The 144,179-nt window shown below is 43.5% G+C and overlaps 2 protein-coding genes across 2 annotated transcripts in view; both read left to right on the forward strand.

The window, feature by feature from the left end:
- Positions 1 to 5,600: 5,600 nt before the first annotated feature.
- Positions 5,601 to 112,140, forward strand: LOC142740998 (multidrug and toxin extrusion protein 2-like). The gene is made up of 15 exons (XM_075850403.1): positions 5,601 to 5,754; positions 14,993 to 15,141; positions 40,817 to 40,859; positions 45,938 to 45,982; positions 49,543 to 49,640; positions 63,350 to 63,447; positions 71,718 to 71,831; positions 72,490 to 72,557; positions 78,366 to 78,474; positions 88,814 to 88,889; positions 88,998 to 89,067; positions 89,281 to 89,413; positions 92,242 to 92,336; positions 95,802 to 95,883; positions 111,454 to 112,140. The coding sequence occupies exons 1-15, from the start codon at positions 5,695 to 5,697 to the stop codon at positions 111,687 to 111,689; spliced, it is 1,476 nt and encodes a 491-aa protein (XP_075706518.1). The 5' UTR covers positions 5,601 to 5,694; the 3' UTR covers positions 111,690 to 112,140.
- Positions 112,141 to 130,047: 17,907 nt separating this feature from the next.
- The window catches only part of LOC142742806 (multidrug and toxin extrusion protein 2-like), a 104,588-nt gene continuing 90,456 nt past the window's right edge, over positions 130,048 to 144,179 (forward strand). The window contains exon 1 of the mRNA XM_075852928.1: positions 130,048 to 130,246. Within this exon, the coding sequence (XP_075709043.1) occupies positions 130,100 to 130,246 (147 nt within the window). The 5' untranslated portion in view covers positions 130,048 to 130,099. The remainder of the gene's footprint in view (positions 130,247 to 144,179) is intronic.

Genomic DNA, 144,179 nt, shown 5'->3' on the forward strand with positions numbered 1-144,179 from the left:
TGGTGCCGATTCTGACGCAGCGTCCGAGTCAATATCAAGGCCCAAAAACTCTGTGAACTGGGCCTTATTGTTAGGGCTTATTCAGACGAACGTGTAATACGTCCGTGCAACGTGCGTGATTTTCACGCGCCTCGCACGGACCCGTGTTACTCTATGGGGTCGTGCAGACTGTCAGTGATTTTCACGCAGTGTGTGTCCGCTGCGTAAAACTGACGACATGTCCTATATTTGTGCATTGTTCGCGCATCACGTACCCATTGAAGTCAATGGGTGCGTGAAAATCCCGCCCAGCACTTCCGCAGCAGTATAAACTATGAATGAAAACAGAAAAGCACCACGTGCTACAAACAGAGTGTCATAATGATGGCAGCTGCGCGGAAATCACGCAGCCGCGCATCATACGCTGCTGACACATGGAGCTGTTATGGACCTTTTGCACGCGCAAAAAGCACACGCTCGTGTAAATCCGGCCTAGGAACACACTAGGCATGAACGCTGCAGATTTTATGCAACACATTTTATTGTAGAGAATCCGCAGCGTATTACAGTCGCAGCAGAGTGGATGAGATTTGAACAAATCTCATCCGCACGCTGCAAAAATAATGGACCTGCAGTGTGACTTTTTGCTTTTTAAGCCGCAGCGTGTCAATTTATTCTGTGGAATCGCTGCTCCTCTGTTGCGGAAATGCTGCGGTTCTGCCGCAAAAATCACAAATGAGAAAAAAAAGGCACTTTTTTAAATTTATAAAAAAGTCTAGACTTGCCCCGGCCGTAGTCCTGGTGACGCAATCCTCTATTCTTAGTGCAGCCCGGCCTCCTGTCATGACGTTTCATCCCATGTGACTGCTGCAGCGGTCACATGGTCTACAGCATCATCCCAGGAGGTGGGGCTACGTTCAGAAGAGAGAGATGCGTCATCTAAACTACAGCCGGGGCAAGTCTAAACGTTTTTTTCCCTGCAGGATTCCCGCAGCGGACAAGCCTCACGAAACCTGCGCCACTATTTGGTGCGGTTTTGCTGGCAGAATTCCCTGCGGCTACCGGGGCGGATAAGCTGTGTAGTTTTACTCAGCATATCCGCCTAGTGTGTCCCTTTATGATGTCGCTCCTGGAGCTGCTACCTGTCTCTAAATAGGTCCAGTAGAATTTGGAATTATTTTTTTTTGTGAACCAGCTTAAAAAAATACAAAACTTTTGTGTTAGGGCCTGTTCACATCACCGTTCGCTTCCGTTCCGGGGTTCCGTCTGAGGTTTCTGTCGGGTGAACCCCGCAACGGAAAGTGAAAGTGACAGCACAGCTTCCGTTTCCGTCACCATTAGCGCAGTCGACTGCGATATTGATTCCGTCCGAAAACCAGCCGGAATGGTGACGAACGGAAACCATTAGCGATGTTTCCGTCACCATTGAGATCAATGGTGACTGAAACGGAAGCTGTGCTGTCACTTTCACTTTCCGTTGCAGGGTTCACCCGACAGAAACCTCAGACGGAACCCCGGAACGGAAGCGAACGGTGATGTGAACAGGCCCTAACACAAGTTTTGTATTTTTTTAAGCTGGTTCACAAAAGAAAATAATTCCAAATTCTACTGGACCAACTGCCTATTTAGAGACCGGCAGCAGCTCCAGGAGCGACATCATAATGGACACACTAGGCGGATATGCTGAGTAAAACTACACAGCTTATCCGCCCCGGTAGCCGCAGGGAATTCTGCAAGCAAAACCGCACCAAATAGTGGCGCAGGTTTCGTGAGGCATGTCCGCTGCGGGAATCCTGTAGGGGAAAAAAAGTTTAGACTTGCCCCGGCCGTAGTTTAGGTGACGCATCTCTCTCTTCTGAACGTAGCCCCGCCTCCTGGGATGACTCTGTAGACCATGTGACTGCTGCAGCAGTCACATGGGATGAAACGTCATGACAGGAGGTGGGGCTGCGCTAAGAATAGAGGATCGCGTCACCAGGACTACGGCCGGGGCAAGTCTAAACTTTATCAATTTAAAAAAGTACCTTTTTTTTTTTCTCTTGTGATTTTTGCGGCAGAACCGCAGCATTTCCGCAACATGAGCGGCGATTCCACAGAATACATTGACATGCTGTGGCTTAAAAAGCCACACTGCAGGTCCATTATTTTTGCAGCGTGTGAATGAGATTTGTTCAAATCTCATCCACTCTGCTGCGACTGTAATACGCTGCGGATTATCCACAATAAAATGTGTTGCATAAAATCCGCAGTGTTCATGCCTAGTGTGTTCCTACCCTAAGGCCGGATTTACACGAGCGTGTGCTTTTTGCATGCGCAAAAAATGTGGCATTTTGCGCATGCAAAAGGTCCATAACAGCTCCGTGTGTCAGCAGCGTATGATGCGTGGCTGCGTGATTTTCGCGCAGCCGCCATCATTATGACACTCTGTTTGTAGCACGTGGTGCTTTTCTGTTTTCATTCATAGTTCATACGGCTGCGGAAGTGCTGGGCGTGATTTTCACGCACCCATTGACTTCAATGGGTGCGTGATGCGCGAACAATGCACAAATATCGGACATGTCGTGAGTTTTACGCAGTGGACACACGCTGCATGAAACTCACGGACAGTCTGCACGGCCCCATAGACTAACACAGGTCCGTGCGAGGCGCGTGAAAATCACGCTCGTTGCACGGATGTATTACACGTTCGTCTGAATAAGCCCTAACAATAAGGCCCAGTTCACAGAGTTTTTGGGCCTTGATATTGACTCGGACACTGCGTCAGAATCAGTACCAAAAAACTTCCAAAACCGCCTCCCATTGATTTAATCTGAAATCAATGGGAGCCAGTCGCGGAAAAAAGAAAGCAGAACGTCCTTTCTTGCCGCGGTTCCGCCTCTGACCTGCCATCGAAATCAATGGGGGTCAGAAAATGCATTTTTCGCTGCGTTTTTTTGTCTGCTGTCCTCAATCGCCGCGGGCAAAAAAAGCAGCAAAAAAACGCGGCAAGATAGTGTAGGCAGGTCAAAATCTGCCTCAAAATTCCTTAAGGAATTTTGAGGCAGATTTTTTTTTGCCTGCAAAATACTGTGTGAACAGGGCCATACATGATGAGCACTTCGAGATAATTTACTCACTGTGTCTGAAGAGCTGCTCCCACTCCAGTCTTCCAGGCGAGGTCTTCGGTCCAGACGTCCAGTCCTTCACCTCCAGCCAGGCTCCAGGTAAGTTTTGTCCATGTGTTTCCATGGGTGCGCCGCGCGTGGACGGTCGCGCACGCGGGTGGTAGCGGGTGCGCGCGCGGTCTCGAGTGCGGGCGTTCGTGGGTGCGCGCTCGCGAGTGCGCACGCGCGGGAGCTTCGGTGTGCGCGCGATCGGGTGCGCGGGCGGACTGTTTGACGGCCCCCCATGACGAGGGGAGGGGAGGGGGCCCGCAGCAGCAGCAGCTCACGACATTCTTTTGGTGAAAAAAACGGGCCCCATTTTTTCCTACCAAAAGAATGTCGCGGCAGTTGCCGGGCCCCCCTTTCAATTAGGTTTGGCCGGGTCCCTCACACCAGTACCCCTAATACCCCCCTGATGGCGGCCCTGGTTGCCGGGCCCCCCTTTCAATTAGGTTTGGCCGGGCCCCTCACACCAGTACCCCTAATACCCCCCTGATGGCGGCCCTGAGTTTGAATATTCATTGTATACTTCCAGTGGATAAATTTCTGTCCATGGTCATGTGGTGAACTCAAAGATGCTGGAATCGTTTACAGGATGTGTATCTGAGCTGTGTTTTCTAACAATCCCAGCACCTGTGAGTCCATCACGCGACCATGGACAAAACCTTCTCCACTAGAAGTAATCAATAAATGTTCCTAGTGTATAACCACAAGCAGAGATCTTGAAAACTGAGGAATCTATACAGAGTATATTGGAAAATTGTATAACTTTTTTTTTTAATTCTATAAAAAAATAACATTAAATTGCTCGAACCGGACAACCCCTTTGAAAGGGTTATGCCACCACATCAACTTATCACCTGTCCACAGGATTGATAAGTGTTTGATTGCTGGGGGTCCTACCTCTGGGACCCCCACCGATCAAGGGAATGGGGGGCCCGAGTCGACTGAACAAATGGAGCGGTGGTCACGCAGGTGCACTGCTGCTCAATTCATTCTTTATGGGACTACCAGAATACAGCGCTTTGCAATCACTGGCAGTCTCATAGAGAATGAATGGAGCGGCAGCGCACATGCACGACAACGTTTCCATTTGTTCAGGGGTATGAGGACCCTTGTACTCTTGATCTGAGGGGGTCACAGTGGTGGGACTCCCCACTGATCAAACATCACCTTTTGTGGATAAAAGATAAAGCAATGTTGCGGGATAACCCCTTTAACCCGTTAGTGACCGCCCCATAGTGTTTTTACAACGGCCACTAACGGGCTTTATTCTGATGCAATAGTCTTTTTACAGCGCTGCATCGGAATAAATAAACAGAGCAGGGAGCAGTTAAATATCCCTGCTTGAACGGGTGAGATCGATATCCGTATCGATCTCACCTGTTTAATCCCTCAGATGCGGCGCTCAATGGCGAGCGCCGCATCTGAGTGGTTTGGGAGAGAGGGAGGGAGCTCCCTCTCATCCCACTGACACCCGGCGATAAGATCGCCGATTGTCTGTTTCTCCGATGGCAGCTGGGGGCCTAATAAAGGCTCCCAGGTCTGCCTGTAGTAAATGCCTGCTAGGTCATGCCTCTGTTTTACACGGACAGGCATAATACACTGCAATACAGAAGTATTGCTGTGTATTATAAATGCGATCGGATATTTGCATAGTGAAGTCACTCAGTGGGACTAGTAAAAAAAGTGAAACAAATTTTGAAAAACCCACTTTTCCCCCTTAAAAACTGCTTTATTATTAACAAACAAAATAAAGTAAAAGAGTTACACATTTGGTATCGCCACGTCCGTAACCACTCCAACTATAAACCTATTACATCAGTTAACCCGAACGGTGAACGTCGTAAAAAAAAAAAAAAAAAAGCTAAAATTGCTGTTTTCTTTGATAAAAAGTAATCAAAAAGTCAAATCTACTACAAAATGATACCAATAAAAAGTACAAGTCGTCCCGCAAAGAAAAAGCCCTCATACAACTGCATCGGCAAAAAAAAATAAGATATTACGGCTCTTCAAATATGGAGACACAAAAACAAATAATTTTGAAAAAAAAAAAAAAAGCGTTTTCACTGTGTGTAAAAGTAGTAAAACATACAAAAACTACCCACTGAATAAAGTAATTGTGTTATTAATGCCACATGGTAAACGGCGTCAATTTAGGACGCTAAAAAGTATGGCGAAATTGCATGTTTTTTTTTCTCCCCCCCCCCCCCCCCACGAAAAAAAAAAGTTAATAAAGGTTAATCCATAAATTCTATGTACTCCAAAATGGTGCTATTAAAAATGCCTTGTCCGACAAAAAAACAAGACCTTATACAGCTATGTTGACGCAAAAATAAAAGTTCTAGCTCTTTGAATGAGACGGTGGAAAAACGTAAAAAATGGCTTGGTCATTAAGCTCTAAAATAGGCTAGTCATTAAGGGGTTAAGCGGCTAAATATGGACCCCATGATATGGGGTAAAACCTCATCTTACCTTCCCTGTTGTATATGATCTTGGGTAATTTGTGTATGTGGGACTTTTCTGGTGGTGGTTGTTGTTGTTTTTTTTTTTTTCTTCACAGATAGTAAACATGATCGGAGTATCATTGGGTTTTGGTATGACTTCAGCATGTGATACACTTATATCCCAGGTATGAAACATTTTTATGTTTATCTTCTATACATTTAAAGAATTCACTATAAATAACTTAGTGTCACTCACATGGTAGCTTTTCCTGCATCCCGACCGAGTGATGCATTTGGCAGCGGAAGATGAAGCAGATGCTGAGGCAACCGTACGAAACCTGAAGCAATGATCATTGCGTTGATCTGAAAATAACTTCGCGCACCTGGGCGTGCAGTTACGTCCGCGATTTAACAGTTAACCGCCGCGCGGTGCTACACCGCAGCGGCGGTTAACTGTGCAGGGCGTCTGCCCTGCTCTCCCCGTTGCCGATCAGCGGCCTGTCGCCGCTGAAATCGGCAATTAACCCCTTCGATGCAGTGGTCGATTGCGATCACCACAATGAAGAGGTTACAGCGGATCGGCAGCCCCCCATATGCGTTTGCGGGGGCTGGCGATCCTTATCACGGCAACCAGAGGCCAGACAATGCCCTCCGGGTTGCCATGTATGGAAGCCTCGGAGGAGCAGCCTCCGGTCGGTCCTCTGATGCTTCCTGTCAGTGTGACAGTTGCGTCACAATGACAGTTAGAACACATTACACTACGTGTGTAGTGTAATGTGTTCCAGCAGCGATCAGAGCTGCAAGTCTAAGTGTCCCCTAGTGGGACAAGTAAAAAAAAGATAATAAAAATGTTTTTAAAAAGTGTAAAAATAAAAGTTAGAAGTGACAAACAAAGAATGCTTTTTTTTTCCTATAAGTCTTTTATTATAGGAAAAACATTAACACGTTAAAAAAAAGTACACATTTGGTATCACCGCGTTCGTAACGACCCCTTTTATAAAACTGTATTTTTCCCGCACGGTGAACACCGCGAAAAAAATAAACTAAAAACCGTGCCCGAATCACAATTTTTTGGTTACCAACCCTCCCAAAATATACAATAAAAAGTCGCATGTAAGCCAAAATGGTACCAATACAAACTACAACCCGTCCCGCAAAAAAACAAGCCCTTACACCGCTTTTTTGACTGAAAAATAAAGTTATGGCTCTCAGAATATGGTGACACAAAAAATAATTTATTTTATAAATAAGTGATTTTATTGCACAAACGCTGCAAAACATAAAAAAATTATATACATATGGTATCGCCGTAATCGTATCGACCCGCAAAATAAAGTAAAATGGCCATTTATAGCCTAGGGGGAAGGCCATAAAAAAACGGAATAAAAAACATTGTCAGAAATGTTGGTTTTTGGTCACCTTGCTTGCCAAAAATGAAATAAAACGTGATCAAAAAAATTTCTGGTACCCCAAAATGGTACCAATGAAAACTACAGATTGTCCCGCAACGAATATACCCTCACACAGCTCCTGTGGAGAAAAAAATAAAAAAATTCTAGCTCTCCGAACATGGCGATGCAAAATGTGCAGAGTGTTCCAAAAGCAGATAAGATCAGGCGCCATTTATCAGTGCAACACCGGCCACATACCTGCGGATTATTATTTATTTACTGCATTATTATACCCTGATGTACCCCGCACAGATAACATATGTCCCCACATTATAAACTGAAACACCAGTAAAACCCCAAACAGAACAACTACCAAGCTACATCTGCGCCCCAAAAGCCAAATGCCGCTCCCTCCCTTCTGAGCCCTGCAGCGTGCCTAAACACCAGTTTACGTCCACAGATATGGCATCGCCATACCCGGGAGAACACGGTTAATATTTTATGAGGTATTTTTCTTCAGCGGCACAAACTGGGCATAACATGTAGTGCACTAAAATGGCATATGAGTGGAAAATTTAAATTTTCACTCTGCACCATCCGCTGCACATTAACCCATTCGCGCACCACGACATAGCAGGTCTTTGTGTGGGGGTGATGTATGGAGCGTCTCACGTGAAAAATAAGGAATTTAAACGGCGAAATCACTGTTTTTTGGTCACCTTCGCTTTACCTAAAAATTTAATAAAAAGTGCTCAAAAAGTTGTATGTACCAAAAAATGGTACCAATAAAAATGACCGCTCAATAAATAAGCCCTCCTACCACTCTATTGACTGAAAAATAAAAAAGTTATGGCTCTTGGAACGCGGGGAGGAAAAAACTAAAAAGGAAAAGAAAAAAAATGGATCAGTCCAGAAAGGGTTAATTACTTTCTAATGAAAAACCATTTATGACCACACGTGGGGTATTGCCGTACTCGGGAGAAATTGCTTTACAAATGTTGGGCAGCTTTTTTCCCCCTTTATCCTTTGTGAAATTGAAAAAATGCAACATTTTAGTGGAAAATTTTGATATTCATTTTCATGGCCTAATTCTAATAAATCCTGCAAAAGACTTGTGGGGTCTAAATGCCCACTATATCCCTAGATAGATTCTTTAAGTGGTGCAATTTCCACTTTTGGGGGGTTTCCACTGTTTTGGCCCCTCAGGGGCTTTGCAAATGCGACATGGCACCCAAAAACCATTTCCGCTAAATTTGAGCTAGCCAAATAGCGCTCCTTCCCTTCTGAGCCTTGCTATGGGTCCAAACAGCAGTTTATTACCACATATGGCATATTTCCGTAATCGGGAGAAATTGTTTTACAAATGTTGGGGTGCTTTGTCTCCTTTTATTGCTTGTAAAAATAAAAAATGGCTACCTTTTTTCAGAAAAAAAAAAGTAGATTTTTACCTTTACAGAATAATTCCAATGAATTCAGCAAAACAACTGTGGGGTCAAAATGCTAACTTTACCGCTATAAAAATTCCTTGATGAGTGTAGTTTCCAAATGGGGTCACTTTCCGGGGGTTTCCACTATTTTGTTCCCTCCAGTGCATTTCAAACGCGACACGGCACTGAAAACCATTTCAGCAAAATCAGAATTTCAAAATCCAAATGGTGCTCCTTCCCTTGTGAGTCCTGCTGTGGGTCCAAACAGCAGTTTATTACCACATATGGGGTATTGCTATACTCGGGAGAAATTGCTTTACATATGTTGGTGTTTTTTCTCTTTTATTCCTCGAAAAAATTAAAAAATTCTAAGTTTTTTCAGAAAAAAAGTAGATTTTCATCTTCACATACTAATTCAAAAAAACTGTGGGTTCAAAATGCTTTATTGTTTTGGCCCCACAAGACCTCTTCAAACCTGACATTGTACTTAAAATATATGCTAAAAAAAAGGAGGCCCCAAAATCCACTAGGTGCTCCTTTGCTTCTGAGGCCTGTGTTTCAGTAAATTAGCGCACTAGGGCCACATGTGGGATATTTATAAAAACTGCAGAATCTGGGCAATAAATAATAAGTTACATTTCTCGGGTAAAACCTTCTGTGGTATAGAAAAAAATGTATTACAAATGAATTTTGTAAAAAAAAATGAAATTTGTAACATTCACCTCTACTTTGCTTTAATTCCTGTGAAACGCCTAAAGGGTTAAAACCCTTTCTGAATGCTGTTTTGAATACTTTGAGGGGTGCAGTTTTCAAAATGGGGTGATTTATGGGGACTTTCTACTATATAAGGCCCTCAAAGCCACTTCAGAACTGAACTGGTCCTTGTAAAAATCGCCTTTTGAAATTTTCTTGAAAATATGAGAAATCGCTGCTAAAGTTCTAAGTCTTGTAACGTCCTAGAAAATTAAGAGTGCTCAAAAAACGATGCAAACATAAAGTAGACATATGGGAAATGTTAGTTAGTAACTATTTTATGTGGTATTACTATCTGTCTTACAAGCAGATACATTTAAATTTTAGAAAAGTGCAAATTTTTGCAAATTTTCTCCAAATCTTGGTGTTACAAATATTGAATTTTTCAACCAATTTTTTTCACTAACATAAAGTACAATATGTCACGAGAAAACAGTCTCCGAATCGCTTGGATAGGTAAAAGCATTCCGGAGTTATTACCACATAAAGTGACACATGTCAGATTTGAAAAATCGGCTTCCTCCTGAAGGCCAAACAGGCTGTCCTGAAGGGGTTAAATAAATATTAAAGAAGCCCTCTAGTGTGTGTTTTTTTTTGTTTGTTGTGAAATGTGTATCAACTTTACTGGTGCGGTGTTTCAAGGGTAGCCACTCTGTCTCGCAATGAAAGTCTCTATCACAGCCTCGTTGGGAGTCTCATAGACTTGCATTGAGAGACTGACGCTGTACTATTCAGAAAGTCAGAGTGAAGATAATGTGACCCACCGGCAGCCTGGATCAACTGCTACCCGTGAAATACAGCACCAGGTAAAAAAACGATACAAAGGAGTGCTTCTTTAGGTTTGTTTGGTTGTGGGGCAACGTACAGGTCTATACCCAACTAGTAATTTCCCCTAACCATTATTCTGTTCTCTCTTGGGGTCCACATGTGGTAGATTGGATGGTAAGAATAGAGTTAAGGTGGCATTACGCGGACCACTTCGGACAGTCTAAACTAGCGCCGATCAACAAGATGGCTCGTTGTTCAGAGCTTATTTGCTCCTTTCACAAAGAGCTATGTATAGGGATTAGCGCTCGTTACTACCATCGCTCGTCCTCATACATTTCTATTATGTCGGCAGCACGTCTCCCTGTTTACACAGGGAGATCTGCTGCCGACAATTATAATTGTATCGTTTTAAATGCTGAAACTCAGTTGATAAACGAGCTCGTTCACCGGCTGATTGTCCTATTTACATGGGGCAATTATCGGAAACTAGCGTAATATGTACGCTCGTTTGACCGTTAATTGGCCAGTGTAAAAGGTCCCTTAGGCTCCAGGTGAAACATTCTTTTTCCCTCTAGTGTTGTCCTCAAGAACCATATACATTTAACAATGCCATGATTAAGTTGGAGTATGATATGTGAGCCATTTTAGTTCTCCTTAGAGCCATAGAAAAAAGCCAGGTGGTATGGCACCCTACAATTGTAAGTTTGGTTGGCCTTTTTGGTGATTCAATTGCAGAAATATAATTTGTCACTTCATCTAACTATAAGATTTTTAAACCTTAGAACATAGGCTATGTTCACACGCTTAACAAAAAACGTCTGAAAATACGGAGCTGTTTTCAAGGGGGAAAAAAACTCCTGATTTTTTTTTAAGCAACTCTCGTTTTTCACGCCAGTTTTTGGAGCTGTTTTTCTATAGATTCAATGAAAAACTGCTCCAAAAACGTCTCAAGAAGTGACATGCACTTCTCTTTTGCGGGCGTTTTTTTAACGCGGCCCTTTTTAAAAATGTCTGCTTAAAAAAACGCCCCATCAGAACAGAACACAATCAATGGGCAGACGTTTGGAGGCGTTCTGCTTACGATTTTTCGGCCTCCACTTTACTTTAACACAGAAGGTTTTACCAGAGAAACACTACGAAATCTGTATTGCCCAGATTCTGCAGTTTTTAGAAATGTCCCACATGTGGCCCTAGCGTGCTACTGGACTAAAACACAGGCCTCCGAAGCAAAGAAGCACCTAGTGCATTTTGCATGTGATTTTTTTTTTTTTTGTATTCGAATATATTTTACGCACCATGCCAGGTTTCAAGAGGACTTATGGTGCCAAAACCGTAGAAATCCCCCAAAAGTGACCCAATTTTGGTAACCACACCCCTCAAGGAATTAACTTATGGGTATTGTAACCATTTAGACACCACAGTCTTTAAACAGAGCATGTTTGAATTGGGCTGTGAGTTTAATTTTTTTAAAAATATTTTCCAATAATTTAGTTTTCGCTCAAAAGTTCTTATTTTCACGAGGAATAAAATACACCATTTTGTTGCCCAATTTCTCCTGAATGTGGCAATATCCCATTTGTGGTGATAAACTGCCGTTTGGGCCCATGGGAGGGCTCAGAAGGGAAGGACCACCATTTGGCCTACCGGAGCTTTTCTGGTGCGAAGTCATGTATGCAGAAGCCCCTGAGGTGCTGTTGAAACTCCGAAGAAGTGACCATTTTAAAAACGACACCCTTAAGGCATTCATCTAGAGGTGTAGTGAGCATTTTGACCTCACAGGTAATGTGTAAAAGATAATTCGCAGCAGATTGAGATTTGCAGTTTTCTATACGTATGCCATTTCAGTGTCCGATATATTGTGCCCAGCATGTGCCACTGGAGACATGCATCCCATAAATTGTAATGTGGCTTCTCCCGGGTACGGCAATACCTTACATGTGGCTGTTATCTGCTGCCTGGGCACACTGCAGGGCTCAGAAGGGAATGATGAGGGGGATAAGCTGTGCAGAGTGCATCAGGGTAAGTAAAGCTGGGGAAAATTAAAAATCAAGGGATGTATGATAAATTTTAAAACACTTTCATACAGAGCCCTGGTTTTTGGGGATACGTGTCACATTGATATATTGTGTTCTTCCTTATCCCCCTCTTATAGCGGACTCTGATGGGAAGGGAAAGAGTCAAAAGAGTTGCAGTTTGGGGAACTTCTCCTGGAAAATGTTGCCCTGGTACTATGCATGTTGCCTCTCTTCCAGAAGTACTGGGTGCCCCCCCCCCCTTTCTGGTCCCTAAAGATTAGGTTTTTGATAACCACCTCTTGAAATTTCAGGAAAGTTCCCTTCTGGCCTGCACATCGATGTAGCACGTACGCATTGTACAATGCCATCTGTATGATGTGCACGGCCAGCTGCTTCTACCACACCGCATGGCACTGTAGGGCTTCAGGACTTGCTCTGACAAGTCCATCCCTCCCATGTACCTATTGTAGTCCAGAATGCAGTCTGGTTTGGGGGTCTCTGTACTGGTATCTCGTACTGGTACATGGATACTGGTGTGGCCGTGTATTGTCAACACAAGGACATCTCTCTTGTCCTTGTACTTGACACACAATATGTTGCTGCTGGATTGTGCCCTGCTCTCACCCCTTCTAAGTGTTTGCCCAAGCAGAGTCTTAGGGAGGCCTCTCAGATTTTTTTTCTGGCTGTACCGCATGCCACAGTACTTCTGGAAGCGAGGCACTTGAAGAGTGGGACGCTGGTATAAAGATTATCCAGGTACAGGCAGTAACCCTGGTCCACCAGCGGGTGAACACAATTTTTGCATTAACTCCCAGAAAGGGGGTGGGGCATTCTGGGGGCTAAATAATGGTGTCCTTCCCTTCATATATCCTAAATTTGTAGGTATACCCTGCTGCACTCTCGCACAGCTTACACGTCTTCACGCCATACCTTGCCCTCTTACTCGGCAGGTATTGGTGGAATTGAAGCCTACCTTTTAAAATGTACCAGGGACTCCTCAATAGAAATACACTTCTTGGGGGTGTATGCTTTGGCAAACCGGGCACTGAAATGATCTAATAGGGGCCTCCATTTATACAAACTGTCCAAACTGTGGTTGTCTCGGGGTGGGCTCTGCTCATTATCAGTATAAAGTAGGAAGCAAAGTTTTGCCTCATAACGCATCCTGGACATGGCCATGCGGTACATCGGGGTGTGGTATAACATGTCTGTACTTCAGTAGGTCTTAATGGATGGCTTTTTCAGAAGCCCCATGCTCAAGAGCAGTCCCCAGAACTTGCCCAACTCTGCTGCGTCTACAGGAGTCCAACTGTGGGATTGGGCATAAAATGATGTGGGGTTCTTTGTTATATACACTGCATTCCAAATTATTATGCAAATGTTATTTTTCGCTGATTTTCCTAAATAGTCGATGCAAATGACAGTCAGTATAATTTTCAAGTCATCAACCGTTGGAGTATAATGCAAATTTTATTGCACAAATCTCCTAATGATAACAGATTTTTGATGTGGGGTTCTTCGTAATGTACTCTTCGGCATATAAATTTGTCTGGGACACCATAAGCTCTATAAAGTCATTCGTGAAAAAGAACTTAAAAATGTCCATCTCACTGAGCCCTGCCGTATTAAATTTGATCCCAGGGCTGCACGTGTACTCGGGATTTGGGGCTCATAATTGTCTGGTGTGTGGGTCAAAATGGGGTCACTTCGCTCGGGTTTCAACTGCAGCGGGGTCACTTCTCTCGGGGATTTCGACTGTGGTGATGGTCCTGTGGCGTCTCCTAGGGGGTCCCTCCTCTTCGTGGCTGGATGAGGAGGTTGATAAATAAAACAGTCTCACCATCCGAGGAGTCTGTGTTGGAGGCAAGAAATGAATATGCTTCTTCAGTAGTAAATTTCTGTTGGGACATGTTTGTTATGTTGTGCTTAGACATGTGTAAAATTTATTTATACAGCAAATAAAATAAAAAAAGGTTTCCCTAACTAGGAGCAATAGGCTGCTACCTAAACTAGCCAACAAAATGTGTTTTTATAGAACGAGTTGGCTTCCCCGACACTACACCTAACTACATCCTGAGAATAGGCCATCAATTTTTAGGGGCTGGAAACCCCTTTTAATTATCTTTACTATAGATCATAATTGTATTAAAACTATAAAACAAGCCACAAAGGGACAGTCAGATAAGTAGTTGCATAAGTCTAATAGTAGAGAGATTAAATACGAATCTATAAGTAAAGGGCAATAATGCAAGAATAATACATTACGGCATAACCGTCTAAGCCTTCCTCTCTTCACACAGTATGGTCAAAAACTTTTCAGCTTTACTACGGCCTTAAAGAGGCTCTGTCACCAGTTTAGAAGTGCCTTATCTCCTACATAATCTGATCGGCGCTGTAATGTAGATAACGGTGGTTTTTATTTTTAAAAAAAACGATAATTTTTGAGCATGTTATGAACAATTTTAGATTTATGCTAATTCGTTTCTTAATGACCAACTGGGCGTTTTTAAACTTTTTACCAAGTGGGCGTTGTAAAGAGAAGGGTATGATGCTGACCAATCAGTGAGATCGCGCTGTGCTTTCACATATTCCCACAGTAACTTTATCGAAGTGTCTTGAGTGAATAGACCGCCTCCAGTCCGGATACGATGTCTGTTCACACTAATGACACTTCGGTAAAGTTTCTGTGGGACTTGCTCACAGCACCGCGTGATCTCGTGAGATCACGCTGTGCTGTGAGTACAGCTAAACATGAATGAAGAGAAGTTTATGACGCTGATTGGTCCGTATCATGCACTTCTCTTTACAACGCCCACTTGGTAAATAGTTTTTTTTTTTTAAACGCCCAGTTGGTCCTTCCTTAAACGAATTAGCATAAATCTAAAATTGTTCATAACTTGCTCAAAAATTATTGGATTTTTTTTTCAAATAAAAACCACTGTTATCTACATTAGTGCCTATCGGAGCATGTAGGGGATAGGGCACTTATAAACTGGTGACAGAGCCTCTTCAAACAAATGTTTCCTATGTAGGCATACATCAAACCCCTTTTTTTTTTTTTCTCCCCAGACATTTGGTAGTGAGAATATGAAACGTGTGGGCACAATACTGCAAAGAGGGATTCTCATCTTATTGCTATGTTGTTTTCCTTGCTGGGCTATTTTCATTAATACAGAACAATTGCTGCTACTCTTCAAACAGCATCCAGAAGTTGCCAGGTAAACAATAATCCTTTAACAGATTATTTTCTAAAACGTATCAGTCAGTCATCTATTTTACAAAAAGTGTTCTACACTGCAGGGGAGTTTTCAGCAGCCAGACCTGCACCAATCAGCTCAGATTTCCAGGGGGCTTCCTTTCGAGTGGGAATTGTTCAGTTTGGACAAGTAGTTGATCTCAAAGTATATCCATTGAACTAAGAATTTTTCGTTTAAGTACAGTATATTAGGCTATACACACATAATAGCAATTGACTGAACTATCTCCTTTGACTTTTCTACTAAAGCACACATTGGGTTAGCCATGCACATCTGTCAGTAACTTATCTCGTGGCAGAACAAGTAATAGAAAATATCTGCATGGAAAGGAAAAGACTTTTTAAAATGTATAATTTAATAGGTATTTGTTAACCCCTTCCCGACATCAGTCGTGTATATATGGGGGGGTATGGAGCGGGCGTACGGGCTGAGCTTACTTCATAAGACGAGCGTGTCGACTGCATGTTACAGCCAACGCTTCAGTGTAACAAGGAATTCCGCATGTTTAACCCCTTAGATGCTGCGGTCCCTAGCGACCACCGTATCTAAGCTGCTGTTAGAAACATGGGGGTGCAGATCAGGACGCAGATAGTTTCATCCAATGCTGGAGCAGGGAGCGGATGGCTCCTTGAATCAGCATTTCCTATGTAATGCCGGCCATGAACGGCTTGACACAGTGTGGGGTTGTCATCGCGCCTGTCTGTACCGAGCCCCACACTGCACAGACCAGAGGAGCAGAGGGTTCTCCTCCACTTGTCATGGGAACGGGGATAAGTAACTATGTTTTTATTAGGCATTATGTGGGCATTATACTGGGCATGGGAGGCTACTATGGAGCAATATACAATATGGGGGCAGCTATGGGAGCATTATCCTGTGTGGGGCCAGCTATGGGGGCATTATCCTCTTTGGGGGCATTATACTGTACTATGGTGTCATTCTACTGTGTGTGTGGGCCCACGGTGTTGGGGGCCACTCAGATGTGCTTTGCCCCCTTCTGTGCTAAACCCCAAGCTACGCCACGGATGGAGGGGTCAGGTCACATTACCCACAATCAATGGCCATAGTTGAACCTCCAAAGCATAAGGAACGAGCTGGGCCGAGGGGCAGGGAGGCTTGTGCACACACAGCTCTCCTCCCCTCCTGCCTGCGACTTGTAACAGGCAGCTGACACCATAAAGATTCCTCCACAGAGCTCCGAACAGGTAAGAGGGAACTGTAAATGCTATGTTTGGGGGAGGGGATTTTTTATAAATCATTTTCGTGGGGGAGAGGGGACTTAGCTCTGAATGCTGTGTGTGGGGGAGGGTATTCTGTTTAAAGGCCATGTACAAATTTAAAAATAAATAAATAAATGTGTATCAGTGTTATTGGTGCGACTTTATTACATTTTATTAAATTATTTTACTTTTTTGAGATACAGCTGCTTTGTATACAGAGCAGCTGTATCTTGCGCTGAGACCTGAATCCGTCAGGTCAGCGAGACTGACTGGTTCAGTGTCAGCCAGTCCTGCGTGTCTGACACGCAGGATCCACCTGTTATCGATCATGTCTAAGTTATGACCTTCGATGTTATAAAGAACAGCTTGATCTTGCGTGTCCGAGATGCACAGGACCCGCTGACTCTGAACTAGTCAGTCCCGCTGACCTGACTGATTCAGGTCTCCGCGCAAGATATAGATGTTCTGTATACAGGATACAAAGCCGCAGTATCTCAAAGTAAAAATTAGTTTTTTTAATAAAACGTAATTACAAAGTTGTATTTTTTTTTTAAAAAGGTGTACATGGGCTTTAAATAGGTTTAGTCGGAGAGTTAGGATTTGACTGTAAATGCCATGTATGGGGGTCTTCTTTAGCATCTATTCACAGGTTATTGTCAGATCGCGTTTTGGTTTTTTTCAGAGACTTTTGCAAAACGGTGGCAAATTACATGGTTATAAAGCAATTTTACGAAAACTGAGGCCAAAAAATATGATTTGACCTCCATGTGTGGAAAAAACCCTTAGGCCAGGTTCCCATGGGTCGGATAAAAACTATGCAGCGTATCCGACCTGGAACCCGCAGCACATTCCGTCCAAAAAACTGCACCACATTGAGGTCACGTGGGATGAAACGTTATCCCAGGAGGATGGACTAGAGGTATAAGCAGAGAGTTCTGGGTAAGCATAATCTTATTTTTTTCTAAGTTGCGATTTTTGTGGCAGAATCTCTGCTATTCCAGAGAATCCCAGTTCTTAAAAAGGACCTGTCACTAGGCCATATAAATTGAACTGGTTTACTGACCTGAACAGCACGGTTTCACTGATTCCGGTGCTGTTTTTTGTTTTCTGGACCCCCCCCCCCCCCCCTTGGTTCCAGAGATATGGCCCTTTGTTGTTTTAGCTCCCTATTTGCTAATTTGCTGTAGTTAGCCAAGGGGGCGTGGACTACCCTCAAGCTGCCTCGTGCTGATTGGTCAGCATCCGAGGCAGGGACCCTAGCTTCACCCCATTGGCTAACTAAAGCATATTAGCATATGGGGATCTAACATAACCGTGGACCATATCTCTAGAACAAGGGGTTCAGGAAAAAAAAGGGCTATTCAGGTCAGCCATATATGACTTAGTGACAGGTCCTCATTAGATGAAGACGTTTTCCGCAGCACTTACGCATCAACTAGCAGACCATCCGTTGCAGAAAATCCCCACCATTGTTTTTTACTGTGGAAAATGGTGCAGATTTTTGATGCGGTTTTTTTCAAGGGCTGGGTGATGGTGATATTTCTTCTTCCTAAAATGTTATTTCCACCCCTGTAAGGCATTCTGCAGCGTTTCCGCAGCAAATTACGCAGTACATCAGAAAAATGCAGGAAATCTGTCCACTTTCCGCAATAATTGCATGCTGTGGAAAGTGAAAGTGACAGCACAGCTTCCGTTTCAGTCACCATTGATCTCAATTGTGATGGAAACATCGCTAATGGTTTCCGTTCGTCACCATTCCAGATGGTTTCAATAGCGCAGTCGACTCCGAAACCAACTGGAATGGTGACTAACGAAAACCATTAGCGATGTTTCCATCACCATTGAGATCAATGCTGACTGAAACGGAAGCTGTGCTGTCACTTTAACTTTCCGTTGCGGAGTACACCCGACGGAACCCTCCGACGGAACCCCGGAACGGAAAGTGAACCTAATATCCCTGACCTGTGAGTCCATGTCTCTAACACACCACTGCTTGCTTTAGAAGCAGCAGATTGACATTGAATGTTGTTATTTAGCCCATGATCTACAAGTACGGCCAGATCCAGAGGCATAGCAAAAGGGCCGTGGGCCCAGGCGCAAAAATTTTTCTTGGGCCAACGCCAAACTTTTTTTTTTTAACAGTCTACGTCTGTGACGTGCCCCTAACATTCAGCTGCATTCGATATAGCAGTCAGGTACATTGCTAGGGTCTTAAGATCAGGGGAACAAGTCCGAAGGCATATGTGAAAAAATCTATACATTAGAGACAGCATACCTATAAGACTTAGACCACTGTAGCCATCTTTATCTTGACTTAATGCATTAAATACAGTGTCAAGAAACTTTAACCCCTTTGTGCACCCAGATGTACTTTTACGTCCGGGTGCGGGGGGTGATGTTTGGAGTGCACCCCATACCGCAGCATCTGAGGCATTGAAAAGAGGGGGGTGGCCCCCTCAGACAGCTAATCGTCCCACCCTGCGGTGAGATCGGGAGGGGGGTGGGGGGGGGTGGTGAAGATGGTTGGTATGGCAGGCCAGGAGCCTAATGAAGGCCCCCAGGGCTGCCTTCACTCTGCCTCTGTTAAAATGCCTCTGTAAAAATGACTATATACTGCAATATGAAAGTATTGCAGTATATTGTACCAGCGACCTAACGATCGCTGTTTCAATTTCCCTAGGGGGGCTAATAAAATGTATAACAATAAATAAATTTTAAAAAAAGGTTTTAGTACTAAAGAAATAAAAAATATTAAAAGTAAAAAAAAAAAAAAACCTTTTCTCATTTTCCCCCTAAAGTAAACAAAATTAGTATCACTTCGTCCGTAAAAGTCTGAACTATTACAATATAATGTTATTTAATGCGCACTGTGAACCCTGTAAACATAACATATATATAAACCGCCGAAGTCAGTTTTTTGGTTAACCTAGATCTCAAAAAAAGTCATAAAAAGTTCTACGTACCAGAAAATGGTACCCAAAAAAACTACAGATAGTCCTGCACAAAATAAACCCTCAACGCTCAATCGGTGAAAAACTAAAAAAGTTATGGCTCTCAGAATGTTGCGACACACAACTTTTTTTTTTTTAAACAAACTTTTTATCAAAAGTAGCAACATTTTAAAAAAAAACCTATATAAACTTGCTATCGCTGTAATCGTATTGAGCCACGGAATAAAGATAAGTTGTAATTTTTACCACGAAACCCAAAAAACAATCGAGGAATCAGTTTTTTCCAACTTCAGCCCGCAAATTATTTTTTTTTCTTTCAGTTTCCCAGTACATTATATAGAACTATATATGGTACCAAAAGAAACTACAACTCCTTCCGCAAAAAAACAAGCCTTCACACCACTCTAACGGAAAAATACGTTATGGCTCTTGGAATGCAGGGAGTGAAAAATGAAAAAAAAAAATGTCTTCTTCCCAAAGGGGTTAACTTGACTTTTTCAATGCCTTTTTGTTGTGTAATATCACGCTGCAGCAAGTTATCAGTAAATATAAACTTGGCTACACCTGTCACCACTGCATAATATTAGATACAGCGGATCAGCAGACTGTATCCGCAGGGGTGAACCTAGCCCCTCTGCTGCCTGAGGCGAACTATAAAAAGACGCCCCCCCCCTCCAATCTATCTGAGTTTTCTACTTACTGGCTCTACACATCAAACACGCAATACATACATTTTTTTAAATAGGAAAACATTTGTTGTTTATTTGTAAAGTGCTGTTTAACCCGTTAGTGACCGGCCCATCGTGTTTCTGCGTCGGTCACTAATGGGCCTTATTCCGATGCCATAGACTTTTTACGTCGCGGCATCGGAATAAGTAAACAGATCAGGAAGCTGTCAAATCTCCCTGCTCTCAGCTGCCAGAGGCAGCTGAGGGCTGGGAGCGTCCCTGCTCTGCCGGGTGAGATCGATATTAGTATCGATCTCACCCGTTTAACCCCTCAGATGCGGTGCTCAATAGCTAGCACCGCATCTGAGTGGTTTTGGAGAGAGGGAGGGAGCTCCCTCTCTCTCCCACCGACACCCGGCGATAAGATCGCCGAGTGTCAGTGTCTCCAATGGCAGCCGGGGGCCTAATAAAGGCCCCCAGGTCTGCCTGGAGCGAATGCCTGCTAGATCATGCCGGAGGCATGACCTAGCAGATGCCTGTCCGTTTTAAACTGACAGGCATAATACACTGCAATACAGAAGTATTGTAGTGTATTATAATAGCGATCGCAGAATCGCATATTATAGTCCCCTAGTGGGACTAGTAAAAAAGTAAAAAAAAAAGTTTAATAAAGTTAATTAAAAAAAATGTGAAAAAAAATGAAAAACCCACTTTTTCCCCTTACAAAATGCTTTACTATTAAAAAACCAAAGTAAAGTAAAAAAGTTATACATATTTGGTATCGCCGCGTCCGTAACGACCCCGACTATAAATCTATTACATTATAATTACCATTATTTGACCCGCACGGTGAACGCTGTAAAAAATTAAATAAAAAACGACATAAAAATTGCTGTTTTCTGTGAATACTGACTTTAAAAAAAATTTGATTAAAAAGTGATCAAAAAGTCGCATCTACTCCAAAATGGTACCAATAAAAACTACAAGTCATCCCGCAAAAAAAAAGCCCTCATACAACCGCATCGGCGAAAAAATTAAAACGTTACGGCTCTTCAAATATGGAGACACAAAAACAAATAATTTAGAAAAAAAAGCGTTTTTACTGTGTAAAAGTAGTAAAACATACAAAAACTATACAAATTTGGTATCGTTGCAATCGTAACAACCCGCTGAATAAAGTTATTGTGTTATTTATACCACACGGTAAACGGCGTAGATTTAGGACGTAAAAAAGTGGCGAAATTTCAGATTTTTTTCTATTTCCCCCCCCAAAAAAAGGTAATAAAAGTTAATCAATAAATAATATGTCCCTCAAAATTGTGCTATTAAAAAATACAAGACCTTATACAGCTATGTCGACGCAAAAATAAAAAGGTTATAGCTCTTGGAATGCGACGATTGAAAAACGTAAAAAATAGCTTGGTCATTAAGGGGTTAATGTATAAAAGATTTAAAGAACTCTTTTTACTGTATTACTTTAGTATCATAGATCAGCAACACAGCATTAACACTGAAAATGGTTTAACATCTTCTATGCCCCCTTTTTATTACCTAATTGACTTATGATTTTTAACTGAGTTCAGTGGCCCGGGGTGGACGGCATGATGCAGTGACGTCATCGTGGCGGGCAGTTGACGTCTTCAGCGTGCTCCCGATCTCTTGTACGCCTCAGGCCTAAACCAGGCTGTGGCCTACAAGAGCAAATGGCGGAGCAGGGGTTTCTATTGTGGCAAATTGTAATTTATTTTTTTTAAATGTTATACTGCTAACTTTTTTTTGGTAGGTGTCCGCTGGACCGTTTGGACTATGTCGTAGATTCATTGGACTACTTCAATGATCTACTTTAAAAAAAAAAAAATTGTGAAAGAGTGTTGCATGGGGGAGTTCTGATTTCAATAGAAAATTCTTATGTCTGTTTTTTTTAAAATATTTTATGGCCTTAGTAATGGCAGCTGTCTGATTGACAGCATTCAATTACTAAGGCTGGGGCTTAGCATTAGCCAGTAAAAAGGCTATCACTAACCCCTATTATTACCCCGATTCCCACTGCCGCCAGGGATACCGGGAAGAGTCGAGTACGATTCAGTACCTGGCCATCTGAAATGACGGTTAGGCCGCAGGCTGGTATTATCAGGCTGGGAAGGGCCAAAAAAGTGTCCCTTCCCACCCTGGTGATGCTAGGCTGCAGCTGCTTTATTGTATCTGGCTGGTTATGAAAAATAGGGGGAACCCAACGTAATTTTTTAAAAATTTTAAAAAAAATTACGTGAGATTCCCCCTCCATTTTTCTTAACCAGCCAGATACAATAAAGCAGCAGCAGCAGCCTAGCATCACCAGGGTGGGAAGGGCCATGGTTTTTGTCACTTCCTAGCCTGATAGTACCAGCCTGCAGCCACCCCAGTACCCTTCACTTCAGATGGTCGGGTGCTGGATCGTACCCAGCTCTTCCCGGTACTCCTGGTGGCGGTGGGTACCGGGGTAATAATAGGGGTTAGTGATAGCCTTATTACTGGCTAACACTAAGCCCCTTCTTTGTAATGGACGCTCTCAATCAGACAGCAGTCATTACTAAGGTGGTAATGAAGTATTAAAAAACAGAGACCTAAATAAATTTATTTTATTGAAATGACAACTCTTCCACACAATCCACTTTAAGCATTTTATTAAAAAAAAAGAAAAAAAGCTTACATCAGCGGAGTAGTCCAACGAATCTACGACGTAGTCCAAATGGTCCAGCGGAACCTGCAAAACAAAAATTAGCAGTATGAAAAATAAAAATAAAGATGGCTGCCCCCGCAAAAGTACAAACATTTGAATAAATAGTTACCTTCGGGAACATATTAAAATAATTAGAAAAATTAGGCCCATAAAATAAAACCTCAAATAAAACAAAAAAAAATAACACCTTTCTTTTAAAGAGAACCTTTCACCTCCCCATACATGCACAGCTGAGTGCAGCATGTAATGGGGAGGGCTGCACAAACCCTGGGGCACTTTACATTTTTTTTCCTAGCCTCCTTCGTTCTTTAGATATCGGTGCTGTAATATTTGGCGCCCGATATTTAAATAACCCCCTGAGCAGTCAATGGGGAGGTAATTGGCAAGGGGGCGTGTAACATCGCTGTGGCACTGTGCAATCACTACAGACAGTTTCAGAGCAAGAGCTGGAGAGAGAGCGCGAGCGCGCAGCTCCGTCACCACTAAGGAACAGAAGAAGTGTGTGAATTCTTCTTCTTCTTCTTCTGTTTCATGGCATCGGAGCTGTGCGCGCACGCACGCTCTCACTCTTTAGCGCTTGGCAGACAAGGACTACAAGACTGATCTCTCACCTGAGATCACATAGTCTTGTACTTGCCTGCCGAGAGCTGAAGAGTGAGAGCGTGTGCACGCGCACATGCTCTCCTCTCTCCAGCTCTTGCTGTTGACATTGTCCGCAGCGGATTGGACAGTGTCACAATGATGTTACACGCCCCCTTGCCAATTACCGCCCCATTGGCAGTTCATGGGGTTATTTAAATATCGGCGCCAAACATTACGGCACCGATATCCAAGTAAGGAAAGAGGGTAGGATTTTTTTTTTTTAAAGTGCCCCAGAGTTTGTGCAGCCCTGACCATTACACGCTGCACTCAAATGCAAATCTGTGGGCAGGTGAAAGGTTCTCTTTAAAGTGTAACAACTTTTTAAAAAACTTTTGACATGTCAGAAGTTTTGTTCAGTGGGGTCCAAACACTGAGACCCCCCACTAGTCGCTAAAACGAAGCAGCAGAAGTGCTCGGGTGAGCGGTTTGCCGCTTCAATTCTTTTTGGCTTTCCTTGGAGCAGTGTACAGGCTCAATAGAAAGTCTAGGAGTCCGTACACCGCTCACTCGGCTGAAAGTCGATTATAAATTAAGCGGCACAGCGCTCACCCGAGCACTTCTGCTGCTTCGTTTTAGCGATCGGTGGGGGCCTCAGTGCTCGGTCCCCCACCGATAAACTTCGGACATGTCACTATGATATATAAAGATATCTATTAATGCGATTGGTGCAAGTTTTAATTACTTTTTATTGAAAATGATTTGTACTTTTTTGAGATACAGCTGCTTTGTATCCTGTATACAGAGCAGCTGTATATAGCGCTGAGACCTGAATCCATTAGGTCGCCTATTACCGAACCCATCTAAGTTATGAACTTAGATGTGATCGGTAACAGCTCGATCCTGCAGGACTCGCTGACACTGAATCAGTCAGTCCCGCTGACCTGACGGATACAGGATACAGCGCTATATACATTATATAATTTATTTTAATTAGCGGGGGCAGGTTTATGGGGAAGGATTAGGGCCTGTTCACATCAGCGTTGGCTTTCCGTTCCGGGTTTCCGTTGGGTGAACCCTGCAACGGAAAGTCAAACTGAAACCACAGCTTCCATTTCAGTCACCATTGAAATAAATGGTGACGGAAACATTGCTAATGGTTTCCGTTCGTCACCATTCCGGCAGGTTTCCGTTTTTGTGACGGAATCAATAGCGCAGTTGACTGCGCTAATGGTGACGGAAATGGAAGCTGTGGTTTCAGTTTGACTTTCCGTTGCGGGGTTACCTCCGACGGAACCCCAGAACGGAAAGCCAACGCTGATGTGAACAGGCCCTTATACTGCGCTCAGCTTCTTGCCCCTACTAATTTAAAAGGGGTCGGCCAATGCTGGGGGGCCGGGAGTATACTGCAAGGGGGGGAGTCTGGGCGTTTTACTGACAGCAGAGAGCTCTATAGGGGGGAAATTATCCCCCCACCATAGAGCCCTGACTAGTTACTATACTGAAAGGTTAGGGGGGGGGTCTGAACATCTGACTGACTGCTCTAAAGGGGGTGCAGAATCCCCCCCCTATAGAGCCCTCTGCAGTAAGTCAGACCGTTGGACGCTCCCCCACCCACACCCACACTAATCCTTCCATTATAGTGATGTGAGGGCTCTATGGGGTGGATTATTCCAACCCCATAGAGCCCTTTGCTGTCTGTAAAATGCTCAGACCCCCCCTTGCAGTATACTCAAGGGTCCCGGTCCCAGCAAGGCAGGAACTTACCTCGTGCTTCTCGTCGCTCGACCGCTCCTCCTGCAGACTTGCTCCTCTCTGGCGGCACGTGCCGAACGTCTGTAACACTCCTCCTCCTCCTCTCTGACGCTGTACACAGCACATGCCGCCAGAGAGGAGGAGGAGGAGGAGTGTTACAGACGTTCAGCACATCTGCTATGTACGTCAGCATGGCCCCTCCCCCCGGTCCTGTCCGTCCCGGGCTGAAAATGCCGCCCCCCCCGTTTTTGGGTAGGTGGTGCCGCCTGAGGCTATCGGCTCACCTGGCGTCATGGCAGGTGCGGCACTGAGTATCCGATATGATAGGATTAGATATATTGGCTCAGCAGACAGTATCACACATGCTAGGCACAGATACAAGGCTGAACAGATCGTATCGTGCATGATTGGCTTAGATATAGTGTAAAGGATTTGCCAGACACTGCTTCTGTGTCGACACCCGTGGGTAATCAGTCTGCACCCGTTCCTATGTCTGTGAGACTGACTCCATCTTCCACCACTCAGGATGGCAGGCTTAGGAGTGGGAGAGCATATCACAGCCTGGCCAGACGGAGCTAGCTCCCACCCACTGTCTATTTATACCTGCCTTTCCTGTTCCTCCTTTGCCTGTGATTCTGCTCTGCTTGTTTCCTGGCTCTGCTGCTGCTGCTGCTGCTTGAACTACTGATCCTCTGCTTTTTATTGACCTTGGCTTTACTGACCAGTCTCCTGCTCAGCGTTTTGTACCTCGTGCACTCCTGGTTTGACTCGGCTCGTTCACTACTCTCGTTGCTCACGGTGTCTCCGTGGGCAGCTGCCCCGTTTCCCTAGCTTCTTTGTACCCTTGTCTGTTTGTCTGTCTTGCACTTACTGAGCGTAGGGACCGTCGCCCAGTTGTACCCTGTCGCCTAGGATGGGTCGTTGCAAGTAGGCAGGGACTGAATGGCGGGTAGATTAGGGCTCACCTGTCTGTCTCCCTACCCCGTCATTACATATAGGGCCCCGCATTCAATTTACATATACTTACCCTCCTCACTCCTAAGTCTGGTCCTCTTGGTCTTCAGACACCGCGCACAACGTTATGTGCGCTTATCATGTAACATCCTGTTGCTGAACACCGTCCGGACCGGACCCAGCGCTGCGCTAGAAGCTGAAGAGGACTCGACAAAAGAGCAAGAAGGGCAAGTATATGGAGATGTTACTGTAGTAACAGGGGCCTGTATGGTTTACTACATAAGCCCCAGTTGCTACAGAAACTGGGGACAGACATGGGGCAGGGAACTGCACCACTGCCCAGATTCTTCTCCACAAGTTAATCTCCCAGTTTAACTCCCCCCTACGGCATATGTTGCATGCCATTGGTTGATTTAGTATGATCTTTGGCCCTGGGCTGTATACACGCTTTAGGACCCCACCCCAGATGTGAGTCTGACCTACATGTCAATGTACATTTAGTGGCACGCTGTGCACTATACAAGGAGCAAATATCATGACTATACATATTACCATCATACTATTACTAAACAAACCCAACATTACTAATAACACTATATATAAGCGCCAAATAATACCTACACACCATGACCACATATTACCATTAATAAGTGACTTCGTATTACCACCATACTGTCACCAGATAATACCTCCACATCAGCACTACATATTACCAGCACATATTAAATTAATAATACGATTATACTGTTACTGAATATAATACACTATACAAAGACCAATATTGCCACCATTTAGTGGTAGATACTAGTTCTACACAGGCACTCTACAGACCATATAAGTGAATACAGTACAGTTACATCCACTTTCCCTTTCCTTCTTCAGCTGGCCAAGACCTCCATGATTTCTCCCAGCCGCGACTTGTCTTTGCAGAATTTGAAACATAAATCTTTGGCACCACCCTTTACAAGCACTCCCTACCTATTCTCTACCTCCTAAACAAATTTCCCATTCATAATGCCTCAGATGGTAATAATGTCACTTTGGTGCCCCACACAGTAGAAGTGCCTCTTTTGTGCCCCCACTCAATAATAATGTTTCTTTTTATGCCCCCACAGTACAAATGCACTCTATTATGCCCCCACTTACTACTAATGCCCCTTTTATGCCCCAAGGTTATGCTACCAAAGTGATAATGCCCTTTTATGCCCCCACTTTAATAAGGCCTACTTTTATGCCATCCACTCAGTAATAATGGACCCTTTTATGCCCACACTCAGTACTAATGCCCTTTTTATACCAATATCTCAATAGCCACCACAGCATTTAAGTGGTTTGACAGGGGGAGAGGGGTTCCCTTTGTCACCCATCGGAGCCCCGGGATCGCGGGCTGCTGGTGGGTTGCCAGGGGCCTATGAGAGGCCCCCCAGTCCTGCCAACGCTGTATGCGTTTTAGACTGTAATAGAGGAATGGCCTAATAGATTGCCTGTCGGTTTTACACTGCAGGCAATAATGCTTTGGTATACAAAAGCATTAAATAAGCGATCAAAAGATCGCATTGTCACGTTCCCTAGTGGGACTAAACAGGTAAATGATTGTTACTAAAGTTTATTAAAAAATAAAAAGTACACTGGAAAAAAAAATTAAGAAAATTATTATTTTTTGCTTAAAAAATGGTTTTATTTTGTAAAAGTGTTTCAATAAAAAAGAAACCTATATATATATAGTATTACTGCGATCGTAATGAATTGTTAGCTGCAGGACGAATAGCGTTTAAAAAAAAACACATTAAACTACGACGCCAATGCTTTTTTATTCTTTCTCCCATCCCCTCTCCCCCCAAATTTTTTTTTTTAATAATAAGTCCCATATACCCCAATATGGTACCAATAAAAACGACATCATTTCACACCAAAACAAGCCCATAGTTGTTTATGTCGAAGGAAAATTAAAGTTCTGGTTCTTGGAATGTGGTGCTACAAAAAATAATTTTTTGAAGAAAAGTGGTTTTATTGAGCAAAAGTGGTAAAACCTAACAAAAACCTATACATATTTGATATTGCCTTAATTGTACCGACCCATGGAATAAAGGTTACATGTTTACGCATCAGTGGAGCAACGTAAATTTAAAATGCAAAACAAAATGGGGGAATTGCTTTTTTATTATCTTTTCTCCTCAGAGTTAATAAAAGTAAATCAATATGTAACCCAAAATGGTGCCTATTCGGACTCAATAACTTGGCTGTAATTCTAAGACTTGTGAGAGATCGTCCTGTATCTGTATTAAACCAGTACTCACACAGAGAAATGTCTTGTCAGACAGTATTAACTCGACCATAAGGCATGTAGAAAGATCCAGTGCTTTATTCCAGGCTGAGTTCTTGTAAAATGCTCAGCACAGTAGGTAAAAAAGGGTGATGGCTTGCCAGGGTAGTGCATATACAGAGAGCACATAAAAAATGAAAGATGGCTGCTACAAGCAGGAAGAGGGGAAGAGCTAATACATCACAGCTAGAGTACAGTCACACACGAGGGACCATATTGAAGACACAAACCCACAATAATAGCAGTATAACAGATACATGTCAATGAATGAAACAAGTTGTGGGACATGATGCTTCCTGCCTGAAGTCTTTAGATTTCACTATAATGCTGGGTTCACACGACCTATTTTCAGACGTAAACGAGGCGTATTATGCCTCGTTTTACGTCTGAAAATACGGCTCCAATACGTCGGCAAACATCTGCCCATTCATTTGAATGGGTTTGCCGACGTACTGTGCCGACGACCTGTCATTTACACGTCGTCGTTTGACAGCTGTCAAACGACGATGCGTAAAATGACTGCCTCGTCAAAGAAGTGCAGGACACTTCTTTGAACATAATTTGAGCCGTTTTTCATTGAATTCAATAATGCCTCGCAAAATGCGAGGAGGAGCATTTACGTCTGAAACGACGGAGCTGTTTTCTCCTAAAAACAGTCTGTGTAATTTCAGACGTAAAAGGCAGCTATCGTGTGCACATACCCTAACAGTCATTGGAATGATGTCCTAATGAAGTCCAGAAGCTCTTCTTGAAACCTGAAAAACAAAGGGCAACAAATAATTCGTCCAAATCTTGTGGTTGAAGTCCTGAGGTTGTACTACACAAGGTAGAGAACCATATGTAGAAGTTCAAATAAACAACTCCTCTTCGGATTAGGGAAGCCGCAATTTGCAAGCACTTCCACCAACCCATATTGTAATCCACAGGTAAGATGTTCTAGTGATGACACCGCTGTAGTTCGTGGTGGTATGCTCCCCGCCATGAGCTGTGTAGGGTGTACACGTCTTACCTTATGCGACTTCTTTTGGAAGAAGTAGCACAGGTTTGTTGATCAGCAAGAAGAAAATGTGAACAGAGCCTTCTTTGGTTAATTTAACCTCCACCTTCCGAATCTTCCCGTCATCGCTAGGGACAACTTTAGTGATAAGACCCATAGATCATTCATTCCGATGGGATTCTTTGTCCTTTTAGAAGTACACTATCGCCAACCTGGAGATTGGGCTTCATAGTCTGCCATTTGTGACGGCTTTGAAGCATGTGGAGATACTCTGTCTTCCAGCGGTGCCAGAACACATTGGACAGATGTTGAACCTGTTTCCATTGGCGTTTGTAAATGTCACCGTGGTTAAAGGTGCCTGGAGGGGTAGCAGCAGTCCCAATCTTCTGAGTGAGAAGCGTTGCTGGGGTTAGGATGATTTGTGGAGTCCGGGTCTAAAGATACTGGAACTAGTGGCCTTGCGTTGATATGGCTGATACTTCTGCAAAGAAGGTGACCAACGCTCATGGGTGAGCGTTGCAGACTTGTGGTCCAACAGCATTAAGTCGAGGATTCTGCGTACAATGCCGATCATACGTTCCCAAGATCCTCCCATGTGGGATGAATGCGGAGGGTTAAACGCCCAAGTGCATCCATTGTTGGACAAGATGTTGTCTAGCTGTAGTTCTTTGCAGGCTCCTACGCAGTTGGTTGACGGGTCCACGAATGGAGAAAAATCTTTGGAGGGCGTTGATGAAGCAAGAGGAGTTCAAAGTAATGGAGCAGTGCACATCGAAGTTATTGAATCTGAGACCGGTGAACATCATGGCCCACCGTTTGAGGTTTGCAGCTCCATGACGGGTTCTTCGAGTGACTATTGACCATGGGCCAAAGACTTCCACCCCAACATAAGTAAAAGGAGGATCAGTACTTACACGGTCTGCTGGAAGGTTTGCCATTTGCTGCTGTTGGTGTCTTCCCCTTAACATGTGACACTTAGGCTGGATTCACACGAGCGTGTGCCTTTTGCGCACGCAAAAAACGTGGCGTTTAGCCTGCGCAAAAGGCACTTGACAGCTCCGTGTGGCAGCATCATATGATGCGCGGCTGCGTGGTTTTCGCGCAGCCGCCATCATTATGACACTCCATTTGGATGTTTGTAAACTGAAAAGCACGTGGTGCTTTTCTGTTTTCATTCATCCTTTTGACCGCTGTTGCGCGAATCACGCTGTTCGCACGGAAGTGCTTCCGTGTCACATGCGTGGTTTTCACGCACCCATTGACTTCATTGGCTGCATGATGCGCGAAAAACACTCGAAGAATGGACATGTCGTGACTTTTACGCAGCGGACTAATGCTGCGTAAAAATCACGCACATGTCTGCACGGCCCCATAGACTAATATAGGTCCGTGCGACGCGAGTGAAAATCACGCGCCTTGCACGGACGTATATCCCGATCATCTGAATAAGCCCTAATGCATTTATGGAGCACAGAGGAAATGCATCTCCTTTCCTACAACCAACAAACTGGCTGACCTGATTGGCACCTTCAGTAAACTGTCTGCATTGGTGTTGTACTCGTTCATGATGGTGTCAGATCAGCAGCGTAGCAATATAATGTCCACCTGGTATGATAGGATTTTGTTCCTTGCTGCTCAGATCAGATTTCTCTATCCGGCCACCCATCTCAATAATTTGGGGTGATCGACCACTGGGCTGAGTTTATAGAGTGCACTGCTCTTTGCCATTCTTAGAGATACTGTCTGTCTGTCTGTCTCCTGACGATACGCCTCTTGTTGTACACACTGCATGATAACTTGCTCGGCATTTTCAATATTTATAGCTGTATGGTGTTCCTTACACGTGTGCCAGCCATGACACTCTGGTGATGTGTCCTCTGTAAAGCAGTGAGTGACGTGAATCAGTCGAGCGATGGTCCGCACAAGAGATGTCCAACTTGAGAAATGTTCAAAACTATGTGACTTCATCTTCACTTTAGAAGTTACAGAAGTGTAGAGCGTGGAACTCGTAGGCCTGATTTCCATGTCAGACTCTAGATCCACCAGATCGTAGACCGTATTAGTAGGATTCAAACCGGGATCATCGCACAGGAACTTTGGGGGGGTAACGACCAGATATGGTCTAGAAGGTGTGCAGCCGCTGCAGGTCTTAACCCAGCTGACCAGGGAACAAGTTCGGTGGAGATGTAATGCCACTGCTCAGGATTAGAGAAACTTGAAATACATTCTACTCGGTTGCTGACGTACACATAGAATAGTTTTGTTTGGTTGTATATATAACCAAGCACAGCTCTGCAAAAGATTTGTTTACGTTTTACACAGATAGTAATGTCCATTTAGTCTCTTACTACTTCAGCAATTTCCAGGGGTTTGGAGATTTGTTGGCATACTGGCTTGCACCCGGATGTCTGTGTATTGAGCTTCCTGAGGTGCAAGACCTTGGCGCTCTGAGATGCATGTAGAAGGGTCGTGGTGATGAATGGGCAGTGTATTGTACTGACCTTGGATGCGAGGTGCTGCAGAAGAATCTGTGGCTTGTTGTTCTGGAGAAGTGTCTATACGATCAACATTTTTGACTATCGGGGGTTCACTGTTTTGGCTTGGTACATAGTCTCTTGTTTCACTCCCACTGGCTGCTTGTTCTAGGTCCTTTTAAAGAGGCTCTGTCACCAGTTTATAACTGCCCTATCTTCTACCTAATCTAATAGGCGCTTTAATGCAGATAACGGTTTTGTTTTTTTTGTTTTTTATAAACTTTTTATTTTTGACCAAGTTATGACCATTTTTAGTGTTATGCTAATTTCTTCTAAAAGCCCAACTTGGCATTTTTTTTTAACTTTTCACCAATTTGGCGTTGTAAACAAAAGTGTATGACGCTGACCAATCAGCGTCATACACGTCTCTTCATTCATGCCCAGCTTGTTTCACAGCACAGCATGATCCTGCGAGATCACGCTGTGATGGGACTTCCTCCCGCAGGTCTTTCACCGGAGCTATGGAAGACTGAACAGACATCGCCTCCAGCCGCTGCAGATTCAGATAAATGTCCTGGCACGGCTGGAGGCGGTGTGCTCACTCTTCCATCGCTCCCGTGCCGTCTGACACCCCCCCCCCCCCCCATGGCCGGAGGCTCCGCTAGCAGCCACTATGGCTGCTACAGCGCGACGCCACTGAACACTATGGCAGAGCAGGGAGGTATCTCCCCGCACTGCCATTAAAGGGGTTGTTCCTACAAAAGACATGCATCCCCTATCCACAGGATAGGGGATACATGTGTGATCGCTGGCAGCGATAAGGAGAACGGGGCACTGAAAGTCCCCCAAAGTTCTTTATGAGAAACCTCGGACTTCCGGGGTCTGTGTCGGCAGCTCCGTAGAAATGAATGGAGCGCCGGTCGCGCTTGTGAGACTTTCGGTCCCCCGTTATCCTTATCGCTGCCAGTGATTTGTAGGACACACTATAGGCTGGATTTCTTTTTTTGGGGGGTGGCTGTATGACGCGATTTACAGGGGGGCTGTATGGTGCGATCTACAGGGAGGGGGCTGTATGGCGCTATTTACAGGGGGCTGTATCTGGAGCTATCTACAGGGGGGCTGTGTGTGGCACTATGTACAGGGGGGCTGTATCTGGAGCTATCTACAGCGAAGGCTGTATCTGGAGCTATCTACAGGGGGGCTGTGTGTGGAGCTATCTACAGGGGGGCTGTGTGTGGAGCTATCTACATGGGGGCTGTGTGTGGAGCTATCTACATGGGGGCTGTGTGTGGAGCTATCTACAGGGGGGCTGTGTGTGGAGCTATCTACAGGGGGGCTGTGTGGCGCTATCTACAGGGGCCTGTGTGTGGCGCTATCTACAGGGGGGCTGTGTGTGGCGCTATCTACAGGGGGGCTGTGTGTGGCGCTATGTACAGGGGGGCTGTGTGTGGCGCTATGTACAGGGGGGCTGTGTCTGGCACTACAGGGGGGCTGTGTGTGGAGCAATCTACAGGGGGGCTCTGCTACCGGTCAATGGAAAAATCATCCACCAGAGCCCCCCTGTAGATAGCTCCACACATAGCTCCAGATACAGCCCCCGCTGCAGATGGCTCCAGATACAGAGCCCCTGTAGAGAACGCCATACAGGCCCCCCTGTTTATTTTTCCCAGTTGTGCTATCTACAGGGAGGGGACTGTATGGCGCTATTTACAAGGGGTCTGTATGACGCTATTTACAGGGTGGCTGTATGGTGCGATCTACAGGGAGGGGGCTGTATGGCGCTATTTACAGGGGGCTGTATGGCGCTATCTACAGGGGGGCTTTATCTGGAGCTATGTACAGGGGGGCTGTGTGTGGCACTATGTACAGGGGGGCTGTATCTGGAGCTATGTACAGGGGGGGCTGTATCTGAAGCTATCTACAGGGGGGCTGTGTGTGGAGCCATCTACAGGGGGGCTCTGGTGGATGATTTTTCCATTGACCGGTAGCAGAGTTACACAACTGGGAAAAAAAAATCCCCATCATGTAACTCTGCTACCTGTCAATTGAAAAGTCATCAACCACAGGGTCTCCCTCTTGACTTTCATTGTTCTCAGCCTTTTGGTTTGTCCTGCAGCTGCTGCAGTGATGAGCAAATGTTATACCCAAGATAGGAAAAGTAACATAAAGACGATATAACCGGATCCATAATATCTGTGATATCCAGACAGTCTAGAGATCCGCAGTAAGAATGTGCGCGTGTTATTTGCAGAAGGATCTGGCCGTGATTTGATCTGTTTATGCCGGATATTGGGCGTGATTATATAAAGTCGCAGGTGGTCTTGCAGGAGACGCGCTTCCGCTCCGACCAGCTGCCGTCGCTCCGCAACTCGAGATTCCCAGATGTATACCACAGCTCCTCTCCGGACTCTAAAACCAAGGGTGTGTCCATTCTTGAAGCGAACTCCGTACCTTGGAAGTACTTGGGATGTCACACAGATGACGCGGGACGATACATATTCGTGAAAGGTAAGATTGCAGACTGCACCATGACTTTAGCCAACATTTACCTACCAAACACGGGTCAACTGACCTTGCTAGAGGAGGTCTTGACTGCCTTAGATGACTTTGCGGAGGGGACGCTGGTGTTCGGCGGTGACTTTAACATGACCCTGGATCCCAGAGTAGATACCACGACGATCCAGCCTGCTGTTGCCAAGCCCTTTACTCGTCGTCTACGGCGTTTGCTCCACTCGCATCAAATGGTAGACCCCTGGCGCATACTACACCCACAAGAGAGAGACCTATACTCTTTTTTTCTCTCACCCGCACAATACGTACTCACGTATAGACTATTTTCTGCTGCGTCACCCCCAGCTTACACTCCTTTCCAAGGCCTCAATAGATTGCATATCATTTTCAGACCATACCATGATCACTCTAACCATGTCCCTCCCTTCCTTACACCCGACGCCGTGGCAATGGCGTCTGAACGACTCATTGCTTCAGGATCCTGTGGTCTTGGAGGAAGTGATGTCTGAACCCCGATTTTTTTTTTTTTTTAGACGCTAATGTTACGGCCGATTCGACCCCTCTTTCAGTCTGGGAAGCCCATAAATGCGTCATGAGAGGAGTTCTCATACAAATTGGCTCCAGACTCAAAAAGGAACGTGCAACGATATTTACAGATCTAGTGGGTAAAATGCACGCCCTGGAACTCCCTCATAAAAGGCTACTGGACCCGAGCTCGGGGGCGGAACTAATAAGGTTAAGGGATAAACTGCGCACGTTGACTCTCGCGGCAGCCAAGGCCTCTCTTATTAAATGCCGTAGACATTATTTTGAATTTGGCAATAAGCCGAGCCGCACGCTAGCACGGGCATTGCGAGCGCAGTGGACACGCACGTACACCACAGTTCAAAAGTTTGGGGTCACCCAGACAATTTTGTGTTTTCCGTGAAAACTCACACTTATATTTATCAAATGAGTTGCAAAATGACTAGAAAATATAGTCAAGACATTGACAAGGTTAGAAATAATGATTTTTATTTGAAATAATAATTTTCTCCTTCAAACTTTGCTTTTGTCTTGGAATGCTCCATTTGCAGCAATTACAGCATTGCAGACCTTTGGCATTCTAGCTGTAAATTTGATGAGGTAATCGGGAGAAATGTCACCCCATGCTTCCAGAAGCCCCTCCCACAAGTTGGATTGGCTTGATGGGCACTTCTTGCGTACCATACGGTCAAGCTGCTCCCGCAACAGCTCTATGGGGTTGAGATCTGGTGACTGCGCTGGCCACTCCATTACAGATAGAATACCAGCTGCCGGCTTCTTCCCTAAATAGTTCTTGCATAATTTGGAGGTGTGCTTTGGGTCATTCTCCTGTTTGTAGGATGAAATTGGCTCCAATCAAGCGCTGTCCACAGGGTATGGCATGGCGTTGCAAAATGGAGTGATAGCCTTCCTTATTCAAAATCCCTTTTACCTTGTACAAATCTCCCACTTTACCAGCACCAAAGCAACCCCAGACCATCACATTACCTCCACCATGCTTGACAGATGGCGTCAGGCACTCTTCCAGCATCTTTTCAGTTGTTCTGCGTCTCACAAATGTTCTCCTGTGTGATCCAAACACCTCAAACTTAGATTTGTCTGTCCATAACACTTTTTTCCAATCTTCCTCTGTCCAATGTCTGTGTGCTTTTGCCCATATTAATCTTCTCCTTTTATTAGCCAGTCTCAGATATGGCTTTTTCTTTGCCACTCTGCCCTGAAGGCCAGCATCCCAGAGTCGCCTCTTCACTGTAGACGTTGACACTGGCGTTTTGCGGGTACTATTTAATGAAGCTGCCAGTTGAGGACCTGTGAGGCGTCTATTTCTCAAACTAGAGACTCTAATGTACTTGTCTTGTTGCTCAGTTGTGCAGCGGGGCCTCCCACTTCTCTTTCTACTCTGGTTAGAGCCTGTTTGTGCTGTCCTCTGAAGGGAGTAGTACACACCGTTGTAGGAAATCTTCAGTTTCTTGGCAATTTCTCGCATGGAATAGCCTTCATTTCTAAGAACAAGAATAGACTGTCGAGTTTCACATGAAAGCTCTGTTTTTCTAGCCATTTTTGGAGTTTAATCGAACCCACAAATGTAATGCTCCAGATTCTCAACTAGCTCAAAGGAAGGTCAGTTTTATAGCTGCTCTAAACAGCAAAACTGTTTACAGCGGTGCTAACATAATTGCACAAGGGTTTTCAAGTGTTTTCTAATCATCCATCAGCCTTCTAACACAATTAGCAAACACAATGTACCATTAGAACACTGGAGTGATGGTTGCTGGAAATGGGCCTCTATACACCTATGTAGATATTGCATTAAAAACCCAGACATTTGCAGCTAGAATAGTCATTTAGCACATTAACAATGTATAGAGTGTATTTCTGATTAATTTAATCTTATCTTCATTGAAAAAAACGGTGCTTTTCTTTCAAAAAGAAGGAAATTTCTAAGTGACCCTATACTTTTGAACGGTAGTGTATGTCCCCTGCATTACTACACCAGAGGGCATAAAGGTACACGCGCCTATTATTTAAAGTTGTACAACCTCAAAGACTCTGAAGGCATTCCGCTTCCGAGTTCTAGACGGGATGTCATCAGATCTTATCTCCAATCCTCGGGATTACAAAAGATACCGCAAAAGGCGGTATCTAGTCTAGATATCCCGATTTACGGCAGAGGAGTTTCTTGCAGCTCTCAAGAACTCGCCTACCGGCAAGGCCCCAGGGCCCGATGGTCTTTCTCTGGCATATTATAAAAAACTTACTACTCTCCTCACTAGTCCTTTTTTGGCGGCGTTTAATTCCATCACAGAAGGTAGATCGCTACCTGTAGACACGTTGAGGACTCTCATCACAGTAATCCCCAAGGAGGATAAAGATCCCGCCCAATGTAGTAGTTACCGACCCATCTCCCTTCTAAATGTAGACTTAAAACTTTTTTCTCAAGGATCTTGGCTACCCGAATCGCACCGTTTTTATTGACAATAATTCATGGGGATCAGACAGGCTTCCTCCCAACGAGAGAGTCTAGAGATAGTACTATTCGAGCAGTCAATATCATTGAGCACATTACCGCCTCCTCGGTCCCAGCTTTTGTGCTCTCCACCGATGCCGAGAAAGCATTCGACCGGATTGACTGGTCGTTCCTCCAGGAGACTTTATCTTACATAGGTTTGGGCCGGGGAATGCTCAGCTGGATTCTGAGTCTGTACTCAACCTTCACCGATGCCGAGGGGGATAACGGGCATCATTCCTCCCCCTTTCCCATTTCCAACGGACCCCACCAGGGCTGTCGACTATCTCCTTTGATCTTTACGCTATGTCTGGAGCCCTTCTTATGCCATGTCCGAGCCAAGCCAGATGTTGCGGGGATACAGGTGGGGGCCACGACTCATAAAGTCGCAGCATATGCAGACGATTTATTGTTTTTCCTCTCACGGTCCCGTATTTCGGTACCGAACTTGATGGCTGAATTCCGTTCATTTGCAGCGCTGTCTAACTTTTAAAATTAATTTACAAAAATCTGAGGCTCTCAATGTCTCCTTCCGACCTCAGGAGGTGGCAGCCTTGGCGGATTCCTTCCCCTTTAAGTGGGCGACTAGTTCCATTAAATATCTCTGTATTCGGCTCACAAGTCGACCCTCACACCTGTATACTTGTAACTACCCGCACATATTACGGACACTTCAGGGAGACCTTGAGAGATGGTCGAAAGGGACCTTCACTTGGTTTGGTCATTGCGCCATATTCAAGATGAATGTACTGCCTCGGCTGTTGTACATCTTTCAGGCTCTCCCTATCTACATACCACATCTTTTCTTCACCTCACTCACTTCTCTAATGCTTAAGTTTATCTGGTCGAACAAACCCGCACGTATTGCACGAGCAATTCTGACCCGCACGAGAACAGACGGTGGTTTGGGCCTGCCGGACATCCACCGTTATTACCAGGCGGCACACTTGACGCGTATTTTGGACTGGTGTAGACACGCCGAGTCCAAACCATGGGTCAAGTTGGAACAATCCTTCATATCCCTACCTCTCACGGCGGCACCGTGGTTACTAGATCAGATCCCAACCTCGGAAAAATCGCACTCGCTTATAGGCCCCACCTTGCGTGTTGCGGCGCAGGCGTTAAAACATCCACGGATCTCCCCGTCCCCGCTATACCCAGTACTGGACAACCCCGCTTTTCGGCCGGGGTGTGAACCCGGGCCGTTCTCCCGCAAACGCTTAGTAGGGGAGAGACAGGTCCGCCACTATATCACTGATTGCAGACGGCAGCGCAATTAGTGGACAGGGTGGATCCGGGACACCTTCCGCCTTGGCAGGCCTCCCAGCTTCGCCACTTTCTGTTATCCCTCGCTCCGGCGGCTGATTTCTCGCGTGCTCTTACACCATTTGAAATGCAATGCACAATGTCGGGCACGGTCAGTCACGCCCTTTCGGCAAACTACTGTCTCATAAATTCCCCATCTGCAGACTCACACCCCTCATACTTGGCATAAGTGGGAGACGGATCTTGGTAGGAGTTTTACCGAGGGGGATCGTACTCGACTATATGTAATGACCCACCAGTCCTCGATCTCAAGTAGAATTCAGGAGGCGGGATACAAGATTCTGACAAGGTGGTATAGGGTCCCTTCCAGGCTTAATAAATTTTACCCGGAGGTATCTCCTATGTGTTGGAGATGCGGGGTGGAGGTCGGGGATCACTTACATACGTTCTGGGGGTGTCCGCATTTAAAAGCGTTCTGGGAGACGGTTTGGACTGTAATATCTCGGTTTACTGACTACACGCTGCCCAGATCTCCGGGCTTCTTCCTGCTTCATCTGTGTGACATCCCGATCTCCACATACAAGAAAACCATAGTACGACATCTGATCAACACGGCACGTGCGTGCATTCCGGCTATGTGGAAACGGGTGGAGGCTCCCTCGATACGCCTTTGGTTTCAGAAGATCCAAGAAGTGAAACGGATGGAGGAGCTTACGGCTTCTCTACGGGACACTCATGATAAGTTTATGCGAGTATGGTCTATGTGGGTAAGCTTTGAGAATTCTGCGGAGTATCTTGATCTAATATCCTAATATTGTGCGTCACTGGATTTTCATGCTCCTCGTCTGGGACGTCAGTCCATGGGATAGACCCTGAGGATAAGTTCCCCCTTTCCACCCTCCCCTCCCCTCTTTTCCTCACCTCTCCAGCCCCCCTTTCTTTCTTTCGTGTTTTCTATGACTGTATAAATTACATGGGTGCCCACATGTCATACTATGTTTTACAGAATTGTGCAATGTGTTATTTCGTTGTCATGCACCTATAATAAATAAATAAAAACAGAATAAAAAAAAAAAAGAAAAATAAAAATCATCCCCCAAAATAAAACCCCTTATATGGCTTAGTCGACATATAAAAAAAAAAAAGTTATGGCTCTCTGAATGGGGCGAAGCACAAACAAAACAAAAAAATCTACAGGCCTTTACAGCAAAACGGACTTGGACTTTTTTTTTTTTATAAACTGGTTAGTCAGTGTCTTTTTGGTGTAACCTTTTATAAATAGTTGATTTAAATTTTTTTTTTTTTTTATATACAGCTGCTCTGTATTCTACATACCTTGCCGCTATATTTAGAGCTAAATCATGCTCCCGTCAGATACGCGGGACTGACTGCTTTGGTGACAGTGGGGATCCACCTGTAATCTATCACATCGAAGTTCATAACTTAGAGGGTATGTGCACACGACCTCTTTTTAGACGTAATGGAGGCGTCTTACGCCTCGAATTACGCCTGAAAAGACAGCTCCAATACGTCGGCAAACATCTGCCCATTGCTTGCAATGGGTCTTACGATGTTCTGTGCAGACGAGCTGTCAAAAGACGGCGCGTAAAATGACGGCTCGTCAAAAGAAGTGCAGGACACTTCTTGGGACGTTTTTGGAGCCGTTTTCTCATAGACTCTATTGAAAAACAGCGCCAAAAACGGCAGTGAAAAACGTGAGTTGCTCAAAAAATGTCTGAAAATCAGGAGCTGTTTTCCCTTGAAAACAGCTTCGTGTTTTCAGACATTTTTTGTTAAGCGTGTGCACATACCCAGAAGCGTGTGCACATACTCAGTGTCAGCAGGTCCTACGTGTCTCTGACACGCAGGATCCACCTGTAATCAATCACTTCAGGTCTGCGGGACTGACTGATTCAGGTAATAGCGAATGATACAGAGCAGCTGTACCAACAAAAAAAAAAAAAGTTAAAAAAGTTTTATAAACTATTTATAAAGTTACACCAAACACAATGGCAAACATGTTCTTAAAAAAAAAAAAAAAAGATGCCCTGCAAAGATGTACATAGCCTTTATGGGTTAATCTATTAATGTAGATCTGGGTAATCTCTTTTCGTCCCCCCTGAATTACTGCAGTCATATAATAGGTTTATTTAAACTAAAGATAAAACTCCCTTTTCTTTTTTTTTAGGTTAACGCAAAAATATGTAGCAATATTTTCAATTGCGCTACCGGTAAGTATCACGTTTGTTATCCAGTAAATCTGTAAAAGTTAATAATTCTTCTGTTTTTTAGATTATGCTTCTCTGTGCCTACCATGTTTTTCTGACTTGAAGTTGTAGTTAAAGGGGTTGTCCCGCAAAAACCATGGTGGTTTACTTCCATAAAAAGCATTGCACCAGTCCACAGGTTGTGTGTGGTATTGCAGCTCTGCCCTATTTACTTTAACAGAGCTGATCTGCAATACCAGACACGGACAATAGACAAGTGTGGCGATTTTGTTTTTGGATGAAAGAAACAATGTTTTTCTAATCCTGGGAAACGAATTTTCAATAAAGTGTATTTGCTTATCAGCAGTTACTAGCAAGTGTATTTGTCGTGGCGTGCTGTGGTAGCGGGCCGCTCGGCTAAATGAGTGGCAAAATTATATGTGGTTTTTAACTTGAATTGTTTTGCGATGCGCTTTACCTTCAGGGTAGGAACACGCGGCGTATTCAGTGGGGTTAAACTGCATCAAGCTGCGCAGCATATCCTCCCTGAACACCAACACTGTGGTGCGTTTTGTTTTTGGGTGGAAATTCTTCTGCGGAAATGATAGCACATACTTAACCTCTCCCTCCTTGACGTCCGCTACAGCCTCCCTGGATGACATTGCAGGCCATATGCAGCGATCACATGGCCTGCTACTTCATCCAAGAAGGACAGACTGGAGAAGAAGCCGGGAACTCTGGGTAAGTAACGTTATTAATTTTTTTTATTTTTTTTATTTTTTGCTTTCTTGCGATTTTTGCGGCGGAATCACTGTGATTCCGCCGCAAATATCGCAACACACACCATTTTGCTGCAGGTTTAAGCACCCCATTGAATTCCATTGGAAAACATGCAACAGAAGAGCTGCAATTCCACAGAATTAATTGACATGCTGAAGTAGAAGAAACCGCATTGCAAGTCAATTTATGTGCATTTTTGCTGGCGGCATTTTTCTGTAGTGTGGGGACGAGATTTGTTGAAATCTCACCCACACTTCTGCTACTGTAAAACGCTGCAGAATTTCCGCAATTAATTAGTTGCGGAAAATTGGCAGTGTTTACGCTGTGTGTGTTCCTACCCTTACAAGCCGCACATACATGCCCTGTATTCCACAGGTTGGATACGCTGCGGAAAAACTGTGCAGCGTATCAGACCTGAAATCCGCAGCACCTTCCATCCGAAAAAACGCACCATGCTGTGGCGTTTTTTTAAACGTAATTTCCGCTGCTTAAAACCACGCTTGAAAAAAAAAAAACTTTTATACTTACCCCCTTCCTCTTCTCTGCGCGTAGTCCGGCCTCCTAAGATGACGTCACAGGCCATGTGACTCTGCAGCCTGTGATTGTCTGCAGCGGTCACATGGGATGAAACAAAATTCCAGGAGCCCAGACTGCAGGAAGAACGAGAGCGTTCTCGGTATGTTTTTTGTATCTATTTCCGGAGTTGGGATTTTTCATTTGGCGGCGAAACCACTGCGATTCCGCTGCAAAAGTCATGTCACTTGGCTTTCTGTTGCAGGTTTTGTACCTCCATTGAATTCAATGGGGAAAACCCGCAACGGAAAATCCACAAAAACGCAGCATCATTTGACATGCTGTGGATTTAAATTCCACATCACAGGTGAATTTATTAACCTTAAGGGCGGATTTACACGAACGTGATTTTCGTCCGTGCAACCCGCGTAATTTTCACACGGGTCGCACGGACCTATACAAGTCTATGTGGCAGTGCAGAGTGTCCGTGGTTTTTGCGCAGCGTGAGTCCGCTGCGTAGAACTCACAACAGGTTCTATATTTTGGCGTTTTTTGCGCATCACACACCCATTGAAGTCAATGGGTGCGTGGAAATCACGCGCGCCCCACGGAAGCACTTCCGTGGGACGCGCGTTATTCGCGCAACGGCAGTAAAAGAATGAATGTAAACCGAAAAGCACCACGTGCTTTTCTGTTTACAAACATCCAAACGGAGTGTCATAATGATGGCGGCTGCGCGAAAAGCACGCAGCCGCGCACCATATGAACATGACACACGGAGCTGTCAAGTGCCTTTTGCGCACGAAAAACGCATACGCTCGTGTAATCCGCCCTTACGCTGCGTTTTTTTTTCTGCAGTGTGGGCATGAGATTTTCTTGATCTTAGCCACTTTGCTGCTACTGTAAATGCTGCGGAATTTCCGCACAGAATTCCGTTGTGGAAACTCCGCAGCGTTTACACTACGTGGGAACCCGGCCTTATAGCTGGAGAATTGCAGACTGTTTTAACAAGTCAGTGAAATCAAAGCCAGGTGAAAATTTGCTCCGTGATCTGCAGCTAGATTGAGGCTGGGTTCACACGACCTATTTTCAGGCGTAAACGAGGCGTATTATGCCTCGATTTACGCCTGAAAATACGGCTCCAATACGTCGGCAAACATCTGCACATTCATTTGAATGGGTTTGCCGACGTACTGTGCAGACGACCTGTAATTTACGCGTCGTCATTTGACAGCTGTCAAACAACGACGTGTAAATTGACTGCCTTGGCAAAGAAGTGCAGGACACTTCTTTGCAACGTAATTTGAGCCGTTCTTCATTGAAGTCAATGAAGAGCAGCTCAAGATTTACGAGCGTCACAGATGCCTCGCATAATGCGAGGAGGAGCTTTTACGTCTGAAACGAGGCAGCTGTTTTCTCCTGAAAACAGTCTGTCTTTTCAGACGTAAAAGCCTCTCATAGTGTGCACATACACTGAAGAAGCTACAGAAAACTCTAATTATTTTGCATTTTCTTTTTGAAGCAAATCAGCAACTTATACGCTGTATATAGCAATTTATAGTTTGCTCTGGAGTTCAGACTTCAAATGTTAATATGTAGGCTGTTTATGGACTGCAGGGGAGTCATCAGGTATTTGATTTCCGTGAAGTTGCCCCGCTCAGACTGCGGATTGTGCCTGCTGCTAGCAGGAATGTCATTCTGCTAGTAAGACCAGGGTTATACCTAGACTTTATGTAGTACTAAATAATTGGTTTTATTTATGGAGCTACAGCTGAAATCCAAATGAGTATATTGAGTTGCATGCAATCTTGGACTGCAGCTGTCTCTCAATAGTTCAAATAAATTATGTAGGACTACAAAAAGTCTAGGTTTAGCCGTGGCCTAAGCCTATACCCTTCAGCCATAACATTAACCACCTGCCTAATATTGAGTAAGGATGAGTTCACACGGGGCGGATACGCTGCATAAGAGCATGCAGCTTATCTGCCCTGTGCGCCGCAGGGAATTCCGTCTGGAAGACCGCACCAAACTGTGGTGCAGCTTTTCCCCTGGAATGTCCGCTGTGAAAAACTACAGGACTTAGCAGGCCGGACTCCTGGGAAGTCGTTTAATCCCAGGAGACCGTTGCAGCCTGTCATTGGCTGCAGCGGCAGTCACATGGGATGAGGCGTCATCCCAGAAGGCTGGCCTGGAGGAAGAAACAAAGACTTCTGGGTAAGTATAAGGATTTTTTTCTGAGTTGCGGATTTGCAAAAAACGCAACAGCTGCTATATGTTGTGGATTTTACTTCCCATTGAGTTCAATGGGGAAAACGCGCAACAAATAAGCAGTTTTTATGCAAATACAATTGACAAGCTGCGGAATAATAATCTTCACCGCAGGTCAATTTCTGAGGGTTTTTTGTTTTTTTCTGCACCGTATTTATGCAGTGTGTGGATGAGATTTGTTTTCTCATCCACTTTGCTGCTACTGTATTTACGCAATGTGTGAACTGACCCTAAATCCTCCCTTAGTGCCACCAATGCAGCTCTGACCCGTTGCGGCATGGACTCCACAAGACCTCTGAAGGTGTCCTGTGGTATCTGGCACCAAGATGTTAGCAGTAGATCATTTAAGTCTTAGTAAGGTGGAGCCTACATGGATCAGACTTGTTTTTTCAACCCTTTCACACAGATTCTTGAGCGGATTGAGATCTGGGGAATTGGGAGGCCAAGCCAACACCTTTTAAACTCTGCAAAAATAGTTCAGGAAATAGCGTGAGGAACATGAGTGTGCTGGGACACATTATCCTGCTGAAAGAGGCAACTGCAATTAGGGATTACTGTTGCCATTAAGAGGTGTACTTGGTCTGCAACGCTGTTTGGGTGGGTGGTATGTGTCAAAGGAACATCCACATGAATGTCCGTACCTGAGGTATCCCAATGGAACATTGACCAGATCATAACACTGCCTCCACCAGCTTGCCTTCTTCCCATAGTGCGTTCAAGTGCCATCTCTTCCCCAGGTAAGTGACAAAAACCACCTGGCCGTCCACATAATGTAAAAGAGAACCTGATTCATCAGACCAGTCCGACTTCTTTCATTGCATCATTGTCCAGTACTGATGCTCACGTGCCTATTGTAGGCGCTTTTGGCATTGAAGAGAGGTTAGCACAGGTACTCTGACTGGTGTGCGGCTAAGCAGCCCCAAAGTACAATGCACTGTGTCCAGACGCCTATCCTAGTCAGCATTAACATTTTCAGCAATTTGTGCTACATTAGCTCTGCTGTGTGATCGAACCAGACTGGTTAGCCTTCGCTCCACACACGCATCAATGGGTCGAACCTTCAACCTTTTGTTGCTGGACTTTTTCCAGCACCTTCACCTGGTTCTGGAACTCTCATAAAAGTGAATATGAGGTACGGAAACAGTGCGGCGAGCTATGCTGTTTCCAGAACTCAGGAGCTAAGGAAAAAGTGTAGCTCTATGCTGTACCTGGAACTGCCATTTACTTTTATTGGTATTCTGGAAACCGCATAACAAAACACGCTTGGCGGTTTTTGGGATACCCAGCTACCCCATCAGCCAGTGACCATGGCCTAGCGTCAGAAGATAGTACAGGGGTCTGGCACCCGCATCTATTGGACATTTATGGCACATCCTGTGGATATGCCATAAATGTCCCAGATGGGAATATCCGTTTAACTATTACAAAAGACTGTATCAATGTGTATATTGCCAACAAACCTGGTATTTTATGTTTAATTTACCTTTTTTTTTAATTAATTAATTTTTTAAAATCTTCCATCTTTTCAATGTCCTTTATAGGCAGTTTTTCTTCACCAACTGCAAGCAAAATATTTACAAAATCAGGTAAAATACAGTATATTTTTTAGCTGACTTACTAGTGTGTTTTTCTTTTAAAAAGTCTATAATCCGTTAAGAAAAAAATAGCGTACTTGTATTTAATAAATTGCCTTGTGCTAAGGCTCCATGGCGTACATGTACGTCATGGAGATCAAACTGTATGTAAGTCTGTACCAACCCTACCCCTGCACAACACAACTGATGGTCTCAAATACGTAATGAAGGCAAGAAATTCAACAAATTAACTCTTGACAAGGCATGCCTGTTAATTGAGGAACAACGCAGATGATTACCTCATGAAGCTGATTGAGAGAATGGCAAGTGTGCAAAGTAGTCATCGAAGCAAAAGGGGGCTACTTTGAACATTCTAAAATGAAAAACAAATTCTGGTTTGTTTAACACTGTTTTGTTTACTTTAATTCCATATGTGTTCCTCCTTTGTTATCATGTCTTCAATATGAATCTACAATGTAGAAAATAAGAAGTAAAACCATGGAATGAAAAGGTGTTTCAACTTTTGACTGGTACTGTATATCATTAGCAAATCATGGGTGTGTGTGTGTGTGTGTGTGTGTGTGTGTATATATATATATATATATATATATATATATATATATATATAGTAAATATAAAAGTGATTAAACACACTCCTGCACTATTGTTTTTCAGTGAAAGTGGAAGTACACTTAAAGGAAAGAAACATCTGTAACTGAGCTATATATATATTTGGCATGCCTATATGTGTCTGGTTGCGACTGATACCAAGATTAGTTTTCTCCACTTCTGCAAGGCAGGAAAAAAATGTTGTTCCACTGAAATGAGATGACTACTAGTACAGGTCCTTCTTAATTAGATCATCAAAAAGTTAATTTACTTCAGTAATTCAATTCAAAAAGTGATTCATTACACACAGCAGTGGCGTAACTACCGCCGTAGCAGCCGTAGCGACTGCTACGGGGCCCGCGGCATGAGGGGGCCCGTGTAGCCCGCCGGCACGGGCCCCCAACATGGCCGCAGGCTCCGCTAGCAGCCGCTATGGCTGCTACAGCGGGACGCCACTGAACACTACGGCAGAGCAGGTAGGTATCTCCCCGCTCTGCCATTAAACAAAAGACATGTATCCCCTATCCACAGGACAGGGGATACATGTGTGATCGCTGGCAGCGATAAGGAGAACGGGGGACTGAAAGTCCCCCCGAAGTTCTCCATCACTAACCTCGGACTTCCGGGGTCTGTGTCGGCAGCTCCGTAGAAATGAATGGAGCGCAGGTCGCGCTTGTGCGAATGCGTGACCAACGCTCCTTTCGTTTTTTATTGAGCTGCCGACACAGACGCCGGAAGTCAGAGGTTAGTCTTGGAGTCCCCCGTTCTCCCTATCAATGCCAGTGATCACACATGTATCCCCTGTCCTGTGGATAGGGGATGCATGTTATTTGTAGGACACACTATAGGTCGCATTTTATTTGGGGGGGGGGGGGGCGCTGTATGGCGTTCCCTGCAGGGGGGGGTGTATGGCGTTCCCTGCAGGGGGGGGGGCGCTGTATAGCTTTCCCTGCAGGGGGGGGGCGCTGTATGGCTTTCCCTGCAGGGGGGGGGGCGCTGTATGGCGTTTCCTACGCGGGGGGCTGTATGGCATTCCCTACAGGGGGGGGCTGTATGGCGTTCCCTACAGGGGGGGGTTGTATCGCGTTCTCTACAGTGGGGGCTGTATCGCGTTCTCTACAGTGGGGGCTCTGTCCCCCTGTAGATAACGCCATACAGCGCCCCCCCCTGTAGATAATGCCACACAGTCCCCCCTGTAGATAACGCCACACAGTCTACAGGGGGGACTGTATGGCGTTATCTACAGGGGGGGCTGTAAAAAAGGCACTATCTACAAGGGGGGGGGCCCAGTCAAAAGTTTGCTATGGGGCCCAGTCTTTCCTAGTTACGCCCCTGACACACAGAGTGATCTATTTCCGGCATTTTCTTTTTTTTTTTTCTTTTAATGTTGATGATTGTGGCTAATAGTTAATGAAAACCCAAAATTGAGTTTCTCCGAAAATTAGAATATTGGGTAAAAGTTCAAGATTGTAGACTCATGGTGTCGTACTCTAATCAGCTAATCCACACAACACATGCAAAGGTTTCCAAAGCCTTTAAATGGTCCAACAGTCTGGTTCAGTAGCTACACAATCATGGGGAAGACTGCTGACTTGACAGTTGTCCAAAGGACAGTCATTGACACCCTCCACAAGGAAGCTGGCTGTTCACAGAGTGCTGTATCCAAGCAGATTAATGGAAAGTTGAGAGGAAGGAAAAAGTGTAGTAGAAAAAGGTGCACAAGCAACAGGGATAACCGTAGCCTTGAAAGGATTGTCAAGAAAAGGCCATTCAAGAATCTGGGTGAGATTCACAAGGAGTGGACTGAGGCTGGAGTCAGTGCTTCAAGAGCCACCACACACAGACGTATCCAGGACATGGGCTACAACTGTCACATTCCTTGTGTCAAGCCACTCATGACCCAGAGACAATGTCAGAAGCGTCTTACCTGAGCGAAGCACAAAAAGTACTGGTCTGTTGCTCAGTGGTTCAAAGTCCTCTGTTCAGGTGAAAGTAAATTGTGCATTTCATTTGGAAATCCAGGTCCCAGAGTCTGGAGGAAGAGTGGAGAGGCACTTAAATCCAAGTTGCTTGTGGTCCAGTGTGAAGTTTCCACAGTCAGTCATGGTTTGGGGAGCCATGTCATCTGCTGGTGTTAATCCACTGTGTTATATCAAGTCCAGAGTCAACGCAGCCGTCTACCAGGATATTTTAGAGCACTTCATGCTTCCCTCTGCTGACAAGCTTTATGGAGATGCTGATTTCATTTTCCAGCAGGACTTGGCACCTGCCCACACTGCCAAAAGTACCAATACCTGGTTTAATAACCACAGTATCACTGCGCTTGATTGGCCAACAAACTCGCCTGACCTAAACCCCATAGAGAATCTATAGGGTATAGTCAAGAGGAAGATGAGACACCAGACCCAACAATGCAGACGAGCTGGAGGCCGCTATCAAAGCAACCTCAGCTTCCATAACACCTCAGCAGTGCCACAGGCTGATCGCCTCCATGCCACGCCGCATTGATGCAGTAATTCATGCAAAAGGAGCCCCGACCAAATATTCAGTGCATATACTGTAAATACTTTTCAGTAGGCCAACATTTCGGTATTAAGAATATTTTTTGAAATTGGGCTTATGTAATATTCTAATCTTCTGGGAGACTAAATTTTGGGTTGGTCATAATCTTCAACGTTAAAAAAAAAAAAAAAATGCTGGAAATAGATCACACTGTGTGTAATGAATCTATATAATATAGGAGTTTCACTCTTTGAATTGAATTACTGAAATTAAATTAACTTTTTGATGCTATTCTAATTCATTGAGAAGGACCTGTATTTACAGATGGCTCTGCATTAGACAGTGCCATCTTCTTTCCCCATTTTATGTGTAAATATATAAGCCAATCTAAAAGTGCCTCTTCTATATTTTTTTCAGTTATTGTCCGCAACTAACCCAGAAAAATATTTTTTCCTTTTTAGAATATAATGTGGCCTCAGGTTTTTACTGGTATATTGGTAACCGTCATTAACACCGTGATCAATGCAATCTTAATGTATGGACTGAAGATGGGAATCGAGTAAGTCATTGTTCTTGTTAGAAATGTTGCTGATAAATAATTCCTCTAAGGCCCCCTGTACACTGCTGAAGCCGTAATCCCGGTCCGTGATTATGGCTGCGACCGTCATCCGCATTTGCGGGCCGTGCTCCCATTATAAAATATGGGAGCACAGTCAGTAAAAAAAATAAAAATAAAATAGAACATGTCCTAATTTTTACGGAAGCTTTTTACTGCCCAGGCACCTTCCTGTAAATATACGGGAAGGTGTCAGTCGGCCATAGAAATTAATTGATCCGTAAAATCTATGGTCGTGTACATGGGGCCTTAATGTGAAATTCTGTGCCTGGTACAGGTGCATTCAAGACCACTTTAGACCAGGATAACTCTCACACACGCACAATCACACACAGACTCACACAATTACACACACAATGAAGGAAAGGTATTAAGAAAAGACAGAAGCATCTCCTTTCTTTTGTGTCTACTCCTGTATATGTCTAAAATAAACTGAGACAAATACTGCATGTGATCATGGCTTAACCAGTTAGTGACCGCCAATACGCCTTTTTACGGTGGCCACTAATGGGCTTTATTCTGATGCATACGCCTTTTCATGGTGGTCACTAATGGGCTTTATTCTGATGCATACGCCTTTTCACGGTGCTGCATCAGAATAAATAAACCGAGCAGGGAGCCGTTAAATCTTCCTGGTCTCCGCTACCAGAGGTAGTGGAGGGCTAGGGGCATCCCTGCTCGAACGGGTGAGAGCGATATTCGTATCGATCTCACCCGTTTAACCCCTCAGATGCGGCGCTCAATAGCTAGCGCCGCATCGGAGTTGTTTTGGAGAGAGGGAAGGAGATCCCTCTTATCCCACCGGCACCCGGCGATAAGATCGCCAAGTGTCTGTGCCTTCTATGGGAGCCGGGGGCCTAATAAAGGCCCCCAGGTCTGCCTGCAGTTAATGCCTGCTAGGTTATGCCAGAGGCATGGCCTAACAGATGCCTGTCCGTTTTAAAGGGACAGGCAGTAATGTACTGCAATACAAAAGTATTGCAGTGTATTATAAAAGTGATCGGGTGATCGCATATTAAAGTCCCCTAGTAGGAGTAGTAAAAAAGTAAAAAAAAGTTTAATAAAGTTGATAAAAAAAATGTGAAAAAAAAATGAAAAACCCACTTTTTCTCCTTACAAAATGCTTTACTATTAAAAAAACAAAATAAAGTAAAAAAGTTACACATTTGGTATCGACGCGTTCGTAACGACCCCAACTATAAAGCTATTACATTATTTAACCCGCACGGTGAACGTCGTAAAAAATAATGGAAAAATTGTTGTTTTCTGTGAATCCTGCCTTAAAAAAAAATGTGATTAAAAAGTGATCAAAAAGTCGCATCTACTCCAAAATGGTATGAATAAAAGCTACAAGTCGTCCTGCAAAAAAAAAGCACTCCTACAACTGCATCGGCGGAACAATAAAAAAAGTTCTTGCTCTTCGAATATGGAGACACAAAAACAAATTTTGAAAAAAGTGTTTTTACTGTGTAAAAGTAGTAAAACATACAAAATCTATATTTTTTTTATTATATTTATGGGTTTTTTTTCTATTCCCCCCCCCCAAAAATGGTGCTATTAAAAAAAACAAGACCTTATACACCTATGTCGACGCAAAAATAAAAAGTTATAGCTCTTGGAATGCGACGATGGAAAAACTTATAAAATAGCTTGGTCATTAAGGTTTAAAATAGGCTGGTCATTAAGGCCTGATTCACACGAACGTGTTAAACGTCCGTGGGACGGCCGCTGAAACAGCGGCCATCCCACGGACCTATGTAATTCAATCTGGCCGTTCACACAGTCGTTGTTTCAACGGACCGTGTGACTGGTCCGTGCGTAAATAGGACATGTCCTATCTTTTCACGCATCACACATCCCTCCATAGACTCTTAACTATGGGGGATGCGTGACATCGCGTCCCGCAGAGCTAAGCACGGATGCACATCGGACGTGAAAAACTGCAGTTTTTCATGTCCGAGATGCGCAGCGCTCGTGTGAATAAGGCCTAAGGACTGATTTGCACGAATTTCAGCGACGGAAAATTAGTTCCAATCATTAGAATGTGGTTGTTTCTGCAGGAGGTACATGGATTTTGGAAAGTGCTATTCGGATGAAAAACTGATTTTCAGTTCCGAAAAAATTTTGCAACAAAACTGCCACGTGTGACTAGACCGTAAAGCCATACAGTGCAGATTTTGTATGCAATTTTTTAAGCCAAAACCAGAATTGGATCCAGTACAGCAGACCTAGAACGCCTTTCTATTTACAGTATTTCTCTTGTGTAGATTCAGTTCTTTGTTTTAGCTTTAAAAACATACAAAATCTGCAGAATATCTGGACTGTGGGAACAAGGCCTAAGGGAGGAGGCAATGTTTTATTTGGCAAAACAAAAAGCAACTGAAAAAATGTAGAAAAACAGCATAGTAGCAGTTTGTAAGGTTGTAAAAAAAAAAAAAACACCACTAAAAAAAGTGTCAATTTTAACCTATTATGCTACAATATAGAATTATAGATATACCTTGAACAAGTTTAGTGACTGTCTAGAATCTTCCAATTGCTTAAACAAATGTGGAACAACAAATCTGTAATTTTAAAGGGAATGTCGCTTTTTTTTTTTTTTTCTTTAGTTAAACAGTTAGTGTATAAATGATTAAATATTCTAATTTTTTCACTAGTCAGGAAATATTATAAATTAGATTCTAATTTATAACATTTCCCTGTGCTGGTCACTAGAGGGAGCAATTCCCAAAATTGCAGCATTGGCATTTGGTAAAGCAACCACATTGCTTTATGCTGCAAAATTTGAGAAGACACACATGCTCTAGCGTCCTCAAACAATCTCCCCTTCTTTATCCTGGCTAGTGCCAGGAGAAAGGAGGGGATTGAACGTTCAAACCTCCTACACTGTGTGTCGCCATTTTTTGAGTGAATACACAGTAGGTTTACATACAGTGGTAATCACACATTAAAACACGAACAAACACAGACATAACTTACCTGCTCCTGCCGCCGCCGCTCCCTCCGGTCCGTCTGCTCCCTCCGCTCCTAGTGCTTGCTTCATAACACATGTCCGGAAGCCGCGACCGGAAGTAGTAATCTTACTGTCCGACTGCGGCTTCCGGTCCACAAGAAAATGGCGCCGGATGTCGCTCGGCCGAAGACCTTCCATTTGGACTGTGTGGGAGCGGCGCACAGACGGCGTACACCATAGAGAATGCGAACGGGACCCATTCCATTCACTATGGGGATGTATGTGCCGTATTCCATCTCTGTATGTGTCGTTAATCGACACATACAGAGATGAAAAAAAAAATGGCAGCCCCCATAGAGAAGAAAAAGTTAGAAAATAAAAAAAAGTAAAACACAAACACACAAATAAATTTCAATTTTTTTAATAAAACACTAAAAGCAAATTAATATACAGAATTTTTTTTTCGCTACACCCTTCCTTTAAAGGTCATATAATCTGATGTGTAACCGCTAATAAAGGAAACTTGAGGCAGCTCTGGTGTGAATGCATAGTGCTAAAAATGGACTTTCACTTGTACTGCTCAACTGAAGTCAGGCCCCATGCACACGACCGTAAAAAATCATCCGTAATTGTGGAATGTAATTACGGTCTGCAATTACCGACACCTCCCCATTTATTTGCAGGAAGGTGTCCGGGCCGTAGAAGTGCACCACAAAAGATAGAACATGTCCTATCTTTTGCATTTTAAGGGCTGTTCTCCCAGCACGGGCCGAGAATGCGGTCCGCTGTCCACGGCCGTCGCCGGCCCGCCGTGCCCGCAATCCCGGTCCATCATTACGGGCACGCCGTGTGCATGGGGCCTCATGATGTGATTTTCATGTAACTTAGAGACTCTGTCACCACATTATAAGTGCCCTATCTCCTAAATAATGTGATCGGCGCTGTAATGTAGATTACAGCAGTGTTTTTGATTTAGAAAAACAATAAATTATCACCAAGGTATGACCTATTTTAGCTTCATGCTAATGACTTTCTTAATGCCCAACTGGGCGTGTTTTTACTTTTGACCAAGTGGGCGTTGTGGAGAGAAGTGTATGACGCTGACGTATGAAATGAGAATTCTGTTGCGGAAATTCCACAGTGTTTGCGCTATGTGGGAACCCAGCCTATAGGCTTGTTTTTTTGCGGGACGGGTTGTAGTTTTTATTGGTACTATTTTGGGGTACATGCGACTTTTTTTTTATCACTTTTATTCTATATTTTGTCAGGGGTGTTTTTATAATTTATATAATATTGATCGTTTTATAGTTTGGGTTGTTTACGAACGCTGTGATAGAAAATATGTGTACTTTTTTTGACGATTTTAATTTTTCCTATAGTAAGACTTAGGCTTCTGTACATGGCAGACCCAGAAGCCATTGTCTGGCCTGTGGTTGCCATGCCAACCATCGGCAAACCCCGCGATCGCATCATGGCGGGTGCCGATGTGCTACAAACCCCCTTAAATGCGGCGATCGCAATCTATCGGGGTTAAGGGGTTTAAGGGGTTAAATGACGAAATCAGCGGCAATGGACCGCTGGCCAGTAACAGTGGAGTGTCAACTGTCAGAGACTTCTCGGTGCACGCTGTCACTCGTACGTCCTTTTACTGGAAGTAACCTCTCTTTTCCATAAGGTTTCCTTTTTTTTCGCTGGAAACAATAGCGCAGTCTACTACACAATTTATTCCGTTGAAAAAATGTGAAACCATACGGAACGGAGACAGACTGAAACCATTAGCAACGGAAGCATACGGAAGGTTTTTTTTTTTGCTGACTTAAAAAACTCATGCCATACGGATGGCATACGAGCGTAAAAAACGCAGACACGCACCTGATGCCACACTGAACTGATGCCACATGGAACTGCAACGCAAGAAAAATGCTGCATTTTTTATGCGTAAAAAACTGACAAGTTTGTGTGAATAAGGCCTTAGGGTATGTTTACACGCGGAGTCAAAAACGGTTGAAAATTGCAGTGCTGTTTTCAGAGAAATCGGCCTCAGATTTTTGAGCCGTTTTTGAAGTTGAAAACAATTTTTTGTTTTAATTTTTAGGAGTTTTTTTTTGGAGTTGTTTTTCTATTGACACAATGAAAAACTGCTCAAGAAGTGACATGCTACTACTTTTTATGGGGTGTATTTTGACGTGCCGCATTTAAAAATGGCGGCATAAAAAAACGCCCCGTCTGAGTGAAACGCTGTTTTTCCCGTTTGAATTCAATGGGCATATGTTTGTAGGCGTTAAGCTACCGTTTTTTCCGGGCGTATTTCAGGGCATTTATGCCCAGAAATACACCTGAAAACACAGCGTGTGAACATACCCTTAGGGTCAGTTCACACGTTACGTAAATACTGCAGCAAATACAGTAGCAGCAAAGTGGATGAAATAAAACAAATTGCATCCGCACGCTGCGTAAATACTGAGTGGGAAAAAACACTCAGAAATTGACCTGCGGTGCATAGTTTTATTCCGCAGCATGTCAATTGTATTTGCGTAAATTCTGTTAATTTGTTGCGGGTTTTAAACATTGAACTCAATGGGGAGGTAAAACTCGCAACAAATAGCAGTTGTTGTGGTTTTTTGTGGCAGGTTCGCAGCGATTCCGCCGCAAAAATCGCAACTCAGGAAAAATAAATAAATAAATCTTATACTTACCCAGAGGTCTGTGTTTTTCCCTCCAGCGCAGCCTCCTGGGATGACCTTTTTTTATCCCATGTGACCGCTGCAGCCAATCACAGGCTGTAGCGCGGTCACATGAAATGAAACATCATCCCAGGAGGCCGGCCTGCTAGCTGGCCAGCGAAGTGCTGCAGTTTTCTGCAGCGGATATTCCGGGGGATAAACTGCACTACAGTTTGGTGCCGTTTTTCACCTGGAATTCCCTGAAGCGCACAAGGCGGATATGCTGCGTGCTATTATGCAGCGTATCTGCCCCGTGTGAACTCCGCTTTATACCTACTATTTATAAGGGATGGGCGGTGGCTTCACAGTATTATCATTGCTTATATAAAGGTGCCAGTTGCACGGTTAGGGTATGTTCACATGATGAGAGGCATTTACGTGTGAAAAGACAGACTGTTAACAGCTGCCTCGTTTCACACGTAAATGCTCCTCCTCGCATTTTTTCGAGCCGTCCGACGCTCGTAAATCTTGAGCTGTGCTTCATTGAGTTCAATGAAGAACAGCTCAAATTACGTGGCAAAGAAGTGCCCTGCACTTCTTTGCCGAGGCAGTCCATTTACGCGTCGTCGTTTGACAGCTGTCAAACGACGACGCGTAAATTACAGGTCGTCTGCACAATACGTCGGCAAACCCATTCAAATGAATGGGCAGATGTTTGCCGACGTATTGTAGCCCTATTTTCAGGCGTAAAAGGAGGCATAATACGCCTCGTTTACGCCTGAAAATAGGTCGTGTGAACCCAGCCTTAGGGTATGTGCACACGTAGTGACCAAAAACGTCTGAAAATCCAGAGCTGTTTTCAAGGGAAAACAGACCCTGCTTTTCAGACGTTTTTTGACCAACTCGCATTTTTCGCTGCGTTTTTCGCGGCGTTTTTTACGTCCGTTTTTGGAGCTGTTTTCATTGGAGTCTATGAGATAACGGCTCCAAAAACGTCCAAAGAAGTGTCCTGCACTTCTTTTGACGAGGCTGTATTTTTACGCGTCGTCGTTTGACAGCTGTCAAACGACGACACGTAAATAACAGGTCGTCTGCACAGTACGTCGGCAAACCCATTCAAATGAATGGGCAGATGTTTGCCGACGTATTGTAGCCCTATTTTCAGACGTAAAACGAGGCATAATACCCCTCGTTTACGTCTGAAAATAGGTCGTGTGAACCCAGCCTTAGGTGTTGCGATGCTGTATTGAATTTGTATGGTGAAATATTTGAGTCCTTTAATGACATATACAGACAGACAAGGCTGGATACATCTGTATGTGAAAGAGGAAAGTACCCCGTTCTGTGTCACGTATGAAGAGGCTTGAGGTGTGGTTCTCAGTCTGAACAGACTTGACACTCCTGAACAAAAAGAATGAACTAGCTCAATATACTAGTCCTTCTCAATGAATTAGAATATCAAAAAGTAAATTTATTTCAGTAATTCAATTCAAAAAGTGACACTCTTATATTATATAGATTTATTACACACAGAGTGATCTATTTCCAGCATTTTTTTCTTTTAATGTTTATTATGGCTAACCGTTGAAAATGAAAACACAAAACTTAGTCTCTCAGAAAATTAGAATATTAACCCCTTAACGACATGTCACGTACTGGTACGTGGCAGCCATTAAGGGGGAAGTATGGAGCGAACTGACAGATTGAGCTCGCTCCATACACAGCAGGTGACGGCTGTGTTACACAGCCGACACCTCACTGCTATGGGCGGAATCAAAGATCACTTTGATTTCACCCATTTAACACCTTAAATACGCGGATCAATTGCGACCGCAGCATTTACATTTAGAATCAGGGGGCGCTCCCTCAAACACACCATCGCGCCACCCTGCGGCACCATGAGACGTTTACAGTGGCTGTTATAAAGGCCCCAGCTCTGCCATCTTTGTACTCCTCCGGCAGGGCTTCAAAGGAGACTGTCAGAATGACGATATACTGGAATACATTAGTATTGCAGTATATCATGCAAGCGATCCAATGATCGTTGCTTCAAGTCCCCTAGGGGGACTAATAAAAAAATAAGTAAAAAGCAGTTAAATAAAGATTTTTATAATGCTCCACTGATGTGGAGGCTCGACCTTCCAATTCAACTTCTATTGGCCATTTGCCTTATTGAAGTGACCGCTGCAACTAATTCCCTATGTATTTAGCCCTGGGAAATCCGCGGCACGCCGTCATTAGCCCCGATACCCCTGAAGACGCTGCATCTGCAGTGAAACATGTCGGGGGGCTTTCTTGAAATTTTAATAATTGTTAACTGCTGACCTCTGATACTGAACCTTGGTCTGAGTGCGGCGTGCTGCAGCCGCTGACACTCTGTATCTCCTTGCTGGTACACATTGCACTACGCTGGTCAATGTTAGCAGTGGACATGAACGTTTTAATTTCTAAGTAGTGTGTCTCTCTCTAATAGCCTACTAAAAAATTTTGTTATTTTACTTTGCTTATAGTTGTTAAAAAGGGCCTTTTTGCAGGCAGGCATCCATTCCTACTATTTCTCAAACTAGAGACTCTAATGTACTTGTCTTGTTGCTCAGTTGTGCAGCGGGGCCTCCCACTTCTCTTTCTACTCTGGTTAGAGCCTGTTTGTACTGTCCTCTGAAGGGAGTAGTACACACCGTTGTAGGAAATCTTCAGTTTCTTGGCAATTTCTCGCATGGAATAGCCTTCATTTCTAAGAACAAGAATAGACTGTCTAGTTTCACATGAAAGCTCTCTTTTTCTAGCCATTTTGAGAGTTTAATCGAACCCACAAATGTAATGCTCCAGATTCTCAACTAGCTTAAAGGAAGGTCAGTTTTATAGCTCCTCTAAACAGCAAAACTGTTTACAGCGGTGCTAACATAATTGCACAAGGGGGTTTCAAGTGTTTTCTAATCATCCATTAGCCTTCTAACACAGTTAGCAAACACAATGTACCATTAGAACACTGGAGTGATGGTTGCTGGAAATGGGCCTCTATACACCTATGTAGATATTGCATTAAAAACCAGACAATTGCAGCTAGAATAGTCATTTAGCACATTAACAATGTATAGAGTGTATTTCTGATTAATGTTATCTTCATTGAAAAATGTAATGACGGGGGTGGGGAGACAGACAAGTGAGCCCTAATCTACCCACCACTCAGTCCCTGCCTACTTGCAACGACCAGCCCTAGGCGACGGGGTACAACTGGGTGACGGTCCCTACGCTCAAGAAGTGCACGACAGACAAACAGACAAGGGTACACAGAGCTAGTGGGTGAAAGGGGCAGTTGCCCACGGCAACACCGTGAGCAACAAGAGAAGTGAACAAGCCGAGTCTAACCAGGAGAGTACGAGGTGCCAAACGCAGAGCAGGAGAGTAGTCAGCAAGCCGGGGTCAATATGAAGCAAGGACAATGGTACAAGAAGCTGCAGCCGGGCCAGGAAACCAAACGAGAAGAATCACAAGCAAAGGAGGAACAGGAAAGGCAGGTATAAATAGACAGAGGGCGGGAGTTAGCTCCGTCTGGCCAGGCTGTGATAGGTTCTCCCACTCCTAAGCCTGCCACCCTGAGTGGTGGAAGATGGAGTCAGTCTCACAGACATAGAAGCAGGTGCAGACTGATTATCTATGGGCTTTAACCCCAAAGCTGTGCCTGGCAGATCCTTTACAAAAAAAACTGCTTTTCTTTCAAAAATAAGGAAATTTCTAAGTGACCCTAAACTTTTGAACGGGTGTATGTGTGTATGTATATGTGTGTGTATATATATATATATATATATATATATATATATATATATATGTATGTGTGTATATATATATATATATATACATATACAGTGAAGGAAATAAGTATTTGATCCCTTGCTGATTTTGTAAGTTTGCCCACTGTCAAAGACATGAACAGTGTAGAATTTTTAGGCTAGGTTAATTTTACCAGTGAGAGATAGATTACATTAAAAAAAAAAAGAAAATCACATAGTCAAAATGATATATATTTATTTGCATTGTGCACAGAGAAATAAGTATTTGATCCCTTTGGCAAACAAGCACAGCAGTCATACGTTTTTTGTAGTTGATGATGAGGTTTGCACACGTTAGATGGAATTTTGGCCCACTCCTTTGCAGATCATCTGTAAATCATTAAGATTTCGAGGCTGTTGCTTGGCAACTCGGATCTTCAGCTCCCTCCATAAGTTTTCGATGGGATGAAGGTCTGGAGACTGTTTCGGGTCATTGACGTGCTGGAAGACCCAGCCACGAGCCATTTTTAATGTCCTGGTGGAGGGAAGGAGGTAGTCACTCAGGATTTGACGGTACATGACTCCACCGCATCAATGGGAGAATGGATGAAGTAGTCCTATGCGCTTAGCAGAGAAACACCCCCAAAACATAATGTTTCCACCTCCATGCTTGACAGTGGGGACGGTGTTCTTTGGGTCATAGGCAGCATTTCTCTTCCTCCAAACACGGCGAGTTGAGTTAATGCCAAAGAGCTCAATTTTAGTCTCATCTGACCACAGCATCTTCTCCCAATCACTCTTAGAATCATCCAGATGTTCATTTGCAAACTTCAGACGGGCCTGTACATGTGCCTTCTTGAGCAGGGTGACCTTTCGGGCACTGCAGTATTTTAATCCATTACGGCGTAATGTGTTACCAATGGTTTTCTTGGTGACTGTGGTCCCAGCTGCCTTGAGATCATTAACAAGTTCCCCCTGTGTAGTTTTCGGCTGAGCTCTCACCTTCCTCAGGATCAAGGATACCCCATGAGGTGAGATTTTGCATGGAGCCCCAGATCGATGTCGATTGACAGTCATTTTGTATGTCTTCCATTTTCTTACTATTGCACCAACAGTTGTCTCCTTCTCACCCAGCGTCTTACTTATGGTTTTGTAGCCCATTCCAGCCTTGTGCAGGTCTATGATCTTGTCCTTGACATCCTTAGAAAGCTCTTTGGTCTTGCCCATGTTGTAGAGGTTAGAGTCAGACTGATTAATTGAGTCTGTGGACAGGAGTCTTTTATACATGTGACCATTTAAGACAGCTGTCTTTAATGCAGACACCAAGTTGATTTGGAGCGTGTAACTGGTCTGGAGGAGGCTGAACTCTTAATGGTTGGTAGGGGATCAAATACTTATTTCTCTGTGCACAATGCAAATAAATATATATAATTTTGACAATGTGATTTTCTTTTTTTTTTTTTATATATATATATATATATATATATAATCTATCTCTCACTGGTAAAATTAACCTAGCCTAAAAATTCTAGACTGTTCATGTCTTTGACAGTGGGCAAACTTACAAAATCAGCAAGGGATCAAATACTTATTTCCTTCACTGTGTGTGTGTGTGTGTGTGTGTGTGTGTGTGTGTGTGTGTGTTATATATGTGTGTGTGTGTATTGTTCAGTTTTAGGCTTGGGGCTACACGGCGACTTTATACACAAAGATCCAGCTTTGGAAAATTTGCTTTCCAAAAATCCAGTTTACGCGCCATTCATTTTAAGCTCTGCCTTGCGCCCAGCGTGTATGAAATGCACACATATTTGTTATCGTTGAAGTCGGCACAAAATTGACAAATATGTATTCAGGTGTGTTTGCCCAGTGGCATGCATTAGATGTAAAAAAAGGCCACCTCAATTCACGTATTTGGGGGAAAAAAATGGCAGTTTTATTTTTTTTCCTTGACTGATGGAAAAAATTGAGAGGACTAGAATCTTTTATGTCACTAAACACATACCTGGGGGGGGGGGGTCTAATTTCTTAAAAAGAGTAATTTTGGGGGGTGTTGACAGTGTTTTGGCACTTCACAACATCGGAATGGTCGTATGGTGTCCGCAAACCAGTTTTCGTACGAGTGCTACTTCCTCTTCATTTCCCTCACTTGCTCACACTGTGAATCGCTGACACGTCCGTGTCGGCGATTCAGTGTGAGAAAGTGACCGGAATGAAGGGGAAACAGCACTCGTACGAGCGGCTGCAACCCCTTCAAAACAGCTGATTAGCGGGGGTCCCGGGTGTCGGACCCCAGCCCATCAGCAAGAAACTAACATTAAACTTACCACCTCTTCGGCAGCAGGTCCTCACTCCAAGTGTCGGGATGCTGTGCGCAGTGCATAGCATCGTGACGTTATGCGCTGCGCATAGCGCTGTGATGTCAGAACCTCTGATGCGCTCCAGGAAGAGGAGGGGTAAGTACTGTCAGTTACCATAGTAACAGGGGCCCGTGTAGTTTATTACATAGGCCCCAGTTACTATAGTAACTTTTCATTGATGTGGTGCGGGGGGCTGCGGGCCCCCCTGGCTTCTGGGCCCGGTCGCAATTGCGACCGCTGCGACCTCTATAGCTACACCACTGCTGACAACGCTCCGGCAAGGATCAGAAGGGCTGGGGCCTTCTTATAGACCAGGAAATCATGTGGTTGATAATGATGATTGTTTTACAGGTGCGTGCGCTGGCCCTTTAAGAGCGGGCACGAGCGTGCGCGCGCACCCTACGGGACACCGTAGACCGGAGCGGAAGAGAGCGCTGGTGTCTCCTAGGAAGGAGATGGGGACCAGCGCTCACGGATCCATGGCTGCGGCTGTCGGGAATTGAGTAAACTCGACGGACTGTGGCCATGGACGCTACATATACCTTGTTTATAATACTGTGCACCATGTAGTGCCAGTGTATTCAATCCATATTAAGTTACTATGTGTATTGCGATACACTGATTCCATACTGTGATTATTTACTGTATTCTGTATTTGGTGTATTTTATATCGAAGTGCGATTACTGTGTGTATAATAAATGATATTTTATTTACTATACAGTTTTATACACTTGGTAGCAAAGCAAATGGATAAAGGTAGGAGAAACTAGGCATAACCCTAGTGACCCAGATATAAAGGAGGTAGTAAGAGTGGGCGACACTAGCCAGTGCACCCCACTAGTATACCAGCCCTTTAACAGGATGCATGATAATATTTGATCACGTGGGGCATCCCCAGAATATAGAGATTAAGAAGAGAATCTGCTTTTATTTTGTCCAGAGACAAATTTTAAATAGATATTGTATATTCTGTTCTTCCTCCATACGAAAGGTAATGAGCAGACAAATGTCGGTAACAGGGATTGTTACCTCTGTTGTGCCTCCATAGGAAAGGTAGAGACCAAAATAGGTAAGGTCGTCCTTTCTATAGAAAATAACCTTCCCAATTTCTTCTTAATGAAGGTATACCTCAGATTCCTTTCGAAACTCACTCCCTTATTTTTTTTAATTTATCTATCTGGGCAACCATGATTGTGATAGCTCGTTCCTGGAAATCCTCTTCTTTCCTTGATTTAATTAAAGCAAGTAAATGTGGATCACGGTGATTGATCACTTATCCAGCATGCTTCGTGATAAAGTTTCACAATTTGTCCAAATCTGGCAGCCACGGATAACTTATTCTTTTTAAGACCTTGATTAGTATTTGATCCATAACTATTCTCATGGGTGACTATCTCTTTGTCCTCTTTGTCTCGTCTATCGTTCTTGTCTCTGTTTCATTCCCCTTTGACCTCACGTGTTTTTTTTTTTTTTTTTTTATTCCAGCCTTTAGGGCTTAATAAACGTAGCCGCTGAATAGCTGTTTTATTGGGAAATGTGCAGAAGAAACAATTAGAGGGAAAAGTAGTTTTTTCAAGAGGAGGAGGACTAGGTTTCTCTACATGGATATTCTTGTTAATTTGAGATCTGCATACTTGACTTTCTTTTACTATGCAAAAGTAATCTAAAAAAACTAAGCCCTTGAATGCAATTTTTTGTTTCTGAAATTTGCTTATTAAAATATTATATTTTAAGTAATTCTGAATCCCTTCCTAGGCAGCAGTAGATGTTTATTACATGTAACATGCAGGGAAATGGTACATACAGACTGCTGGAGGTTGAGGAAGACACTAAAATGACATATTACAAAGTTTTATGTATTTATATCCACTACTGTAAAAACTTGATTTTCTTTTGTGTTTCCCCTAGGGGTTCAGCTTGGGCAACTACAATATCCCACTGGGCAATGGCCATTTCTCTGTTTACATACATAAATGTGAAAAAATTACACGTCCCAACGTGGGGAGGTATGTTTACAATTGCAAACATAGTAATAAATGCTTTACGTATATAGGTACATAGATCGCATTCCATAGAATGTTTTTACAGCCATTTAGTCACTTACTGAAAAAAGCCAAACTTACTCACAATGGCAGATACACACACCAAACCACATGAGGATGCATATATCTTTTCAGGATGCAGCCAGGCCTTGTAATGCTGGGGGAGAATGGTGTGCCAGCACGTTGTGTGGTAGACTTATAATGTGATGGGCAGCCTGCTTTATCTAATAGTTTGGGTGTAACTAATAGGCTGTATGCCAGCACAGTTCACTACATGTAACCTTGTGACTAGCACATTTATGGAAGCTATGTCTGTGTGCAATGGTAATACTAAGCAGCCACCCCCTCTTGAATAGTAGGCATGAGAGTGTCTGTTCATCAGTATTTTTGCACTTGTGTCACAATCTAGGGGTATGTGGACCCACTAGGCTGCTCCGCCGTAGCGGAGAGGTAGCTGTCCAAGTCGCAGTCTATGCAAAGTCTATACAAAAGTTCGTAGCACAAGGGTACCTGAGATAGTCCGGACAGTGGCACAGGCTTAGGCAGGGATGGGACTAGATGTGTCCGGTAGCGCCAAATGTGGTGGATGATACCAGGAGTGGCAGATGACTCCAGGCGTGGTGTATAACAACTGGCGTGGCAGGTGACACCGGACAAATTGTATAACCGCAGACGACACAGCACGACTCCTACACTAGAAAGGCTCAGGAACAAAACAACTAAGGGACCATTTTCAATATGAAGGGCAAGGCAAGGAGTGGAAGGGCAGAGCCTTTTTTTATAGTCCAGGATGATCAGGGATAGAAAAGGGAATTTTTAACAGGTGCGCAAGCTGGCTCTTTAAAGCCGGGACCGAGTGAGTTCGTGCACACTAACATGAAGAGTAGGGCTGGCGTCTCCTAGGAGGGAGACACTGGCAGGATGGCAGCGGTCTTTGTTCACGGCCGTCGAAAGTTAAGAAATGGCGGTAGTCCACGACCACGGCCGTGACACTGTGAAATCTCCCTCTATGAGAGGCATTGTAGTCTGTCTGCATCTTCATGTGGGTTAGTGTGCGTATCTGCCATTCTGAGTAAGTTTTTGGTTTTTTTCAGTGATTTTAAAATTAATATTGCTGATTTTTGTGATTAATTTAGTCACTTACTTTGATAATAATTATAACTTGATCAATTCAGACCTAAAAGTGACTTTTAATGTGGCACTGGCATAGGATGACATGTTTCTTTGTGTCATTTGAGCAATTGCAGATGTCACACCATATACTGAAAACTGTCTTTTACTGATATCTTCAGTTTCGCCACGCTATATGTACCCAATTTTCGAAGCTTTGTCCATCCATCTATAAGTGATATTTCTGGGCTCATGGGCTGTTTTTAGAATTTAGGCTACGTGACTTTTTTTAATAAAGGTTATTTTCATTATTAGGCATTATGTTAATCGAACAATTCAATACCTTCTGTAAGTAGTGTGGAAAATAGGGTTAGTTGCCTTATAGTGAAAATTGGGGTTACCTGTAATTTTGCTATCCTTGAGTCCAAAGGCAGCGCCGACAGGTAGTTAAGCCTCACATTAACCCCATCCTAGGACCAGCCCACCTAGATACAATAAAACCAACTATTAGCATGATTAACTGACCAGGCTATAAGAGGACCTCCCTCTTTTACAATCACTGTGAAATAATAAATAGACACGAATTACAGCGACAAAATAACTTTATTGGGAGAGTATTATGTGCTGCCTTCGGACTCAAGGAAATCAAGATTCCAGGTAACCCCAATTTTCACTTTCCAATTTTATCCTGAGCAGCACCGACGGGATGCATGTAGCCAAAGAAAAGGGGGGTGGTATTAAGAATTCATAGATGAAATTAGACTGCCATTGCCAAAGGCTGAACTCCTTGCAGTGTTGTGAAGCCGGTAATGCCTTACGAAGGTGGAAGAAGACCACAAAGCAGCATTGCAGATGTCAGTCAAGGACACTTGAGCATTCTACGCCAATGAAGTAGCTTTAGAACGTGTGGAATGAGTTTTGATAGGAAATGGAGAAGAGGAATCTTCAAGTTTGTAGGCTTCTAAGATAGCAGATTTTGGCCATCTCGTCAAAGCATCTTTTTTAGCCTACTGGCCCTTCCTAGGACCTACTAAGAGCACAAACAGGTTTTCTGTCGCTCTAAAGGGCTCGGTTTTGTGCAGATAGATCTAATTTGCCGTTTTAACATCCACGCCCAGTCTCTTGGCTGAAGTTATAGTGGTAAGAAAGAGAACTTTGCAAGAAAGTTATTTAAGGTCTGAGTTCATCAAAGATTCAAATGGAGATATTTTTTTTTTTTTTTAGGACAAGAAGAGTCAGGTCCCATACAGGAACATGCAGATATGCATCCTTCAGGTCCATGGAAGCCATGACTTGACCTTTGCTGAAGTTCTGACGTTACTGATCTTATATGCCATCTGCATCCTGGCTTGCGAATGGGAAAAAATCTTGAATAGTCCCCTGGGCCATATTCTCTGATAGGGGCTCTGGAACCAGTTCCATTCTCCAGAAAGTTTTGAACTAGGGAAAGGAGGTGGGGGTCTTCTTGATCGTTGATCTGGAATCTTTCTTAAGATTGATGGTGGAACTCGAGAGCATAGCCTTGTTCTATTATCTGTAGTACCCACTTGTCTGAGGTAATAGGTGGCCAGACATGATAGAACGCCAACAACCGACCACCTACTGATCATCTTCTGGCGTCAGAACTCTGATTTCGATGGACCTGGCTCGTCCGACTTCTTCTTAGACTTATATGCAAAAAATCCTCTGAGTCTTTCGCTCTGTTTTGCCCTGGTCATTTCTCCTCCTGATTCCAGGTCTGGAGAACGAGTCAAATCTACACCCTTGAAAAAAATATGGGTCGAAACCACTTGTTCTCTTGAGGAAAAAATAGCTCTTTTCCTTCTTTATGAGCCTCAAGCATCTTATCCAGCTTTTGCTCAAAAAGTTTGCCAGGTTCCAGGGGTATGGCATAAAAATTGTTTGGATCCCAAATCACCTATGCATGGCCTTAGCCAAATTGCTCTGCAGGCAGAATTTAGCAAGAGCGATGTTCTTGGCTGCTCCTGTTAAGACATCCACAGGAAAGTCAGACAATCAGCAGCTAGCTTCAGAAAGTAGAGTTGGTCTAACAATTAACATCTGGAAACACCTGATTCAATATCCCTACCCAGATAGCTGAACCAGATCGTCGTTCACGATATGCAGGTGCAGTCGCCATGGCAGCAAGTCCACAATATGATTTTTTTAAGGATAGTGTCTGCCTTCCTCTCCATAGGATCTTTTAAAAATTAGGAATCCTCCGCTGAAAAAAAACTACTTTTTGTTCAGTCTTGTAACGGCCGTATCAACGATCGCTGGATTTTCCCAGGATTTCGCAACAGAAGGATCTAGTTTATAAACTGTCCTGAATCTGGAGCCTACATCAAAGCCCTTTACAGGATGCTTCCAATCTTTTTGTACAATACTGGAGAGTACAGAATTTCCCGGAAGAACACAGCTCTTTTTCTTGTTCAACATAACTAGTTTTCTTGGTTTCCATAATTCTCTTTACTTTATCAGTTTCTCTGCATTCTCTTTCTTAAAGGAACAGTGTCATCACAAATTATTTTTTTATATGTTAAAGATGTTAGTGCTTTATTAAAAACGTTTATATTCATTTGTGTGTTTGTGTTTTACTTTTTCTTATTTTTACACTTTTTCTTCCCTATGGGGGCTGCCATTTTTTGTTCCATTTCTGTGTGTGTCGATTAACGACACATACAGACATGGAATACGGCAGCCACAGTCCCATAGGGACTGCGAACGGCTCCCGTCCCATTGACTGCTGTGTACGGCGTCTGTGTGGGAACTGCGCATGCGCCGCTCCCACACAGTCCTATTCGAAATTGGCGCCGTCCGGCGCCATTTTCCTGTGGACCGGAAGTCGCGGCCGGACAGTAATATTACTACTTCCGGTCGCGGCTTCCGGATTTGTGCACTTGCACCAGCGGCAGCAAACGGAGCGGACGGGCCGGAGGGAGCCGCGGCGGCAGGAGCAGGTAAGAGATTTCAATGTATGTTCGTGTTTGTGTGTGTTTACTACTGTATGTAAACCTACTACACTGTGGGTTAGCTCAAAAAATGGCGACACACAGTGTAGGAGGTTACATCGTTCAAACCCCTCGTTTATCCCGGCACTAGCCAGGATAAAGGAGGGGGGGATGCTGAGAGCTCACTAGAGCGAGGGCTTTTAACCCAATGTTGCAATGCTGCAATTTTGGGAACAGCTCCATCTAGTGACCAAAAATGGGTAGTATTATAAATTAGAAATAATTTATAATATTACATGGACTCGTGCAAAAAATAAAAAAAATTTGAACAATGTTTAATCACCCACACACTAAATGTTTAATTTTTTTTAAAAAAACATGTTTTTCTGGCAACACATTCCCTTTAATAAGGAATTATCTTCAGAGATTGCTGAATCAGAGTCTGAGTCAGATTCTCCAATTTCACCCTCTGATTGACTAGATAGAGATCATGAAGAGGAGACAGGTCGAGGTCTTAGATCTCTGAGGAAGATACAAAAGCTTTAAAGAGACATTGTCATGATTTTTTTTTTTTAATTTTGTGTTTTTATTTATTAAAATATTGACTATTTAATTTTTTACAGTTTTTATTGACACTTCCTTACTGTACTGGGGGCTACCATGTTTTATTTCATTTGTATGTGTCTCTTAACGACACATACACAGATGGAATACGGCAGCACAGGGCATAGGACACAATGAACGGGAGCCGTTCATTGCTTCTGCTATCTGGCTCTGTAATGCGCAGATGTAGTTCACACAGCAGAGAAGCTGGTTTGTAGAGAGATAGCAGGCGCCATTATGAAGACCGGCAGCCCTGCAGGTAAGGTGTGTGTGTGTGTCTCTGTCCCTCTCTCTCACAGACCCCCGCACTCGTGACCCCCCCCCTTGTCGCTAGATGTATTGTTATCGCGGACTGTGATCGGGTGAGGAGGTGAGGTATCGGTCAGCAGGAGGTCAGGGAGGAGACTGTCAGCAGCAGATGGTTATTCCTATCACAGAGTGGTGTGACAGTCTCCTCTACTGCGGAGGAGACTGTCGGCAAGATTGTATGGTGATGCTGGAGGAGACTGTCAGCAAGATTGAATGGATACGCTGGAGAAGACTGTCATCAAGATTGTATGGTGATGCTGGAGGAGACTGTCGGCAAGATTGAATGGATACGCTGGAGAAGACTGTCAGCAAGATTGGGTGGGGACGCTGGAGGAGACTGTCAGCAGGATGGATGGATAAAGTCATTTAGCAAAGGAGGCATGTAAAATGTGCAAAAAAAAAAACGTGTCAAATACACGCAGTGTGAACCTGTCAACTGAAAAGTCATTCACTTCACTTTTATCATTCTAAGGGTATGTTCGCACGCAGTGTGTTAAGCTGTTTTTCGGGCCGTCAACATCCCGAAAAACGGCTGAAAAATTGGAAGCAGAACGCCTCCAAACATCTGCCCATTGGTTTCAATGGGAAATACGGCATTATGTTCCGACGGGGCGTTTTTTCCGCGCCCGTTTTCCAAAAACGGCACGTAAAAAGACGCCTGCCAAAAAGAAGTGCATATCACTTCTTGGGACGTTTTTGGAGCCGTTTTTAATTGCCTCTATAGAAAAACCGCTCCAGAAACAGCCCTAAAAAACGCAGCCAAAAACGAGTTTGATTAAAAAATGGCTGAAAATCAGGAGCTTTTTTCCCTTTGTTTAGTAAGCGTGTGAACATACCCTTAGCCTTTTTGGCGTGTCCTATAGCTTCTGCCAGCTGCCATTTGTACAATCACACCCAAAATGGCAGCCGGACACTGCTTAGCAATTTGAAGACACCTTTTCCTGGCTTGTAGGAGGGGGGGTGAGATTCCCTCCCACATTTATGGCAGCTGTGAGTCAGGTTGCTTTGCCTTACTCACCTTGCTGTAATTCTGGGAAGTGCTCCCTCTGGTGGCCAACATAGGAAAACATGTCAAATTATTATTTAATTTGTAATACTTTCCACCATGTGGAAGAAAAAAAATATACAGCAAAAAACTTAAAAAATAGAAATAAGTAACTTACTTAAAAAAAAGGTTTAATTCGCAACACATTCCCTTTTAAACCTGGAAAAAAATTGTTAGTGCTTCCTGATTGGTGACTGAAGCTTCCTCCTCTTGTGAAGAACAATTTATACAGATGGTAAAGGTGAAGACATCTGGAAGTGGTTGCAGACAGCTGATACATAATCTGTGCTTTCTCTTCTGCTTCTTTTTCCCTGTAGGTGGAGGAGAAGTGAAGCGAGGTAAGTATCTTTCAGACCAATGAGAACAATCCTGACATGTTTCAGATGTGCAGTCATCAGGCAAAGGCTGTTGGCATGAGGAATATGTTCTGGGTTTCCTCTTATGCAATCTTTTACGTCCACTGCTGTGGCGTGACACCTAGGTAAAAACACATCCAGGTATTCGCAAGCAAGTATAAGAGATAATAAATGCAGCAGCAGGGATCACAACCAATGCATCTGCAAAACAAGCACCTTATTCTGCAAGAGTCCGACTGCCAGGCACAAAGGGCACTGGACTGCAGACATAGCCCCCTTAAGGCCTCGTGCACACTTCCAACACCGTTTTCACGGCCGTTTTTGACGGCTCCGTGTGCCTGTTTTAGCGGCCGTGTGCACTCCGTGTTTCCGTTTCCGAGCATGGTACTGTCCAGGGTGCTGATAGAGTTAATGGGCAGCACTGATCGGCGGTAACTCTTTCAGCACTCTGGACAGTACCATGCTCGGCGCTCGGAAAATACAATTTTAATGAAATAAAAAATAAAAAAAAATAAGTTCATACTTACTTTCCTCCTGTCCGACCTCCAGCGATGACGTTTCATCCATGTCATCGCTGCAGCCAATCACAGGCTGTAGTGGCGGTTACGCATGTCAGGATGACGTCAGAAGGCCGGCCTCCAGGGATGACGCTTCATCCCACGTGACCGCCTCTGCAGCCAATCGCAGGCTGTCGCGTCATACAGGAAGGTCGGACTGGAGGAAGAAGAGGGACTCGTCACCAAGACAACGACGGGGTACGTATGAAATGCTTTTTATTTTATTTTTAATCAGCAGCCTCTTTTCTCTATCAGGGATTGATAGAGACAAGTGGCTGCCGATTAGTGTAATATATCTGTAATGTATTTCTGTCCGCCCAGCTGTTGCTAGGCAACGGCTCCGTCACACGGATGCCTTCCGTGTGCCTTCAGGTTTTTTGACGGCCCCATTGACTTACATGGGCCTCACGGTCACAGAATCTCGGACCAAAGTAGGACATGCTCTACTTTGTATCGGAACGGAGCAACGGGACTGTAAAAAAAAACTGAAGTGTGCATGGCCCCATTGAAATGAATGGGTCAGGGTGCTAGCCGTCAGATAAACATACAAATAGAAATTACATTTGATACTTTGCCAGATGGGTATCTTGGCTGAAACAACTTCCAGAAGGCATTAAGGAATCCGAACATCCTTACAGGGCTGCTATATACAGGAACGCATCTGCCAGTCCACCGGTAACCAAATCCTCAACCATATAGGAAGCATAAAATGTATGTATGTATGTATGTATGTATGTATGTATGTATGTATGTATTTATTTATATGAACCACAGGCAGGAACCAGGATTTTAAAAAACACATAATAAAAGAAAAGAAAATACCCCCTTCAGGGTGGCCTTCCATGGAGCAGTAATGAGGACAATAACAAAATACAGTGACTTGAAAGGATGGAGGTCCTGTCATAGCCTGGTCAGTTAATCATGCTAATTGTTTTTATTGTATCTAGGTGGGCTGGTCCTAGGATGGAGTTAAAGTGAGGTTTTACTTCGCTGCTGCCGGGGATGAAGTAGGAAAGGCAAATTTTTGTTTTGTCATAAAATTTACTTGCCACTTAACTAGGGCAAATATTTTTTGTTTTTCTTTGTTTTTTGTTTATGGTATTAGTGATTAGATGAGAATTCCTGCAGCCATGTTTTAAACTCTAGTGGGAAGCCTTTCCAGATGTGTAAAAGCAAAAAGGTGACCAACTCTGGGAACTTGAGCATTTTATACATATTTTTTGGTCCATGTAGTATTTGTTTGCACTTCCATGCTTAGATGTTGAGAAGAAACATTTTGAAAAACTGTTGTAAAATTTTTCAGGGTGGTCCATAGATTGTCTTCAGGAATGGGGGCCATTTATGAACCTGGCCATCCCCAGTATGCTAATGATATGCATTAAGTGGTGGAGCTTAGAAATTGGTGGCTTTTTAGCAGGTAAGCTTGCATATAGTTTTATAATTTGCGATATATTTAGCATTATTGCTTTGGAATATAAGGTGTTAGCCTCTAAATCAATGTAGACCACTAGAATATACTCCCTAACCCCTGAACCCTGAACATGTCAAAAAAATTGGGATGTAGTACATACAGGTGAGCAGTTGTAGACATGCTACCAATATGTATTATTTACCTATGCATAAGTAGAATACCTTAGCTACATATAATTAAACAAACAGGATCACCAACATGTACAGGGTATTTCAAAACATGAGTTGACAAAAAAAGTATAATTTTATGCTCACAATAGTTTTTCATTTAATCCCATTCACAAATTATTAAATTTATTTTATGGTTTTGAGACTCCATGTATGGTTAGGAAATTGCAAAAAATTACTATTTATATTATAAATTTAATTTAAAAAATCAGAGCAGAACATTTAAGGGAATTTAGATTCTGAACAGTGGCCCTTAACTACTTTTAGCAGACTGGAAGCTGCTTGTGATAGTATCTGTGACCTCTGGTGTTATTTCTAAACACAATCTCGCCACCTTTCCACAGACTACTGTATCCCCCTGCCACAGATGCTGCTATCCCACATAGATGTTTCTGTTAATGCTGAAACAACATTTTCATATAAATATTTTATTTTAGGAATTATCGGTGTGATACAACTTGGAGGTCAGGCTATAATGATGGAGCTGGTAACAGTGGCTTCTATGGTAAGTTACCCCTTATGTTATGTTTAACACTTAATAATGGTTATACATAACATCATTTTGTTATTGGAATTGTTCCCTCTTTGCTCTGGTGATACAGCAATAATAAAGAAGTTTAAAATGTATGTACATTACCCACAGCCTCCCCAATCATTCCTTTATGAACAGAGGGCTGTTTATGACCGCTATGCCTGCTCCATCATAGGCTGTGTGTGGCTGTGTGTGTGTGTGTGTGTGTGTGTGTGTGTGTGTGTGTATGTGTGTGTGTGTATATATACTACCTGATCGTCTGTCGGCAGCACACAAATGAGATGTTATCTCCCTAGGTGTAATTAGAAGAGAACAGGTTAACAAGCAATAGCCAATTAACTAGTAATGCAAGGACCTCCTATATAAGGCCCAGAGAAACCCCACCTCCTTGTATTTTTATTTCTCTTCATGTTTAGATGATTACTGGTAGGACTCCTTTAGAGTCCTTATTTAGTTCTTTCTTTCTTCCTTCCTTCCTTCTTTATCTATCATGCCGGGCTGTATACCAGAAGAGTTTCAGGTCCCTCGTCCCGAAGAGCCATTATGCCCCCCTTTTTTTTTTTTTTCTTAGATTTAATGTAAAGTCTATGGCTGTGCATGCATCTGCTGCACCTGTGTGTGTCTAACTGTTATATTGGACACACAAATAACCAGTGTCCTGCTTGGGCAGCCGTACATGGTTTTCCCTTCTCTATGCACTTCCTGGGAATCGTGCAAAGAAGGTGCCGGTGTTTGACCATCTGACCCCGGGAAAAGACGGCACATGCACAATCTCGCTTGCCGTGAGATTACGCCATCTAAGGTAATCCCTTGCTTGTTCCCATATCGCATGTGTGGGATGTAGTCGCAGTCTGGGCTTGGACGCGTGCATACATGGGATTTCGGAGGATATTTCAACTTTGGCGCTAAGTGTTTGATTACGTCATTGCCTAAACAGCAGAATCCTCGGTTCCTGCAATGTGAGTAGTGTCCCTATGGGAGTCTGATGGTCACCTGTGGAAAAAGTTTGATGTATTTACTGTGGGTACTATACATTATAAACCGTGGCTGTTGCTCTTTTGTTACCAAAACTCTTAGTCTATACTTACAGAGTTTGGTTTTCTGGGCTCTATTTCCACTTCTATGTTGCATGTTCATAGCAGGTGTTGCCTCATTATCCTAATGGCTCTCTCTCTGTTTTCTGCTAGATGTCCTCCTCCAGACATTTCAGTGGAAAAAGAGAAAATCTAGACCTAGAATATGTGAGAAATGCAGCCAGCCCCTGTCTGAAAATGCAGCATTAAATATATGTTCTATATGTTGTGACACAGAGGAACAGGATCCTCAGAGAGAAGAAGCACAATCCTTCTTGTCTTGGTTTAAAGAGCAACTTTCCTCCACATTTAAAGGGGTTAAATCTTCTCATAAAAAGAGTAAGCATAACAGAGCCAGAGCAACTTCCCCATCATCCTCTAGTGTATCCCTATCATCTGAAGGGGAATATATTTCTATTGATGAATACTCATGATCCTGGGGATCTTTTTCTTCTCAAGAAAGAGAATTTTCCCCCTCTCGTTAAAGCGGTAAAAGCCACTATGGAGTGTAAAAGACCCAAAGGATAAGTGTAAAAAAGACCAGCACTTTTACTTTCCTATCACTAAAGATAAAGGTTTTCCTTGCCACTCTGTCCTCACTGAGTGCAGAGACAGTGGACTAAGCCGGGAAAAAGATCTGAACAAAGTGCAAGGTTTAAATCCACCTATAAAATGGATTCTCATTATGTGGATCAGTGGGACTCTGTACCAAAAATAGATGCCAAGCGCTCTAAAGAATCCATATTCCCATCAGCAGCTTCTACCCTGCTTCCAGACCCTATGGAAAGGAAGGCGGATGGGTTATTAAAAAAACAAAAACCTATTTAGCTGGAGCTGCTTCATGTAAAGTGGCTTTCTCTGCAGTTCCAGTGGCTAGAGCCGTACGTGTGTGGTTAAGCCAGTTAACCCAAGATTTAGAGGATGGGGTGCCTAGAGATGACATTTTGGAGTCACTACCTCTCATTAAAAATGTGTCTGAATTTCTTTGTGATGCTCCACTTGATATTCTTAAAAATTCATCTAAAGCAATGTCTGCCGCTAATTCAGCCAGAAGAGCCCTATGGCTAAAACTCTGGAATGGGGATAATCCTGCCAAGACAAATTGTTGTAATTTGCCTTTTCAGTCAGGTAATCTGTTTGGTCCACAGTTGAAAGCTCTTGCGGATGGGAATGGTCAGTCCTTTCCTCAAACGAAAAGACCTAATCCCAGTTTTAGGTCCTTTTCGTTTTCAAATAAAGAGGTCCCCAAAATTCAGAAAGCATTCCAGAATAAGCAGTGGCAGTCCGGACCTCACCAAAACAAACCCGGGTAACTTCAAAAAGAAGCAGAACCCAAAACCCAATGATTTATGACGCCAGAGCTGTAAAAGCGCAGGTGGGAGGAAGACTACATATTTTTTTGACTATTTGGTCAAAGACCTCCTCAGACGAGTGGGTGTCCTCCACAATTCAAAGGGGGTACTCACTAGAATTCAAACGCTTCCCACCGGACAAATTTTTCATCAATCAAGCAACTCCAGTATTGATTGATCTGGTTCAAGAATTTATAAATAAAAGAGCCTTGGAATTAGTCCCATCCAAACAAAAAGGGAAAAGGAATATATTCCAGAATTTTTTCTTGTCCCAAAACCACACAAAAAAATGGCACCTAATTATAGATACACATTGCATATCTAAACAAGTTCTTGACAAAAAAATAAAATAAATTCAAGATGGAAACTATTCGATCTGTCCTTGCCATTCTTCAGTTTATGGACAGTTTATGGCATCCATAGATCTAACAGATGCATATCTACATGTTCCCATCTTACAAAGCCACTGGAAATAACTCCGGATAACCATCCAGAACAAGTCACAAACTCTTCACTACCAATTCAAGTGTCGCCCGTTCGGCAGCACCTCGGGTGTTCACCAAAATTGTGGTAGTTCTCACTGCAGCTCTTCGTCTCCAAGGGGTAACAGTGATTCCATATCTAGATGACTGGCTGATTTGTCTCCCTCTCCAAAGAAGATCTAATTCTCCATCTTCAAGTTACTGACAGCTCTGAAAGATCATGGGTTCCTGATAAATCAGGAGAAATCTCAACTCACTCCGGTCTAGGAGATAAAGTTCTTAGGGTTCCTGATCAACTCCCAATTTATGTCCCTAAGATTATCTGTAGAAAGGAGAAGAAGAATTGTGACAGAAGTGACTCACTTAATCTCAGGCCGCAGAGTCTCTATCCGGTCATCCATGAGGGTACTGGGGCTGTTAACATCATCCATAGACGCAGTTCCATGGGCCAGAGCCTACATAAGATGTTTACAATCGAACATACTGGCCCTATGGAACAAGAACCTGACAAGTCTAGACAAAGTCATCTCTCAAAATCATTGGATCCAACATTTATGGTCACCTCAGGAGAAGTCTTTCATCCAACCTAAGAGAATTGAAAGTGGTCAAGCTAGCACTTCATCATTTTCACTCTGTCCTTCACAATCGCAATGTCCTGGTCCAGACAGACAACCTGGCATCAGTCTACTATATAAACAAACAGGGTGGCACGAGGAGTCATCAACTTTCCAAAGAGTGCAGAGGTATAATGACATGGTCCGAATCCAATCTTCTGAATATTCCGCAGTTCATATCCGGGATTCTCTCAACCACCAAGCAGTCTGGCTAAGTCGGAACACTCTACATTCAGGAGAATGGAGCCTGAATCCAGAGATATTCAGATAGATCACCATGAGAATGGGAGTACCAGATCTAGACGTGATGGAATTATGGGACAACACGAAAAAAAAAAAGTTTGTTCTCTGTCCCCAATAGGTCACACAGTAGCCATAGACGGACTGTCGATCAGTTGGTCAAACAAGTTGATCTATGTCTTCCCGCCTCTTCCTCTAATTCAGAAAGTCCTCAGGAAAATCTTAGACGAGAAAGCAGAAGGCATCGCAGTGATACCTTTCTGGCCACGCCGGGCTTGGTTTTCTCTCGCATTATATCTTTCGAGAGGCAGATACTGGAAACTGCCAGCCCATCAAGACCTCCTCATCTAGAAAGGTTACTTTCACCAACAGGTCTGCAACTTACATCTGTCGGCTTGGAGACTGTTTTAGGTACTCCCGCTCAATCAGGCCTGTCAGAAGTGGTCATTAAAACACTACTTGCGGCTAGAAAACCAGCCACCATTTCTGTGTACAATAGAGTCTGGAATATCTATAAAAACTGGCTTTCTCAAACTCCGTCTCTATGGACGTTCTCGCATCCCTTCTTCAATTTCTCCAAACAGGTTTCAACAAAGGCCTTAAATACAACACGCTGAAGGTGCACTTCACAGCCATAAATGCTCAATTAGAATCAAAATTTTCTAATTCGGCTCCGATCCGTAGATTCTTCAAAGCTATAAGAAATCTAAAACCTGAGGTTCATAATCCTGTTCCTTCGTGAGATTTGTCCTTGGGCCTCCAAGCATTAATAGGTCCTCCGTTTGAACCTATTCTTCAAGCTAGCCTGAAACACATATCCTTCAAAGCCCTATTCTTCGTGGCAATCACGTCGGCAAAGAGAGTAGGAGAACTGCAGGCCCTGTCATGCAAAGAGCCATATCTTCGCATATTACATGACTGCATCATCCTTCAAACTCTTCCATATTTCAGAACTAAAATTCCTTCTGCGTCACACATTGAACAGGAAATCTTCCTAGCTGTCTTTTTTCCTGAACCAGAATTCGATCATCAAACCTCTCTACATACTCTGGATGTGAAAAGAGCAGTGCTCTCATACCTTCAGACGACTCAACCATTCAGAATCCTTATTCTTACAATTTCATGGCAAAGCCAAAGGCCAAAAACCAGTAAAGCTACCCTGGCTAGGTGGATAAAAGATACCATCAGTCTGTTATTTTCTGTCCGGGCAGACTGCTCCAATCCATGTAAGAGCTCACTCCACTCGTTTTACTGCAACCTCATGGGCAGAATTTAGTCGTATGCCCTTAGAACAGATCTGCAAAGCAGCAACTTGGGCATCACCTTCAACCTTCCCTCAGGGTCCCCTATCCCTATCACCAATTGTTAGTGATCCCATCGATTATAGAATTGATAACCGTTATGACTCAGTATGAACTGCAAACATTTGAAAATAAAGTCAATAAACTGAGAATCACCTTGTATACCATGTAACTAACGTCTAACAGCCTGTAAACCCGATATCTCTGGCAGCCCCATAGAAAGTGAGTGGAGCGGTGGCCTAAAGAGATGGCCAGGTAAGCCTATACTCGGGATTGGTGGGGGTGATAAAGATCAATTATCAGAAAACCCCTTTAATGTATAACCCGTATATAAGCTGAAATGTAGTAATAACTTTACTGTGTGTATGTCATTCCTTTGTAGTCCATGCAAATGTAACTGTTATTTTATGTGATTTGTTTGAATAATTAAAGTTTGATACTGTTCAATATAAGGGAGCAAGGTTCGTGATACCATAGGGCCTTGACAAAGCGTGGGAACACGTGAAACAGCTGTAGGCTGTACCTGTCTTTTATGCATCCCGTGACCTTGCATGGAATAAAGAATATTATTGCTTAAAGTAGTGAATGCCAGAATTATCTTTTCCTCTTGGACTACTATATTTTTTGGTTCACATGATCAAGTTTACTACACTTTTGTCCACTGTATTATTATTGCATCGGGAGTACCATAATTATATGGTATTGCTTTTCCCTAACAGTTTCCAATCGGTTTGAGTGCAGCTGCTAGTGTAAGGATAGGAAATGCATTAGGAGCCGGAAAAGCTGAGCAAGCAAAGAAATCAAGTAAAATTGTTCTTATTTTTGGAGGTAAGCACCTTTTGATCAAGTCAATACCAGAACTCAAAACTAAGTGTATAGAAATGGTAAAATAAGAAAAAAGAGCAAAATAGAGGGAAAGTAAAAAACTGTAAATTTTTTTTTAAAAAGGATCTATCTTAAAAAAAACGATCTCTAGGTGCCTGGGCCAAAGGCAACAAAAGATACCAGTATTATAAATGGCACATGGTAGGTGGGGACCTTACAGAAATTGCATAGGGGCCCAGGAGCACCCTCGAAAATGTATTTTACAATATATGATGCAAGGCTAAATCTTCTACACTGTGAGCTATAATATTGCTACTAAAGAAGGGAACAAGGGAATTCCGAAATGCGCCCACCCTCTTACATTACATATTTTTGCCTCTTCTATATTATATAGTTGATTTTATTCCACTCTTTTAATGGATTATTTTAAAGGGGTTTTCCCATCAGAGACATTTATGACATATGCACAGGATAAATCCCACCTCTCGGACCCCCACCTATCTCTAGAATGGAGCTCCCTAAACCCTGTTCTGACGCTCTGTTGCGGCTGAAGTGTGTGATTTCCGACTATGAGGAAGAAAACAGTGTAGCTCACTGAGCTACGCTGTTTCCGTAACTCCCATAGTAGTGAATGTCCGTTACGGAAGCAACGTAGCATGCAAACTACGCACTTTCCGTAACTATCATTCAGCTCTATGGGACTTATGGAAACAGCGTAGTTCAGCAAGCTGCGCTGTTTTCTTGTTCATGGTCGGAAATCACACGTCCTACACTTCTCTTCATTCATGTTCTGCTGTACAGCGTGATCTCGCAACATTAACTTTACCGGAGTGTCGGGAGAATGAAAAGACATCGTCTCCTGGCTGGGGGCGATCTCTTTTCATTCTCCCGACGCTTCGGGAGTAAGTGACAGCACAGCTGAACATGAATGAACAGAAGTGTATTACACTGATTGGTCAGCATCATCCACTTCTCTTTACTACGCCCACTTGATAAAAAGTAAAAAAATGCCCACTTGGTCATTAAGAACAAATTTGCAGAACACTTAAAATGCTCATAACTTTTCTCAAAAATAAAAGTTTTTTAAAAAAAACAACACATTACTTATCTACATTAAAGTGCCCATTTGATTAGGTAGAAGATAGGGCAGTTATAAACTGGTGACAGAGCCTCTTTAACCCCATCGCGCTCAGCGACGTACTATTCCGTCGCGCTAAGTGCGTCATTCACGTTCAGCGCCAGGATAGTACGTCCAGGGTAAAATGCATCGCCATTTTCCACCAGCGTGTCATCGAGCTGTGATGCCTGCTGTTTCCGACAGGCAGGCTATCACAGCTCATTGTGCAAGGATCAATCATAGTGGTCCCGCCTTCACGATCGCTGCTATTGGTTAGTTAGTGACGACCGACCAATAGCAGCGATCGCATACGTAATTTCCTGCTCTGACCTCAGATCCTTCCGCACCAGCTCTCTGTTGGAGTTAGTTAGTTGAACAGAGCGGTTGTGGAGATAGTCATTCAGAGCAGTTAGAAAAAATAACAACAAATATATAATTTACTTTTTTTGCTTTTACCAACTTGTATCCACTTCCCACTCCTGTCCTGGTGTTCCCCTTGTCACCCACGTTTTTGGTCAGTGATCTCTATCACTGACCACTTTTGAGTCCTCAGGGCCACATCTTGGTCCCTGGGGATTATTCTTTTTTTTTTTTTTTTATAAAATATAATAAAAACAAAAAAAGTCAGTTTAGAAAGTCAGCAGATAGTTTAGTATTAGGGTTAGTTTGTGTCAGGGAACCGACAAAAAGTGTAGTTAGGTATAGTGTCAGGGAATTTAGCATCAGGAATCAGTCACGGTTACGTTTTAGCATCAGGAATCCGTCACCATAGTTAGGTTTAGCGTTAGGGATCCATCACTGTAGTTAGGTTTAGCGTCAGGGAAGTTCACATAAAATCAGTTGTTGGCCCCATGAAAGCTCGAAATAATCTAGATAGGTTTAGTGTCAGGCACCCGTCACCATAGTTAGGTTTAGCATCAGGAAAGCTCAGAATAATCTTGGTAGGTTTAGTGTCAGGAAATCGTTGCCGTAGTTAAGTTTAGTGTCAGGGAAGTTAACATAAAATCTAGTTCGGTTTAGTGTTAGGAACCCTTGCCCTAGTTAGGTTTAGTGTTAGGGAAGTCCACTCATTCTATAAAAACAAAAAAGAAATATATATATATATATATATATATATATATATATATATATATATATCTATACACACACACACACAAATGCACCGTGTTCCAAATTATTATGCACATTGGATTTAAGTGTCAAACATTTAATTAGCTTTTTAATGAAACTCATGGATGGTATTGTGTCTTAGGGCTCTTTGGATCATTGTAATCAATCTCAGACACCTGTGATAATTAGTTTGCCAGGTGTGCCCAATCAAAGGAAAACTACTTAAGAAGGACGTTCCACATTATTAAGCAGGCCACCGGTTTCAAGCAATATGGGAAAGATAAAGGATCTCTCTGCTGACGAAATAGTGCAATACCTTGGACAAGGTATGAAAACATTGGATATTTCAAGAAAACTTAAGCGTGATCATCGTACTGTGAAAAGATTTGTGGCTGATTCAGAGCACAGACGGGTTAGTTCAGATAAAGGCATAATGAGGAAGGTTTCTGCCAGACAAATTAATAGGATTAGGAGAGCAGCTGCTAAAATGCAATTGCAAAGCAGCAAACAGGTATTTGAAGTAGCTGGTGCCTCTGGAGTCCCGCAAACCTCAAGGTGTAGGATCCTCCAGAGGTTTGCAAGTGTGCATAAAGCTATTATTCGGCCACCCCTAAACAATGCTCACAAGCAGAAACGAATGCAGTGGGCTCAAATACATGAAGACTAATTTTCAAACCGTGTTTACTGATGAGTGGCGTGCAACCCTGGATGGTCCAGATGAATGGAGTAGTGGATGGTTGGTGAATGGCCACCATGTCCCAACAAGGCTGCGACGTCAGCAAGGAAGTGGCGGAGTCATGTTTTGGGCTGGAATCGTGGGGAGAGAGCTGGTAGGCCCCTTTAGGGTCCCTGACGGTGTGAAAATGACCTCTGCAAAGTACATAGAGTTTATGACTGACCACTTTCTTCCGTGGTACAAAAAGAAGAACCGTGCCTTCCTTAGCAAAATTATCTTCATGCATGACAATGCACCATCTCATGCTGCAAAGAATACCTCTGTCATTGGCTGCTATGGGCATAAAAGGAGAGAAACTCATCGTGTGGCCCCTATGTTCCCTTAACCTCAACCCTATTGAGAACCTTTAGAGCATCCTCAAGCAAAATATTGATGAGGGTGGGAGGCAGTTGACATCAAAACAGAAGCTCTGGGAGGTTATTCTGACATCCTGCAAAGCTATTCAAGCAGAAACTGTCCAAATACTCACAAATTCAATGGATGCTAGAATTGTGAAGGTGATATCAAAGAAGGGGTCCTATGTTAACATGTAACTTGGCCTGCTAAGTTTTTTTTGATTGAAAGCGCTTTTGATTTCTGTAAATATGACCTCCTGATGCTGCAAATTCAACAAATTACCATTTTAGTTCTCTTTACAACCTTTAAAATGTTTTGGTCTCTGTTGTGCATAATAATTTGAAACCGTTCATTTTGAGTTTTTTACTTCTAAAAAAAAATCTGTTATCATTCAGAGATTTGTTCAATAAAATTCGCATTATACTCCAACGGTTGATGGCTTGAGGATTATACGGACTATCATTTGCATCGACTATTTAGGAAAATCGGCGAAAATTAACATTTGCATAATAATTTGGAATGCAGTGTATATAACAAAGAACCCCACATCATTTTATGCCCAATCCCACAGTTGGACTCCTGTAGACGCAGCAGAGTTGGGCAAGTTCTGGGGACTGCTCTTGAGCATGGGGCTTCTGAAAAAGCCGTCCATTAGGACCTACTGGAGTACAGACATGTTATACCACACCCCGATGTACCGCATGGCCATGTCCAGGATGCGTTATGAGGCAATACTTTGCTTCTTACATACAGCTGAATATGAGCAATGCCCACTCCGAGATGACCCCAGTTTTGACCGTTTTTATAAACTGAGACCCCTGTTAGACCATTTCAGTGCCCGGTTTGCCCAAGCATACACCCCCGAGAAGTGTATTTCTATTGATAAGTCCCTGGTACATTCTAAAGGGAGGCCTCAATTCCGCCAGTACCTGCCGAGTAAGAGGGCAATGTATGGCGTGAAGATGTATAAGCTGTGCGATCGTGCATCAGGGTATATGTACAAATTTAGGATATATGAAGGGAAGGACACCAGTTTTCAGCCCCCAGAATGCCCCCCCTTACTGGGAATTAATGCAAAAAAGATGAATGTCTTAAAGGGTTATTCCCAAGTTGAGTCCAAATTTATATATATATATATATATATATATATATATATATTCTAAACTGAAATGAAATTAAAAAAAAAATTGCTGTTAAAAATTTGTACAAATTAATTCCCTAACTACTTTTTTTTTACACTTGATAACTCAGCTAGTGCTGGTTATCTTTTAGAAAAAGGGGCGTGAGCGGCTTTATGTTAATCAAGCCGCTCTGCAGTGTGCGCGCTCCCGACGTTGCTAGATACTGTAGTTCTAGCAACATCGGTAGAATGTTTGTCTCAACAAGGCATGGTAAGCCTGGTTGTGACGAACACACCGTGAATTTCAACCGCACGCAACCCTTCTCTGAAACACTCTTCACCCCGTTGAAGCAGGCCACTTCTCCCCCTCTAGCTAAGCTGCCCCCCCCCCCCCATGTAATATGTTTAGCCGCCACACCGGTCCTGCATCAGTACCCGGCGAACCACACAAAAGATAAAAACAAAAACTCACCGAAGACGTTCCTACAGTAGATCTAGACGGTTCCGTCACTTTCCATCTTACTGCTATTTGGCGCCGCTCGCATTCACAGTAACCATGCGTTGTGGCGCAGATGACGTAATTCTATCACGCTCACGTGATTACGTCATCTGCGCCCACCGCTTTATTATGGTGAGCGGCGCAAAGTAGCAGTAAGTGACAGGACCGTTCAGATCTTCGTGGAAACGTCTTATGTGAGGTTTTGTTTTTTCCTTTTTTCTTTTTATTGGAGCGAAGTCACCAAACCTGGGAGCATAGATAACGGACGAAGTACTGTATGTATGTATGTATGTATGTATGTATGTATGTAAGATCTATGTATGGCCATGTATGATACTGTCTGCTGGGGCCCTGTATCTAAGCCAACTTTGTGGTAGGCTTCTATACATGGTATAACAGTCAGTATCACACATGGGCCTGAATCTAAGCCTACGACATGTTTTATTCACTTTTTTTATGTTTGTTTTTTTTTTTACAGTTTTGGTCGTTGGATGACGTCGGTTTCGAAGACTACTTTCATGACGGCTCTTTTTTTCTACAATAAAATGGTTAATGAGGGTTGTGTTGGGGGTGCTTTATTTCAATAAAATATTTTATCTATATCTGTCTTTTCTTAAACTTTTATTACTACCGCTTTAGTAATGGCGGCTGTCTGACAATGTCGATTACTAAGGCGGGGCTTAGTGTTATTCGGTGCAGAGGCTAACACTAACCCCCATTATTACCCCGATACCCACCACCACCAGGGGTGCCGGGAAGAGCCAGGTACGATCCAGTACCCGACCATCTGTTGTGAAACAGTGGCCCTTCCCACCCTTGTAATGCTAGGCTGCTGCTGCTGCTGTGTTGCATCTGGCTGGTTATGAAAAATCCCTCCACATCATTTTTTTTTAATTTATTTAATTTTTTGGAAATATTTTTTAGACATGGGGTTCCACCCAATTTATCATAACCAGCCACATACAACACAGCAGCAGCAACCCAGCATTACAAGGGTGGAAAGGGCCACTGTTTTTGGCCCTTTCCAGCCTCCTAATACCAGCCTGCGGTCGCCCCAGTTCCCGACCATCGCTACAAATGGTTGGGTACTGGATCGTACTCCTCTCTTCCCAACAACACTGTTGGCGGTGGGTACTGGGGTAATAATGGGGGTTAGTCTTAGCCTCTGCACCAGCTAACACTAAGTACCGCCTAAGTAATGGACGTTGTCAATCAGTCAGCGTCCATTACTAAAGTGGTAGAAATAAAACTTTCAAGGAAAATACACAGATATAGATACAAAATTTTATTGAAATAAAGCACCCTCAACACAAGAAGAAAGCGCCGTCATCGAAGTAGTCCTCGAATCCAACATAGTCCAACAACTGAATCTGTAAAAAAAAAAATGGGGCAGCTATGTTGGGCATTATATTGTATGGGGGCATACATACCCCATAGTAGCCTTATGTAATGGGGCACAGCAGACCGTAATCTTATACAGTATAAGATTTGTGTCTGCTGTGCACCTGTATCTAAGCCTAACTTTTTGTTAGCTTAGATACTTGATATAACACCCATGTACCCTGTATATAAGCCTACCACATGTGTTATAAATTTTGTATTTGTGTGTGTGTTTGTGCTTTTTAGAACATTTTGGTTGCTTGACTAAGTTGGGTTCGAGGACTACTTCAGTAACGCAATTTTGTTTTCTAAAGGGAAAGTGTAGTGATCAAATTATTTTTTAAAAAACTTAGATTTTAATACAAATCATTTTTAGGTTTTTTGCTGTATTCTGCAAAAAAAGTAAAAAAAAGGGATAGCACAAGGAATCCTTTCACAAAAGAATGCTTCAGGCCTAATTTATATATTTTAATCAGGTCACGCTGGACCTATTGTACTACGTAGTATATTAGGTGGACTACTGCAATGATCTACGATTTTTGTTGAAATAAAATGGTTAGCAGGGATTCTGTGGTAGATTATTTATTTCAATAAAGTTTTGGAATGTCTGTTAGTTTTATACTTTATTAGCGCATGCATAATGACAGTTGTATTTTTGACGACGTCCATTAGGCTAGCCGTAAACGGCTATTACCCCAGTATCAACCTCCACTACGGTTATCGGGAAGAGCCTGGTGCGATCCAGTGATGGTGGACCACTGGGGCGGACGCAGGCTGGTGTTATTAGCCTGGGAATGGACAAAACCAGTGGCCCTTCCCACCCGTGTAATGCCAGGCTGCTGCTGCTGTGTTGTATCTGGCTGGTTATTAAAAATGTGGGGGACCCCACGTCTATTGTTAAATTTGTTAATTTAATTTAAAAAAAACGACGTGGGGTCCCCCTCATTTTCATAACCAGCCAGATACAACACAGCAACAGCAGCCTAGAATTACAAGGGTGGGAAGGTCCACTGTTTTTGGCCCTTCCCAGCCTCATAATACCGGCCTGCGGCCGCCCCAGTGCCCTGCCGTCGCAACAGATGGTTGGGTACTGGATCGTACCAAGCTCTTCCCGGCACCCCTGGTGGCGGGTACTGGGGTAATAATGGGTGGTTAGTGCTAGCCTCTGCACTGGCTAACACTAAGCCCCGCCTTAATAATGGACGCTGTCAATCAGCCAACTGTCATTATCTAGGCACTAATAAAGTTTAAAAAAAAAACACTTTTTTTTTTATTGAAATAAGAAATCCGGCACAAAACCCTGGTTAACAATTTTATTACAATTTTTGAGAAAACGTAGATCTACGCAGAAGTCCAATTGGTTCAGCAAAATCTGCAACAAAATAAAAATAGTTATCAATGTGAACAATACCAATACTTCTACTCCCCTACACACCTATACACCCCCACCACACACAAACACCCCCCCCCCACCACACACAAACACCCCCCCCACCACACACAAACACCCCCCCCCCCACACACACAAACACCCCCCCCCCCACACACAAACACCCCCCCACACACACACACACCCCCCCACATACATATACACAAACACCCACATACATATACACACATACACATTGTCCAAAAAAATAAACAGGTCGTGTATGCAAGCATATAATCTTTTATACGTAGATACACTTGCCTTGATAATATTTCACACATTGGCAATTGTATCTAAGCATGAAAATTTTTTCTGATTACATACACCGAACAGCTGATGTTTTTCAAACTGTCCAGTGTATGTAATATTTCAGCATAATAAGTACAGTTGTACATGTAGTACCTTCAGCGGACCGCATACTTCTCATCACGACTGCTCCTCATGACTTGCCCTGCATCTACTGCGTATGCGCCGATATGGGCCAATATGCGCATTCATGTGATAAATGACATCCTCTACTAAGGACGGAGAGGATATCCTTGCGCATGTGCGGCCACCGCAAAAGGTAAATAGCGGTGGCCGGATCCTTAGACAACGAGCTATAAACAAAGAGGGACTGACTGCGACTTCGATCAAGAATAGCACGAAAACTACATCGCTGGGCTACAAACAGGTAATTAGAAAAATTATTAACTTTAGAAGGGTGAGCTTAATAGCTAGATTTTTGTAGATGGGAATAACCCTTTAAGGGGTGTAGTTTTTAAAATGGGTTAACTTCTTGGGGGTTTGAACTGTACTGGTACCTCTAGGGCTCTGCAAATGTGACATGGCACCTGAAAACCAATCCAGCAAAATCTGGACTCCAAAGAACACATAACGCTCCTTCCATTCTGAGCCCTCCCACGGGCCCAAACGGCAGTTTATCACCACAAATGGGGTATTGCCACACTCCGTAGGAATTGGGCAACAAAATGTGCTATTTTATTCCTTGTAAAAATAAGAAATTTTGAGCCAAAATTTACATATTATTGGAAAATATTTCGGGTTTTTAATTCACAGCCCAATTCAAAGTTCTGTGGAACAACTGTGGGGTCTAAATAGTCACAACACCTATAAATGAATACCTTGAGGGGTATAGTTTCCAAAATGGGGTCACTTTAGGGGGGTTTCTACTGTTTATAGATATGTTATATGTTCTAATAAAAAAGAGGCCCCAAAATGCACTAGGTCCTTCTTTACTTCTGAGGCCTGTGTTTTAGTCTACTTGCACACTAGGGCAACATGTGGGGTATTTCTTAAAACCGCAGATTCTGGTAATACATATTTGCTAGTGTTTCTCTGGTTAAACCTGTGTTACAGAAAAAAAATGGATTAATATTGAATTTCTGCAAGAAAAATGAAATTTGCAAATTTCACCTCCACTTTGCTTTAATTCCTGTGAAACGCCTAAAGGGTTAAAAAAAACTTTCACATTGGTTTTGTTCTAAGCCTTGTAACGTCCTATAAAAGAATGTTCAAAAAAATTATGCCAACATAAAGTAGACGTATGGGAAATATTAATTAGTAACTATTTTGTGTGGTATAACCATCTGCCTTACAAGCAGATACATTGAAATTAAAAAATATGCTAATATTTCAAAATTTTCCCTAAATTTTCCCATTTAAAAAAAATAAACACTCGATTGTGTCGACACAATTTTACGACTAACATAAAGCCCAATGTGTCACGAGAAAACCATCTCCGAATCGCTTGGATAGGTAAAAGCATTCAGAATTTATTACCACATAAAGTGAAATGTGTCCGATTTGAAAAATTGTCTCTTAGCCTTAAGGCCCAAACTAGGCTGCGTCCTTTAAGGGGTTAAGCATATATTTTTATTCATGATTACTACCGAACCGTTTTGTGGTTACATTTTAAAGCTCCTGGGACATATACCGAACAAATTCATAGGCCCCCATTCACCCAGTGAATGCCAAAAGGCTGTCCTTTTAACACATGACATGGCTGGTATGCGTAGGCATACTTTTTTTTTTTATGCTGTATAGAATAGTGTAGTAGAAAAGAGGGTGAGAAACTACTGTGAATTGTATAAGTGATTATATACAAACAATCTTCAGAAGAGTGAGTCTGCAATTGACCATATATATCATCCAGTTATTTGTTTGGTATATTTGGTTTGTTACAAAATGACTGTTTATGGTACATTATTAATCGTGCTCATCACAGAAATGCTCATTATTTGTAGATCATATGACTTTACTAATGAACTATACAATATGGCCAAATGTATGCAAGACACCTGATTATCACACCTACAGTATGAGATCGTTGGACATCCCATTCCAAAACCATGGGCTTTAATATTAAGTTGGGCCTCCTTTTACAGCTACAACCACCTCCATTCTTTTAGGAAGGCTTTCCACAAGATTTTGGAATGTATCTGTGGGAGTTTGTGCCTATTCGGACAAAATGTATTATTAATAATAATATTTTATTATTAATACAGTTTTTAAGCAAACCATTGTATTTTTCTATTTTTATATGACTCTAAAGTTGATTGTGTTGGTTTAAAAAAATATTAAATAGCTTTATATTTTTTCTTTTTATTTCTCAGTATTATCTGGTTTGATTGTCGGTTGTTCTTTAGCTGCATTGAAGAATGTAATTGGCTATGTTTTTACAACCGATAGGTGGGTAAAATTGAAGAATTTAACAAGTGTATACATTAGACGAAATACATGAAATTGACTTGAAAAGAAGGATGTGTATTGTGTGCTGATTTTTTTTTTTTTCTTCAGGGATATTCTCATCTTGGTTTCACAGATTATGCTCATATTTGCTCCAATTCACCTCTGTGATGCAACAAATGTAAGTATACACATGAACAGCAACTTTATATATAAAGAGAAAATTATATGTAAATTGTGCTAGAACTGGTCCATTTTTATAAAAGCTCCATTTCATGTTTAGAATCGGACTATGTTATTTGCTGCTAATTGCAAATGATTAATTATTTGTTTAACCTTGCTAGTTGAAGAAATGTAGCCTAGTCTCTTATGACGTATAAAAACTGTGTTGCAGATTTCCTGTGCAGGAATATTAAGGGGATTAGGAAAACAAAAAATTGGAGCTATTACTAATTTCATCGGCTACTATGTTATTGGTCTCCCACTTGGAATTTCACTGATGTTTCTAGTGAAACTTGGAATCATAGGTGAGATCACAAGCTTATGAATGTTTACACGTGTGTGTGTGTGTGTGTGTTTGCTTTGAAGTCCGACAATATATAAAGACAAAAATGTATGTAATTGCAATAATTTATTAAACAGCAATTTGTTTATTGAACAAAAAAATTTATTTACTTTGAACAATTCCATCAGCTTTTAGTGAGAGTTCACACGCGACAGATTTGTTGCAGACCTATCTGCTACTGAAAATCAGTTCTATTCATCTGAACAGAGCTTGCAGAAATCCATGCACCTGCTGCAGAAATGGCTCCATTCAAATGTATGGAGCCGATTTTCAGTCGAAAAAACCTGCCATGTTTGAACTTGGGCGTCATGTACACGACTATATTCATGTGTACAGTCCGGGATTCTGGCACGGACGGCCCGAGGAGTGTCATCCCTGGGTCGTCCGCAATCACGGACCGTGCACATACAAGATGTGCATTGACTTTAAGGAGCCCGGACCGCAAATGCGGCCCATAAAATAACTGTGGAAACAACGGTAGTGTGCATTGGCCCATAGGATAGAATGTGTCTTCTACTATCCGCTATTGATAGTATGTGGACCGTAATGCATGGTCGTGTGCATGAGGCCCTGCCATTATCTTTATATATTTTGAATAAAGCTCAAATATTGATGTTTCCCCATAAGTTAAAAAATAAAAGGCTTTGGTTTGCCACCATGACTGTACAGTATATCCAATACTCTAATTGCTCCCTTTACAAGTGTCTGTCCTCCCAGCTTAGCCAATAAAAGTTCTTGGGCCCTCAACCTACCATGTCCCATTTGAAATACTGCTGCCTTCTTATGTTGTAGAGGAGCCTTTGGGCCGCCCCAGTCACCAGGTGCAACTGCGACCTTTACTGCCCCTATATCTTTGCCCCCGGGTGAGCTGGACTCTCCACTGTACAACGTGCAATAAATTCATCAACATGGTGCACGCCATTTTTATAAATATGCTGTAGTCTTACAACAACGCCAGGTTGGTTGAAAAGAGTTGGAAACCTCCATAGCCCCGCTCATTTTTCCAAAACATTAATCTGTGTGGGAAAATGTGGCGCAGAGGCTTCGTAAATGGGGTCTTCGGCATAAACTGCTTATTTTTCAATGTGTTTACTCCAAGAAAATGGCAAAAATATATTCAGAAATCTGCCCGAGTGTTTACAGATGAATCACTGGGGTAGGACTAGTGTTTAATTAAAACATGACTTCTACTTGTAGAATATAAAAAAAATGTGCATACATATGCACACCAAAGACAATATACAATATGGGAGAGACTAAATAATTCCATTGGTTGTTCTTGCAACAGGGAGAAAGAAACATGTGTTGATCTATGTCTTTAGTGTGCGTATGTATGCACATTTTTTTATATTCTACAAGTTGAAGTTATATTTTAATTAATCTCTAGTCCTACACCAGTGATTCATTTGCCAATATAAGTGTAGTACGCAATACTGTAAGCAAGCCTCTGGTGAAAGGTTTCCAAATTCACCATCTATATCCAATGTTTACAGACACAGAAATGTAAAATCTATTCTACTGACATCTCCTACTGTGAAGTACAGGTCAAATAAAGAATGACTAACAAAAAGAGGCAAAATGTATTATTTTGCATTGGACTGTGAGTAGTTTTCTTGTGTGTTTTTGTCATGCTATCACATTTTAATAACTGTTGATATCTATAACCTTTTTATAATAGGCTTACTAACAATGTATTCTATCAATCTAACTCCAATATTCCTTCGATCAAATATTTCTTCCAAATTTCTGCGCAAGGCTTCCTTGTTTTATCATACTTACCAAGGTTATATTTTCCTGGACTTCAATAACTGCTAAAGGCAGATTCCATTCAAAACTATTCTCGCTACCCTGATTCTTCACCCCACCGACAAGCTCATTTCTGAGAATGAGCTGACAGTGATATTCAAGTGTTTAAAGACTAGATTTGCTTTAACACAGGAATTTCTTCCTTGAGACAATAGGCGTAGGGCTATTCTGTCCAAGACTTTTGCTTGTCTTTGTGGTCCTTCCCTAAGTACTCACTTTCTAATATAGTTAATCCATTGGGGATAGAGAATCCCTAAATGTCAATATGCCCTGCAAGAATGGTGGCATTTGCTTGGTGATTTATATATTACAAAGTGACTTTATTTATAAAAAGAGGGCACACATAGGCAGGGGCTTGGGCAAAAATATTAATAATTTAACATACTGTATTAATAGTACTGAGTTACTGCGGAAGAAATAATTCTTAGCTTTGGACTCTTGTATTCTGTTTTGCTTATAACAATAAATACATTTAAGAGCCCCTTTAGAATACAAATTACTAGTGGAAAAATAAACACATATTGCTAGTGTATATGATTATACCTAATGCTGATCCTCTTGGCAATACTTCATACAATGTGTAATCTTCTTTTATTTTCAAGCACCATTAATTCCATGGCATTGTACATAGGAAATACAAAAAGGTTTAAACACATAACATGAGACCATAAAAACAAAGTACAATAAACATGATCATGCTGAATAACAGACTAGTACAGGAGAGAGGACCCTGCCCGCGAGGGATTACATTCTACAAGGGGAGCTAAGGGTAGAAGCTATTCATCTGGTGGTGTAGTGGTGGCACAGTTAATGCAGGTTGTAAGCTTTTCTAAAGATGTGGCTTTTCAGGTCTTTACATTTTTAAACAAATTATTCCTTCAAGGTGTTTTTAGGTGTCTTTTAGGTCTTTTCACTCCTCTCTGTTATTATGCTTCTTGCTTTAAACATACTGTAATAAACCTGTTTTTGAACTTGTTTTTCAAGGGTTATGGACTGGGCTAATATGTCCAGTGGTCCTGCAGACCTGCATCTATGTGCCATATATTTTTCGTGTTGATTGGAATCTGATGTGTGAAGAGGTAATTACTGTGTTAGATTAAAAGAAAAGTTGTTTGTGCTGCCTGTGTTGGAGCACTTCTTGGGAAACCCCAGGAGGTAATAGGAGAGCAAAATATTAAACCTTTCTCATATATATATATATATATATGTTCTATTTTACTTAGTGCTAAAAGCTCTGGCTTTTTAAAAATAAGTGGGCTCTCCACATGCAGCAGTGAGCAGTCAAAGTCTCACAAGATTTTGACTGCTTTGTGAGTCTTCCTTCTTCTGAACTGTGAGGGGGGAAAACTGTTAGGCCTCATGCACACGACCGTGCTCGTAATTACGAGCACGGCCGGCCACGGGCAGCCGGCCGCTTTAACGAGCCGTGCTGCCATTATAAAGCATAGCAGCACGGCCCGTAAAATGAAAAAATAGAACGTGTTCTATTTTTTTAACGGCACGGGCACCTTCCCGTGACTAACAGAAGTGTATGGGCCCGTTATTGCGGGTCGTAATTACGACCCGCAATAACGGGTGTTTTTATGGTCGTGTGCATGAGGCCTTTGTGTGTTACACATGTCCACAGTGAAGGGCTTTGCTGCTATCTTAAAGGGGTTGTCTCGGCACGGACAACTGATGACCCATTCACAGGATAGGTCATCCGTTAATGATTGGTGGGTGTCCGAAACCCGGACCCCGCACCGATCAAACGCTCTGGCCACCTCTGGGCACCGGATGTCCATGCCAGTAGCAGATGGCTCCGGCTCAGAATAGCGACCGAGCTGCAGCTCTGCTCCTATTCAAGTGAATAGGAGCAGAGCTGCAATTCTGCAGCATAGCCGCTATGCAGTGTACGGAACCATCTGCTTCCGACTCCGAACTCCGCACCAATCCACTGCCCCTGGGCGCCGGATGTTATGCAGTGTCCTGGGGATAGGTCATCAGTTGTTCGTTCCTGAACAACCCCTTTAAAGCTGGATGAAGTTATATTAGCAGCAATGTAAGATTAATTTCTGTTTGTTATGGAGGAGCAGGAGGCTGCTGGGTAATCTGAAGAGTCTCTCACTAGGAAATAGTAAATCCTGTCATAGAATCTCTCCTACTTTTTCCTCTGTGGCGGCTGGCTGTGTATGTATGTATGTATGTATGAAGTGAGAGACTGAGTATCACTTTACAATCAGTTGTCTCCTCCTCTAGCAGATTAACCATTTACAAGCTTCTGTGACCTCCTTCTCTAGCAGATTAAAGGTATTTTTACATGGGCATGTACTCTTCTTGTTAAACGAGCGCCAATGGACAATACAGCATGTTGATTGGTGCCGGCTTGCACCATTCAAACGGATCAATGAATGCAATCGTTCGTCCCCATCCATTTTTGCATCTTGTTGGCAGTCCATCCCTTGTTTAGATGTGGTGATGTGTTGCCGACCAGCAAATTTTTCTTGCCGCTATAAACATTTGATCAGCTGACGAACGGACGTTTGCAAACAGGGCAGCGATCAGCTGATAAACAGAGGGCAATGGTCGGGAACTAGTGTTGTACAATCGCTCGTTTATCCAATCGTTGGCATTTGTAAAAAGGCCTTAACCCTTTACAAGCAACTGTCGCCTGCGCTAGTAAATTAACCATTTACAAACAGCTGTATCTTCTTCCTCTAACTGTGCTGCATATTAAACAAGGAAATCTTATTACATGGCTGATTTTAAAATAACAATATTCTCCCCCGAAGAGATGTACTTCCTAAACCTTCCTTCATCCTTGCTTGGGAAAGAGAATTATCTGTAACATGGACTAAAGAAGGGGCCTCCGCTATACTTCATAATTCTCATGGCTTTTCGCGATGTGTAAAGGTTCAGGAAAACTTTCAAATTACTGACCAGGTGGTACTGCATGCAAGTTTTTCTTCACAAAATCAACATTCTCCTGGACGATCGTTGCTGGAGATGCATGGGAAAAATAGGCTCATGCCTCCATATTTGGTGGGAATACCCCTTGATTAAGCCTTTTTGGCTATAGATCCTAAATAGTATACACCAAATAACGGGGTAGAGAGCTCCCAATTTCCCAGCAGTAATATTACTCTGGGCACCATTAGCATCTTTTAAGCCCCCCAGTAAAAATCTCTCTACACACTCACTGACTACTGCAAAACACTTAATACCTCTAAAATGGAGATCTATTTCTCCTCCGAGCTAATGGGTAGATAAAGTAGATATTTGCAGATTGGAGGAATTGGCTAGTTGGTCAGACAGAAGACTTGATGCACTTGTTGCCACATGGTCGGCCTGGAGGGAACATAGAGGATTCTTATGATAATAATTTCCTTTTCTGTAGCAGATTTCCAATTTGTCTCAATATCCCACCCTATTCTTAACCCCCCTGCCCCCCCTCAACCAATTAGTCATATGACTCAATGTAATCTGGAACTTTGTATAGAGTTACTTATTTCCTGTATGATCCCTTACCCATTAGAATTTCCAGGACTTTATGTAACGATTAGTTAGGGAATCTTTAACAACATGCTAGATATATATCAACTCTGTTTTTCATATTGACTTTTCACTTTCCCTGTGTTTTCATGTCGAAAGATTTTGTGTTTTATTCGACACAAAAAGCACATTGTATAACTCTTAATATTTTATGTTTTTCTTTATCTTTCCCAAAAATTGGCTTTTTCTGTTTGTTCAAAATGTTCAATAAAGAGGATCAAAAAATATAAATAAATAAAATAAAAAAATAACAATATTCTGTATGAAGTAAAGTTTGCACTCCTGGTTAGAGGTGAGTAAATGTTTTACCTGATTTGCGTTTTGCTGATTCACCACCATTTTGTTGAGAAACAATTAATTCTCCTATTGTGTTCTACGGACTAGCAAATCGACTAAACGGCAAAGCAGATCGAATTGATTTGTTCACCCTACTCCTGGCCAGATCTGAGCACAAGGCTGCACTTTAACGTTCAGATGTTGAATAGAATTGTCTCCCTACTCACAGTTTGTACCACCCAAAGAAGAGCATCTGATCAAATTTTACTCAGAACTGACAGCTCTTTTTTTACTCACTAGATCAGCTGTGCATATTTGAAAAATAGTAATTCTCCTCTTGGGAAGTATAAACTTGTATGGATACATCTTGACATGTAGATCATAAAGACAAGACAGAGCTATACAGATTTGCAGTTGTCACCTAGTGCATTCTTGGATTGTTTCTATGCAATGACCAAGGCACATTCTATGAAATTCGATTACATGGAAACCTACAAAAGACAGCAGTGGCATTACATTCACATGGGAAACTCGTTTTTCGCTGGAGTTTTCCTTTAATTTCAATTTGTCTATTTGGAATTGGAAATGTCCTGTTGTGTTAATAGCTGCAACTGATTGGTTGCAGGCCTCTCTGATGCTTTGGCACCAAAATGTTCCCTCTTTTTAGAGCACACTGTAAAACGAAAAAAATAATTGTCTGTTTTAGTCAATCTAATTCCATATTTTTTTTTTTCTAGGCTAGAGTTAGGGCAGGAGTGGAAACAAAGAAAATTCAAGAAAGTGTCAATTCAGATGCAGCATTTGGCTCTAATGAAAATGGTAATCGTGTAATATATATATTATAATAAGCAGCTATAGATAGAAAACATTTTTGTGAAATTAAATACGGCTTATAGAATATCACTAAAAGTGATCTAATTTTGTAATATACAATAAACTGAAATGTGTTGAGTATTGATCTTGGCTTCTATGGCTGCAGAAGGGGCTGCAGTATGCATGGATGGGTAAATTAATCTTTATGTATTATGCCTAGATAGAACTCTATATGGGCAATGTGCAAGTAAACAACTGCTACTGACCCTTAGTCTCTTCCACCCAAACTAATTGGACTCATGCACGATACTCTCTGCCACAGCAACCGTACCACCCAGCATGCAGAAGCGTCTGTCCAAGCCTGATGTTAGTTCGGGCTGGAGAGTATGGCCCTGTTCACACTGAGTTTTTTTGCAGGCAGAAAAATCTGCCTCAAAATTCCTTCAGGAATCCTTGTCCGATTTTGACTTAAAGGGGTTTTCCCATCAGGAACATTTATGACATATACACAGGATATAATCCCAAAAAATTCAATATTTGAAGCAGCACAAATCCCGTTATCAGGAGCGGTGTCGCGCTGTAAAATCAGACAAACCCAGTCTGACGTAATGTAATCTTCAGAAAAAACATGGTGAACAGCAGCACACGTCTCCCAAGTTTCAATCAATAAGTTCTTTTATTGGTCAAACATCCAGTAAAAAAATAGCAACGTTTCGACCCGTGACAAGTGGAGGGTCTTTCTCAAGCCTAACACTTGTCACGGGTCGAAACGTTGCTATTTTTTTACTGGATGTTTGACCAATAAAAGAACCTACTGATTGAAACTTGGGAGACGTGTGCTGCTGTTCACCACACTTTTTCTGAAGATATCCACAGGATATGTCATAAATGTCAGATAGATACGGGTTCCACCTCTGGGACCAGAACCGATCTCTAGATCGGGGTACCCCCTAAAACCTGTTCTACCTCTCTGTTCTGGCTGATTTCCGACCATGAATAAAAAACGGCATAGCTCGCTGAGCTACGCCGTTTCCATATCTCCCTTAGTAGTAAATGGCAGTTAAGGAAGCAGCATAGCATGTGAGTTATGCTGCTTCTGTAACTGCTATTCAGTTCTATGGGACTTCCCTAAACAGAGTAGCACAGCGAGCTATGCTGTTTCCTTTTTCATGGTCGGAATTCACCTGCATCAGCCGCAACACAGAGCGGCAGAACGGGGTTTAGGGGGCCCCGTTCTAGAGATAGATTCAGGTCCCAGAGGTGGGACCCGCATCTATCTGACATTTATGACATATCCTGTGGATATGTCATAAATGTCCCTAATGGGAAATCCCCTTTAAGTCATTCATGTGTTCTGACGTGCCCATAGTGTTTGTATTACTACCCTTACTATTCCTTCTTGTTTATATATTAGGAAAAGAGTTGCATCAAGGCCTTTGTGTTCTCCTCTAAATCGGGTCCTGTCACGTTTGTAACCGCTCGTAGCACAAAAACCGCAGCAGCGGTCCGAGTGAGGCCGGTGTGTGTGCTTTGACGGGAGTGGACCAGTCCAGTCACCTGACCTCGTGTCACCCATCAGCGCCTCGTGATGCTATTGCGAAGCGCCGTTTAGTTGCTATGGCAGCCAAAGGCCTTACAATGGCTCCCAGGCCTGCTATAGCTGTATGCCTATTAGGCCGTGCTGAAGGCCCGGTCTAATAGATTGCCTGTCAGTTTATTACTGACAGGAAATAATGATTTGGTATACTAAGGCTGGGTTCACACGACCATGTTACGTCCGTAATGGACAGAACGTATTTCGGCCGCAAGTCCCGGACCGAACACGGTGCAGGGAGCCGGGCTCCTAGCATCATAGTTATGTACGATGCTAGGAGTCTCTGCCTCGCTGCAGGACAACTGTCCCGTACTGCAATCATGTTTTCAGTACGGGACAGTTGTTCCACAGAGAGGGACTACTAGCATCGTACATAACTATGATGGTAGGAGCCCGGCTCCCTGCAGTATGTTCAGTCCGGGACTTGCGGCCGAAATACGTTCCGTCCATTACGGATGTAACATGCTCATGTGAACCCAGCCTTAGTGTATACCAAAGCATTATATCTGCAAACAAACAATCGCATTGTGAAGTCCCCTAGTAGAACTGCAACATAAATTAAAAAAAGTGTAATAAAATGTATTTAAAAAAAAGTTTCACATTTTTAATAGAACAATTTTGGAGTAGATAAAAATAATAATTAAAGGGGTTATCCAAGAGTTTCCAAATTTGGAGGAAGGTAAAAAATAATAAACCCTCTCTTTGAAACGACCCCACACTTCAGCGCTGACATCCTGCTCGCCACTGCTCTGGTCCTTTAAAGTTCTAGATTTGTCACATGCTGTTCATTGGTCAGCCAATAGCTGGCTTTAGGTCACGTGCCTGTCATGGCAGCATCTCTGAATGGCACATGACCATTATACATCATGGGATGCAGCGATTATAAAAAATATTTCTTTTCATTACATCTTTTATTGTTCAAACATAAAAAAACTATACATATTTGTTATTGATCTAATCGTACTGACCCATAGAATAAAGGTGACATTTTATTAATCCTGCACAGTGACTGACACAAAATAAATACCACAAAAAAACAATGGCAGAATTGCTGTTTTTTTTTCCATTACCCCAAGAAAGAGTTAATAAGTTAATCAATAAGTTATATGCACCCCAAAACAGTGCCATTGAAAAACACAACTAATCCCTAAAAAAAAGCCTTCAAACCGCTACGTAGACGAAAAAACAAAAGTTCTAGCTCTCAGAATGCAGCAACACAAAAATGAAAAAAATCCTGTGGTCCTAAAGGCCAAAATAGGCTTGGTCCTAAACTGATTTTCCGGGACTATGATATTGATGGCCGCTCTTTAGGATAAAGCATCAATATCAGATCGGTGGGCGTCCGACCGATTAGCTGGCGCGTTCGCTGTGTCCCCTTCATTGTTTACCAGGTACAGCTTTGTAAATTTTGTTGTGGCTGTGCAGCTGACTAATGTTTAGTTCTATTCAAGTGAATGATACGATACTGAGCTGAAATACCATATGCAGCCACTACCAAATGTACAGAGCTGTGCCTGGTAAACTATGATCGGTTGGGGTGACTGGAGGTGTCGAAGTTTAGTCCACCAATATTGAAGTCCAAGGAAATCCCTATAACTGGTTCCGGTCCAGGTTATTTTGAGCCTTCAGGACCAGACACTGTTTCCCCAATTTTTCACACACGTCCGCCATAAAAAAAAATTTTGGTTTGTTGGGCTAGCAACGTGATTTTACTAAGTTTTTTTTTCCGTTAACAATGCAGGTTTCTCTTCTTATTTTTATACAAATAATTTTAAAAAATTCGGCCTTAGGGTATATTCACAAGTATTGAAAAATACGAAGCTGATTTCAAGAGTAAGCGTATTTTGCATGCGTTTTTGAGGCGTATTTTCAAAGCGTTTTGTGTAGTGTCAATGTACATTCAGCTTGTAAAACGCTTCAAGAAGTGACATGCAACTCTTTATGAGGTGTATTTTTACTAGCCATTTTTTTAATTCGGCAGAGTAAAAAAATGCAATCAAAATACAAAAAATCTTTATTATAAATAGATACAGCTGTAATGCCCACAATAAAAATACAGATACACAAGACCTATATAAAATATAACCCAAAGAGGTAGGTAGGACATAGTATGCAACAACTGTAAATCACTTGATATAAGGCACAAAAAAGTACTGGACTGTATATCCTGTACACACAGACATAGCTGTTTCAGTGCTTCTTCCACCCCTTAATGCACCATGACGCAACTCTACATCATGGTTTGCCCTGCATTAAAGGGAATGTGTCGCAAATTAAATATTTTTTTTAAGTAAGTTACTTATTTTTATTATTTTACATTTTTTGCTGTATTTTTTTTTTCTTACACATGGTGGGATGTATTAAAAATGAAATAATAATTTGACATGTTTTTCTATGTTGGTCACCAGAAGGAGCACTTCCCAGAATAACAGCAAGGTGAATAAGGGAAAGCTATCTGACTCACAGTTGCTGTAAATGTGGGAGGGTATGTTCACACGCTTACTAAAAAAACGTCTGAAAATACGGAGCTGTTTTCAAGGGAAAACCGCTCCTGATTTTCAGCCGTTTTTTAATCAAACTCTCTGTTTTCGTGGTGTTTTTTACGGCCGTTTTTTGGAGCTGTTTTTCTATAGTCAATGAAAAACGGCTCCAAAAAAAATTGACAATTTGAAAATGAGGCGTAAAAAAATGCCCAGTTGGAACAGAACGCTGTATTTCCCATTGAAATCAATGGGCAGATGTTTGTAGGCGTTCTGCTTCTGATTTTTTTCAGCCATTTTTAGAGACGTTTACGGCCCGAAAAATGGCTGAAAACGCTACGTGTGCACATACCCTAAGGCCTCATTTACATGAGCGTAATATACGCGCGTGCTTTTCACACGTGTCGTACGCACCTATATTACTCTATGGGGCAGTGCAGACAATGCGTGAATTTTGCGCAGCGCGAGTGCGTTGCGTAAAACTCACGACATGTTCTATAATCGTGCGTTTTTCGCGCATCACGCACCCATTGAAGTCAATGGGTGCGTGAAAACCACGAGGGTCGCACGGAAGCACTTCCGTGCGAACTCCGTGATTCGCACAAGAGCTGTCAAACTGAATGTAAACAGAAAAGCACCACGTGCTTTTCTGTTTACAAACATCCGAACGGAGTGTCTTATTGATGAGTGAACCGAACTTCACCGGGTTCGGCCAAACTCGTTTTGATGAACCCGGCAAAAAATGTTGCGGTACGCGACGTCAGGAGACAGTCACTGTCCAGGGTGCTGAAATAGTTAAACTGGTTCAGCACCCTGCACAGTGACTTACGATCACAATATACATGAACGTGTAAAAAAAAAAAAAATGAAGTTCTGACTTACCGATAACTCCCGGCTTCTTCCTCCAGTCTGACCTCCCGGGATGACAATTCAGTTCAAGTGACAGCTCCAGCCAATCACAGGCCAAGCACAGGCTGCAGCGGTCACATGGACTGCCGTGTCATCCAGGGAGGTGGGGCCGGATGTCAAGAGAGGCGCGTCTCCAAGGACGCGTCACCAAGGAAACGGCCGGGAAGTTCTCGGTAAGTACGAACCTTCTTCTTTTTTTTTTAAACAGGTTACTCGATATGGTGATCGGAATTCAATGTCGAGGGTGCTGAAAGAGTTACTGCCGATCAGTTAACTCTTTCAGCACCCTGGACAGTGACTGACGTCGACTAGCCTCATCTCTATGATGGCGGCTGCGCGAAAATCACGCAGCCGCGCATCATACACGGATGACACACGGAGCTGTCAAGTGCCTTTTGCGCACGCAAAACGCTGCATTTTTTGCACGCTCGTGTAAATCGGGCGTTAGAGTGATGAAAGTGAAGTGAATGACTTTTCAATTGACCGGTTCACACGGCAAGTATTTGACGTGGTTTATTTGGCACATTTTACGTGCCAAAAAACTCATGAAAAAACGATTACGCTTTTTATTTATATAATTGGTAAAGTGCGCTGTTAGTACATAAAACGCGTTGTGTAACTAAAGTGTCAAGTGAATTCCTTTGCACGTAAAACACACCAAATGTTCCCAATTATGCGCCAAAAAGCACACACAAAATGCGTAAAAAAACATGCAAAAAATGCATCAAACGCTTGATTAAGCTTCCCATTTACATCAATGGGAAAGCGAGCCATTAATAGTTTACGCCAGGGGTGTAGCTAGGGGGGGGCAGGCGGGGCATTTGCCCCGGGCTCAAGGGAAGGGGGGGCACCGAAGAGCAGCTGATCGCTGCTGACAGACTCCCCGTATGTAGGACACCTGCAGCAGCTTAGGAAGAGCCAGGAAATATAGGGCGTTCTGACTGGGGTCTGGGACAGCCATGGAGTGGACCAGTCCAGTCACCTGACCTCACGTCAGTGACATGAGATCAGATGAACTCAGGTCAGGGGACAGGTCCACTCCCGTGCTGCAGCCTTCCAGCATCTGCCTCCACTCTGTGATCTGTGCTCTGCCGAGAAGCAGAGAGGAAGCTCCGCCCACAGCCCGTCCTCACCTGTTAGCATGGAGACATGGTGAGTGAGTGTGTGTATGTCTGTCTGTGTCTGTCTGTGTGTCTGTCTGTCTGTCTGTGTGTGTCTGTCTGTGTGTGTGTGTGTCTGTCTGTGTGTGTGTCTGTCTGTGTGTGTGTCTGTCTGTGTGTCTCTGTCTGTCTGTGCGTGTCTCTGTCTGTGCGTGTCTCTGTCTGTGTGTGTCTCTGTCTGTGTGTGTGTCTCTGTCTGTGTGTGTGTGTCTGTCCGTGTGTGTCTGTCTGTCCGTGTGTGTCTGTCTGTCTGTCTGTGTGTGTCTCTGTCTGTCTGTCCGTGTGTCTCTCTGTCCGTGTGTCTCTCTGTCCGTGTGTGTCTCTGTCTGTCTGTCTGTGTCTCTGTCTGTCTGTGTCTCTGTGTGTGTGTGTGTGTGTGTGTGTGTCTCTCTCTGTCGGTCTGTGTGTGTCTTTGCATGTGTTTGTCTCTTATATCTACTACATTATCTGTACTGTGTAGCAGAGCTGAGATTGTAATTTAGCACAATGTGTTATCTGTGATTTTACATAGGACTGCAGGGGACACAACTACATTATCAGTACTCAGAGAGTTATCAGTGTGCTATCCAGTGGCGTAACTACCGCCGTAGCAGCAGTAGCGGCTGCTACGGTGCCCATGGCCGGAGGCTCCGCTAGCAGCCGCTATGGATGCTACAGCGGGACGCCACTGAACACTACGGCAGAGCAGGGAGGTATCTCCCCGCTCTGCCATTAAACGAAAGACATGTATCCCCTATCCACAGGATAGGGGATACATGTGTGATCGCTGGCAGCGATAGGGAGAAGTCCCCCCCCCCCCAATGTTCTCCATCACAAACCTCGGACTTCCGGGGGTCTGTGTCGGCAGCTCCGGAGAAATGAATGGCGCGCCGGTCCCGCTTGTGCGCATGTGTGAGCAGCGCTCCTTTCATTTTTATTGAGCTGCGCAGACACCGGAAGTCCGAGGTTAGTGATGGAGAACTTCAGGGGACTTTCAGTCCCCCGTTCTCCCTATCGCTGCCAGCGATCACATATGTATCCCCAGTCCTATGGAGAGGGGATACATGTCTTTTGTAGGACACACTGTTGGTCGGATTTTTTTGGGAGAAGGGGCTGTATGGCGTTCCCTACAGGGGGGGGGGGCAGTATGACGTTCTCTACAAGGGGGGCTGTATGGCGTTCTCTACAAGGGGGGCTGTATGGCGTTCTCTACAAGGGGGCTGTATTGCGTTAGCGCCAAACAACCCCCCCTGTAGATAACGCCATACAGCCCCCCCCTGCAGGGAACACCATATAGCCCCCCCTGTAGAGAATGCCATACAGCCCCCCTGTAGAGAACGCCATACAGCTCCCCCTGCAGGGAACGCCATACTGCCCCCCCCTGTAGAGAACGCCGTACAGCCTCCCCCCTGCAGGGAACGTCGTACAGCCCCCCCCTATAGGGAACATCGTACAGCCCCCCCCTATAGGGAACGCCGTACAGCCCCCCCTATAGGGAACGCCGTACAGCCCCCCCTGTAGATAATGCCATACAGACCCCCCTGTAGATAACGCCATACAGCCCCCTTTGTAGATATCTACAGGGGGGGCTATAAAAAAGGCACTATCTAGAAGGGGGGGCTGTGTGTGACACCCAGGGGAGGGGGGGCCCCAGTCAATAGTTTGCTATGGGGCCCAGTCTTTCCTAGTTACGCCCCTGGTGCTATCTGTAGTGTTATATCTACTACATTATCTGTACTGTGTAGCAGAGCTGAGATTGTAATTTAGCACAATGTGTTATCTGTGGTGTTACATAGGACTGCAGAGGACACAACTAGATTATCAGTACTCAGAGAGTTATCACTGTGTTATCTGTGGTGTTACATAGGACTGCAGGTAACATCTACTACATTATCTGTAGTCAGAGAGTTATCACTGTTATCTGTGGTGTTACATAGGACTGCAGGTAACACTACTATATTATCTGTAATCAGAGAGTTATCACTGTGTTATCTGTGGTGTTACATAGGACTGCAGGTAACATCTACTGCATTATCTGTGCTGTGTACATATGTGCCTGTGTGGGTATATATGGGTCTGTTTGTGAATGTGTCTTTGTGCTTGTATATTTGTGCCTTTTATGTATTTAGTATATGTTCCGGTCTGTGTATTTATCTTCCGGTGTGTGTGTGTGCGTATATGTGTCTGTACGTCTATATATTTACCTGTATGTATATATTCCAGATGTGTGTATGTATATTTGCCTGTATGTCTAAATATCTGTCTTTATGTATGTACAGTATATATGTTCCAGCGTGTCCCTATATGTGGTTAATTTTTGGTTTGTGTAGGGGGCGGCAATAGAGAATCCCGCACAGGGCGCCATCCAAGCGAAGGCCGGCCCTGGCTGCACCGACCCTAGTCAGAAGGAACTCCGCCGCTGCCTGCACCGCATAACCTCCTCGGCTTCTCCGGTAAGTCACACCAGGCAGAGCGGAGAGTGGTAGCGGTAGGCTACCACTCACCGGTCTGTTCACAGTGTGGCGCTAAGTACAAGGGGTGGGAGTGTGCAGCTATCTACTAGGGGGGAAGCGGGCTGTGTGTGGCGCTATCTATAGGGGGCTGTGTGGCGCTATCTACAGGACGCTGGGTGGCCTCTTTAATTTATTTTCTTTTAATTTATTTTTATGTTAATTACATTATAGAACTATATCGCTTGTAAAATGTAGAAATGCTTTTATACTCGCATTACATTAAAAATATAGTGAAAAAAAATTACACCTCATTGATTGGTAGGGAAAGAAAACATGGCGAGGGGGAAGGAGATGTCGGGAAATAAGTTGGGGGGGGGGCGCCAAACTGAATCTTTGCCCCGGGTGCAGGAGAACCTAGCTACGCCTCTGGTTTACGCAAGCGTTTTGAAAAAACTTTTGCATAAATAAGAACAGTGGGGGGATTGTGTGTGTGTGTGTGTGTGGGGGGGGGGGGAGTTTTGAAGAATCGCCACTGATTCTTCAAAACAGCTGATAAGTGGCTATGAAGGATCAGTGGCACCCGTGCATACTCCGCTGCACAAAAATAGGACACCGCTCTTCTGCTAACGCTACACACACACACACACACACACACACACATCTCTGCCACACACACACATCTCTGCCACACACACACACACACACACACACACACATCTCTGCTACACACACACACATCTCTGCTACACACACACACAGCTCTGCTACACACACAGCACTGCTATACACATGCAGGCACATACAGTTACAGCAGGTGTGCGGGGGGTCAAGGGGGGTCGTGAGGTGGGGGGCCGTGCTGTACCCGCAGTGCAGCCGGTCTTCATCATGGCGCCGGCTTTCCCCCTACAAACCAGCTTCTATCCTGGGTCGCTCTGAACTGCGCCTGCGCAGTACAGAGTGAAATAGGAGAAGTAGAGGATACAATGAACGAGAGCCGTTCATTGTGTCCTATGCACTGTAGCTGCCATATTCCATCTGTGTATGTGTCGTTAAGACACACATACACAGATTAAATAAAACATGGCAGCCCCCAGTAAAGTAAGAAAGTGTTAATAAAATAAAACATTGTGTGTGAAAAAATAAGTAAAGTCAATATAATATTTTATTAAATAAAAACACATAAATGAAAAAAAAAAATCATGACACTGTCCTTTTAAGGCACAATGAAGTACAGTTACTTTATGGTGCTTTTCTGTCACAGACAGCCAATAATCACTGGACCAATCACAGCATTGCAGCATCACACAAAAGAATGGTGACAGCACACTGCGAACGCTAATGCCACCTAAGCCACTAAATATAAATAAATATGCATTACTGCGAAGTCTACTTACAATAGGGAGGTTCTTAGTGCACATTTTGATCAAATTGTGTGAGCCCACCTGCCACGACAAGGCAACATCTATGAGGTGGGAATCTACGCTGGACATACACCCAGAACTGGGACTAAACTTACATATTCATGCGCAATGCAGCATGGTTACCCAGCTAAAAGAGCAGTGTAGCCATGCTAGCCTATCGGCTGTTGGCAACAGGAGACCTAACAATGGCCTCCTGTCTGCCAAGTACGGAGGCTGGGCTTAAAAGGCTTCCGGCCGTAGATGAAAGATGGCGGAGGACTCAGAAGCTGAGCCTGCGCCATCAGACGAAGAATGTCAGCTGTATGTTACAGCTGATGTCAGGTCCGTATTTCACACCGAATAACCACCTCTGTAAATTGAAAGCTGAAGGCATGCCTGGAGAGAAGTACACCACACAAATGTCTGAGGTACAGCTTCAATGTCAGCCAGGAGGAACTGAACTTTATTCAGAACAAAGAAACACACACAGAGAAGACACATGCCCCTCCCTATAGATGTGGGACTTGCTTAAATTCTATTCGCTCCCCAGCTGTAACTTTTCTGTACATTCTTCTGCACACTCCTCTTTGCATTCCAGGGGGCGGTGTCTTCCATAGGTGTGTCCGACATGAACAAAGAACTTGTTATATATATCAGTATATTACACAAAGAACTGAAATGTATATACATATATGTGAGGATAATATTTTTCAGACAATATACATAGTAATGATCACTGACACCCTGCTGTAAAAGAAGGGAACGGAGCTAGCTCCGCTTCCTGACAACCCATTAGATGCTACGATCAAAAGCAATCGCGGTATCTTAGTGGTTTCCAGGAGATCGGCAACGCTGCGATGTGGTCACAGGGATGCCAATCGTTGCTATGGCAACCGGAGCCCAACAGTAGCTCCCTGGTCTGCCACATATAGAAGCCTAATAGGCTTGCTGTCAGTGAATAGCTGACAGCTCTAATGCATTGCACTACGTGGGTAGTGCAATGTATTAGAATAAAGACTAGAAGTGCAGGCCTTCAAGTCCCCTAGTGGGACAAAAAAGTTAAAAAAAAAAAAAAGTTAGAAAAATGTTCAACCAAAGTGTAAAAATAAAAGTTCCACGTTTTTAAAAATGAAAAACTGCCTTTTTTTCCTATAATAAGACTGTTATTATAGGAAAAAAATTTAAATGGTAAAAAAAACGTACAAATATTTGGTATCACCGCGTCCGTAACAACCCAAACTATACAATATTTTTCCCGCACGGTGAATACCGCAAAAAAAAAACAATGCCATTATTTTCGTCACTATCCCTTCTAAAATATAGAATAAAAAATTAACACAAAATGGTGCACGTACCACAAAATAGAACCAATACAAACTACAACCCGTCCCGCAAAAAACAAGCCGTTATACAGCCTTGTCAACACAAAAATAAAAAAGTTATGGCTTTCAGAATATGGTGACACAAAAATAAATAAAAAATAAATGGATTTTTTTTTGTGCAATCGCTGCAGAACATTAAAAAAACAATATACATTTGGCATCGCCGTAATCGTATTGACCTGTAGAATAAAGTAAAATGTAATTTATAGCCCACACTGTAAAAAAAATAAAAGAAACATTGTCAGAATTGCTGGTTTTTGCTTGCCAAAAAAATCAAATAAAAAGTGATCCAAAAATCGCGAGTATCCCAAAATGGTACCAATGAAAACTACAGATTCTACCTCAACAGGCTCTCAGAATATGGCGACGAGAAATGTGCAGAGCATTCCAAAAGCGGGTAAGATTGGGCACCATTTATTAATGCAACACTGGCCACACATCTCTGAATTATTTATTTACCCCATTATTATACCCTCTTATTATGCCCTGATGTACTCCGCACAGCTTACATATGCCCCCACATTATAAACTGAAATACCAGCAAAACCCCAAACAGAACTACTACCAAGCAAAACCTGCGCTCCAAAAGCCAAATGGTGCTCCGTCCCTTCTGAACCCTACAGCGTGCCCAAACAGCACTTTACATCCACATATATGGCATCGGCATACCTGGGAGAACCTGCTTAACATTTTGAGGTATTTGGCTTCAGTGGCACAAACTGGGCACAACATATTGTGCACTAAAATGGCATATCAGTGGAAAACTGCAATTTTCACTTTGCAAAATCCGCTGGGCACTAATTTCTAATGGAAAAACACCTGTGGGATCAAAATGCTCACTACACCCCTTTAAAATGCCCTAAGGAGTGTAGTTTCCAAAATAGAGGTCACTGCTTGGGGGTTTGTTTTACTATTTGACCTCAGAGCCCTGCAATTGTGGGCCAATGCTGTGAATATCACCAAAATAGACCTTAAATGAGCACGGTGCTCTCCACTTCTGAGCCCTGTCTTTTCCAGGCAAATGGTAAATGCCTTAAGGGGTGTAGTTTCAAAAATGTGGTCACTTCTTGGGGCTTCCACTGTACTCAGGGATTTTGCATATGCGACATGGTGGCCAAAAACCAATCCAGCAAAATCTGGATGCCAAATAGCGCTCCTGCCTTTCTGAGCCCTGCCGTGTGTCCAAACAGCAGTGTATGACCACATGTGGGATATTGCCATAATCGGGTGAAATTTCTTTACAAATGTTGGGATGCTGTTTCTCCTTTATCCCTTGTGAAAATGAAAAAATTCTACAATTTAGTGGAACAAAATGTAGATTTTCATTTTCACGGCGTAATTCCAATTAATTCTGCAAAAGACGTGGGATCTAAATGCTCACCATACCTCTAGATAGATTCCTTGAGGGGTGTAGTTTCCCAAATGGGGTCAGTTTTGGGATGCTTCTACGGTTTTGGCCTCTTATGGGCTTTGCAAATGAAACATGGCACCCGAAAATCAATAAAGCAAAATTTGATCTCCAAAACCCAAATGGCGCTCCTTCCATCCTGAGCCCTGTAGTGTGTCCAAACAGTAGTTTATTACCACATATAGGGTATTGCCGTACTCAGAGTTTGCTTTACAAATACTAGGGTTATTTTTCCCCTTTTATCTATTGTGAAAATAAAAAATTCTGAGCTAAAACGACATTTTAATTGAAAAAAACCCATTGATTTTCATTTTCACAGCCTAATTACACTAAATTCAGCAATAAACTGTGGGGTCAAAATGCTCACTATACCCCTCGATAAATTTCTTGAGGGGTGTAGTTTGCCAAATGGGGTATTTTTGTGGGTATTTCCATTTATTGGCCCCACAAGACCTCTTCAAACCCGCCATGGTGCCTAAAATATATTCTAATAAAAAGGAGGCCCTAAAATCCCCTAGGGACTCATGTGGCCGGTGCATTAGTCAATTACCACACTAGGTCCACATGTGGGATATTTCTAAAAACTGCAGAATGTGGGCAATAAATATTTAGTTGTGTTTCTCTGGTAAAACCTTCCGTGTTACAGAACAAAATGGATTAAAACTGATTTTCTGCAAAAAACATGAAATTTGTAAATTTCCCCTCTACTTTGATTCCTGTGAAACGCCTAAAGTGTTAAGAAACGTTCTAAATGCTGTTTTGAATACTTTGAGGGGTTCAGTTTTTAAAATGGGGTGATTTATGGGGGTTTCTAATATATAAGGCCCTCAAAACCCATTCAGTACTGAACCGGTCCCTAAAATAAGGATTTTTTGCTGCTAACGTTCTAAGCCTTGTAACGACTTAGAAAAATAAAACTTTAAAACGACTAATAACGACTTTAAAAAAACAATGACAAATTAAAGTAGACATATGGCAAATGTGAACCAGTAGCTATTTTGTGTGGTATTACCATTTGTCTTACAAGTAGAAGCATTTACATTTTTTTTAAAAATACACGTTTTTGCAAATTTTCCTCAATATTTCAGTGTTTTCACAAATAAACACTGAATGTGTCGACCAAATTTTACCACTAACTAATGCGTCATGAGAAAACAGTCTATGAATCGCTAGAAAAAAATAAAAGCATTCCAAAGTTATTACCACTTCAAGTTACACGTCAGATTTGAAAAAAAATGGCCTGGTCCTTAAAGATCCTCTGTCACCACATTATAAATGCCCTATCTCCTACATAAAGTAATCGGCGCTGTATTGTGGATTACAGCAGTGTTTTTTATTTAGAAAAACTATCAATTTTGACCAAGTTATGACCTATTTTAGATTTATGCTAATGACTTTCTTAATGCCCAACTGGGAGTTTTTTAGCTTTTGACCAAGTGGGTGTTGTAAAGAGGACATACAAGTGTATGACCAATCCGCGTCATACACTTCTCTCCATTCATGTACTCAGACATCGTGATCTTGCGAGATCATGATGTGCTGTCACTTACTCACACATTAACTTTACTGAAGTGTCTTGAGAGTGAATGGACATCGCTTCCAGCCAGGACGCGATATCTATTCACAATCCCGACACTTCGGTAACGTTTGTGTGGGGCTTAATGACCGCAAGCGTGATCTCATGATCGTTTGAGGCGTTTTTCAAAGTGTTCAATGGAAAATCAGCTCCAAACAACGCCTCAAGAAGTGACATGCTACTTCTTTTTACGGACCGTCTTTTTACGCTCCGTTTTTTAAAACAGAGGCGTAAAAAGACGCCCCGTATGAACTAAATGCTGTTTTTCCCATTGAATTCAATTGACAGATGTTTGTAGACGTTCAGCTTCCATTTTTTCAGGCATTTTTCGAGGCGTTAACGTCCCGAAATACGCCTGAAAACACTGCGTGAACATACCCTAACACTGACAGGCAATAATACACTGCAATACAGAAGTATTGCAGTGTATTCTAAAAGCAATCAAAAGATCGTACAGTAAAGTCCCCTAGTGGGACTAAAAAAAAAATGTCCCAAGTAAAAAAAAAAATTAAAAACCCACGTTTTCCCCTTACAAAATACTTTATTATGAAAAAAAGTAAAAAGTTACGCATATTTGGTATCACCGCGTCCGTAACGAACCAAACTATAAGGTGGTTACATTATTTAACCCGCACGGTGAACACCGTAAAAAACAAAATGGAAAACATCACCAGAATTGCTGTTTTCTGTTCATTGTACCTTCAAAAAAATTTAATAAAAATGGTACCAATAAAAACTACAAGTCGTCCCTCAAAAAAAAAAGCCCTCGTACAACTGCATCGGTAAAAAAATTAAAAAGTTATGGCTCTTAAGATATGGCGACACAAAAACAAATTATTTTGAAAAAAATTTGTTTTTACTGTGTAAAAGTAGGAAAACCTATATAATTTGGTATCGCCGCAATCATAACAACCCACTGAATAAAGTTGTTATGTTACTTATACCACATGGTAAATGGCGTAAAATGAATGCGTACCCCGCTAAAAAAAAGTTCATCAATAAATTATATGCACCCCAAAATGGTGCTATTATAAAATACAACAAATGCAAAAAAAAAGTCCTTATACAGCTATGTCGACGGAAAAATAAAAAAGTTATAGCTCTTTGAATGAGACTATGGAAAAACATAAAAAATTGCTCGGTCATTAAGGTTTAAAATACCATCGGTATTAAGGGGTTAATTTAACTCTGGATATTTGTGTATTACTAAAATTCATTTCTTTGCTATTGTATAGGGGAGTCAAAGGATGGTGATATTGAAAACAGACATGCAGCTATCTCTATTAACTCTGGAGAGACTAATAAACCAGAAATCGTGTCAGAAGATGATCCACCATTAGAGGCATCCAATGTCGTCGGAGAAATACTATCAACGAAACAGCTGATCATCAGACGTGGACTGGCACTGTTTTTATGCATCACCACATTGCTGATTGGCGTTGCAGTATATTTAACTGCAACAAATAAGTAATGCTAACATAGTTAATCCAATTCTAACTTGTGCTCTGCAAAGTGTTGGATAAATTCGCAAGAATGTGAGGACTTCACCTTACCAAAAACATGTCCTCATTGATGGAGCTACCTAAAGAAACAAAGCAGGACAAATAATCTGATCAGGCTTTAATGCAGTGGGAGGGAGATCTTCCTTTTTGATGAATGGAAAATGAATAAAAAAAATGACGCCAACTAGCCTAGCATCTGATCTGGGATAAGTAACTAGTACAGACCAATCCTTTTTATATATTAAAACCCAATTTCACACAATGACTGTCAAGAGCCACAGCTTTCTGGTCTAGTTTGCATTAAAGAGTTGTCCACTACCAGATAGGTCATCAGTACATGATCTGTGGGGTTCTGACACTCGGATTCTGCGCCGTTAAGCCCGTCCGGTGGATAGGTCATCAGTTGGCTGGTAGTGGACAACCCCTTTAATTCTTATATTTATTATGGATTCATAGTAATCAGAATGAAAAGGTTATGCTGGATGATAACAATCTTGTAGCGATCAAAGGATACACCAGACTCTGTGTCTGGTGTATTCGTGAGGGGAGCGATCCACCCGCTCTTACTGGTGATTGGCTGCTGTGTATTTGCATACAGAGAGGGCGGGAAGATCGCTTCCCTCATGAATACACCGGACTCATAAGTAGGAGTCTGGTGTATCCTTTGATTACTCCTATTATATATATTATATTATAATATTTTGTGCCATTTTGGCTAAAAGAAGAGCGAACTTGTCCTCATACTATGCTGCCCTTATATTGAGAAGCATATTTTAATGACAGATTGACTTTAATTTTTAATAAGGTTTGAATAAGCCTGGCAAACGTTATTTCAGGATAGACAATCCGTATCTGGTCGTGGGGGTCAAACTCTTGGCAACCCTGCCGATCAGTCTGTACTGTGAAACGCAGACATACTTTTAGTAGCGGTTCACAATATTACACACTAGGGGCAGTATTACATAGTTCTCGCTTTCAGCTGAATGCTGACTATACCCCTAGATAGATTCTTGGGAAGTGTAGTTTCCCAAATGGAGTAACTTTTGGGGGGTTTACACTATTTTGGTCCCTAAGGGGCTTTGCGACATGGCACCCGGAAACCATTCTAGCAAAATTTGAGCTCCAAAAGCCAAATCGCGCTTCTTCCCTTCTGAGCCCTGTCGTGTGTCTAAACAGAAGTTTATGACCACATATGGGGTATTTTCGTACTCTGAAGAAATTGCTTTGCAAATGTTGGGGTGCTTTTTCTCCTTTAATCTTTTGTGGAAATAAAAAAATTCTACATTTTATTGGAAAAAATTTAGATTTCCAGTTTCATGGCCAAATTCAAATGAAGTCTGCAAAAAATCTGTGGGGTAAAATTTCTCACTATAACCCAGATAAATACCTTGGGTGTAGTTTAATGTGTGTCCAAACAGCAGTTTATAACCACATGTGGGGTTTTACCAGTGGCGGATTTAGTGTACTATGGGCCCTGGGCTGCTGACACAACATGGGCCCCCTCCTTCTCCCTTACACGCAATGCAACCACCCCAACCCCCTTTTCCCTTGCGAGACGCCTAAACAAAGCTTTTCTTCTTTGAACTTTTATTAAAACTTTAAAACAAACAATCCTATTAATATTTTTTTTCAAATGTAAAACCGTAGTATATGAACTTAGATGTGATCAATAACCGTTCGATTGTGCGTGGATCCGCTGTCGCTGAAGAAGTCCGTCCCGCGGACCTGACGGATACAGGTTTTAGTGCTAGATACAGCTGCTCAGTATACAGAGTACAAAGCGGCTGTATCTCAAAAAGTAGTTTTTAAAAGGTATACATACATAGCCTTTAACACATCAAATAAAAAATTTTAACACCTCTCATTAAAGTGTAACTAAACTTTAAAAAAAAACACTTTTGACATGTCATAGTGAAATGTCAGAAGTTTTGATCAGTGAGGGTCCAAGCGCTATGGTCCCCACCAATCGCTAAAACTAAGTGACAGGCTCGGGTGAGCGCTGTGCCGCTTTGTTTCTGATTGGCGTTCCTCCGAGCAGTGTACGGTCTCAATAGAAAGTCTGAGTCCACCGCGCTATGGATTCTGCAAAAAAAATAAAATGGAAACCTTACGGAACGGAGACAAATTTAAACCATTTGCAAGGGAAACATTACCATTGAAATCAATGGTAATGCAAACGGAAGCTGTGATTTCCGTTTGCCTTTCCGTTGCTGGGTTCCCTCCAACGGAAAGGTCTGACGGAATCCATCAACGGAAGCCCGACACAAATGTGAAATTACTGTGTCAATAATGCAGTTAATTCGGAAGGCAGTGTGCAGAGAACGACATCGCTGATTTCTAGCACGTCCCGGAGTGTTGCTTGCCCCAAAGCATATGTCCCCCCTCTCTCACACAAAAAATTATCTATATACAGTGAAGGAAATAAGTATTTGATCCCTTGCTGATTTTGTAAGTTTGCCCACTGTCAAAGATATGAACAGTCTAGAATTTTTAGGCTAGGTTAATTTTACCAGTGAGAGATAGATTATATAAAAAAATAAAATAAAAATCACATTGTCAAAATTATATATATTTATTTGCATTTTGCACAGAGAAATAAGTATTTGATCCCTTTGGCAAACAAGACTTAATACTTGGTGGCAAAACCCTTGTTGGCACGCACAGCTGTCAGACATTTTTAGTAGTTGATGATGAGGTTTGCACACATGTTAGATGGAATTTTGGCCCACTCCTCCTTTGCAAATCATCTCTAAATCATTAAGATTTCGAGGCTATCGCTTGACAACTCGGATCTTCAGCTCCCTAAATAAATTTTCGATGGGATTAAGGTCTGGAGACTGGCTAGGCCACTCCATGACCTTAATGTGCTTCTTTTTGAGCCACTCCTTTGTTGCCTTGGCTGTATGTTTCGGGTAATTGTCGTGCTGGAAGACCCAGCCACGAGCCATTTTTAATGTCCTGGTGGAGGGAAGGAGGTTTTCACTCAGGATTTGACGGTACATGGCTCCATCCATTCTCCCATTGATGCGGTGAAGTAGTCCTGTGCCCTTAGCAGAGAAACACCCCCAAAACATAATGTTTCCACCTCCATGCTTGACAGTGGGGACGGTGTTCTTTGGGTCATAGGCAGCATTTCTCTTCCTCCAAACACCGCGAGTTGAGTTAATGCCAAAGAGCTCAATTTTAGTCTCATCTGACCACAGCACCTTCTCCCAATCACTCTCAGAATCATCCAGATGTTCATTTGCAAACTTCAGATGGGCCTGTACATGTGCCTTCTTGAGCAGGGGGACCTTGCGGGTTCTGCAGGATTTTAATCCATTACGGCGTAATGTGTTACCATTGGTTTTCTTGGTGACTGTGGTCCCAGCTGCCTTGAGATCATTAACAAGTTCCCCCGTGTAGTTTTCGGCTGAGCTCTCACCTTCCTCAGGATCAAGGATACCCCACGAGGTGAGATTTTGCACGGAGCCCCAGATCGATGTCGATTGACAGTCATTTTGTATGTCTTCCATTTTCTTACTATTGCACCAACAGTTGTCTCCTTCTCCCCCAGCGTCTTACTTATGGTTTTGTAGCCCATTCCAGCCTTGTGCAGGTCTATGATCTTGTCCCTGACATCCTTAGAAAGCTCTTTGGTCTTGCCCATGTTGTAGAGGTTAGAGTCAGACTGATTAATTGAGTCTGTGGACAGGAGTCTTTTATACAGGTGACCATTTAAGACAGTTGTCTTTAATGCAGGCACCAAGTTGATTTGGAGCGTGTAACTGGTCTGGAGGAGGCTGAACTCTTAATGGTTGGTAGGGGATCAAATACTTATTTCTCTGTGCACAATGCAAATAAATATATATAATTTTGACAATGTGATTTTCCCTTTTTTTTTTTTTATATAATCTATCTCTCACTGGTAAAATTAACCTAGCCTAAAAATTCTAGACTGTTCATGACTTTGACAATGGGCAAACTTACAAAATCAGCAAGGGATCAAATACTTATTTCCTCCACTGTACATATGCAGTTATTATATAATGCCACTATACCAGATGAAATATTACCTGTCTACTGTTACTGAACACAACTTATTATTGGTATTATAATAGTGACACCGTATACGGTCCAAATAATACCGCCACACCATAACCACAAGTACTGAATAATACTCTCATATTGTTACTGAATAATACCGCCACATCATAACCACATAGTGACTGAATAATACCCTCATACTGTTACTGGATAAAATCCACTATACAAAGACAATATACCACTATACCACTATGTGGTGACGATATACTGGAAGATTCCAGTTATACACTGGAGCTTTGCAGCACATTTACATCTAGTGACTCCACAGGATGTCTTCTCTGATTAGTCGTTCAGTTTCCCTTTTTTTCTCCATCCGGTGCAGACCACTGTGACTACTTATTCTAGCTACGACTCGTCTCTGCAGAATTTGACACACAGACAGGTTGGTTTCTTGCTTTTTCAGCATCCTCCACACCTATACTCCACCCTCTAAACAAACTCATAATCCAGTGCCCCAGACAGTAATAATGATCCCTCCGTGCTAAAAACAATAACTAGAAAAATAAAAGGATGTTCAAAAGATTTTTCCAACATTAGACATATGTGAAATGTTAATTAACTATTTTATGTGGTATTACCATCTGTCTTACAAGTAGATAAATTTAACCCCTTCGTGCACCTGGACAGAACTGCACGGGGGTGATGTATGGAGCGTGCTCTTACGCTGAGCCCACTCCATACGCTGCGGGTGTCAGCTGTATATTACAGCTAACACCAGTGTTCCCTATAAGGTGCGCAGCTGCCCGGTCGCACACCTTCCACAGTCCACCCCGCTCACTAAAGTTTAAAGCCCGCGCACTGTCACTGGCGGCGGGGCGAATGCAGTAGCGTCGCTAGCACCGGAATGGGCTCCAGTGCTAGCGACCGCTACATTCGCTTGCATGTGCGTCCTCAGGACGCAGATACAAATAAATACTATAGGCTGCAGATCACGTTAGGCCGGCAGCCTATAAGGCGCTGGGAAGACTCCCTGTGCAGGCTGGCGTGATGATATTACATCATCATGCTGGTCTGCACATGCGTCCCACCCGAGAGGCAGTGTAGAGTTCCGTCCGTCACAGGAGCGAGGCAAGGTAAGTACAATCTTTTGTTTTTTGAGGGGGCTATGTGGTAATATACAGGGGGTTTGCTGTGCGGCGGTATATACAAGGGGAGAGAGGGGCTGTGTAGCACTATATACGGGGGGATTGCTGTGTAGCACCATATACAAGGGGAGGGTGATTGCTGTGTGGCAGTATATACAAGGGGAGGGTGGGATTGCTGTGTGGTAGTATATGCAAGGGGAGGGGGATTGCTGTGTGGCAGTATATACAAGGGGAGTGGGGCTGTGTGGCAGTATAGACCAGGAGAGGGGGGCGGGATTGCGGTGTGGCAGTATATACAAGGGGAGGGGGGATTGATATGTGTGGCGCTATCTACAGGGGGGTTGCCTGGTGCTATCTACAGGAGGGCTGTGTGGAACTATCTACGGGGGGGAGGGGCTGTGTGGCAGTATCTACAGGAAGGGGGTGTGATGCTATCTACAGGGGTTCTGTGTGGTGCTATCCAAAGGGAAGGTGTTGCGCCATCTACAGGGACAGTGGTGTAAGGCCCTATTCACACGATAGGGTTTCCCTGCCGTGTGACAGCTGTTCAAAAAACGGCCTTCACACGGCCGCAGTAGGAACAATGGACCCCAAAAGGGGCTATTCACGCGACCGATTTGTTTGACGGCCTGGTTTAAATGGGACATGCCCTATTTTCGTCGTTCTCCCGGCTGCCTGACTCCCATAGAAGTCTATGAGGCTGGGTAATACACGGTTATCACTCGAATGTGTTCCGAGTGACGGCTGTGTCTTCCGTCGCTCGCGCTCTCCTACTCACAGTGCGAAGTGCATGTGGGTGGTATTTTTTTGTTCCCTGTAGTAGCGGAATCCCCAATTCCCGGCCACCGCTCCGGCAATGCTGTGGCCGGGGATTGGGGATTCTGCTCCAGGAGAAGTCCCTGATTTCACTGTCCATATATATCCGTCAATATAGTCCTATTAGGGCTTGATTTTTGCGGGACGAGTTGTAGTTTTTTGTAGCGCCATTTATTATGCCATATAATGTACTAGGAAATGGGACAAAAATATTTGTGGGGTAGAAAATGAAAAAAACAACGATTCCTCCATTGTTTTTTGCGCTTAGTTTTTACGGAATTCACTGTGCAATTAAAACAACATGATAACTTTTATTCTGCGGGTTAATACAATTACTGCGATTCCAAATATATATAGTCTTTTCTATATTTTACTACTTTTACAAGTTAAAAACAGTGTAAAAAATGTAATTTAGTGTCGCCAAATTTTGAGAGACATAACTTTTTGATTTTTCCGTCGATTAAGTGGTGTCAGGGCTTATGTTTTGCAGGATAAGCTGTAGTTTTTAATGATACCATTTTGGGGTACATGCAACATTTTGATCACTTTTTATTCCATTTTTTGTGGGAGATGAGGTGACCAAAAAAATAGCGATTCTGGCGTTTAATTTTTTTTTACGGCGTACACAGTGCGAGTTAAGTAATGATATATTGTAATAGTTCAGACTATTACGGATGCGGCGATACCAATTATGCTTATTTTTTTACTATGCTCTTGGGGGAAAATGGGAAAAGGGTGGTTGTCCATATCGTCCCCCATGATGGCACACTAGGAAGATGATCCCTTGACCTCTGTAGGGACAGGAAACAGAGGTTAAAAGGGCCTCACCCTCAGCCTCTCAACAGGAGTCAGGACGAAGAGAGGATCCTCTTCCCCTCTGGGGGGCGGGGTGGATTTTGAATCCTACTTTTATGTGGAGGTCTGATCGGGGGTCTCCTCCTTCCGACCGAGATTCCACACGGGGGGGGGGGGGGCTGGAGCGTACCCAGTGGTTTCTCTCCTCTTGTTGAAGATCCATCCATCCGCCTGCGGTCCCGTGAAACGAACGCCGGATGGAGTGAAGCACTTCTGCCGTCCCTAACCACGTGGGGTTCAGCCAGCCGGCCAACATCCGGTGGAAGTGGCGTCAGATGACCGCGCGGATGGAAGTACGTCATAAGCGGGAACCTCATCGGGAATGAGGCGTAGGTAATAGACGGCGTGTTCAGTTGCAAATTGCCACGTGCTTCCTGCTCTGAGGTCTGTGTTTCCCAGCATGTCCATTCCTGGCGCCGATCTGGTGGGTGTCACGAATCGGGGTGTGGACCCACTGGGCCGTACCGCGTAGCGGGCCAGCAGCTGGCCAAACAGGTAAAGTACAGAGTCAATAGTTCAGAGAGGATACCTGAGGCAACATCGACAGTAGAAAGGCAGGCACAACTGGGACCAGGCAGCGGGTAGCACGGTAATAGAATACAGGAACAGGGTACACTGGGAAACTGGAAGACACTAGGAGACAATTTAGCACGACAAACTTTGGGTAACAAACAACGCTCTGGCAAAGAGCAAGAGGGCAGAGCCCTTTTTATAGCCCAGAGCATCCTGGGCTAGATTGCAGACTTCCTGCAATATGCACGCACTGGCCCTTTAAGAGCGTGCGCGTGCCCTCTGGAGACAGTTTGGTTATGCGGAAGTGAGGGCCGGCGCCTCACGGGAGGATGACACTGCACACAAGTCAGGAGTCCATGGCCACAGCCGTCGAAGGGTAAGTCGGAACGATGGGGTCCCAGTTTACTGATTCTGAGGTCTCCTGCCCGTCTACCGTGAGTTTTTTCCCCCATGGGGAGATAGTACTTGCCATGTTAAATGTAAATATTCTAGCTGGGTCTCCCTCTCTCTCTTATTTATTAGGTGGAGAAAGAGGAATTCCAAAAACCTAAGCATAGAGAGCTTAGGAGATCCAAAAAATGCGCTACATGCTCTAAGAAGCTGGCAGACGCCTACAAGAAAATCGTTATGTTCATCATGCATTAAGACGCTAATCAAGGATGAACAACCTTCCATCTTGGAGGACTTGCGTTACTCTCTGATCATAGAAGTACAATCCTCCCTATCCTCTATACTGCCTCAACACCCAACCACCCCTCCCCATGTAAAAAGGCAAAATTGGTGAACTAACCCCTTTCTGATTCAGACACGGAAGGGGCCTCTTGTTCCTTTAAGGATCCTGAGGACATAGACGAATTAGGGCAGACAAAGAATGGCGACCGCACACTGCGACCACCAATGTAACCTAAACCACTAAATATAAATAAATAGGCATTACTGCTAAATCTACTTACAATAGGGAGGTTCTTAGTGCACATTTTGATCAAAAAGTGTTTGCCCACCTGCCACGACAAGGCAACCTCTATAAGGTGGAGACCTACTCTGCACATACACCCAGAACTGGGACTAAGCCTACATATATATCTGGGGATGGTAGGAACAGCATTAAACTAATTAAAATCACCCAGGGCAGAATGGAAGGAGTGCAAGAACAAAAAATGGAGGCACTCACTAACCCCACGTATATGGATCACATAAACAACACAAAAGTTTGAACTGCACATTCCAACAAAACGATATAAAATGTGACTGCAAATATACAGCTAGACGATGAGAAGAAATATTATTTTTCCTCCATGGATATGAATGATTCATTAAAAGCGGTCAGGGGTACAAAACAAAAAACCATCCAGGATGAGATGTTTGGTGGTCTAAGATCAAAAAAGAAGCGGGTTTTTCCTATTAACGAAAATTGATTTGAGTTCATAAACGAGGAATGGAAGGACCCAGAAAGAAGGCTAGGGGTCTCCCGTGAATCAAAGAATCGCCTCCTTTTTGATAAAGAGGATACATGCCTCTAGGACGAGATCCCTAAAGTACATATTCAGATAGCAAAGGTAGTTAATCAAACATCCTTGCCATTTGAATATTTGGCTCAGCTAGCAGACCCCATGGATCGGAAGTCTGACTGTCTCCATCAATGTTTAGTATGAAAACTAACATAGCAGCCACTTCAGTAGCTAGAACCCTATTTGTTTGGCTTGGTGAGCTAGAGAACCATCTCCGGGTAGGAAAGCCCAGGGACCAATTAGCGGAGTCAATTCCTCTCCTAAAAGCAGCTACAGGGGTTCTAGCAGGTGCCTTGGCAGAATGAATCCGTTTCGCAGCTAAGGAAGGGGCCCTCACTAACGCCGCGAGAAGATCTCTGTGGTTGATATACTAGCAGAGGGGGGACACCCGTTCAAAAAATTAGGCTTTGTAACATCCCGTTTAAGGGGGAATATGTTTTTGGTCCAGATCTATACAAAATACTAGAGAAGGCGGCAGATAGGAAAAAGGGCTTTCCAGAGGATAAGCCAGCTAAAAGGAAATTTCCCTTTCGTTCCAAAAGGCCCCAAGGTGAGAACTAGAGGGAAAGGGAAGACCGGCCGTTGGAGTTATCCAAAAGGAGGAAGGGGTAGAGGTTTCTTGCTCAACCCAAATAGACCGGAGAACAGACCATGATGTCCGAATCGGAGGAAGGTTGTTACGTTTCTACAATATATGGAGCAACATCACCCAGATGGGTCCTAGACATAATAAAAAATCAAACTTGATTCCGGAAACTCTGATTAAATTTTTAGGGGTCATACTGGACTCTACCCTACAGATGTCCCTATTACCGGGAGAGAAAGGAAGGGCCATAATCTCCCATATCAGGGATTTTCAAACAACCACCTCTTACAATATAAGAGCATCAATGCGTATACTAGGTCAGATGACCGCCTGCATTCCGTCAGTGACCTGGAGCCAAAGTCGTTCCTGTCCCCTCCAGAGGTGGATACTTTCTTCATAGGACAAGAAACAAATATCCCTAGATCGGAAGATAAAGATACCTCAGGGGATAAAATCTTCCCATCATTGTTTGACAGAGGACTCAAACCTCAGGAAAAGTGTAATGTGGCAACAGTCTCCAGCAATCCAAGTTCTAACAGATGCGAGCAAGAAAGGTTGGGGAGCCAAATTCCCAACCAATTATATTCAGGGGACTTGGTCACCGAACATAGCGACTCGTTCCTCAAATTACCGAGAATTGAGAGCAGTCTGGGAAACACTGAAGTCAAGTTCATTCAACTTTCAGAAAAACCATGTCAAGATACTGTCCGACAATATGACGACCGTATCTTTTCTGAAACATCAGGGGGGTACCAGATCTCTCTCCTTGTCTCAAAGAATATTCTTTTGGGCCAAACAAAACCTGCTTTCTCTATCGGCCATTCACCTAGAAGGCTTGGAGAACACCGAGGCAGATTTCCTCAGCAGGAAAAACCTAGATCCGGGCGAATGGTCTTTAAATCAAGAGGTCTTCCTCCAGAGATCACACAGCTATGGGGGTTTCAAGTGGACCTATTTGCGAACAGATCAAATTCCAAAACAGAGCTCTTCTTCTCTCTAAACCCCCAGGATCGTCCCCTAGGTATAGATGCTCTATCTCAGGCTTGGCACATGGATCTAGCATATGCCTTTCCACCACTCCTGCTGATATCAAGGGTTCTTCAAAAGCTTTACAAAGAAGATCTGAAGCTCATTTTGATTCTTCCATTCTGGCCAAAAAAGGCCTGGTTTCCAATCCTGAGGGAATTGGCACTGGAAGACCCGTTAGAACTTCCTTTAAAATCAGATCTACAGGTACAGGGGCTGCTATGTCATCAGAGTCTCCAGAACCTTCATCTATCAGCCTGGATCCTGAAGGGGCAATGCTCAGAGAAAGGGGATTATCCCAGAAAGTAATAGCAACCCTAAAAGAGAGTCGTAAGACAGTTACCTCCGCAATTTATCTAAAGATTTGGAAGAAATTTACCTCATGGTGTGGCAACCAACACCCGGACCAGAATCATCCGGTCATCCAGCAGATTTTGGATTTCTTACAGCAGGGGCTTAGACCAAGCACCCCCCGAGTACAGATCTCGGCACTTAGAACGTTTTTTGACACCCAACTGTCAGAACACAGGTGGGTGAAAAGATTCATGTGTGCAGCCTCAAGACTAAGACTGACCATTAGACAATCATTCCCACAATGGGAACTCAGCGTGGTCCTCAGGGCCTTAACTAGACCCTCCTTTGAACCAATTGAAACGTAGAGCTCAAACATTTGTCCCTTTTTAAGGTGGCCTTTTCTAATAGCAATAACCACAGCAAAGAGACTAGGGGAAATAGAGGTGCTATCCACAGAAGAACCATACCTTAGGATATCGGATAATAGAATAATACAAAAGCTGGATCCTAATTTCCTTCCAAAGGTCGTATCAGATTTTCATAGAAATCAGGAGATTGTCCTTCCTTCATTTTGCCAGGACCCCAGGAATCAAAAAGAAGAGGAACTTCATTCTCTCATTCTCTTGATGTGAGAAGAGCAGTCTTACAATACTTACACGTTGCTGCAGACTGGCAGAAAGATTCCAACCTCCTAGTCCAATTTTGGGGGAAAAAGAAAGGACAAAAAAACCTCAAAAGCTACCATTGCTAAATGGGTAAAGACAACAATTAAAATTTGTTATTCTTTGGAGCGAAAGTTCCTGTAAACATGAAGGCCCATTCCACTAGATCCGCAGTTGCATCATGGGCAGAAAGGGGAGGAGCTTCGCTAGACCAGATTTGTACTGCAGCTACTTGGGCCAGCTCCCTTGCCTTTGCAAGACACTACAGGCTAGACCTTTCATCCGGTAGAGACTTAGTCTTCGGCCGCAAAGTACTTCATGCGGTAGTCCCACCCGAAACCATCTTATTCGGTATTCTCCTAGTGTGCCGTCATGGGGAACGATATAGAAAGTAAGAATTAGTCTTACCGGTAATTCAGTTTCCTTGAGACCCCCATGACGGCATACATTTAGCCACCCTACCTTATTTGTGGTATGTGAAGTTAACATACTGCTGGGATTAGCTAATTCCTTCCGGTGTAGTGATATGGTACACATTGGTGGGAGGCTGAGGGTGGGGCCCCTTTAACCTCTCATTTCCTGTCTCTACAAGAGTCAAGGTATCATCCTTCTAGTGTGCCGTCATGGGGGACTCAAGGAAACTGAATTACCGATCAGACTAATTCTGACTTTTTGAACTTTGAATTTTACAGAGTAAAATAAAAAAATGTTTTATTGGATCGCTTGCATGATGTACTGCAATACTAATGTAATGCAGTATATCTTCTTTCTGACTGGCTTCTATTAAGGCCTGCCAGAGGCAGGGCTTAGTAGGAGCACAAAGATGGCGGACCTGGGGGCCTTCATTAGGCCCCCAGGCAGCCATAGCAACAAACGCCACCCTGCAATTGCATTGCGAGGGGGCGCCAGGAGTTGCTAGAGGCGGTCGCCCCCCCCCTCTGTCTAATGATTTAAATCCCGCAGTTGCTATTGACCGCGGCATTTAATGGGTTAAACTGGCGGGATTGCGCTTGAGCGCGATGCCGCTAGTTAGGCCTGATTCACACGAACGCTGCGCATCTCGGACATGAAAAACTTCAGTTTTTCACATCCGATGTGCATCCGTGCTCAGCGCTGCGGGACGCGATGCCACGCATCCCCCATAGTTGAGTCTATGGAGTGATGCGTGAAAAGATAGGACATGTTCTATTTTCCCACGGACCCTTCACACAGTCCTTTAAAACAACTGTTGTGTGAACGGCCACATTGAATTACATAGGTCCGTGGGACGGCCGCTGTTTCAACGGCCGTCCCACGAACGTTTAACACGTTCGTGTGAATCAGGCCTTACTGTAATGTGTCGGCTGTAACATACAGCCGACGCCCGCATCGTATGGAGCGGGACCACTCAATGAGCCCGTTCCATACTTCCCCCTACCCGGCTATGACTTATGGATACGTCAAATGTCGGGAAGGGGTTAAAATAAGATTTCTTATTCTCTTATTTAGTATGCTATATTAGCGTTTACTGGGGGTATTACTTTCAGTAATCAGATCGCCCACCATTGATGGAGACTTGCCCTGCTCCCTAACTGCCCCGCTCAGGAGCTGCCAAGACTTAGAGGGAACATTGGCTGACACCCTGACCAACGGCCAGCAACGGCGATCGCGCTGGCCCTGGCTGTTTTAACCATTTTGATGCTGCGATCAATGGCAGCCCGGGCCTACTGAAGGCCCCCAGTCCGGCTTTCTTTCTGCCTCAGGGCTTAAGGGTATGTGCACACGTAGTGACCAAAAACGTCTAAAAATCCAGAGCTGTTTTCAAGGGAAAACAGCCCCTGCTTTTCAGACGTTTTTTGACCAACTCACATTTTTCGCTGCGTTTTTCGCCCCGTTTTCGCTGCGTTTTTTACGTCCGTTTTTGGAGCTGTTTTCATTGGAGTCTATGAGAAAACAGCTCCAAAAACGTCCAAAGAAGTGTCCTGCACTTCTTTTGACGAGGCTGTATTTTTACGCGTCGTCGTTTGACAGCTGTCAAACGACGACGCGTAAATAACAGGTCGTCTGCACAGTAAGTCGGCAAACCCATTCAAATGAATGGGCAGATGTTTGCCGACGTATTGTAGCCCTATTTTCAGACGTAAAACGAGGCATAATACGCCTCGTTTACGTCTGAAAATAGGTTGTGTGAACCCAGCCTTACAGAAGCCTGTAAATATGACAATATACTGCAATACGCTAGTCTTGCAGTGTATTGAACCAGCGATCGAACGTTGGTTCAAATCCCCTAGAGGGACTATTAAAAAGTAAAAAAAATAAAAAAGTTTGAAGTTCAGTAGTCAAAAAAAGAAAAAATATTTTAAGTTAAAAAAAAACAAAACTTTTCACATTTCCTCTAAAGTAATATAAGAAGTAAACAAAATTTGTATCGCCACATCCGTAAAAGTCTGAACTATTACAATAAAGCATTATTTAACTTGCACGGTAGACATCGTAAAAAAAATAATTAAGCACCAAAATCCGTTTTCTGGTCACCTTCGCTTTTTTAAAAAAAAAAAAGAATTTAATAAAAAGCATTCAAAAAGTTGCATGTACCAATAAAAACTACAGCTCAACCCGCAAAAAATAAGCCCTCACACCTTTCAATCAACGGAAAAATAAAAAAGACGTGGTGAAACAAAACAAATTTTAGTTTTTTTTAACAAGAAAACAAAACAAGTTTGGTATCACCGTAATTGTATTGTGCCGCAGAATAAAGTTAAGCTGCCGTTTTTTACCGCACTGTGAAAGTTGTAAAAACGAAACCCATAAAACAATGAAGACATTTTTTTTTTCCCAATTCCACCCCACGAACAATTTATTTTCAGTTTCCCAGTACATTAAATGGTGCTAATAGAAACTACAACTCCTTCTGCAAAAAATAAGCCTTCACACCACTCCATTGATGGAAAATAATAAAGTTATACCTCTTGGAGGGCGGGGAGTGAAAAACGAAAAAGCAAAAGATGGCTTTTTCCTGAAAGCGTTAAATTATTTGTAAAAAAATTAAAAAAATGTTTTGCCCGTTTTTCACAAATAAACACTGAATGTATCAAACACGTTTTACCACTAACAAATTGTGTCATGAGAAAACAATCTCAGAATTGCTTGGATAAGTAAGAGCATTCCATAGTTATTACCACATAAAATAAACCAACACACGTCCGCTTTGGAAAAAAGGGGCTGTGTCCACAAAACCAAAACTGGTTGTGTCTCTTAAGGGTATGTGCACACACACTAATTACGTCCGTAATTGACGGACGTATTTCGGCCGCAAGTAGTGGACCGAACTCAGTGCAGGGAGCCGGGCTCCTAGCATCATACTTATGTACGACGCTAGGAGTCCCTGCCTCTCCGTGGAACTACTGTCCCGTACTGAAAACATGATTACAGTACGGGACAGTTGTCCTGCAGAGAGGCAGGGACTCCTAGCATCGTACATAACTATGATGCTAGGAGCCCGGCTCCCTGCACTGAGTTCGGTCCGGGACTTCCGGCCGAAATACGTCCGTCAATTACGGACGTAATTAGTGTGTGTGCACATACCCTTAGGGTATGTTCACACGGCCTATTTACGGACGTAAATCGGGCGTTTTTGCCCCGAATTAGGGTATGTTCACACGGCCTATTTACGGACGTAAATCGGGCGTTTTTGCCCCGAATTACGCCCGAAAATAGCGCCTCAATAGCGCTGACAAACATCTGCCCATTGAAAGCAATGGGCAGACGTTTGTCTGTTCACACGAGGCGTATATTTACGCGCCGCTGTCAAATGACGGCGCGTAAATAGACGCCCGCGTAGAAGTGACCTGTCACTTCTTTGGCCGTAATTGGAGCCGCTATTCATTGACTCCAATGAATAGCAGCGCTAATTACGGCCGTAATTGACGCGGTGTTCAAGCGCCTGCACATGCCGTTACGGCTGAAATTACGGGGATGTTTTCAGGCTGAAACATCCCCGTAATTTCAGCCGTTACGGACCCCCGCCGTGTGAACATACCCTTACGCCCGAAAATAGCGCCTCAATAGCGCTGACAAACATCTGCCCATTGAAAGCAATGGGCAGACGTTTGTCTGTTCACACGAGGCGTATATTTACGCGCCGCTGTCAAATGACAGCGCGTAAATAGACGCCCGCGTCAAAGAAGTGACCTGTCACTTCTTTGGCCGTAATTGGAGCCGTTATTCATTGACTCCAATGAATAGCAGCGCCAATTACGGCCGTAATAGACGCGGCGTTCAAGCGCCTGCACATGCCGTTACGCAGGGGCGTAACTAGGAAAGACTGGGCCCCATAGCAAACTTTTGACTGGGGCCCCCCCTCCCCTGGGTGTCACACAACCCCCCCCTTGTAGATAGTGCCTTTTTTTACAGCCCCCCCTGTAGATAACGCCATACAGCCCCCCCTCTGTAGATAGCGCCATACATCCCCCTGTAGAGAACGCCATACAGCCCCCCCCTGTAGAGAACGCCATACGGCCCCCCCCCCTGTAGAGAACGCCATACAGCCCCCCCTGTAGGGAACGCCATACAGCCCCCCCTGTAGAGAATGCCATACAGCCCCCCCTGTAGGGCACGCCATACAGCTCCCCCCTGTAGAGAACACCATACAGCCACCCCCCCTGTAGGGAACGCCATACATGCCTTTTGCTCTGACTATCCCCTATACATGCCTTTTGCTCTATTTTGTACCTTCAGGACCAGACACCGTTTAGCCATTTTTAGCACGTGTTCGTTAAATGGCTAGAACTTTTTTATTTGTTGGGCTAACGACGTGATTTTTGCGACATTTTTTCCGTAGACAATGCAGGTTTAATTTTTTATCGTTTTTATCCACACCTTTTTTGCTATTTTAGAATTTTTATTCATAAAGTTTGAAAATAATAGTAAAAAAGTAAGCTTTTTTACATTTCAGCTACTTTTTTTTTGGTAATAACATAGTTTTACCCTAAAATAGACCTTTTATTTGTGATCGCCATTGTCTACCGTAAATTTGTATATATTACATGTCTTTATTAGGGTAATTGGGTCAGCGTTACAACAATGATTGGCGGGAGGGAACGTTTTTTTTTTGGGGTGGGTATTTTATGTGTATTTATTATTTACATTTTTTTTGCACTTTACTTTATTCTTTTTTTATTACTATGGTCTGTCCCCCAAAGGTCAAAGAAGACCTTTGGGGAACTTTATATATTTTTTTTCTTTCTTTTACACCATGTTTTTCCACTGTAACTGGAGCTGCACAGCAGCCCCAGTTACAGGGGAAATCAGCCGTCTCATAGTGCCGATTGTCACTAATAGGGCTGTGCTGGGTCTAGTAAGACCCAGCAGCAGCCTGCCACTAACGGTACCCGGCGATCATGTGACTAGTCACATGATCACCGGGAGGATTAGAGACAGCGCCGCTGCTGCTGTCTCTATTCGGGTATGTTCACACGGCGGGGGTCCGTAACGGCTGAAATTACGGGGATGTTTCAGCCTGAAAACATCCCCGTAATTTCAGCCGTACCGGCATGTGCAGGCGCTTGAACGCCGCGTCAATTACGGCCGTAATTAGCGCTGCTATTCATTGGAGTCAATGAATAGCGGCTCCAATTACGGCCAAAGAAGTGACAGGTCACTTCTTTGACGCGGGCGTCTATTTACGCGCCGTCATTTGACAGCGGCGCGTAAATACACGCCTCGTGTGAACAGACAAACGTCTGCCCATTGCTTTCAATGGGCAGATGTTTGTCAGCGCTATTGAGGCGCTATTTTCGGGCGTAATTCGGGGCAAAAACGCCGGATTTACGGCCGTAAATAGGCCGTGTGAACATACCCTTCCTGTACACAGCGCGCATTGACATTAAGCTGCCCGATCACGCGGGCAGCAAGTTAAAACCCGAGCCGTAGAAAGTCTATGGCTCGGGTTTTAAGGACCGTAAAAATAGAGCCAGCGGTCGGGAACCAGTTAATGGCAGAGCGGGGAGATACCTCCCTGCTCTGCCGTAGTGTTCAGTGGCGTCCCGCTGTAGCAGCCATAGTGGCTGCTAGCGGAGGCTCCGGCCATGGTGGGGGCCCGTGCCGGCGGGCGACACGGGTCCCCTCATGCCGCGGGCCCCGTAGCAGCCGCTACGGCGGTAGTTACGCCACTGCCGTTACGGCTGAAATTACGGGGATGTTTTCAGGCTGAAACATCCCCGTAATTTCAGCCGTAACGGACGCCCCCGTGTGAACATACCCTAACATGCACGCGATCGTGTGCGCTGGCCGAGTCCTGTCAGTGATCCAAGGAAAGATAGGACATGTTCTATCTCTCCTCGGATCGGAGAATCGGGTCCGTTTTCACAGACCCAATTCACCCGCTAAAGTGAATGGGTCTGAAAATTATCAGGTGCCACTCAGATGCCGTTAAAAACAAAAACGGCCCGAGTGGCTCATCGGTCGTGTGTATGAGGCATAAAGGGTTAACCATGTTCTACTCTATTCTACTGGACAGACACATGTCCCATTATAGTGTGTGCCACACACCCATGTCCCCATGACATGCCTGCTATAAATCTTGGCATACAGTGTATGCTTGCCGCAGATGCCTCCATAAGTGTTTTTCTGCCACAGGTGCCCAATAACCTGGTGTGCCCGTAGTCTGCCACAAAAAGACGTTCAGTACTCGAGCACCAAAGCATTCACTATGGTGGAGACGTATTTACCGTTGTCCTGTGCGATAATACAGCACATATGTGATACATATGTGATACTGCTGCTGTGTACGCCTTCCTATACTAACTACAGTACAGTACGCAGCTCCCAAACACACAACCCGTACCACTAGAGCCCTCCGTTATCCTGGAGGATCGCCGCCAAGTCTTTATAATGTGGGGGCGGAGCTAGCAGAACACGTCTCTTGTCATTGATTGAGGCATCTACAGTAACCGGCAGTACATCACGGTGATGGGACGTGAGGAGAGCGGTGTGGAGATGCGGGCGGACACTCAGCCCATGTCTAATCCCGGCCGTGTGCACGGACTGCTCCTCCGCCTGATGCCGCTGCACTACTGGCATGAAGTGAGGGCGCAGTGTGCAATGGCAGGGCCTGTGGTAAGAAGGAGTCTCATACACTACTATGGACCGTGCATGATGTTATGTGTGCTCATCTTCACTACCTGTCCGAGAATGTCCGTATATAGCTCCTATACCTACTATATATATATCTGCTATCGTGATGTCTGAAGGTTTGACAGAAAAATATGAGCGCTATTCTTTGTCAAATCTGATGGAATCTGTGACAAACTCCAGTTCAGATATGAACAGCTTAAGGCTTCGTTCACACCTGTGTCGTGGCATTCCGTTATTCTGCTCCGTCAGGAGCAGAATAAGGGAATGACGGAAGCAATGGTTCCGTTGCACAATAGACACTGCTGGTGGCCGACGTAACCCATTTACTTTAATAGCTTCCGTCGGCTTTCCGTCAGTGTGTCCAGTAAAATGATTTTACCGGACACCATAGCGTAGCATGTTGCGCTATTGTCTCCATTAATCATTGTCTGATCTGCGACTGAGGCGTATAACGGAGCCTCCAGTGCATATGTGAACGAAGCTTTAATGTAGCATGTAGTAACTGATTCTGTGACCAATACAAACCACGTAAATTCCGTAATAAGTGGATAAATGTAAGTGAGTCTATTCTGTACTTCATAATTGGCAACTAAATTGGTGTAAAATGTGACTGAATTCTGTAAAAACCATATAATTTCTGTAATAGTAAATGAATTATGTCGTGAATATTTTCTCTAATAAGCAGTGAGTGAATGAATTCTGTAATAAACATTTAACGTATTTTTCGGCATATAAGATGCAGTTTTTAGCAAGAATAAATCTTGCTAAGTCCCTGCTTCTTATAGTCGGCAGTCAAGGGATCCGGCAGCGCCGGACCCCTGACCGCTTCTTACTTAACTCCTTCCTGACCCATAATGTGCCGGCACATCATGGAGTGGGGAGGGGATGTTTGGAGCGGAGCGGACTCCATACACTGCAGGTGTCAGCTGTGTTTTACAGCGGACACTCTGCTCTAATGGCCAGGAACAGCGATGGCGCTGTTCCTGGCCGTTTAACTAGTCAATAGCAACCGCAGCATTTATGGGGGTCTTCCCATGAAGAACATACCGACAGGATATGTCATAAATGTTAGATAAATTCAGGTCCCACTACTGGGACCTATCTCTAGAACAGAGCCCACTCGGCTCCGCTCTCTCCCGGCCAATTCCTGGTTAGGTGGTCGAGAGTTACGGAAACAGCCGAGTGCTCGCTGAGCTCCCATAGAAGAAAATGTGAGTTACGGAAACAGCGTAGCACGGCGAGCTACGCCGTTTCCGGAACTCTGTAGCGCCGAAAAAGCGTACATGGATGAGTTACGGAAACAGAGTAACTCGCTGAGCTACGTTGTTTTCGTAATTCCCATAGAAGTGAATAGTAGTTACGGAAACAGCGTAGCATGCTACGCTGCTTCTGTAACTGCCATTCACTACTATGGGAGTTACGGAAACAGCGTAGCTCAGCGAGTTACTCTGTTTCCGTAACTCATCCATGTATTGCAGTGTATTGTCCCCTAGGGTAACTAATAGAATGTGTAAAAAATAAAAAAGTTAGATAAACTTTCAGGAGTGTAAAAAAATATTAAAAGTTAAAAAAAAAAAAAACCTTTTCCCATTTTTCCCCAAGCACAATGTAAAAAAAAAAAAATTGGTATCGCTGTGTCCGTAAAAGTCCAAACTATTACAATATAGCATTATTTGACTCGCACGGTGAACAGCGAAAAAAAAGAAATAGAACCCCAGAATCGTTGTTTTTTTGGTCACCATAGCGCTACAAATAATTAAATAAATGGTGATAAATCGTATGTACCAAGAAATGGTGCTAATAAAAACGACAGCTCGTCCCACAAAAAATAAGCCCTCACACCGCTCAAACGATGAAAAAAAATCTACAAGTTATGGCTCTCAGAATGTGGTGAAACAGAACAAAATTCATTTTTTTAATCAGTAGTTTTTTCTTTGTAAAAATAGTAAAATATTTTTTTCCTATTTTCTGTTGTCTAAAACCTGGGAGCGTCTTCTAGTCAGGTGCGTCTTCTAGTCCAAAAAATACGGTAATTACTGGATAAAATAGGACTTTTATTATATTGGGTATGAATATAAGTATTGATAGAGGTCTTTCCAAGTTTCTCACGCTGTACAATATTATTTACTATAGCTATGTAAGCTTATTATTCCATTATACAATGTGTATAGGATAGAGCCAGCCAATGAAACTTATAGTGTTTGCAATCCTAAATGAGCCCTAAGGGCTAATGCACAAGAAAGTGTGCGCCACCCGAGTCCCGCTCGTGATCCATGGAATGTTCTATCTTTACACGGATCATAGAGTCGGGTCCGTTTTCATTCAACAACTAATGCACGTGGAGCGTATTATTAGAACTTTAATATTGATGGCCTATCCTTGGGACAGGCCATAAATATCTGCTCAGTAGGGGTTAGACTGCCAGGAACTCTGCCAACACCAGAATAAAGGGGCGGCGGCGCTCCCAGGGGTTGTGGCTATGCCTGGTATTACAGCCCAGTCTCAATACCTGGCTCTACTGGATAGTGTTAATGTTACTCACGTTGTAGCTCCATTTTCTCATTGACTGCAGGACATTACTAGAAATTACAGTCAAGTAGCCATTGTGTGTTAGGGTATGTGCACACACACTAATTACGTCCGTAATTGACGGACGTATTTCGGCCGCAAGTAGTGGACCGAACTCAGTGCAGGGAGCCGGGCTCCTAGCATCATAGTTATATACGATGCTAGGAGTCCCTGCCTCTCCGTGGAACTACTGTCCCGTACTGAAAACATGCTTACAGTACGGGACAGTTGTCCTGCAGCGAGGCAGGGACTCCTAGCATCGTACATAAGTATGATGCTAAGAGCCCGGCTCCCTGCACTGTGTTCGGTCCGGTACTTGCGGCCGAAATACGTCCGTAACTTACGGACGTAATTAGTGTGTGTGCACATACCCTTATGGTATAGAGTAGACTGTATGTAATGCAGTGTTAGACACTATCTGGCCAAGTATCTGCATGTTTCTCTTCCATTGCTGTACAGAATATTACTTTTAGTTCTGTGAGTCATCTGACTAAAGTGCACATAGATAGATTGCTCAATAGCTTTGTCATGGGATTTTCAAGGACGACAAATGAAGTTTGCAAAAACCTTTTAGATAACTATTAGACACAACTCATGTAGACTACCGTATTATAGCATGGAATGTGTTTTGTTCCTTTACATATAGGCAGTGGCGTAACTATCGCTGTAGCAGTGGCTGATACGGGGCCCGCGACATGAGGGGGCCCGTGCTGCCTGCCTGCACAGTGTCAGGAAGAGTCAATACACAAATTCATAGAAAGCCAACAACCACCAATACCTTATTAAGGTATAGCTGAGATCCAAAACCCCTTAAGAAAGGAATCCCGAAGGGCCAATATCTGCGAGCCCGTAGAAATTGCACAAGTCTGTCTGACTATCAGAATGCAGCCTCTGACTTAGTGTAGCTAAACATTTGACAAACTTCTGATATGTCATAGTGACATGTCAGAAGTTTGGATTGGTGGGGGTCCGAGCACTGAGACCCCAACAATCGCAAGGACAAAGCAGCTGAAGCGCTCGTGTGCGCGCTCAGCCGCTTCGTGTCTGTTCGTCTTTTTCCGGAAATAAATGTATCGTGTACGGACTCAATAGAAAGTCTATGAGCCTGTACTCTGATACATCGGCTTTCTGGAAAAAGCCGAACAAACACAAAGCGGCTGAGCGCGCACACAAGCGCTTCAGCTGCTTCCTTCTAGCGATTGGTAGGGGTTTCAGTGCTTAGACCCCCACCAATCCAAACTTCTGACATGTCACTATTACATGTCAGAAGTGTGTCAAACTATTAGCTACACTTTAAAAATTAGATTTGGTCGAAGGAGATACCCAGGATGGGTTCCCAAAAATGCACATCATCATGCTTTATCAGTGAATAGGAACGAACTTCTGAATCCAAGAATGAGGGGACCGACCTTAGAATCATAGGGACCTATGATTCACAACATATACAAGTGAGAGTGGTCAAAAGCTGATCCCGATGTAGGGGGATTTCTGAGTGATAGGCCAGCGATCACCTACTGTAGAGGACGTAAGGACTTGAAGGACAGACTGGTAAGGCATGTAGGTCAATCTTAGTGAGTAAATCTTATGAGTACTACATCAGGTCGTTCTTACAAAAATCATGACTTCATCAACTGTAGGACCCAATACCTGATGACGTGTAGTTGTAGTATCCAGTATATGGGTAAAACCATTCGTGAGTTTCGCAGACAAATTAGGCACCACAGTGATGATACTGAAAAGCGAGCTGATACCCCAATTTCGCGCCACATTTGGGAGAAACATCATGGTGATACTGATCATTTGAGATTCCAAGGCATTGAGAGGGTACGTCCCCAACCCAGAGGTGGTAATTGGGATAAACGTATTCTCCAACGGGGAAGCACAATAGATATTTTTGCTACAGACTGTTAAACCTGGTGGCTTGAATGAAAACATTTCTTATACATGTTTCCAATGAGGGAGTTGGTTTTACGTTTTGGACCAGTTTGCCCTGTTTTATAATAATACTGTTTTATTTCAATGTGTTTGCAAACTGTATGTGACCTTGTTTGTGGTGGTTGGGTATGTGTATCTGACTATTTTTTCCAATGTTTTATCCTCTTATGACCTCTTAACCCCTTAAGGACCTATGACGAAAATGAACGTCATGGCAGGCTGCTAGATCGTGCATCATAATGTTCATTTTTGTCATGGCTCAGTCCTGTCACCGTGTGTTTACACACGGTGACAGTTTGAAGCAGACAGCTGTCACAGACAGCTGATTCTCACAGTCAGCGGCCGGGAGACTGTTTACAGCACAGCACAGCGAGATCTCGCTGTAAATGACAACTTACAACGTAATCTCGCGAGACTACGCCTGCTATGCTGTAAATCGCAGACAAGTGTCAGGATTCTGAATACACCTCACGTCCTGGCTAGAGGTAATGTCTATTCATTGTCAGGACACTTGATTAACATTAGTGTGTGTGTATGTGGCTGCACATAGCGATATAGCTATATCGCTATGTGCTGTGTAAATGAATGGGGAGAAGTGTATGACGCTGATTGGTCACTGATTGGTCAGCGTCATACACTTCTCTCCACAATGCCCACTTGGTCAAAAAGTAAAACACGCCCAGTTGGTCATTTAAGGCTATGTTCACACGGAGTATTTTGGGGGAGGAATATCTGCCTCAAAATTCCGTTTGGAACTTTGAGGCAGATATTCCTCTCCCTGCACGCCGATTTTCGCGGCAATTATCGCACCGTTTTTCGCCCGCGGCCATTGAGCGCCGCGGGCATAAAACAGCGAGAAATACGCTTTCTCCTGCCTCCCATTGAAGTCAATGGGAGGTCAGAGGCAGAAGCGCCCGAAGATAGGGCATGTCGCTTCTTTTTCCCACGAGGCAGTTTTACTGCTCGCGGGAAAAAGACGCAGACGCCTCCCATTGAAATCAATGGGAGGCGTTCTCGGGCCGTTTTTGCCGAGTTTTGCGACGCGGTTTCCGCGTCAAAAAACTCGGCAAAATACCCCGTGTGAACATAGCCTAAGAAAGTCATTAGCATAAAGCTAATATAAGTCATAACTCTAAATAAAAAACACTGCTGTGATCTACATTACAGCGCCGATCACATTATGTGCAAGATAGGGCACTTATAAGTATATTAGAGAGGCTCTGTCACCACATTATAAGTTTGTTTCTGTTATATAAACTATACATATACACAAATATATATATATTATTCAGGTAGAAAAAGCAGAACTTAGTAGTGAAATGGCGGGTTCTATGCGCTCTTGACCTTGATCAAACGGTCCTATAAAAATATGCAAAAATGGCAGCATTCCAAAGGTGGATTTCAAATAAAGATGTGGTTTATTATTCCATGTCCAATAACCAGCTACAGTGAAAGTCGGGCTCTTTGTCATGAGGACATAATGTTTGTTAAGTACAGGATAAAAAAGATGTCCTCATGATCACCTCCATCCATGATGAAAGGAGCCCTGTTTCTGTGTGAGGGATGAATGCCACCATTACGAAACCGCACTGCATACAGCAGTACAAGAAGCATATGGGAGGGGTGGACCTTGCCGACCAAATGATGCAGCCCTATAGTGCAGTTAGAAAGTCCAGGGTCTGGTATAAAAAATTGGCCATCCATCTTGTGCAAATGGCACTATATATTTCATTCACTATTTACAGGAAACCAGGGACCTTACCTGACCTACCAGGAAAAGGTCATAACATTTTTTTCTTTTTGGAGACGAGTGTAGGGAGACCACGGCTACAACCTCAAGCGAGGCCAGCAGAGTAATTCCATCCATTTTCCATCCCAACTGCCCCCAACTGCTATTAAGAAACGTCCCCAAAAGAGATGCCGGGTGTGTTTTCAAAAATGGAACAATAGGAGACACCGGCTACCAGTGTGATACTTGCCCAGACAATCCAGGCCTCTGTATGCACGAATGTTTACGATTATATCATTCATCAATAGATTATTAAATTGTTTGTTATGTGTACTAGGGATTCACGATGCATCGAAACTTCGATACTGTTTCGATACCGTGCACCCTCAAACGGTTCAATACCGTTATTTCATGTATTTCGATACTAAGCTGTGCGGCCACGCAGCTTAGCATTGTAACACATGAATGTAGTTAGAGCGCTGATGCGGCTGTGTAATACAGCAATTGCCCCGCTCCTGAGTCCTGACAACTGTGCGCCTGTTCAGCATGATGTGATGCGACCAGCGCCGCACTAACGATTGCCAGCACTGAAGATAGAACATGGTGGGCGCACTGCAAAACACCCCCATATTCTGTCTTCAGTTCCTGCGCTCACTAGTGCAGCACCGGCTGCATCACCTCATGCTGACCACGTGCGCACTTGTTGTAAGGAGTCGGGCAATGGGTGTATTATACAGCCGCAGCCCCGCTTTGACGGTGAAAATCAGATAAACCTCTCATCTCCGCCGCTATTCCCCTGAATGCTGCGATCAAAGCTGACCGCAGCATTCAAGGGGAAAATGAGAAGGGGCATGCCCCTTGGATCGCGTCACAGGGAATTCCTGTGATGCTTCCCTCTGACGCGATTTGAGGGACATACCATATATGGGCAGACAGCCCAGGGTCCATTGAAGGACCCCAGGGCTGTCTGACCATATTTCCTGTTGTTAGGGCATACAGAGGTATGTCCTAACAACTGCCTGTGTACTATCGGTACACAGGCTAATTTACTGGCATATAGATATATGCTAGTACACTAAAGTTTAAAAATAAAAAAGTAAAAACCTAAAGTAATGTTAAATTTAAAAAATACACTTAAACATTTTTTACAAAAAACATTAAAATAGGTCTCAATACATAAAATATACACCTATTCGGTATGGGCACAGCCGTAAAAACCTGCACAACAATTTTTGTCGGCATTTATGATGTGTATGCTGTAAAAAATAAAATAAAAACTTTCTTTCATTTATGATGAAATTAACCTCCATGTGCCTCACATTAATAGTAATTAACCCCATCATGTACCTCACACTAAGGCCTTATTCACACAAACATGTTATACGTCCGTGCTACGCGCGTGATTTTCACGCGCGTCGCACGGACCTATGTTAATGAATGGGGCCGTTCAGACTGTCAGTGCGCAGCGTGAAACTCATGACATGTCCGATATTTGCCCGTTTCGCGCAGCACGCACCCATTGAAGTTAATGGGTGCGTGCAAATCGCGCTCGGCACACGGAAGCACTTCCGGGTGCCACGTGTGATTCGCGCAACAGTAGTAAAATAAATGAATGAAAACAGAAAAGCACCACGTGCTTTTCTGTTTGTAAACCTAAAACCAGAGTGTCATAATGATGCCGGCTGCGCGAAAATCACACAGCTGCGCACCATATGCTGATGACAGACGGACCTTTTGCGCGCGCAAAACGCAGCGTTTTTTGCGTGCGCAAAATTTACACGTCCGTGGGAAGTAGGCCTGAGGCCTTATTCACACGAACGTGTATTACGTACGTGATACGCGTGTGAAAATCACGCGGGTCGCACGGACCTATGTTAGTGAATGGGGCTGTTCAGTATATATCCGCTGCGTAAAACTCACGACATGTCCTATACTTGCCCGTTTTTCGCGCATCACGCAACCCAATGAAGTCCATGGGTGCGTGAAAATCGCGCACCGCACACGGAAGCAATTCCGTGTGACGCACGTGATTCGTGCAACAGTAGATAAAGAAATGAAGGAAAAAATAAAAGCACTTCCTTCATTTCTTTTTCTAAACTTCAAAACTGCATGTCATAAGCATGGCATATGCGTGAAAATCACGCAGCCAACGCTGATGACACACGGCAGTGCAACGCACGCAAAACACAGCGTTTTTTGCGCTCGCAAAACGCACATGTTCGTGTGAATAAGGCCTAGCTCAATGTTGTCCATTATAACTGAGAAACATGATGGGGTTAATTACTATTAATGTGAGTCACATTCAAAATTCATCATCACATCTCGCGCCTCACATCAGAAAATGTTGGCAAAGTATCGTTTGGGTATCGAAAATCACAATACTACACAAAGTATCGGTATTGAAGTCCAAATTCCGGTATGGTGACAACCCTAGTGTGTACTCTTGTTTTGTCCCTTCAGACATTTCTATTACGGTACTTTATTTTCTGATTCATTCTCTACTTAATTTTCACTCCATTTCTCACTACCATATTGGCCACTTATAATTTTGATTTCAGCAAAAGTCCAAACAAAATTAAAATTCTCATTATACTCTAGATGACTATCTTGAGGGTTGTTGGAGTTATTTTTCTTTTGCCCTTACCCCTCAAAGACTCGGCAGACATGACATGGTGCCTGTAAACGATTGAAGCTAGATTGTTGCCATGAAAGCCTGTCGTGCAGATTAGGTCCTCATTTTGGTTTGTTTTTTTTTTAGCACAGAAGTACCAGCGCAATAAAATGTGGGGTGCATTTCCTCAGTTTACTTTGCTTTGTACAAAAAAAATTTCATGAAAGTGACGCATTTGTGAAAAAAAATTCTAATTTTTCACACTTGATTTGCATAAATTCTCTAAAAAATGTCACGGTCTAAATCAGGGGTCTCAAACTCGGCCGGGTAAGTGGGCCACATATAGAAAAAATGTGAAGTTGACGGACCGCATTACTTTCAAATTTGATACAATACAAAAATATTGTTAATCAATAAGTTGTTTGAACTGCTATAATAATACATTACTATAACAATACTACATTACTCTAATAATATTTAATTACTATAATAATACTGCATTACTATAACAATACTACATACCTATAATAATAGCACTAGGTTTAAACTTAACGGAAATTTGCAAGATTTCTCCACGTACTTATTTCAACAATCCAGTTTTACAGCTTAAGGCCTCATTTACACGAGCGTGTGCGTTTTGCGCGCGCAAAAAACGCTGCGTTTTGCGCGCGCAAAAGGCACTTGGCAGCTCCGTGTGTCATCCGTGTATGATGCGCGGCTGCGTGATTTTCGCGCAGCCGCCATCATATTGATGAGGCTAGTCGACGCCCGTCACTGTCCAAGGTGCTGAAAGAGTTAACTGATCGGCAGTAACTATTTCAGCACCCTCGACAGTGAATGCCGAACACAATATACACCAACCTGTGAATAAAAAAAGACTTTCATACTTACCAAGAACTTCCTGCTTCCCCCAGTCCGGGCTCCCGGCCGTTGCCTTGGTGACGCGTCCCTCTCTTGTCATCCGGCCCCACCTCCCAGGATGACGCCGCAGTCCATGAGACCGCTGCAGCCTGTGATTGGCTGCAGCCTGTGCTTGGCCTGTGATTGGCTGCAGCCTGTGCTTGGCCTGTGATTGGCTGCAGCTGTCACTTTGACTGAACTGTCATCCCGGGAGGTCGGACCGGAGTTATCGGTAAGTCAGAACGTCTTTTTTTTTTTTACAGGTTCATGGATTTTCGGAGCGGAAGTCACTGTCCATGGTGCTGAACCAGTTTAACGCTTTCAGCACCGTGGACAGTGACTGTCTCCTGACGTCGCGTACCCGAACATTTTTTACCGGTTTCGGTCAAAACGAGTTTGGCCGAACCCGGTGAAGTTCGGGGCGCTCATCTCGAATTTGACACTCCGTTTGGATGTTTGTAAACAGAAAAGCACGTGGTGCTTTTCTGTTTACATTCAGGAGTTTGACAGCTCTTGCGCGAATCACGCAGTTCGCACGGAAGTGCTTCCGTGCGGCATGCGTGGTTTTCACGCACCCATTGACTTCAATGGGTGCGTGAGTGCGCGAAAAACGCACGATTATAGAACATGTCGTGAGTTTTTTTCTGCGCACACGCAATGAGCGCAATTCACGCATCGTCTAAACAGCCCCATTGACTAATATAGGTGCGTACGACATGCGTGCAAAGCACGCGCGTCGCACGCGCGTATAATACGTTCGTGTAAATGAGGCCTAAGTCTCGCTAAATGCAGTCCGGCGGCTCAGTTGGCAGCGTTTGGCAGACAAACAAATGTCAAGATTAGGCAGCCCCTTTTTAGATAGTGCCACAGAGCCCTCTATAGATACTGCCACAGTGCCCTCTGTAGATAATGCCACAGTGCCCTCTGTAGATAATGCCACAGTGCCCTCTGTAGATAATGCCACACACCCCTAGATAATGCCACAGTGCTCTCTGTAGATGCTGCCACAGCGCCCTCTGCCTGCAGATGCTGCCACGGCGCCCTCTGCCTGCCGATGCTGCCACGGCGCCCTCTGCCTGCCGATGCTGCCACACACACCCCCAGTACATAGCTCCATTGGCCAGGGATTCCTCTGCTGAAGGAGTCCCTGACGTCACTGTTCATACAGGGGATCCTCCTGGACTGGAATGTGATGTCAGAGGCAACCCCAGAACTGGTGTTCCAGAGTGGAGCACTAGTATAAGCTCTGCTCCAGGACTCTGGGGAAGCCACTGACATCAGTGTCCATATATGGACAGTGATGTCAAGGGCTTTCCACCTTCTGGAGTCCCAGAGCAGAGCCGCTTCTAGCACTCGGCCTGGGATTCTAGCTCTGCTCCTGACATCACTGTTCATATATAGACAGAGATGTCAGGGGCAACCCCAGAGCTGGAGTCCCGGGCAGAGCGCTAGCAGCGCTCCTACTGGGACTCCAGCTGTGCTCCTGACATCACTGTCCAGCTCTGGGGAAGCACTAGAGATCGCTGTCCATATGTGGACAGCGATGTCAGGGTATTCCACAGAGTCCCGGAGCAGAGCCTATACTAGCGCTCTGCCCGGGACTCTGGCTCTGGGGAAGCCCCAGACATCGCGTGTCCTTATATGGACAGCGATGTCAGGGGATTCCACAGAGTCCCGGAGCAGAGCCTATACTAGCGGCTCTGCGTCCTACAAGCCGCAGATGACAGCCTCAGGGTCCGCGTGCTTGAGACCCTGGTTTAAATGCTCACTACACCCCTAGATAAATACCTTGAGGCGGTCTAGTTTTCTAAATGGGGTCATTTATGGGGAGTTTCTATCGTTCTGGCAGCTCAATGCCTTTGCCAATGTGCAGTGGGGCCTAAAACATTTTCTAGCAAAGTGTGTCCTGAAAGCTTCCGGGTGCTCCCTTCCTTTTGGGCCCTGCCGTGTGTCCAGGCAGCGCATTAGGGCCACGATGGGAGTATTTTCGAAGACAGGAGAAACAGGGTGATAGATTTTTGGGGTGTGTTTTTCATTTTCATGTTCGCTTTACAAAGAAATCTGTCTTTAAAGTGTCACATTTGTGAAAAAAAGGGAAATTTTATTTGTTTTCATCCGCTCTGAATGATTTCTTACAAAAAAAACTGTGGGGTCAAAATATTTAAAACAACCCTTAATGAATACCTTAAGGGGTGTCGTTTTCAAAATGAGGTCATTTATGGGGTTTCCATTATTATAAGACCTATGAGCCTGTGAAAACTTGGCTTAGTGCAGGAAAACTAAATGTACTTACAAATTTATTCATGATTTTATACATTTTTAAGTCTCCTAAATTGCTCAAAAATTTCTTTATTTTTTTAAAAGTTATGCCAAAATAGAGTAAAGAGATGGAAATATATCTTTTAAAAAAAAAAAAAAATTACAGTATGTACATATGTGACATATTGCAGTTCAAAATAGGGAAAAGCGAAAAACTCTTACAACATTTCGTCAACTTTTTTATTAAATCGTATTAGTCTTCTTTTACCACCTAAATAAAGTCCAACATGTGACGAAAAAAACAATACATTATACATTGCTTCCTGTTTTATATAACACGGTCTGTGGGTATGTGGACCATCTAGGCCGCAACTCCGTAGCGGGGAGGCAGCTGGCCAAACAACAGAGCACCCAAGCAATACAAAGTCCTGCACTAGGGTACCTGAGTAATCCAGACAGCGGCCGAGGGATGGCAGTGGGTGCAGCAGGTTACGCCAGATGTGGCGGATCGCAGCAGGTTGTGCCAGACGTGGCAGAAGACACTGGACGTGGCAGAAGACACCAGGTGCAGTAGGACACGACTCCAACACTAACAGGCTCAGGAACAAGAACACAGCACGGGATACAGGTAACAGGGCACGGGTAGGAACAGGATAACACTAAGGGACCATTTGCAAGACTGACCTGGGAATACTAACAACACTCAGGCAATGAGCAAAGGGGCAGGGCCCTTATAGTCCAGGGGAATCATGGGCTAATTGATGATGATTGCCATGTGCGTGTGCTGGCTCGGGCACAAGCGTGCGAGCGCACCCTACAGGACACAGCAGACCGGAGCAGAAGTGAGCGCTGGCGTCTCCTGGGAAGGAGATGCGAGCCAGCGCTCACAGATCCAGGGCTACGGCCGCCGGGGGGTAAGTAATCCCGACGGTCTGTGGCAATGGAGCGCTACAGGGGGTGTGATTCAATCATCCATCCTCTTGATGGGCAGGGCTTAGTTCTTAAATAGCAGGCGTTCCGTCGCACGCGCTGCAGTCAGATACCAGAGCCGTGCCGTTAGAGTAAAGTTCTAGCAGACACAGGGCGGCTTGAAAACTGCACGAAAAATGTGTGCTAATCTGCCTTGTTTCACTGTACACCTCGGAAGAAATGTCTTATAGAAACAAAGGATTCAGAAACGCATCAGGTGTTTAATTTGGTCTTCTTGTGAATGCACCCTCTTGTCCTAGGAGCTAAATCTCTGAATGCACACTATTGCTATAGGTTCAGCGCTGTTATGTATGGGTGTGAATGCACACTACTTCTATGTGCTGGTGCTCAATTCAGCGTGAATGGACACTCTGCTAGGTATCAGATCTCAATTCAGTGTGAATGCACACTGTGTCTTAGGTGTTGCTTTGTTTCTATGGAGTGTGAATGCACACTCTGCTAGGTATCAGATCTCAATTCAGTGTGAATGCACACTGTGTCTTAGGTGTTGCTTTGTTTCTATGGAGTGTGAATGCACACTCTGCTAGGTATCAGATCTCAATTCAGTGTGAATGCACACTTTGCTACTAGTCCCGGTAGGGATAGTTTATAAATTTTGAGCTAGGAATATGTGGCATTAGTGCAATAGTTGAACTTTATGTGAATATTACTCCCTATGGAGACCCTTATCTAGCTTTCACATACCTGGTTAGCCTGGTATCTTCAGGAATATATTGGATAGTCTAGCCCAAATTTGAAAGGATTTAATATTAAAATTGTCTTTTAAGCGTTCTTTTCCAGGCGGCTTTTTCTATTTTCAGTAAGGGTATGTTTACACGCTTAACAAAAAAAGGGAAAACAGCCCCTGATTTTCAGCCGTCTTTTGCGGTGTTATTACAGCCTTTTTTTGAGCTGTTTTTCTATTGTCAATGAAAAACGGCTCC

Source organism: Rhinoderma darwinii, chromosome 2, assembly GCF_050947455.1.
Source record: "Rhinoderma darwinii isolate aRhiDar2 chromosome 2, aRhiDar2.hap1, whole genome shotgun sequence".
Lineage (NCBI taxonomy): Eukaryota > Metazoa > Chordata > Amphibia > Anura > Rhinodermatidae > Rhinoderma > Rhinoderma darwinii.

Coding starts and splice junctions, on each gene's coding strand:
- LOC142740998 (XM_075850403.1), top strand. CDS start 5,695: ATGATCGGAGTATCATTGGGTTTTGGTATGACTTCAGCATGTGATACA. Junction 15,142..40,816: donor CAGCATCCAGAAGTTGCCAG/GTAAACAATAAT, acceptor CTTTTTTTTTAG/GTTAACGCAAAAATATGTAG. Junction 78,475..88,813: donor AATTGTTCTTATTTTTGGAG/GTAAGCACCTTT, acceptor TTTATTTCTCAG/TATTATCTGGTTTGATTGTC.